The sequence below is a fragment of the Lethenteron reissneri genome, unplaced genomic scaffold (genome assembly GCF_015708825.2).
Source record: "Lethenteron reissneri isolate LAM-NWPU_2019-01 unplaced genomic scaffold, ASM1570882v1 scaffold_1640, whole genome shotgun sequence".
NCBI lineage: Eukaryota > Metazoa > Chordata > Hyperoartia > Petromyzontiformes > Petromyzontidae > Lethenteron > Lethenteron reissneri.
Window position 1 is genome coordinate 2750284 of NW_026891378.1, and position 137677 is coordinate 2887960.

The following is a 137677-nucleotide window of genomic DNA, read 5'->3' on the forward strand; positions in this document are numbered from 1 at the left end:
AGTACAGACGTCTTTACTCCAGAGGTGGCTTAAAAAATAAGCCTCGGATCACCTCGACTCAAATCGGCATCCTGACCTCTACTCACCTCATCACAACTCACTTGACCTCATCACAACTAATCACAACTGAACTCCACTCATCACAATTCACGGCACCTCATCTCACCTCACCTCAACTCACCTCAACTCACCCCAACTCCACTCAAGTCACCTCAACTCACCTTAACTCAACTCCACTCATCTCAACTCCGCTCAACTCACCTCAACTCACCTCAGCTCGTCTCAACTGAACTGGCAGGGGAACGCTGCTAGTAAATTCGTTGCTCCCTGCTGCTCTACTCCACGAGATTGTTGTTATCTTCCTCTTTCAGTCTGTTTGTTTAGTTTTAAGTTTAACACTTTAAACTACTTAATGCAAGTAATATGTTCCTGTCTCTAAGTCACGTTCCAGTTGTCGAGCTGTGAGACACCGGTGGGAGTTGCCGTGTTCAACTCGGTCACGTGGCTGGGGCTCAGGGTCCAGCTGGTGGAGCCACAAACCACCGGGTGAGGCCCTTTGCTGAACCCGGCACCGTTACCCGCTTAGTGCGTAAAAAAACTAAATAGGACCTTTTTTGCCGGTATAAAAGTTTGAGAAAGTAATAATGATAGGTTTTACCCTTTATGGCAATACAACATGAGTTGTGTTCAGGTTTTCAAACACCAAATAAGTTTGTGTGGTTAATGCAGACTTTATTCATTGCAACAGTCATCAATTTTGTGTTCGAACATCTTAACACCTCACCGGACCTCCCTTGCCAGTATCAAAATATAAGAATAATAAGTTTTACCCTTTCTGGCAATAAAACAGGAGTTGTGTTAAGATGTTAAAACACCAAACAGAAACCTTAGCGATGAATAATGTCTTCATTAACCACATACAGTTATTGTGGTGAATATGCAAACAAAACATCCTCTGATAATTATAAAGGCATTGTATGTGAAACTGATTGGGGCACGCCGGCTGAGGTGGTCCCTCAGGGTGGCTCTGTGGTCCCGCCCGCAGGATCGGAGCTCGTGATCCTCTCAGCGCCGTCGGAGATGCTCCTCCGGCCACCCCGCTCGAGGAGGAGTGGCTATCGACTGGCAGACCTCCATCCGCACCGCTGCCCCCAATGGGGGGGCCGCGGCCGCCCACCTGTGACGACGCTACCCCCACACCTTCCGGGGTGCTTCGGCCCACCTCCCCTGGGGGTCCGGCCACGCGGACTCGCTCACGGACCGCACGGTTCAAATGGCACTTTCACACATGCAGATTGTTCCGCTGGTCTTTAATGTTACGATCGCGCGTGATTTTTCTCCACCCACAGAATTGCTGTTGTGGTTCAAAGAGTTGCGAGTGAGGGGGGGGGGCGTCTTGGGGTGTTGGGGTTGTCCGTTCCCGTTTTTTTGTGTTGATGCTTGTTTGTCTTCTTGTTGGTGCGTTCGTGGTTCGTTAGGGGTTCTATATTTGTACATTTGTTCTCTTGTTATTTTTTGTCAGCGGTTATTTATTGACGTTGCTTGTTGGGGGCACACTGTATTTTTTTCCCTGTGTTATCACAGCTGGGACGGCTGTATTTTTACATGGGGGAGGGGGGTGATGTAGTGTTACGTCACTACCGTGTGGGCCTCCACACACACGCGTGACGTCACAACCTGGGGGAGTGTCACTACCTCGCGCGGGTCCACACACACATGACGTCACTACGTCTGCATGCGGGAATGACATCACTGCCGTATCAGGGGGTCTGGAGGCCGTGGGTCAGTACCGCGGGGGTTGTGTGAGGCCGTGGCACTCTGGATGACCCCGGCTGGACACGTGACTGGATCAAGGTGGGGGCCGGGGGCCCCGGGGGCACCCTGGGGACCACGTGGTCACCTTCTCTAGAGTTCTGGAAGGTGGGCGTGCCCGGGGTGTGGCCCGCACACGCCGAGGCGCATATAAGCGGGCTCCTCACCTGGTGCGGGGCTGCTCGGGTCCAGGATGAAGATGCCTCGTGAAGACGCCTCGTGAAGAAGAAGAGTCAAGCCTCAAGTCAGCGTGGCCAACCAGTAGCCTTCCTGGCTTGGCCACACGAGTCGTATCAGAGCGTCAGTGTTAGCGAGTGTTAGCAAGTGATGATGTGTGCTAGCGAGGATAGGTCGGTGGTCACCACCCGATGTTAAGAGTTACCCGTTGTGTTAATAATAAAAAGTGTTGCCTCCCAAGTTCAGTGTGTGCGCCTCTAACGAACTATTACACTACTACACACTACACTATTATACACTACTATACACTCTACTATTATACACTCCACAATACACTACACTATACACTACAGAATACACTACTATACACTACACAATACACTACTATACGCTCTATTATACACTACACTATACACTGGTATGCACTCCACAATACACTACACTATACACTACAGAATACACTACTATACACTATACAATACACTACACTATACACTACTATACACTACACAATACACTACTATACACTGCAACTATACACAATACACTACAATACACTACTATACACTACTATACACTACACTATACACTAGTGCTGTACTAGTATACTACACTATACACTACACTATACACTAGTGCTGTACTAGTATACTACACTATATACTACACTACACACTACACATTACACTACACTTTGTGTCATGAGTCTATGGGTCTCTGTATCATGAGTCTATGGGTATCTGTGTGGTGAGTCTATGGGTCTCTGTCTTAGTCTATGGGTCTCTATGTGAGTGAATTTATGGGTCTCTGAGTCTGGTTCGGTGTGTGTGTATGGGTGTTTGTGTGAGTGTGGATCTCAGTGTGAGTCTATGGGTCCCTGTTCGTGAGTCTGTGTCTCTGAGTGAGTTTATGTCTCTGTGTGGTGAGTCTATGGGTCTGATTGAATCTATAAAAGTGCTAATGCATAACTCTTTCACGTTCACCGTGCAGTAGACTTTGCACATTTGTGTTGATAAACAGAACGAGCACTACAATAGGATTTGTATTGAATCAGATACAGCGAGTACTGGTCTGGCCACACACAAACTCAAGTCAAATTAGTCTGTGTCGCTGTACGTGTATTGCTTTCTATAGACTGTGGGTTAAAGTCACTTCAAATAAACAATAATACTCAAGACAATAACACGTGCTGCGTGTTCTTTTTTACCTTCGATTTTTATTGACCATTTTTTTTCTAATCAAACACGAGCAACCCGCACGGCCTTTGTACCTGACTGTCCGTGCCTGTGTGTTGTTGTGTTTAGTTTGTTGTCCTTCCCCCGCACCTCCGATTAGCCCAGTTGGCTACATTCGTTGCAATATAATCTCAACACGCAATACATACAAGCAGGCGGCCAGGAATCCAGTTGGCAACACTTTGTGAGCCTTGGTTTAAGCAAAGCCTGGCTACTGCTGATGAGAAACAGAACGTCAGAACCTGTCCTTGCCTATGAACATCTGGGTAATTCGCCAGCATTGCACCTCCGATTAGCACGGTTGGCTACGTACATTGGCTAAGTACGGTGCGAAATAAGTTCAACATTCATACACTGCTTCACGTGAGCCTGACTCTGCTGCTGATGAGACACTGAATGTCAAAACCTGCCCTATAGTGTTGCTTGCGTTGAACCAAATGCCGCTTCAATTAGGAACTCCCAGAAGGCCGTGCCTGCGACTGATGGGATGAGTGAAACAATACGTGGTGTCAATCTTGATTTGAAGTTGTGACTGCAGGAATCCATACTCTTTGGTTTTTTCGCTGAAGTCACGTACGTAGAAAAATAATAGATCACGACGTTTCGATCGCAGCACAAGCAATCGTCATCAGGTGGGACAACCACGGCAAGAAAAAAACTGCTGAAGTAGGCGAGAGGCCTGCCGTGGCACGAGGTTATATAGGCCTCGGCAATAGGGGGGAGAGAGGAGGTGGGGGGAGAGAGGGGGCGGGGCAGAAAGTGGACCCCGCGGCAGCACTTGGAGAGATCTGAGAGATCGGCTGCAGGGGGGAGAGAGAAGGGGGCGGGGGGCAGAAAGTACGTGGTGTGTATTATGTCTTTAATGTTTCTTGTGGAGAGAACGGTTTTGCGAAGGAGGAATGATGATGATGTTGGTGACAATGATAGTAATGGTGATGGTAATGATGATTGTGATGAAGGTGGTAGTGGTGGTAATAATGGTGAAATGGTGATGATGGTATTGGTAGTTATCATTGTAATAATGATTGTAGTGATGGTGATAATGGTGGTGGTGGTGTGGGTGGTGATGATGACTATGGTCTTAATCATGGTCGTGGTGATGATGATTGTGGTGGTGGTGGTAGTGATGGTGATGAGGGAGATGGTGATAATGATGATGACGGTTATGGTGGTTTTCACGGTGATGATAGTGATGATGATAGTGATGATGATGGTCGTGATGATGGATGTGATAATGGTGATTATTCTGGTGTTTATTGTGGTGTTGATGATGATGGTAATGATGGTGATTGTGATGATGATGATGATGGTGGTAACGATGATGGAGGTGATTATCGTGGCAGTGTTGGTAGTGGTGATGATGGTGGTGATGATAGTGATGATGATGGTGATGGATGTGATAATGGTGATGATAATGGTGGTTTTTGTGGTGTTCGTGGTGATGGTAGTTCATAATGGTTATGGTCGTGGTCGTAGTGATGATGAGGATAATGATGTTGATGATGTTGGTGATGATATTGATGATGATAGAGTGGGGGTGATGATAGTGATTAAAATGGAGTAATGACAATGATGCTGATGATCATGATGGTCGTAATGATGGTGATGATGGAGGTAGTGATGACTGGTGATTACAATGATGATGGTGATGATGATGATGATAGTGATGATGGGGTGATGATGGTGAATCGCAGGGATGGGGCGTGGTGACATGAGCGCGCACTGCAGGTGAAGGAGCGGCCACATGGACTCAAACTTCTGAACCGGCGATGTGCACTTCATAGGTGACATCGCTCACGCACACCAACCTGAACCTCACCCTCCCCCCTCACCCTCCCCTTCCATGCTCACCTCACCCTTCATTAAATTTTCACTTCACCCTCTCATCACCCCACCCTCCCCTGACCCCCACCTTGCCTCACCATCGCCTCTACCCCCTCCTTCCCATCCTCTCCTCTCCTCACCCACTCCTGACCCTTCACCCTCCACGCTTACCTGTCCCCTTCCCTCACCTTCCCCTCCAACTTACCCTCACCCTCACTTCACCCTCTCCTCACCATCCCCCCTTTCATCAGTTTCTTGGATTTCCGTCTCGGTTTCTTGGGTTTCTATTTTTCCTCATCCTCAGGATGCACGACTCAGATCCACGATCTTCAATGGTCCATTACAACACCCCACCCACATCGCAGGGTAGAGAGGCTGCAAGAATCTCTGCCGGACCTCGTGGATCACCTCCATGGAGTCGGCGCGGTAAAACTCCAGGAGCCCCCCCTCCCAGTGCAGGTGAAGCCCGATTCTGCGGGGGGACGGGGCCCCCCTCACCGACAGTGCAGTCTTCACTCCACCATGAACCACTGAGAAGTTGTCGTCACGTTTCTCTAAACACCAGGACGCGTCGTTCCCTCCCAGCCACTGTGCAGCACCACTCCCTTTCCGTGAGATCGTCCCGTAGGTGACTCCAACCCGACACCACCACGCGTCCCCCACGTCCACCTCCCAGTAGTGGTGGCCCGATGAGAAGCTCTCACAGCACAGGGCTTGTGGACAGCGATCAAACCGGTGTGGGTGCTTGGGGCGACGCTGGGAGTCACCAGTTCCCGTTATCGTCCTGAGATCCGAGGAGATCTGGAGTTTGTTATTAGCTGAGTTTGTGTCCAGAGTCGGTGAGCGTCCAACTGTGACAACAGCAATGACAATACCAATACAGAACACCGTCATCACCATTATCCACCATCACCACCTTCAACATTACCATCACCAACCATCATCTTCACCATCAACAATAACATCACAAGCATCCTCGCCATAAATATCATCAATGACAACATAAACATCACCATAACCACCACCATCAACACTATGAACATCAACAACATCACTATCGCAATAAGCAACATCACAACCATCATCACCACCACTAGCACCATCACAAACAATCACCACCACCATCACTACCATCACAACTATCCCCATCACCACCATCAAAACCATCATCACCACCATCACTACCATGACCACCATCACCAATATCATCACTACGACCATCAGCGCCATCAGCAAAACCATCACCACCTTTATTATCACCAATGTCAACATCATTATCATCACCACGACCAACACCATCACCAAACCCATTACCATTACCATTCCCATCACTCACATTATCCCTAACAGCATAATTCCCACCATCATCACGACCACTATCACCATCATTATGATCACTACTCATTTGAGGTTGAAACTGCCTAGCAGAGGCCCAGGATTGGATAAGATATCACCTGCCACTGATGTTAGCCATCGCGGGTAATCAAACCCAGGTAACTGGGTTCGTAGTGCAGTGTGCTAACCACTATGCTACCGCTCCTCCCATGCATAAATGCACAGACACATTCACAGGCACACACTCCATCTCAACATCACAATTACCCCTGTCCTGGAATGGGACAAGTGCTGTCCGTGAGAGTCTATGAAGGCTGGCAGGGCACACGAGGTGGGTGGCCAGCACCAAGCCCGACCACCTTTGTCTCCCTAGTGGCGATTTTGTTTACACACCGCATCAGTTTCCAGAATGTAAACAAAGACATCCCCCGTGTAGCCTTTACAGACTGTTGGGGAAAATCAGCAACGTTGAAGGCTGGCACAACACACGAGGGGGTGGATGGCCAGCACTACGCCTGGCCGCCTTTGTCTCCCTAATGGTGACGTCTATAACACACCAGGTACATATTTGAGGCCGAGTCGAACTCGTGCACACACATTTTACTGTCAAGATGGCCCCATCACCCATGATTCACACTGAATAACTCACACAGGAGTTTGACTGTAGGTGTCTCCAGGACTTGAGGCGAGGCAATGTCCTCTTGACTGGGAGCTGAGGGTGGAGCTGCTGTAACCCTCCCTGTCCTGTGAAAGCAGAGCAGACATGGCCACTGTCTCACATAGAGCATCGTCACTCACAGGATCATCACAGCTCCATTACATAAACGCATCACAGCATCATAACGCGTGGGATCATCACAGCTCCACACAGGCACCCATCAAACAAAGCATCATCACTCATCTCACAATTACAGCATCACCACACATAAATACTATTACCACACAGTATCAACACACAGCATAAACGCACACAGCATAATCACACACATCATCAACACACAGCATCACCATCACACGGCATCATCACACAGCCAATGTCTCACTGCCCGCACCCCATACTCAGTCCCATGTCGTGTGTTGAGTCGTGAGTGATAGTCATCTTTTTCCTGCGCTTCTGCTCCAGGTGCCCCTGTGGGAGAGATAGAGATGCGTTACTGTGACTCTACCTCCAATCCCTCGTGATCAGTGGAGTTCTCACTGCAACACAGTGGAATATAAACCCCAAAGTCTTGGCTTATGACCCCATGATCACCAACACTGACTTACGGGGCAAATATTTCAGAGTTAGACCGGTGAACAGTCAACTATAAACTAATGAAATCTTTCCACGTAAGTCCCACTGAGCGATAGAGCTCTTTTTCAGAAGCGACCTGGCCACAAATGATAGCTCAACGAAGTGGTTCATCTCGTGGAAATACTGCAGGACGCGGAGAAAAATCCATGCGATCATGGAGAAAGACTTGAAATCTCAAAATATTTAGGGATGTCAGGTCTGGGATCAAATCCACGACCTCCTGTATACCAGGCGAGGTAGTTAACATCTCGCCACCCTCATGAGGACCAACACTGATTTGCAAGACATATTTCAGAGTGAGACTGGTTGATATTGATCTGTGTTGAGAGTAACTTAGGACTGGTAATTTCTGGTGTTACAAATGCACATGGTGCAGGTCTTGCAGAAGTGGTGGTCAACACACAAGGATATGAATAATACGCGCATGAGACCGTGTTTATTTTAGCCGCACGAATATGAACACTGAAGGTCGCGCATCCAAGAAGAGGTCCACAAAGTAAGACGCAGAGATGACATTGGCTCGTGAGCAGGCGCTGGTGGATTGTTGCATCGCAGCATCATGAGATGTGGCAATGGCTTGGGGAGGACTTCATCAATAAGTGGATAGAGCATGGCTTATGATAATCATGAATACCGTGTGCATTGTTGTTGTATGGTTGATTTAAAAGTAAAATACCATTAACATTTAGTTTATATTCACAATGAAACCAATTTAATGGGAATCTGTTAAAGGACGGGAAAGTTAATAAATTCAACTGAGGAAATATGAGCTGGCCTTCCACATGGTAGCTACTGGAGCTGCGATGCGAGTCCATGAGTGGAGCTTTGTTCTCAAGCCCAGTGGATGCAAACTCTCATTCAGGAGCCTCCCTCTGCTGCTGCTCCTGGTGAGAGGGCTCTGTGCCAATAGCGACACTGGAGACTCATCGCTCACCTGCAGGAACGCGAGCGAGTCCCTCTCCTGTGCTAGGGCCTGCAGGCGAGTGGCTGCTGCCTGGAGCTCGCTGATCTCGCGCTGGTAGTGAGCGATCTTCTTCTCGATCTGGGACAGCAGGTCGCGCCCTTTCAGCTCCGCTTGCTCTAAAGCCGCCTTCTCCTCCGCATCCAACGCTGCTCTCGCGCGGGTGAATCTGACCGAGATTGAGGCCTTTTCATCTGCCATGGATCCCTGCAAAGAGAAATAAATGCCACCTCTGGTCCATTGTGAAATGACCCGAGTGCAACTCTAAGGTGTCCAGACAGTGATACGAGTCTGCAGCACTGAGGCCTCCTTCTTCCTCTGCCTCTGATAACGCCACTGTGCATTTTCAATACAACACGATTCGCGATAACTGGCGGGGGCTGTGAGGCAATGAAATCATCAAATACCATCATGAGTACATTTAGCATCCATGCCATTGTCATTGTGCAAGGTTATCAGGACGATGCTTTGTTTACCTTCGCATGAAGAGAAGGGAATTCTGTAAAGAGCCTCAATGAAATGGGAAGTATGGCCAATTCCTCCTTAAATTAATATTTTGAATGTGAGAGAAAACCACATGTACGGCTGAAGAGAGGGGATCATGAAACCACTTGCTATACTGCCACCTGGCCACCCCAAAGCTTGAGTGATGTCAGTAAGATGGCGTACAATAGTCTGTGTATGATCACCAACTCTGCCACCAGAGAATTGGATAAAAGGTACGTACCACATCATCTGACCAATTTAGTTAACAGTCGTTGAAGTGGTAAGTTGTATGGAGATATGGGAATGTGGAATTTCCACCACTGATTCAGTTTTTCAGTGGAGATGAGAACCACCTCTTTGCTCGTCCTGATTATTGAGGCGTATTAAGTGTTGTGTCTTTAGTCTCACGATGTATTTAGAGCCAATGGAAGTCCACGTGAATGAATGGAGTTCTCCTCCATCACAAACCCTACTCAGGGTGGAGTCACGGGGTCACAGAATCTGGCCCAGACGTGGTACCTGCATGTCCCTGCGAGCGGCCTCCATCCGCCTCACGGACTCCTCCGCCTCCCTCCTCTTCTCCTGCACCGCCCGCGTCTCCTCTCCCACTTGTTTCTGTGAGAAACGTCACCAGGGGAGACTCCACTCACTCTCTGAGCATCCCCTCTCATCCCGCTCCACGCGAACCCCTCCACAGTGACGGGGGCAGTAGCCCCGGTGCAGCGATGGTGGCTGGGGGAGCAAGCGCTGCAGGGAACTGATTTCACGGGGAGCTCAAACGTGTTCAGGGCTACCTGAGTAGTGGGTGGAGCTACCTGAGCAGTGGACGTGGCTACTGGAGTTGTGGGTGGGGCTACCCGAGAAATGAGCGGGGTCACCCAAGTGGTGGGCAGGGCTAACCTAGTGGTGGGTAGGGCTACCTGAGTAGTGGGTGTGGGCTACCTACTTAGTGGGTGGGGCTACATCTGTAGTGGGTGGAGCTACCTGAGCAGTGGGCAGGGCTACCTGAGCAGTGGGCGTGGCTACTGGAGTTGTGGATGGGGCTACCTGAGTAATGAGCGGGGTCACCCAAGTGGTGGGCAGGGCTAACCTAGTGGTGGGTAGGGCTACCTGAGTAGTGGGTGGAGCTACCTGAGCAGTGGGTGGGGCTACCTGAGCAGTAGGTGGGGCTACCTGAGCAGTGAGCCGGGCAACCCGAGCAGTCGGCGGGGCTGAGTAGTGGGTGAACAGGGAACCGGAGTGGCGAGATGTTATCTGCCTTGCCTGCTATGCAGGAGGTTGTGGGTTTGAATCCGACCCTGATACCTGTGTCGTGAGTCACTTCGGAGACACTAGTTAGGAGGCAACGTTTATTCTACACTATACAACACCGTTACACACGGGACTACAATATGAAGATGAAGACATAGCACTTGGGTTCACTTCGCCTGCAGACAGCCCCGATCTTTGATCTTTGATCTGGGCTGTCTGCATTTGGCTTCTCTTTATCTTTTATCTCTCTCAGTGCTGCCTAGCTCCGTCCTCGGTTGCGCCCCCTTCTGTAACATTCCTGCAGGTTCCAGGCTATCTTGCACGTGCCACCTGCCCGGCTCCGCCCTTAACCACGCCTCCTTCAGGAACTCTCCAGAAGATTCCCGGCTACACTTCCCGTGTCCCATCAGTCACCTTGGCCCCACATTCCTCACCACGGCCCATCACGTACTTCACCCGAGTCCGGGGTGACTCGTCCTCATATGCCCCCTTCCGCCAGCAGCCCGCACCACACTCTACTCTGTCGGTAGGACTCATCAGCCTCTCTCTGCTAGCACCCAGTGCCACGCACGCTAGCGACCCACTGTGTGGTACTGCATGGTGTGCTCGCCTCTACACCCATATTTCCTCATTCTACTGTACTTAGTGCTACGTGCTGTAGTGATCAATTCTATATCACTACACCTGTATATATGCAGTTTGCATGTCTCTCTCCATGGTCGCTTGGATTTTTCTCTGGGTCCTCCGATTTAGGAAGGTGCGTTTAGAGTATTTGGCTGCTATACATTTAGACCTGATAAGCTACTTCGTTGAGCTGTCATTTGTGGTCAGGTTGTCAACTACATAGCTCTGTGAGTTTCACTTAGTCAAATAAAAAAATGTTGTAGTTTAGTTTTACATGGCACAAGGAGGGGCTGCCATGTCTCTGTTGAGTGTCGGAGAAATTCGGTGAAGAGCATCTTTATGAAAATATAAATACGGTCACGAAATACTTGGTCTGTCAAAATCAAGCGAGATTTCTGGAACGCCAAGCCCAGTTTATAAATTTTCCATAAAACAGGATTGGTAATAACTTGCGGATGTATTATCTATGTACTATGACATCAGCATACTTTATAATAAAACAATGTTGTTAAAATGTTAAGGAACAATGGGCAGTTGAGAGAGGAATGATATTTAGTTCGATATTATTGTTCATTTCATGCTGGGAAATGATGACTTCACGCAGGAGAGGTTCCCGCTCACACACGCAGACCGTCTCACCTCCCGTGTCTTGTGCTCATCCTCCAGCGTCGCCACATCGTGACCCTTGTGGTCTCCTGCGATGTCGGCAATAAAACTTGATCTTCTTTCTGTGTGTCTTGCATTTGCGTTCTTCAGGATTCGTACCTGGATCCACCAGAATGTGGCTATTTAACTTCGGGTTCTCCTGATGAGGCTTTACATGAGTCGCACAGTAGGACATATCACACTTGAGGCAGGTCTTCGAGGCAGCGGTCGTGCCATCGTTGCAGAAGTCACAAAAGACCACGGTGGCCATTTTGTCTGCGGCACTACGCTGCTCCACCAGGTTGGTGAGCGTCACACTCTTGTTCAGCTTGGGCTTCTGAGGGAAGGTCGCTCGGCACTGTGGGCAGGAGAAGCACTCTGCCGCATCCCAGGCGCCCTCCTCACCTCAACTCACCTCACCCCATCGTAACTCACCTCACCTCATCCGAACTCACCTCAGGGGCCGTCCATAAATGACGTCACACGATTTTGGACCCCCCCCCTCGTCACACGGCGTCACAAAAAGTCAGACCCCCCTCAAATATGACGTCACAAAGCTCTGCCCCCCCACCCCCAAAACCATCTTTCCATTTTGAAAATAAAACTTTCTTCAAATCGCTTTAAACTATTGTCATTGTAGTGCGTATTTAATGTGGTGCTGCACTCTGATGTTGTAGGAGAAAACACGTATTAAAAAGGAGGCGTTGGAAAGCTTAAATTTAGCATAAAATTCACTTGAAAATATTCAACATCTAACTAAAACTGCAGATGTTCAGAATATTATATTGAAATTATCTTATAATTATAAAACATTAAAAGTAATTATAACTATAAAAAATACTTGAAACTTTGTAGAAGAACGAAGCAAAATGGAGAGTACAATAAACAGGACCCTGCGGGGTGGGCTGGTAGGAACGAACAATTGAATGGCTATAATAAAATGAAATGGCAAAAAACGGCCGCCAATAAGTGGATGCCCCGTGGCCCCGCCCTCCACCCGCGTAACCTCGCCCCGGCCACCCGTGGCCCCGCTCCATCTCGGTGTCCCCGCCCCCAGCTCGTTGCCCCGCCCCTTACCGCCGTAACCCCGCTCCAACCCCACGTAGCCCCGCCCTCCACTTCGTGCCCGCGCCCCCTGCCGCCGTTGCCCCGCCCAGCCCCGCGTAGCCCCGCCCCCTGCCGCTGTAGCCCCGCCCAATACACCCCTCGCGGGGGAGAGATTCCCAGGCCTGGCTCGGCTGGAGAGCCGCCGACGAGGGGGGGTAGGGAGTTGTTTTTAATGTAAAAGCTTTTAATGTAAATGTTGCTATTTAAAAACATCAGGGAATGTAACATTATTAAACATTCACTCCCTTTCACACACGCGGGGGTACGATACGAAGGGAGAGTTTGAGGCCTAGGTCTAGGCTTTAGGCCTAGCTGTAGGCCTTAGGCCGCCGTGAGTTAATTGTTAATATAAATGTTTTAATTATTTATGTAAAAGCTTTAAATGTAAATGTTTCTATTAAAAAACATCAGGGAATGTAACATTGTTAAACATTCACTCCCTTTCACACACGCGGGGGTACGATACGAAGGGAGAGTTTCAGGCCTAGGTCTCGGTTTTTGTAGGGTCATGCCAAGTGTTTACAGTAGGGGGCGATGTTGCTACACGGACGGACGGACGGACGGACGGACAAACGGACGGACGATATAATCTATTGGTTTCTGGTCCACTTCGTTCCTACCAGTATAACAACAATATATTCAGTCCATAGAATGAAAATCCCTGGTAGAATGATTAGAATAAAAATGTTAACTAACAATCATTAAAAAAAAATTCAAAATGTATGCTTCTCCATTCTCCCATTGAGAAGCAAAATGCTGCTTCATGGAATAAATAAAAGGTGACCTTAGTAAATTTAAATAATCAAATAGTTAATAATGAAAATGTATCCAAATTAGTGTTGTTATAATAGTTCAATATTTATTTTAAGTTGAAGTCACATTTCTCAACCACCCCCCTCGTCACGCATCGTCACAAATGTCTAACCCCCCCCCCCCAGGTGCGTGACGTCATTTATGGACGGCCCCTTACCTCATCTCACCTCAACTCACCTTACCCCATTGTAACTCACCTCAGCTCACCTCAACTCACCTCACCTCAACTCACCTCATCTCACCTCATCTCACCTCAACTCACCTCATCTCACCTCAACTAAATTCACCTCAACTCGCCTCAACTCACCTCACCTCAACTCACCTCATCTCACCTCAACTCACCTCACCTCAACTCGCCTCAACTCACCTCACCTCAACTCACCTCATCTCACCTCAACTCACCTCACCTCAACTCGCCTCAACTCACCTCACCTCAACTAAACTCACCTCAACTCACCTCATCTCACCTCAACTCACCTCATCTCACCTCAACTCACCTCATCTCACCTCAACTAAACTCACCTCAACTCGCCTCAACTCACCTCACCTCAACTCAACTCACCTCATCTCACCTCACCTCAACTCACCTCAACTCAACTCACCTCATCTCACCTCACCTCAACTCAACTCACCTCATCTCACCTCAACTCACCTCACCTCAACTCAACTCACCTCATCTCACCTCACCTCAACTAAACTCACCTCAACTCGCCTCAACTCACCTCACCTCAACTCACCTCATCTCACCTCAACTCACCTCACCTCAACTCAACTCACCTCAACTCACGTCAACTCAACTCACCTCAACTCACCTCATCTCACCTCAACTCACCTCACCTCATCACCTCACCTCAACTCGTCTCAACTGAACTGACAGGGGAATGTGGGAGCTGACGTCCACCTCCCCGCTCCCCGTGAGCGGGCAGGGCGTGACGTCCACCCCCTCCACTCTCCCCTCCTCCACTTCAGCCGCCTCTCGCCGCGCCCCCGCCATGCGAGTGATCGCCCCCCCCCGCGCCAACGCCCTCTTTGAGGGACATCGCTACTCGGCTGGCTCACCACCGCCCGGGGTTATCTCGCACACGCCCATGTACACCACCACCACTAATGCGGAGGTGGCTGCGTGCACGCGCGCGCCCCTGCTGGCGCTTGTTGCACACAAAGGCTCGCGCAAAAAAATAGCCATATGGATATGCACGCGCCCCTCCCCGTGGCTAAGCCCTAATCCGCTGTGTAACTATGCTACGCGAAAAAGGGGATGGCTGCGGCATGACCCTGGGTGCACGCATCACCTCTAAGGCTATTTTCACTATGTCTGCGCGCCTTGTAAAGGCGTGCGAACGCCAGCGAGCGGGTGGATCGACCCCACCTTAATCACTCACGCGGCGCTGCGTCTTTCAGCTTTCTTTCAGCTTCTCTTTAAGTTTAACACTTTAAACTACTTGATGAAAATAATTTGTTCCTGTCTCAAAGTCGCGTTCTAGTTATCAAGCTGTGAGACACCGGTCGGAGTTGCCGTGTTGAACTCAAGCACGTGCCTGCGGCTCAGGGTCCAGTTTGTGGAGCCACAAACCACCGGGCGAGGCCCTTTGCTGAAACCGGCGCCGTGACCCGCTCGCTCATGTGGGTGGGGGGCAGGCGCCCCAGGGGTAGAGTGGTTGTATCACATCAACATCAGCGCGTAAAAAATAAATAGTACCTTTTAAACCGATATAAAAGTGTGAGAAAATAATAGTAATAATAGGTTTTACCATTTCTGGCAATAAAACATGAGTTGTGTTAAGATGTTCAAACACCAAATACGTTTGTGTGGTTAATGCAGACTTTATTCCTTGCAAAAGACATCAATTTTGCATTTGAACATCTTAACATCTCATGGGACCTCCCTTGCCAAAATCAAAATACAGTAATCCCTCGCCACTTCGCGGTTCAAGTTTCGCGGCCTCAGTGCATCGCGGATTTTTCAAAAATATTCATCGAAAAATAAAAATTCAAAAATACCGCCATATCAGCAGCCGTATTGCGGAAAGCAGCGTTGTTTCATCGTGATGCGCGAGGGAAACGGTTTCCCAGGATGCCAGACAAAGAGACAAACTCTCTCAGAGGCTTTGTACATACTGTACCCACGGGCACTCAGACAAGGCACGTGATTGGTTCCCGGCGCGAGATCGACGAATGAGAGCACGAGTGGATGTACAGTATCCCGTGAGCTGATTGGCTGCGCATCATCGCATCCTCTCCCAGCTTCTTCCCTTGTTGTTTCTCGCCACTCTCGTTCTGTGTCTCGCGTATCTTAGTGTTGTGTTCGAAATTAACTGGTGAGTGTAGAACACCATAATACGTATCGTATGAGAGAGAGAGAGTGAATGTACTGTATAATATTAAGTTTTCATAATTAAAAAGATTTAAGTAAAATATTTGTGAGTGAGTGAATGTATAATATTAAGGTTTTATAATTAAATATATTTAAGTAAAATATATATAAAGTATAAATATACATATGTAAAGTAGGAGCCGACACCAGATTGCAGGGGTCTCGTCCTTTATTCCTTTCCTTCCATCCACATCTGTCCCCAGCCGTCCCAATCTCGTTCCCGCCAAAGGCCCCTTCTTCCCGCCCGTTCTCTCCTTATATCTCTTCGATCACCCCTCCCACTAACCCATCTATTGGTGGGAATCCTTCCCCTGACACCCCTACATCACCCCCCCCCCCCCCCCCGGAGAAAAAATAACCGTCCTCGGTTCTGCCTCCCCCATGGACCATTTAAATCTCCCCATGCCTCCCACCACTGACAGTGACGACAGCCCTTACCCCCCCCCCCACAACCATACAATGCAACATAACACAACGAAATCAATTGCGCGGCCTGCCCAGGTCTCCAGCCAGCATCCCGTAACAGCCCGGACATCCACAGGCAGCAGATGACCGTGGCGGCCCCCTCCTTCGAAGGCCCTCTCGTCGCGGTCCCTGGTTCGGTGGTGCCGGTGTCGCCTTGCCTGGCGCCGCTGTCTCTCCGGCCCCCGCTCGTGCCGCCGCTCCGTCAGGCCTCACATGGGGTGCTGTAGGTGACAAGGGAACACAGGGCACCGAACCCCCTGCCGGTCGGCGCGTGGTGGTCGGCGACCTTGGCCTGGGTAGGGATGATGATGATGTTGGCAGTGATGTTGGTGGTGATGTTGGTGAAGATGACGGTGGAGAGATGTATGGCTTAAGGCGGGTGGGGTGTACAAACCATCGTCGCTTACCCAGTTGGACCTGGACGCACTGCGGTCGGAGTGCTTTAATGACCTCGACCGGCCCTTTCCAGGGTCGGTGCAGCTTTGGTGAGAGGCCAACCGGCACCTGAGGACAGTGTAGCCATGCCTGGTCCCCGACTTTGAAGGGCTTGGCTGTCACTGTCCTCTCCCGTATCCGTACATTACTCTCTTGGCTCGTGGCCGATGCGGCCTCGGCTGCTTGGCGGGCCTCTCTCAAATAAATGAGGGAGGTCTTTAGTGCCTTCGGCCATGCGTCGGCTCTTGCGGGAATGTCCGTCAGCTGCACCTCAATAGGCGGAACGGGATCCCGTCCGTACATCAGGAAAAACGGCGAGAACCCCGTCGCCGCGTGTGGGGCCACCCTGTACGCCGCTAAGACAGATGGAATGTGGAGGTCCCAGTCGGAATGGTTTTCGTCCACCACTTGGGACAGCATGGCCGCTATGGTGCGGTTAAGCCGCTCTACCATCCCATCGGTCTGGGGATGATACGGAGATGTTCGGACCTTTTTAGTGCCCAGGATAGAGCAGACGACCTTCAATAGCTGTGAGGAGAAATTCCTGCCCTGATCCGTGAGCAACCGCTCCGGTGCCCCCTTATCAAGGACATAGCCTCCCACGAAGGCATCGGCGATGGTCTGTGCCGTTTGGTCCGGGAGGGCCCACGCCATCGGCCACCTCGTGCAGTACTCGACTCCGACCAACAGGTATTTATTTCCCCGTGGCGTGACCGGCAGTGGTCCCAGGATGTCCAACGCAACCAATTCGTTGACCCTGGTCACCGTGATGGGCTGTAGGGGCGCCCGGCTTACCCGGGGTGGCGGCTTTCGCCGCGCACATTCGACGCAGGTAGCGACCCATCGATGCACGTCAGCGGTCATACCTGGCCAAAAGTACCGACTCTGTAATGTGTACAGTGTCTTCCGCCCCGCCAGGTGCAGCAGCTGGCGGCCGTGTACGTCCATAACCAATTGTTGACGCAGCGACTCCGGAACTACCAGGCATCGTCGGCGCCCTGTCGGGTCCCATCGCATGAGGAGGTCCTCCCATACGATGTACTCCTCCCCCCCTGCCTCTGCTGAGTCGCGTAGCGTTCGCAGTGGGGCTTCCTCCAGCTGTAGCCGTCACCAATCGTCCAAGGTCAGCCCCAGGTCGTGGTCGGTCAGCTGGACCTCACCCTGTGCGTCCTCCGCCGTGCGTACGGGAGCGATGACTGTCCCCTCCGGCCTCGCCTCCTTGCAGCGTGCCCCGCCTGTGGTGCATGCACAAGGGCCCTGGGGCGCCAGTCGGGACAATGCGTCTGCGTTGGCATGTCTGGTCCCTTTGCGATGCACTACTTGGTACCTGTACTCCTGCAGGTGCTCTATCCATCTGGCCAGCTGGCCCGAAGGCTGGTCGATGCGGAGCGAATACTGCAAGGCCGCGTGGTCAGTGCGGACCGTAAATTTGCGACCATACAGGTAGGGTCGAAATTGCTGCACGAAGTGAACGACTGCCAGGAGTTCCCTACGTGTGACGCAGTAGCGCTGCTCCGCTGATGAAAGCACGCGACTACCATAGGCGATAACCACCTCGCGACCCTGCTGGACTTGCGACAAAACACTGCCGATGCCCACATCGCTGGCGTCCGTGTCCAGGATAAAGGGGAGGCCAAAATCCGGAAAGGCCAATGGTGGTGCATCTGTCAGACGTGAGCGCAGCTGCTGGAATGCCTCTTCCTCCAGAGGGCCCCAATAAAACCTCTGGTTCTTCGCCGTCAACACGTGCAAGGGCTTGGCAATGGTTGCGAAGTTGGGTACGAACCGGCGGTAATAAGAAACGAAACCCACAAACCGGCGTACCTCTGGAACCGTTGTGGGAACAGCCCAGGCCCTCACGCAGGCCGTCTTTTCCGGGTCTGTAGCCACTCCAGACTCACTGACGATGTGGCCCAAGTAGCGTACCGACGACTGCATAAGGTGGCACTTCGATGGCTTGAGCTTCAAGTTCGCGTTCCGGAACCGCAGGAATACCTGACGCAATCGGTCAATGTGTTCCTCGAATGATCGGCTGAAGACAATGACGTCATCCAGGTAGATGAGGCACGTTTCCCATTGGAGGCCTGCTAAGGCCAACTCCATTATGCCTTGGAACGTCGCCGGCGCAGTCTGGAGGCCCATAGGCAGGCAGTTGAACTCGAACAGGACCTGTGGTGTCCGGAACGCTGTTTTAGGCCGGGAGTCCGCGTCTAGTGGGACCTGCCAGAACCCGGACAATAAATCCAGCGTACTGAAAAATTTTGCTCCCGCCAGTGCATCCAATGAGTCGTCAATACGTGGTAGGGGATATGCGTCGGCCAGCGTGACGGCATTGAGGCGTCGGAAGTCCACACAGAATCTCAGTGACCCGTCTGACTTCTTGACTAGGACCACCGGTGCCCCCCAGGGACTCGAGGATGGAGAAATTATGTTGGCCCGCAGCATCTCCTGCACCGCTTGTTGAATGTGCCCTTTTTCCATTGGGCTCATTCTATATGTGTTTTGGCGCAGGGGTGCGGCATCTCCCGTGTTAATGTGGTGCTGCGACAGATTTGTGCGCCCTAGGTCGAACGGTCCCCGGCTGAACACGTCCAAGAACTCATGCAATAATGAGTGCAGCTGCTGTTTCTGGTCGGGCGGCAATCCCGGCTCAGGCCCCGCCAGCTGGTCCATCCACGATTCGGCCCCTCTGTCCTCGGACTGGCTGATGCTGCCTACAAGCTCGGGCTTTGTCCCTGGGGCTCCTAGTGACAAGGGACTAACGTGGGCCAGAACTGTTCCCTCCTGCACCGTCGCTGTTCTATCGGAGGTGTTCAGCACCTGAATGAACAGATGCTGGTTCCTCTGTACAATAGTTTCGGCTCCCACCAGCGCATGGCGATCCATGGCAGCTGACGCCGGAGACACCAGGATGGGTGAGTCTGGTCGGGCTGTCATGAGGGGAGACCGATATTGCAGCGGAATCAGCATCTGGGCTGCCGGGGGAATGGAGACAGACTTACTGACCAGAGCCTGCACGTAGGGTACACCCCGGCTGGCCCCCTCCGCCTTTAGGAAATGGAGATGCGTTCCCTGGACTTCCACCCGCCCATTGGCCAGATCGATTTTCATTGGCATCCGCCTCAGAAAGTCCGTCCCCAACAGGCAGGGTACGGGCAACGTTGCGGAGACAAGGATGGGTCCTGCTACCGAAAGCTGCCCAATCTGTATCGGGGCTTCAACCTGGCCCAGGAAGCCCATGCTGCCTCCATTTGCTGCAATGAACGTTGTCTTGATGGGGACTAAAGGTCGGATTTTATCCGGCAGCATCTCGTGCATGGTGCTCGAGATGATCGTGGCTGATGCCCCCGTATCCACCAAGATACGTGCCGACACTCCCGCGATTTCACCGACCAGGACCGAGGTTCCTGACGTGGCCGCTACCACCCGCCTTGCCAGCTTCCTCCATTGTGTGGCTGAGTCCGGCCACTGACCAGGCGGCGTCTCGTTATCCTGTGGTGCATGGTGAAATGATGGGGGATGGATGTGAATGGACTGAAGATGGGGTTCCTCCCTTTGGAGTGCGTCGCAGCAGGGTGAACGCGCCCTTGTTACATAGTGTGGGCTTACCCCTGGGTTGCGGGCTGGGCTCTCTATGTGGTGCAAATTGCCCCCCTTTGGTGACGTAGGATGGGCCCCCCTTGTGGTGTGGGGGGCCCCCCCCATTGTAGGGGGCAGTGGGGACTGGGGGGTGGGCCTTCCCGTGAGCCCCTCCCTTCTCCCCTCCCTTCCCTTTGTCACGGGGGCGTGGTCCCCCTGGTTCCGTCTCGCTCTGCCGCAAAGCGGTGGCGAGGCGGCCCGTGGAACTGCTCCAGGGCGCACTGTCAATCTTGTGGGCTGCCTCCGCCCCCGGGCCGTTGCCCCTGGCAACTCGCCGGCGTCGCAGGCAACTGGTGACGTCACGCCCGCCGGCGACGTCACGCCCGCCCGCGACGTCACGCCCGCCCGCGAAACCACGCCCGCCCGCGACGTCACGCCCGCCGGCGACGTCACGCCCGCCCGCGAAACCACGCCCGCCCGCGACGTCACGCCCGGCCGCGAAACCACGCCCGCCCGCGACGTCACCTCCGCCCGCGACGTCACGTCCGCCCGCGACGTCACCTCCGCCCGCGACGTCACGTCCGCCCGCGACGTCACCTCCGCCCGCGACGTCACGTCCGCCCGCGACGTCACCTCCGCCCGCGACGTCACGTCCGCCCGCGACGTCCCTCCCGGCCTCGGCGCGACTCCCGACGCGGTCTCCGGCCCCGGCGCGACTCCCGACGCGGTCTCCGGCCCCGGCGCGACTCCCGACGCGGTCTCCGGCCCCGGCGCGATCCCCGACGTGGTCCACGGCCCCGGCGCAATTCCCGGCGCGATCCGCGACACCACTTTTGGCCGCGACGTCACTCCCGGATGCAACGTCACGTCTGTTCGCGACGCCACTCCGGGTCGCGACGCCACTTCTGGTCGCGACGCAATCCCAGGCCCCGGCGCTATCCCCGGCGCGATCCCCTTCCCCCGACCCGGACAATGGGGACCGGGGAACGACACCGACGGCGCCCACCCCGAGGAGACTCCCGGTAAGTTCGCGGCGTCGGAATTATAATTGCTCGGCCCGACCGAGAGGCCGGGCGGGACGGCGTCACTCGCCTGGATCCTGTCGGCGTTCGGCCCCGGCGGGTTCCAGGTGACGTTGGCGGCCTCCGGCTCTGTGCGGCACCCCCTCGCCACATGCCCCTCTCGACCACAACGGTGGCAGACCCACGGGGCGTTCCGTCGGGGGGGCTCGGCGCGATGTTGTAGAGGCGGCTGCCAGCGACGCGGCGGTTGGTCGCGCCCCTGGTCCCTCTGCTCCGCCAGTCCCCGGATCGCCGCGTACACCTCCCGCAGCGATGGCTCCGTCTCAGACGTCGGGGGTCCGTCCCCAGCTGCCCCACAGGCAGCCTGTGGCGACGGTGCAGGTTCGGCGGTTGGTGTCGCTGGACCCAGTAGCGCCGCGGCAACGGCTCGGCTGTTCCCCCCCGCCGCGCCAGCCACCGGGCCCACGGGTGGCGCCCGGCCCATGACCTGCTCGTGGGCTTGGATGGTCCGGGCAGCCCACAGCGAGGTGCGTTCCCCCGGCGTCACCATGGGCATTACAACGCCGGCGCGGCAAGCGTAGGCGATGAGGTGCTCGACCACGAGGTCCTCGAGCGCTTCTTCAGCCAGGCGAGGGAAAGCTCTCCTCGCCAACACGAGCAGTGCACCCCTGTAGGCTAAAGGGGATTCTTTAGCCCCTCGCTGGCGATCCTGGAACCGTTTAAAGGCTCCTTCCGCCGGGCAATAGATCTCCCCCAAAGCCTCGTAGGCCGCCTGTAGCGTGGTCTTGCTGTGCGAGGGAAGGGAGGTGTAAGAGGCGAGTGCTTCCTTGCCCAGAACGGATGGCAGCGCTCATAGTGCCTCTTCGTCTGTCCACTCGAGAGCGTGGAAGGCAGCCTCGAATCGGCGGACAAACTCCTCCCAGTCTTCTTCCTCAGCCACGAACTTGTCGACGGGCCCCAGCCGACGCGGCCGTCCGGCCACCTGCTCTCCGTGTTGGGTGGTTAGCCCTGTGGGTTTTGGCGGGACCGGCGGCGGCTGGCGTGACGAGGTTGGTTGCGGCTCTTGCCCGGCCGGCTGGTCGGCCTCCGGGTCCCGTGGCCTCTCCTCCCGTAGTACGCGTGGGGGTGGGGGTCCCGGTGCTGGCGGGCCCCCCATAGGGAGCCTCTGTAGGAGCTCCTGGAGTGCCCTCTCCACGCGGGCCATGCCGTCCTCCAGGCGATCCGGGCCCCCTGCTGCTGCTTCTGATAGCAGGCCCCCTTGTTGCCCGGGATGGGAAGGATCCCCGGCCCCTGCTTCCTCCTCCCTTGGCTCTTTCCCGCGGGGATTTTTCTTTGTAGCCATGAGATCCCACCGCTGCCACCAGATGTAAAGTAGGAGCCGACACCAGATTGCAGGGGTCTCGTCCTTTATTCCTTTCCTTCCATCCACACCTTTCCCCAGCCGTCCCAATCTCGTTCCCGCCAAAGGCCCCTTCTTCCCGCCCATTCTCTCCTTATATCTCTTCGATCACCCCTCCCACTAACCCATCTATTGGTGGGAATCCTTCCCCTGACACCCCTACACATATTTTAAACATTCTGGTACCCACACACACATATACGGAAATTCCTAGGGGGGCCAATCCTACTTCGCGGATTTTCACTTATCGCGGGGGGTTCCGGTCCCCATTAACCGCGATAAACGAGGGATCACTGTATAAGAATAAGTGTTACCCTTTCTGGCAATAAAGCATGAGTTGTGTTAAGATGTTGAAACACTAAACAGAAACTTAAGCAAAGAATAATGTCTGCAGTAACCACACACAGTGATTGTGATGAATGCAAACAAAACATGCTGTGATAATTATATAGGCATTGTATTTGAAACTTATTGGCCTACACCAGAGACAGCAGCCTTCTTTATGGCCAAGTCTCACCACCAATGTTTGTAGACCAGAGAACACTAAAACACGATCAGTATAAAGGCAAGAAAACGCAGTTCGGATGCATTTTCTTTGCCCTGCAATTCCCACAATAAATTTTGTTATATGGCACCAGCGCGGATTTTTCAACATTGTTTTAATTGCGACAAAAACAAGGACATTAACTGGCTCAGTAATACAGAGAAACTTAACAAGATTTGGAATTGAATAACCACACCTCGATTCGTCATGCACTATTGAAACACTTTGCTCAAGGACGCAAACCAACTGTGGCAGATACAAATTTATTGACAACCAAGTGCAAACAATTCTTCAAAAGTCTCGGCAACAGTAACAGCGCACGTTTACATAAACCCCGTAAGTCCACCGGCTTAACACGGCGACGCCACAGCGCGTCGACGATCGCAGAACTCCGCGGCGACCGTTTGCACCACAACCCTGACGCGCGCTCCGCTCCGGGGTGACGAGGTAACCCGGCAGAAGCCCACCAGCTTGGTGCGCAACATTCACTCACGAGGTCGCTTGCAGCCTCGGGGACCACCCCCCCCCCCCCCAGGACCCAACGGTAGTGCAGCACTCCAAGGATTCAAAGCAGCATCACCTCGACCTAGAACCTTCTAGAAGGTCTTTTCTTAAGGGGTCTTAGGAAGTGGTGGGGGGAGGGGGGGGGTCCCCCTCTGGAGGTTGGGGTGTCAAGCTTTGGTCATGGGGGAGCTGGGATTTGAGTTAGTAGTGTATAGTGTGTAGTGTATAGTGTAGTGTGTAGTGTATAGTGTAGTGTATAGTATAGTGTAGTGTATAGTAGTCTACAGTAGTGTATAGTGTAGTGTATAGTAGTGTATAGTGTAGTGTATAGTAGTGTATAGTGTATAGTAGTCTACAGTAGTGTATAGTGTAGTGTATAGTGTAGTGTATAGTAGTCTATAGCAGTGTATTGTGTATTGTATAGTGTAGTGTATAGTAGTGTAGTATGTAGTGTATAGTGTAGTGTATAGTGTAGTGTATAGTAGTGTATAGTGTAGTGTATAGTGTAGTGTATAGTAGTCTACAGTAGTGTATAGTGTAGTGTATAGTAGTCTATAGTAGTGTATTGTTTAGTGAAGAGTATAGTAGTGTAGTGTATTGTGTCACATGGTACAAATAAGTGGCAAAAGAAAATACACCTGCATAGGGAAAGTGGGTGATTGAAATTTTGAAACACCTGCAGCAAACAAAGTGTCAGTCACCACCAGAGACTAGAGGGTGAATGGAGGAAGACCCCAGGCCTCTTCGCTCTTGAACTCCGGTCAGCAGGGAACGAGAGCGGTACCCAGAAACCGGCCACGTTTCCAGCTTGGACACCCGGTGGGGAGCAGGGAAGGGGCAGTGGAGCACAAGGAGGCTGCCTCTGACACCTCCCTATGGTAGAAAGGAGCCAGCAGGCGCCGGATCGCTTCCTCTCCTCTGACGACGACGGTGTCAGGCTGGCGGTGGTGCTCGAGTGGCCTGCTGAGGTGCCATCTGTTGTGGAAGTTTAATAAAGCTCTTTGAGACGACTTCTGGAATCAGTCTTTTATTCACTTTAGGTTACAGTTACTTCACGCTGCTGATAGGCAACGTGAAGGGGACAGATAGACCGAAAGAGACGCACTTCCACGTGGCAACTCGGAGCCCCACTCCCGCGTGGCCCCTTCCTCCGTTCGTTCCCGTTCTGACCACGTGTCGTTCATCTCTACCCATATTTAATACCCGGGTCACGTGGTACGCTTCCGCCAATCCTCGTTAGCCTGCATCGAATCTTCCAGGTTCCCTCGTCAGCTCCCGGGACCACGCCCCTGACTTATCTCCCCATTGGCTGAGGCCAAAGCCAGCAGAACCAATCTCCATAGCTGTCACCTCTCCATCACGTTAGGGCCATGCCCCCAGGCTTCCCCCCATTGGCTGTAAACCAGGACCGGCAGAACCAATCACCATGACAAGTTGTGATACGTCAGTGAGCCGGATATATTCTCATATTACAGAAGTACTGAAGGCGATCCAGAGTCTGAGACCAGGAAAGGCACCGGGCAGAGATGATCTCCCAACCGAAATGCTGAGGGAGGGTGGCGTTTGTGCACAGACTGCCCTACATGACATAACAATAGTCTGGAACACTGGACGGGTTCCGCAGGATTGGAAGGATGCCCTGGTGGTCCCCCTTCTTAAAGAGGGGGACCACCAGGGCATCCTTCCAATCCTGCGGAACCCGTCCAGTGTTCCAGACTGTGCAGGCTCGCCCTTTCCTGAAACCACATTGGGGCTCCACAAGCCTCTCCTACCTACAAAGCCGCGTGCCTAGCAATACGATTTTTAATAATCCTTGCCAGGACCTTTCCCGGCACACTAAGTAGTGAGATGCCCCTGTAGTTACAGTCTGTGCGGTCCCCCTTCTTAAAGAGGGGGACCGCACAGACTGTAACTACAGGGGCATCTCACTACTTAGAGGGGGACCGCACAGACTGTAACTACAGGGGCATCTCACTACTTAGTGTGCCGGGAAAGGTCCTGGCAAGGATTATCAAAAATCGTATTGCTAGGCACGCGGCTTTGTAGGTAGGAGAGGCTTGTGGAGCCCCAATGTGGTTTCAGGAAAGGGCGGGCCTGCACATGCCATATTTTCTGTCCGTCTGCTACAGCAGAGGTGTAGGGAATTCCAACAAGACCTACAACTCTGCTTTATTGACCTGGTCAAGGCCTATGGGATCTGAGTTGTTCTTTGTGCTTTCGGAGTCCCTGACCCTCTGCTCACGATCATTAAGGACCTTCATGATGGTGAGCGGGCCCGGGAAAACTATGTGGCCGGGAGTCAGAGCCTTTTTTTGTACACCTTGGGATACGACAGGGATGTCCTCTTGCTCCCACATTATTTAACATCTATTTTGACCACGTAGTTCGTGAAGCCTTCAATAGCTGTACCGGAGGAATTTCCATCTGGTCCAGATATAATGGGAGGCTGATCGATGCCCGGGTGCGGTCAAGGGATGACTCCCTATTACTCAACCACGTTACTTATGCCGATGATCTGGTGAATGCTACTCACTCAGAGGAGGAGTTGGAGGCGCTGCTGCTGAACCTGGAACTTTCCACCTGGAGTTGGGGCCTTACCATCAGCCCCACCAAAACTAAGCACCTGCCTGGAAATTTGTACCATCGGACACTCCACCCCCACAACTCTCAATTGGTGATGGGGCAGTTGTGGAGAGAGTGTAGAGTTTCCTATACCTGGGCAGTGTGCTCATGACCGGCTCCGGTTTAACAGCAGAGGTCTCACTCCGAATCAGTCAAGCGGCATTATCTTTTCATTGGTTGCATAACGCTGTGTGGGAGCTAATTTCAGTTCAGTTCATTGATTAGGTTTAGCCCTGCGAGCCATTCGGCTCTTGCAACCGCAACAAACAAAAACATGAACAAGAAACATCTGAAAGTGATTACGTGCAACAGAAAAATCCAGGAAAAAACAGCAAAGTCTTCCAGATAAAGCACCGAATATCAATGCTGTGTGCAAGAATCCCAGTGGGATGCAAGTCAAACAATAACAACCATAAGACAATTTAGATTATCAGTCTAACTCTGTACTACAACAAACAAATATGGCTAAACCAGAACCTTTTCGAAATCACCAAAATAAAGCTACAAAAACAATGTAACAACAGTAATCATAGGAACTGTGATTCCAATTTAACAATAAACGATACACATAACATGTACGAGCAAACTTTGCAACCATAGCTGGCTGCATGAGTCACTGCATAACAGCAGGAGTATCAGTAGGAATATCAAACATTTTCAATGTATCTTTAAAGATTAGCACACTATAATCAAAACACAAGATGTTACTTTGCAGCGGTCATCCGGAGCGATACATTTGATTTCAGGCCACTGAATAGCAATGGCAGCTAGAGTGGACAACTCCTCTAGAGCATCTTCTTGGTTCTTTCGGTAAAGTCAAGTAGAAAGAAATTAATAAAATAATAAAAATAAAACATAAAATAATTCTCACGAGGTTTCGGCCACATCGCAAGTAGCCGTCTTCAGGTGAAGAACAGGTCTGTCAAGGAGACAGAATTATTTTATTATGTTTTATTTTTATTATTGTATTAATTTCTTTCTACGTGACTTTACCGAAAGAACCAAGAAGATGACTCCCTGCAGTCACGAAAGCTTTAAATCGAAATCCTCTAGAGCAGTTTTGAGTGAAAATCTCATAGGTAGTGATTCAAGTTGCAGTTTATTGGCAATAGCATTCCAGACCCTGGGGGCTTTAATAGCAAAGGCCCTTGCTCCAGTATTTGTACGGCAATAGGGAATGTGAAGCTGGTAAATGAGCGAAGACCTTAGGTCAAATTTGTTCTTTGAAACAGAGAGGAGATCCAGCAGGTAGTCTGCGGATTTTTTGTCGTCATACGCATCATGAGATGCGGCGTCTTTTCATAGACAAGCAGTACATTGCACACCATTTGGGTGGCAAAACGTCGTCTTCCTCATGCTCACATTTCCCTCATGATGCATATTACGACCAACGAAGGTGGCGTCTCTCGCTCCGCACGAAGCTTCATGTCTTCTCTGCCACAGTCATTCCCTTCCTTCTCTACGCTTGCGAAACGTGGACCCCCCTGATGGAGCATCTTCGCCAATTGGAAACATTTTGGCTGGCCTACCTACGATCCATCCTGGGTTTAACAAGGCTGGATTGTGTGAGGAGCTCAGAAATCCTTGAAAGATCTGGACAAGGCCCCATCGTTGAGCTCCTCCGGCAGGCAAGGCTTCGTTGGCTGGGTCATGTAGACCGCTTGCCCAGCTACCGCATGCCTAAACAGCTTTTGTTCGGCCGGATCGAGGGGGCTAAACGGGTGCGGCACGGGCTAGAGAAGAGATTGAGTGATGTGGTACAGGAGGACGTGGAACTGAATGGACTTGCCGATGACTGGAACCAGCGGTGTCAAGATCGGCCTCTGTGGAGGAGGCTCGTGAAGGACGCTACTGGGCAGTTGGAGGCAGTCGCCCTCCAACAACAACGGAGGGCGGAGGAGTGACGCTCACAACAACAAGCGGAGCGCCGGGTGGCTAAAGCACAACAAGTTGGCACAGTAGGGGGCACAGGTGGTGCATCAGCCAGTCGTCTCAGTCAGTCGACCCGTGGCATCTGGGTCTGCGCCGTGACCTCCTGCCAGCGGGCGTTCGACACTTCACGTGGCCTCAAGGTGCACATGGCCTGGCACAAGCGTCGTGGTGACGTCACCGCCACTTAGTGGCGAATGGCGGTTGTTGTTGTTGATAGTGATGATGATGGGGTGATGATGATGTTGGTGATGGTGACGATGGTGCTGATGGTGAATCGCAGGGATGAGGAGGCGTGGTGACGTGAGCGCGCACTGCAGGCAAAGGAGCGGACACACGAACCTGCGATTTGAACTGCACCGGCAACATTGCTCACGCACGCCAACCTGAACCTCACCCTCCCCGCTCACCCTACCCCTCCATGCTCACCTCTCCCTTCCCTCAATTTTCAGCTCACCCTCCCCTCACCCTCACCTAACCTCACCCTCCGTTCCACCTTCCCCTCACTTCACCCTCTCCTCACCATCCCGCTTCTCCACCGTTGATTGGGTTACATGTTATACTAATAGGGGTTTTTCCCCTTTTTTTCTGGCAACAAAACTGACACCTTTTGCAAGGAATCATGCTTACATTAACCACAATACTTGCAGTCAAATGCAAACACAAAACAATACTCTGATAATTTATGCATTGTCTTTGAAACTGATTGGTCCACACCAGAGACAGCTTTCTTTGGAGCCTAGTCTCATGGTGTTCGACAATGCATACATTATCAGAGTATTATTTTTTGTTTGCATTTGACTGCAAGTATTGTGGTTAATGTAAGCATGATTCCTTGCAAAAGATGTCAGTTTTGTTGCCAGAAAAAAAGGGGAAAAACCCCTATTAGTATATTTTGGTACTGGCAAAGGAGGTCCCATGATGGGTTACATGTTGTTTATGCCATTTATTGTGAAAATTCCGTCACAGTTCCTATGATCACTGTTTCATTGCTTTCTTGGCTTTATTTTGGTGATTTCGAAAAGTATATTGGTTTAGCCATGTTTGTGTTGTTGTAGTACAGAGTTAGACTGATGGCCTTAATCTAAGTTGTCTTGTGGTTGTTGTTGTTGTTTGACTTGCATCCCACTGGGATTTTTGCACACAGCGTTGGTGTACGGTGATTTTTTCTGCAATATTTTGCAGTCTTTTCTTGTATTTCTGTTTGCACTCAGTCACATATAGTCACTTTAAGATGTTTTTGTTTATTTTTTTTGGTTTTTTGTTTGTTGCGGTTGCACCCGATTCAAGAGCCGAATGGCTCACAGGGCTATACCTAATAAATGAACTTGAACTTGAATCTAACCTCACCCTCCGTTCCACCTTCCCCTCACTTCACCCTCTCCTCACCATCCCCCTCTCCACCGTTTATTGGGTTTCTATCTCTCTTCATCCTCAGGATGCACGACTCAGATCCACGATCTTCAATGATTCATTAAAATTATCCACCCACATCGCAGGGTAGAGAGGCTGCAAGAATCTCTGCCGAACCTCGTGGATCACCTCCATGGAGTCGGCGCAGTAAAACGCCAGGAGCCCCCCCTCCCAGTGCAGGTGAAGCCCGATTCTGCGGGGGGAGGGGGCCCCCCTCACCGACAGTGCAGTACGCACTTCTTCATGAACCACTGAGAAGCTGTCATAATATTTTTCTAAACACCAGGATGCGTCGCTCTCTCCCAGCAGCTGTGCAGCATGATCCCCTTTCCGTGGGATCGTCCCGTACGCGACTCCAACCCGCCACCGCCACGCGTCCCCCACGTCCACCTCCCAGTAGTGGTGGCCCGACGAGAAGCTCTCACAGCACAGGGCTTGTGCAAAGCGATTAAACTGGTGTGGGTGATCGGGGCGATCCTGGGAGGCACGGGTCCGCGTCATCGTCCTGAGATCCGAGGAGATCTGGAGTTGGTTATGAGCTGAGTTTGTGTCCAGAGTCGGTGAGCGTCCATCTGTGACAACAGCGATCGCAACATCACTACAGAACACCATCATCACCATCATCCACCATCACCACCATCAACATTACCATCACCAACCATCATCTTCACCATCAATAATAACATCACAAACATCACCATAATCAAGCATCCTCACCATCAATATCAATGACAACATAAACATCACCATCACCACCATCATTAACACTATGAACGTCAACAACACTATCAGCAACATCACAACCATCATCACCACAGCTAGCACCATCACAAACAATCACCACCACCATCACTACCATCACAACTATCCCCATCACAACCATCTTCATCACTATCACCAACACGACCAGCATCATCATAACCATCACAACTACCCCCATTACCACCATCTTCATCACTATCGCCAACATCACCAACACGACCATCATCATTATAACCATTACAACGACCATCAAAACCATCATGACCACCATCACTACCATGACCACCATCACCAATATCATCAGTACTATCATCAGCGCCATCAGCAAATCCATCACCGCCTATATTATCACCAATGTCACCATCATTACCATCACCACGACCAATCACTGCCATCACCACGACCAACACCATCACCAAACCCATTACCATTCTCATCACTCACATTATCACTAACATCAGCATCATTACCATCATCCTCATCACGACCACTATAACCATCATTATGACCAGAAAACCAGCATCAGGAACTCATTTGAGGATGAAACTGCTGAGCAGAGGCCCAGGACTAGATCAGATATCACCCGCCACGGATGTTATCCATGGCGGGTAATCAAACCCAGGTAACTGGGTTTACAGTGCAGTGTGCTAACCACTATGCCACCGCTCCCCCCATGCACAAATGCACAGACACATTCACAGGCACACACTCCATCTCAACATCACAATTACCTCTGACTCGTAATGCTGATTATTTACCCAAGAACACCACACTGAGTTTCATGGCTCTTCAGTAGGGTCCTGGAATGGGATGTGAACAAAGACTAAGATTCCCCTTGTAGACTTCACAGAATATTGGGACAAGTGCTGTCCGTGAGAGTCTATGAAGGCTGGCTTGGCACACGAGGTGGGTGGCAAGCACCACGCCCGACCACCTTTGTCTCGCTAGTGGCGATTTTGTTTACACACCGCATCAGGTTCCAGGATGTAAACAAAGACATCCCACATGTAGCCTTTACAGACTGTTGGGGCAAATGACCACCGTTGAAGGCTGGCACGACACACGAAGGGGTTGGTGGCCTGCACAACGCCTGGCCGCCTTTGTCTCCCTAGTGGTGATGTTTATAAAACTCCAGGTAATTATTTGAGGCTAAGTCGACCTCGTGCACACACACGGGGATCATTTATTGTCAAGATGGCCCCATCACCCATGATTCACACTGAAGAACTCACACAAGCGTCTGACTGCAGGTGTCTCAAGGACTTTAAGCGAGACAATGTCCTCTTGGCTGGGAGCTGAGGGTGGAGCTGCTGTAACCCTCCCTGTCCTGTGAAAGCAGAACAGACATGGCCACTGTGTCACATAGAGCATCGTCACTCACAGCTCCATCACAGACACTCTTCACTTGTGGGATCGTCACAGCTCCATCACACAGGCACTCATCAAACAAAGCGTCATCACTCATCTCACAATTACAGCATCACACAGAATTACTATTACCACACACAGCATCATCACCACACAGCATCACCACACAGCATTACTATTACCACACATAGCATCATCACACACAGCATCACCACACACAGCATCCCCACACACAGCATCCACACACTCAGCCAGTGTCTCACTGTCTGCGCCCCACACTCAGCCCCATGTTGTCATGTGTCGAGTCGTGAGTGAAAGTCGTCTTTTACCTGCGCGTCTCCTCCAGGTGCCCCTGTGGGAGAGAGAGATGCGTTACTGTGATTCTACCTCCAATCCCTTGTGATCAGTGGAGTTTCCACTGTAACACAGGGGAATATAAACCCCAGAGTCTTGGCTTATGACCCTATGATCACAATACTGACTTACGGGGAAAATGTTTCAGAGTGAGACCGCTTGATAGTCAACTAAAAACTATTATTTTTATTTCTCCAGGTAAGGCTCGCTGAGCTATGTAGCTCTTTTTCAGAAGCGACCTGGCCACAAATGATAGCTAAACGAAGTGGTTCATCTCGTGGAAATTTAACGCAGCCCAATACTATAAACGCACGTTTTCAAATGTGGAGTGAAAAACTAGAGGACCTGGAGAAAAATCCATGTGACCATGGAGGGAGACATGAAATCTCGGAATATATAAGGAAGTCAGGTTGGGGATGAAATCCACGACCTCCGGTATACCAGGCGAGGTAGTTAACATCTCGCCGCCCCCATGAGGACCAACACTGAATTGCAGGGCAAATATTTCAGAGTGAGACCGGTTGATATTGATCTGTGTTGAGAGTAACTTAGGACTGGTAATTGCTGGTGTTACAAATGCACATGGTGCAGGTCTTGTAGAAGTGATGTTCAAGACACAATAATATCATTAATAAGTGTATGAGACCGTATTTATTTGAGCATCACTAATACGAACAATGAAGTTAGCGCATCCAAGTGGAGGTACACAAAGTAACAAGCAGAAATGAAATCTGGTCGTGAGCAGGCGCTGGTGGATTGTTGCATCGCGGCACCATGAGATGTGGCAACGGCTTGGGGAGGCCTCCCTCAATAAGTGGATAGATTATTCATAATATAGGTTTTTGGGTCAGATCGCGTTTTTTATAAATGTGTAGTAACCCTCCACCACCCGACATGGCCAAACAGTAAAAAATGTGTCACGTTTTTCAAAGGACATATAATTCACTTCTTTAGCCCACCGGTGTGCTGTAGAGAGAATCAACAGCATTTTAAAACTTGAGTAGTACGACGTTTCGCTGATAATTACAATCAGCTTCATCAGGCGAGAATGGTGAAGCTCTCCTGTTGCTTCCGGTCTTAAATAGAGCAGCATCAGGGTGACGTCATCATTTAATTCAATTCAATCTGGTGCAGTGATTCGAGGCAAAGAGGGGGAGGGTATTGTAATTATATAGATTGGTAATCATTCAATTGTTATTCATTGGTGTTTGTTTCCCTTAGTCCGGGTTTTGCAAAAGCAAAACATTAAAGTAAGATTTGGTACAGTGCACAAAATTCAAAAACTAGTATCTGGCATTAAAGACGAATTGCCGAAATTATCGACAGAAGGTGTATATCGGATTAATTGTTTATGTGACAGATGCTATATTAGACAGACGGGACGTAACATCAGTGTATGATTGAAAGAACACCAAAGAAACATTACATTATCTCAAACACAACTGATGGCAGTGGCAGAGCATGCTTGTCAACAAGGACACTTAATTGATTTTGATAACGTTGAAGTATTGTGTAAAACTAATTATTACTGGCAAGACTAATTAGAAAATCCATTGAAATTGAGAGAAACAGAAATAACTTAAATCGCTCTGACAGCTACAGGCTTAGTGCGGCCTGGAAGCGTATTATTAAATAAATACAATTTCAATTCCTTATAAGGAAGCAACAGGAGAGCTTCACCATTCTTGCCCGATGAAGCTGATTGTAATAATCAGCGAAACGTCGTACTACTCAAATTTTTAAATGCTGTTGATTCTCTCTACAGCCCACTGGTGGGCTAAAGAAGTGAATTATTTTGTCCTTTGAAAAACGTGACACATTTTTTACTGTTTGGCCGTGTCGGGTGGTGGAGGGTTACGACACATTTATAAATAATGCGATCTGACCCAAAAACCTATATTATGAATATTGGTCGCGAAAGCCTACGTGTTAAATGGATAGAGTATGGCTGATGACAATCATGAATACCGTGTACATTGTTGTTGTATGGTTGATTTAAAAGTGAAATTCCATTAACATTTGGTTTATATTCACAATGAAATCAATTTAATGGAAATCTGTTAAAGGACGGGAGAGATAATTAATTCAACTGAGAAAATATGAGCTGGGCTTCCACATGGCAGCTACTGGAGCTGCGATGCGAGTCCATGAGTGGAGCTGTGTTCTCAAGCCCAGTGGATGCGAACTCTCATTCAGGAGCCTCCCTCTGCTGCTGCTGGTGAGAGGGCTCTGTGCCAATGGCAACACCGGAGACTCATCACTCACCTGCAGGAACGCGAGCGAGTCCCTCTCCTGCGCTAGGGCCTGCAGGCGAGTGACTGCTGCCTGGAGCTTGCTGATCTCGCGCTGGCAGTGAGCGATCTTCTTATCGATCTGGGACAGCTGCTCGCGCCCTTTCTGCTCCGCTTGCTCTAAAGCCGCCTTCTCCTCCACATCCAACGCTGCTCTCGCGCGGGTGAATCTGACCGAGATTGAGGCCTTTTCATCTGTCATGGATCCCTGCAAAGATAAATAAATGTCACCTCTGGTCTTTTGTGAAATGACATTCAGGTCGGTTTGACTCGAGTGCAACTCTAAGGTGTCCAGACAGTGATGCGAGTCTGCAGCACTGAGGCCTCCTTCTTCCTCTGCCTCTGATAACGCCACTTTGCCTTTTCACTACAACACAATTCGCCATAACTGGCGGGGGCTGTGAGGCAATGAAATCATCAAATACCATCATGAGTACATTTAGCATCCATGCCATTATCATTGTGCAAGGTTATCAGGACGATGCTTTGTTTACCTTTGCATGAAGCGAAGGGAAATCTGTAAAGAGCCTTAATGAAATGGGAAGTTAGGCCAATTCCTCCTTAAATTAATATTTTGAATGTGAGAGAAAACCACATGTACGGCTGAAGAGAGGGGATCATGAAACCACTTGCTATACTGCCAACTGGCCACCCCAAAGCTTGAGTAATGTCAGTAAGATGGTGTACAACAGTCTGTGTGTGATCACCAACTCTGCCACCAGAGTATTGGATAAGAGGTATGTACCACCTCATCTGACCAATATAGTTAACAGTCGTTGATGTGGTAAGTTGTATGGAGATATGGGAATGTGGAATTTCCACCACTGCTTCAGTTTCTCAGTGGAGATGAAAACCACCTCTTTGCTCGTCATGATTATTAAGGCGCATTGACCGCTTTGTCTTTAGTCTCACGATGTGTTTAGAGCCAATGGAAGTCCGCGTGAATGAATGGAGTTCTCCTCCATCACAAACCCTACTCAGGGTGGAGTCACGGGGTCACAGAGTCCGGCCCAGACGTGGTACCTGCACGTCCCTACGATCGGCCTCCATCCGCCTCACGGACTCCTCCGCCTCCTTCTTTTTCTCCTCCACAGCCCGCGTCTCCTCTCCCACTTGTTTCTGTGAGAGACGTCACCAGGAGAGACTCCACTTACTCCATGAGCGTCCCCTCTGACCCCCGCTCCACAGTGATGGGGGCAGTAGCCCCGGAGGAGCAAGCGCAGAAGGGAACTGATTTTTCGAAGAGCTCAAACGTGCGCATGGCTACCAAAATAGTGGGTGGGGCTACTTGAGCAGTGGGGGGCGGGAGGGCTACCTAAGTTGTTGGTGGAGCTGCCTCAGCAGTGGGCAGAGCTACCTGCGTAGTGGGTGGAGCTACATGCGTATTGGGTGGGGCTACCTGAGGAGTGGGTGGAGCTACATGCGTATTGGGTGGGGCTACCTGAGGAATGGGTGGAGCTACATGCGTAGTGGGTGGGGCTACCTGCGTAGTGGATTGGTCTAGCCTGCGTGGTGGGTGGGGCTGCGTGAGTAGTGAGCGGTGCTGAGTAGTGGGTGGAGCTACCTAAGCAGTGGGTGGGGATACCTGAGCATTGGGAAGGGCTACCTGAGTAGTGGGCGGGGCTACTGGAGTAGTGGGTGGGGCTACCCGAATAATGAGCAGGTGACCCAAGTAGTGGGTGGGGCTTCCTGAGTAGTGGGTGGGGCTACCTGAGCAGTGGGTGGAGCTACCTGAGTAGTGGGAAGGGCTACCTCAGTAGTGGGCGGGGCTACCTGAGTAGTGGGTGGGGCTACCTGAGTAGTGGGCGAAGCTACCTGAGCAGTGGGTGGAGCTACCTAAGTATTAGGTGTGGCTACTGGAGCTATCTGGGCAGTGGGCGGGGCTACCTAAGTAGTGGGTGGAGCTACCTGAGTAGTGGGTGGAGCTGCCTCAGCAGTGGGCAGGGCTACTGGAGTAGTGGGCGGGGCTACCTGAGTAATGAGCGGTTTTCAGAGTGGTGGGCGGGGCTACTCGAGAGGTGGTTGGGGCTACGTAAGTAGTGGGCGGGCCTATCCGAGTTGTGAACGGGGCTATCTGAGTAGTGGGTGGACAGGGCACCATAGTGGTGAGATGTTATCTGCCTTGCCTGCTAAACAGGAGGTCGTGGGTTCGAACCGGACCCTGATGCCTGTGTAGTGTAGTAGAACGACACTACTGTATTGGCTCGGTATGGGGGCTGTCGGCAGGTGTCACGGGGGTCGTGTCGGTTCGTGACACTCTTGCGTGAACCAGATAAAGGCGGGCCAGGGGCCCCAGCGGAGTCACATGGTTAGGGTTCGGGCCTTCACGAAGGATCGGGAAGGGGGGCGGGGCCTGGGGCGGAGCCAGCCATGCCGGAGTGGTTATAAGCGGGGTGTGGATGGAGAGCTGTGCTATTCTGGGCTGTTCTGTGATGTTCTTCTGGGTCATCTCTGGGATGAAGCTCTCCGGTCTCCGCTAGTGGACCAGGCAGCGTGTGGGGCTGACCTGGTCCAGTGATGTAGTATCCCCGTGGGTTGGTTAAGTTAGGAAAGGTGGCTACCACCTTAAGTCGTTATGTTAAGTGTTAATTGTTATGTTACCTAATAAATATAATTGCCTCCAAAGTTCCAGTGTGCGCCTGAATTTAACCCACTACACCTGTATACAGTCGACCCTTCCACATCGCGGGATTTTGGGGCGCAGGCCCCCCGTGATCTGAAAAAAACGCTTAAAATGTTTTGGTCTCCTTGGTCCCCTTGGCGAGCGAAGCGGTACAAAAAGATACGAGAAAGGCGAGATACAAAGATCACTGCAAGATCACTGCGAGATATCAAGTGAGCGGCTGCCGTAAACATGCTTGGTGTCCTCTAAACCAGCGCATAGAACCGCAGTTCTTTTCGCAAACTAACTTTAAAAAAAATGTAACTTAAAAAAATGGTGTATATTTATGGTCTGTGTGTCCCGCGCGTGACGTCACTCCAAATGAGGCAAACCCCCCTCATTAATATTCATGAACAGGTGGGGTCCTCTACATGGACTCCCCCCGCCTCATTAATAATCGTGAAAGGGTGACGCCACTCCACATGTCGCACCCCTCATTAATAATCATGAGCTGAACAATTTTTCTATTGAATATTTCAGATTAACTGCAATATACACCCGTCCTTGGAGGGACAAACAAGCTAGTTGAAATATTAAATACATTAATATTATACAGTACTGTACATATAATTTATGCATTTGAGTTACTAAACTTTTTGTGTGTCGTCTGCGGCTTCCGCGTGTCGTCTGCGGCTTTCGCAAAACTCCCAAAAACTCCCCAAAAAATGCCCATTTCATTTATTATGCCGACCCCGTGATATATCAAAACCGCAATGGGGAAAGTCGCGATGCAGAAGGGTCGACTGTACTATGAATCTACCCTTCAAACACTCGTTTGAAAAATAAATTGACGGGCATGCAAAATATTAAATCCATTTTAAAATTAGTCTGAGCCACTCGCTGTGGTTTCGTTATTAGATGTTGCTGTTGAGAGCCAATGACAGAGTTCATCAGCTGATGCTGCGGTATCGTGGGTACTATGCGGTGACGGTGATAACCTCCTCCTCACCTTTCGTTTGTCATGCTCCACCTTCAGAGTGACGAGCTCGTGCCCTCGATGATCCACAGTGACGGTGCAATCCCTGCAGACGAGGCGTCCGTCGTTAACGCAGTAGAAGCGGTACTCGTCTCCGTGCTCCGCGCACCGTCGATTCTCCAGGTTCACACCGGGCGACACCAGGACGTGGTCACTAAACTTTGCCAACTGCCTGTGGGGCGCGACGTGGGTCATACAGAACGACGTCTCACACTTGAGGCAAGTCTTCACTGCGGGCTTCCTGCAATGGTCGCAGCAAACAGCAGAAGCAGCAGCATCGGCAGCCACGGGCTCAGCCACTCGCAGCTGCTCGATGAGGTTGGTGAGCGTCACGCTCTTGTTCAGCTTGGGCCTCCGAGGGAAGGTCACTCGGCACTGTGGGCAGGAGAAGAACTCGGCCGCATTCCAGGCGTCCTCCACGCACTTGAGGCAGAACGAGTGGCCGCAGCTGAGCGTGCAGGGGCAGTGGAAGGCGTCCAGGCAGATGGGGCAGGTCAACTCCCCTGGAGCCTCGCTATCACTGGGAGCGGCACTCGCCATGGCCCCGTGGCTTCACCCAGAGACGGGCGCTTGATGGAGCTCAGGCAGTCACTGTCTGTAGATCAGGCAGTATCTGACTGTCGCTCAGGCAGTTGCTAAATGTAGTTCAGGCAGTCGCTGGCTGTAGCTCAGGCAGTCTCTGTCTGTATTTCAGGCAGTCGCTGGCTGTGTCTGAGACGCTAAACAAGGAACAAGCCACGTTAATAGGTGACAAGTAGGAAGTCATTCAGTTTGATTTGCATATCACGAGACGTGCCCTGTAATGTGTTGACGTGTGAGAGAGTGCAGACTTCTTCACTCCAGAGGTGGCTTAAAAAATAAGACTCGGATCACCTCGACTCAAATCGGCATCCTGACCTCTACTCACCTCATCACAACTCACCTCACCTCACCACAGCTCATCACAACTGAACTCCACTCATCACAATTCACGGCACCTCATCTCACCTCACCTCAAGTCACCTCAACTCACCCCAACTCACCTCAGCTCGTCTCAACTGAACTGGCAGGGGAACGCTGCTAGTAAATTCGTTGCTCCCTGCCGCTAAACTCCACGAGATTGTTGTTATCTTCGTCTTTCAGTCTGTTTGTTTAGTTTTAAGTTTAACACTTTAAACTACTTCATGAAAATTATTTGTACCTGTCTCAAAGTCGCGTTCCACTTGTAGAGCTGTGAGGCACCGGTGGGAGTTGCCGTGTTTAACTCGGTCACGGGGCTGTGGCTCAGGGTCCAATTTGTGGAGCCACAAACCACCGGGCGAGGCCCTTTGCTAAACCCGGCACCGTTACAAGCTCATGTGGGCGGGGGGCAGGCGCCCCAGGGGTAGTGCGGCTGTAACACATCAACATCAGCGCGTGAAAAAAATACAAAATAAGACCTTTTTTGCCGGTATAAATTTTGACAAAATAATGATAGGTTTTACCCTTACTGGCAATAAAACAGGAGTTGTGTTCGGATGTTCAAACACCAAATAAATTGTGGTTAATGCAGACTTTATTCCTTGTAACAGGCATCAATTTTGTGTTTCAACTTATTAGCACCTCATAGGACCTCCCTTTCTAGTATTAAAATATAAGAATAAGTTTTACCCTTTCTGCCAATGAAACAGGAGTTTGTTAAGATGTTAAAACACCAAACAGAAACTTTAGCAAGGAATAATGTCTGCATTAACCACACAGTGATTGTGGTGAATATGCAAACAAACATGCTCTGAAAATTTATAGGCATTGTATCTTAAACTGATATGTCTACACCAGAGACAGCAGCCTTCTTTATGGCCTTGTCTCACCACTAGTGTTAGTAGACCAGAGAACAACGCCTAAAGGCGAACAGTCCAAAGACAATGCACGGATCAAAGCATTTATACTTCTGGGTGAGCATGCAAACAAACATGGCTCTGTTAATATATGATGCATTGGCCTACACCAGAGACAGGGCATTTTAAGTCCGGGGTGAGCAGCTACAAAATGCGACCAGAATCGCTATTGCAGCCATGCAAATTATGAGGGTCGCTCTTTTTTATATACGTGGGAGAGAGAGAAAGGAGTTAGGATCCATTTTCCTTGCCGTGCAATTCCCACGAAAAATTTGTTACAGGGCAGCAGCGCGGATTGTTCAACGCTACTTTAATGGCGACATAAAGGATTTTTTTTGGATTAGGAATACAAATGACGTCACGCGATTTTTGACACCCCCCCCCCCCCTTCGTCACACGGCGTCACAAAAAGTCAGACCCCCCTTCAAATATGACGTCACAAAACTCTGCTCCCCCCCCCACAACACCATATTTCTATTTTGAAAATAAAAGATGCTTCAAATCGCTTTAAACTATTGTCATTGTAGGGCGTATTTAATGTGGCGCTGCATTTTGATGTTGTAGAGGAAAACATGTATTAAAAAGCCTATTTAATTAAGTAGAATGTGTTGTCTATATTTATTTAAAGTTGCGCATTTTTACGTGACATCACATTTCTCAACCCCCCCCCCTCGTCACACATCGTCACAAATGTCTGACCCCCCCCCCCCCTAGGTGCGTGAGGTCATTCATGGACGGCCCCTTAACAAGATTTGGAATTGACTAACTATGCCTCTATTCGTCATGCACAATTGAAACAATTTGCTCAAGAACACGAACCAACTGTGGCGGATAATCATTTCTTGACAACCAAGTGCAACCTTGATTTGAAGCTTTCGTGACTGTAGGAATCCACACTCTTTGATTATTTACCGAAAGAGCCAAATGCAACCAATTCTTCAAAACTCTCGGCAACAGTAACAGCGCACGTTTACGTAACCCCGTAAGTCCACTGGCTTAACACGGCGACGCCACAGCGCGGCGACCATTCGCACAACAACCCTGACGAGTGCTCCACTCCCGGGTGACGAGGCAACGTGGCAGAAGCTCAGTTTGGTGCATAAATTCACTCTCGAGGTCGCGTGCAGACTCGGGATCCCCCCCAGGATACAACGGTGGTGCAGCACTCCCAGGATTCAACGCAGCATCAACCTCAACCTTGGCTCGCACTCACAACGGCGCCCTTTAATGGATCCACGCAGCCGCAGCCTCGTGACTTGGTTGGTTGCTCTCAACAGCGCTCTGAGCGACTCCACTCAGCCGCAGTCTGGGTCACTGCCACGCCCGCACGGCAGCTTAGCACACAGCTGCTCCACGCACCAGCAGCACCGGGCACCGACTCGCCCACACCGCAGCAGCCGCTCCCCTGCAGGAGCCCCCCACCCCCCCGCAAGCCGGCCCCGGTGAACGACGACCACCCCAGCCCCTCGTGCAGAAGAACCCCTCCTCCTAACGATGTTAATTGGTCCCACGAAACCGGTCGTTAAGTGATTTGGTCGTTAAGCGTGTATATGAAATGCACGTTAATGGCTTGGGGGTGCATAGTAGTGTCACATAGTGTATAATAGTTTAGTGTGTGTATAGTGACGTGTATAGTAGCGAGGTGTATACTAGTGTCGTGGATAATATTGTATAGTAGTGTAGTGTATATTAGTGTAGTGTATAGTAGCGTAGTGTTTAATGGTGTATTGTATAGTAGTGTCTAGTGTATAGTAGTGCAGTGTATATCATAGTGTATAGTGTAGTTTATGGTGTACTGTATAGTGCAGTGTATAGTAGTGCAGGGTCGTCGTAGTACTTTAGTAGAACCCCTCTTAACGACGGTAATTGGAACCACGAAACCAGTCGATAAGTTATTTGGTCGTTAAGCGTGTAAAGGAAATTCACGTGAAAGGCTGAACTCGTTCCGATAGCATCGAAAGTTACCCTTTTTCACCCAAAAACGTACTTTATATCAGGGGTCCCCAACCCGCGGGCCGCGGACACCACTTGTACACGACCGGTCCGTTGCCTTTTAGGAACCGGGCCGCACAGCAGGAGGTGAGAGCGGTGAGGCTGCGCTTAGCCCGCCCCCATTGTTTTAATATTTACCACTTCCATCCGCGCCTTTTTCCCGTGCTGCGCACTTGTCTCAGTCACAGTGTTGGTAAGCCCACAAGCAGACCCCTATCCAAAATGAGTAAAAAACAAACTTCGCTGGAGAGCTTCATTCAAAAGCGGGAAAGCCCCAATGATGAACCCCTCCATCTCTCCCCTGGTTCGTGAAAAAATTGTCTTCTACGAAACCGGCCCTTGGTGCCAAGAAGGTTGGGGGCCGCTGCTTTATAGTATTTAAACAATGGATATTAATACATGGAGATACTAACAATATTATAAATCATTACCTACAGCAGCCCGTCTTCAACAGGGAAATGGTCCATACACGAACACATTGGGCTCTATGGAGTCCCGTCGTTAAGCGATTAGTCATTAACAGAGGTGATGATTAAGAGGAGTTTTACACTACACGACTATACACTACACTACTATACACTACACACTACACTACTACACACTACACTACTAAACACTACACTACTATACACTACACTACCATACACTACACTACTATACACCACACTACCATACACTACACGACTATACACTACACTACTATACACTACACACTACACTACTAAACACTACACTACTAAACACTACACTACTATACACCACACTACCATACACTACACTACACGATACACTACTATACGATACACTACTATACACTACACTACTATACACTACACTATACACTAAACTACTAAACACTATACTACACTACACATTACACTACTATACACTATACATTACACTACTATACATGGGTATAGCTCAATTAAATATGCAAATTTGGCCCTGCCCTTGCAGCCTCTGTCAACCAACTTGGCTCGTACAGCGCCCCCAATGGGATTCCCGGAACATCGTCACAGGAGGCACTGACTTGTTGTTGACCTCACTCTCCACCAATCACGCACAACCCCGTCTACTCACCCTCTCACTCTCCACCAATCACGCACAGCCCCGTCTACTCACCCTCTCACTCTCCACCAATCACGCACAGCCCCGTCTACTCACCCTCTCACTCTCCACAAATCACGCACAACCCCGTCTACTAACCTCTCACTCTCCACCAATCACGCACAGCCCCGTCTACTCACCCTCTCTCTCTCCACCAATCACGCACAGCCCCGTCGACTCACCCTCTCACTCTCCACCAATCACGCACAACCCCGTCTACTAACCTCTCACTCTCCACCAATCACGCACAGCCCCGTCTACTCACCCTCTCTCTCTCCACCAATCACGCACAGCCCCGTCGACTCACCCTCTCACTCTCCACCAATCTTGCACAACCCCGTCTACTAACCTCTCACTCTCCACCAATCACGCACAGCCCCGTCTACTCACCCTCTCTCTCTCCACCAATCACGCACAGCCCCGTCTACTCACCCTCTCACTCTCCACCAATCACGCACAACCCCGTCTACTAACCCTCTCACTCTCCACCAATCACGCACAGCCCCGTCGACTCACCCTCTCACTCTCCACCAATCACGCACAGCCCCGTCGACTCACCCTCTCACTCTCCACCAATCACGCACAGCCCCGTTTACTCACCCTCTCACTCTCCACCAATCACGCACAACCCCGTCTACTAACCCTCTCACTCTCCACCAAGCACGCACAGCCCCGTCGACTCACCCTCTCACTCTCCACCAATCACGCACAGCCCCGTCGACTCACCCTCTCACTCTCCACCAATCACGCACAGCCCCGTCTACTCACCCTCTCACTCTCCACCAATCACGCACAGCTCCGTCTTCTCACCCTCTCTCTCCACGCCAACTGGCTTGCCCTCACTGGCGAACTCGTGCCCCGCCCACGGTCAAGGCCAGGCTGCGTGGCGCTGCCTTGGCATCCGGAGATGGGGAGGTTGGTGTATTTACCCCCCCCCCCACCTCGAACCGCTCACCCCCCCTATCTCATGTAACCTCGGCCACTACACTCGTTACACTATTATACATGACGCTAAATACTTAACAATACACTGCACTATTAACACTATTTTATACACTGCACCACTACACACTACTGTAGCGCTCATACCGACACGATAGCGTCTTGTCTTTTCTCGTTTCTTTATTCACGTATATAGTTCCACATCGCTCCCGTCAACACCGCTCAATGTTCTTGCGCTCGCTCGCTGCGCTGGCCTCGCTCGCTCCCCTCTTCTCCTCCGTCGGCTCTCCTCTCCGCTCTTTCCCGCTCTCTAGCTCGGCTGCTCTTTATCAACTCCGCCGTCCCACTCCGTCCTAACTACTGTATCTCCGTTCTCCTTCCAAATCCAGCTGCTTCCTACTCTCCATCGTCTCTCTCTGATGCTTGCGCTACTCCACTGCTACCCTACGCTGTACTCACTCTCTCCACTGCTACCCTACGCTGTACTCACTCTATCCACTGCTACCCTACGCTGTACTCACTCTCTCCACTGCTACCCTACGCTGTACTCACTCTCTCCACTGCTACCCTACGCTGTACTCACTCTATCCACTGCTACCCTACGCTGTACTCACTCTATCCACTGCTACCCTACGCTGTACTCACTCTCTCCACTGCTACCCTACGCTGTACTCACTCTCTCCACTGCTACCCTACGCTGTACTCACTCTCTCCACTGCTACCCTACGCTGTACTCACTCTCTCCACTGCTACCCTACGCTGTACTCACTCTCTCCACTGCTACCCTACGCTGTACTCACTCTCTCCACTGCTACCCTACGCTGTACTCACTCTCTCCACTGCTACCCTACGCTGTACTCACTCTCTCCACTGCTACCCTACGCTGTACTCACTCTATCCACTGCTACCCTACGCTGTACTCACTCTCTCCACTGCTACCCTACGCTGTACTCACTCTCTCCACTGCTACTCTACGCTGTACTCACTCTCTCCACTGCTACCCTACGCTGTACTCACTCTTTCCACTGCTACCCTACGCTGTACTCACTCTATCCACTGCTACCCTACGCTGTACTCACTCTTTCCACTGCTACCCTACGCTGTACTCACTCTATCCACTGCTACCCTACGCTGTACTCACTCTCTCCACTGCTACCCTACGCTGTACTCACTCTCTCCACTGCTACCCTACGCTGTACTCACTCTCTCCACTGCTACCCTACGCTGTACTCACTCTCTCCACTGCTACCCTACGCTGTACTCACTCTTTCCACTGCTACCCTACGCTGTACTCACTCTATCCACTGCTACCCTACGCTGTACTCACTCTTTCCACTGCTACCCTACGCTGCACTCACTCTATCCACTGCGCCGTCTCTCCATCCGTCTGTCTCTCCTCCCAGGCACGAACTCCCGTCTCACTCCACAACCCCTCACTTTATCCTCGAACCAATTACTAAATATACTCTTCTGATGATACTATGTAGTTTATACTTTAGTTGTTTACGTGGTGGTTTAGTTACTGCAGATACATACTATTAACACTCCTCTTTATTAATGCTACCCCTACCCCCTCCCTTTGATGCTGCTAATCCTGCATAATGTACGGGCATAATGACTTTAAACCCCTCGCCAAACCTCCTACGCATTTCACAAGTAGTACTAATCGCATATCTGCATTTCCCATAAATATGCTAAATTCCTCTTGATATGCAAATTCTTTTGTCAAGGCGCTCCCCCCCCCCCCCTCCATCCCAGCTTAAAAAAGACGTTCCAAGCCTGGGGTTGTCATTCAGACTTTGTCTCCTTGACAGACCTGTTCTTCACCTGAGGACGGCTGCTTGCGTTGTGGCCGAAACGTCGTGAGAATTATTTTGTTATGTTTTATTTTTATTATTTTATTATTTCCATTCTACGTGACTTTACCGAAAGAACCAAGAAGATGAATCCCTGCAGTCACGAACGCTTTAAATCGAAGTAGTAGCGTCCTTCATGAGCCTCCTCCATATGGGCCGATCTTGAAAACGTTGGTAACAGTCTTCAGCAAGTCCAATCAGCTCCACATCCTCTTGTACCACATCCCTCCATCTCTTCTCCAGCCCATGTCGTGCCCGTTTAGCCACCTCTATGAGGCCAAACAGAAGCTGCTTGGCCATGCTGTGGCTAGACATGCAGACTACTTGACCCATCCAACACAGCCTTACTTGCTGGAGGAGCTCACTGATGGGAATGTGTCCAGATCTTTGAAGGATTTGTGAGCGCCTCACACAATCCAGCCTGGTTAAACCCAGGAGGGAACATAGGCAGGCCAGCCTGAATGTTTATAACCGGCGAAGATGTTCCATTCGGGGTGTCCACGTTTTACAAGCATAGAGAAGGGAGGGTATGACTGTGGTCAAGAAGACCTGCAGCTTTGCATGTAGCGGCAGACCAGGTAGCTTCCACACAGAATTACGCAGCTGATGAAAAGTTAATGCCGCCTGACTGATTCGGAGTGACACCTTTGCTGTCAAACCGGAGCTGGCCATAAGCACCCTGCCCAGGTATGGGGAACTCTCCACTCTCTCTACAACTGCTCGATCACCAATGGGGATCTGAGGAATGGAGTGTTTGATGGGACAAAAACCCACACAGTGGTGAGTTTTAGTGGGGCTGATGGTAAGACCCCACCTCTTAGATTCAGCAGTCGTGCCTCGAACTCCTCCTCTGAGTGAGCAGCAAGCGCCAGATTAGCAGCATATGTAACAATGTTGACCAATAGGGTGCCACCCCTTAACCACGTCGGGGCATCATTATCAGATTCCTATTGTATCTGTACGAGATGGAAATTCCTCCATTACCGCCATGGAAAGCGTCAAGAAATATGTGGTCAATGATAATGCTGAATAATGTGGGAGCCAAAGGACATCCATTTCGCACCCCAAGGTGAACAGCGAATAACTCTGACTCCTGGCCACCATCATGAAGGCCCTTAATGATTGTGAGCAGAGATTCAAGTACTCTCAAAGTACAAAGAGCAGCCCAGAGCCCTGGTCTACTGATGGTATCATAGGCCTTGACAAGCTTAATACATTTCGATTTAAAGCTTTCGTGACTGCAGGGATTCATCTTCTTGGTTCTTTCGGTAAAGTCACGTAGAAGGGAAGTAATAAAATAATAAAAATAAAACATAATAAAATAATTCTCACGACGTTTCGGCCAAAACGCAAGCAGCCGTCCTCAGGTGAAGAACATGTCTGTCGATAAGACAGAGTTTGAATGACACGTCCTAGGCTTGGATTGTCTATTTAAGCTGGGAGGGAGGAGGAAGAGCGCCTTGACAAAATAATTTGCATATGAAGAGGAATTTAGCATATTTATGGGAAATGCAGGAATGCGAATAGTGCTAATTGTGAAATGCGTGGGAGGTGGGCGGGGGGTTTTCAAAGTCATATTATGCCCATGCATTATGCAGGATTAACATCATCAAAGGGAGGGGGTAGGGGTAGCATTAATAAAGGGAAGGAATGTTAATAGTATGTAGCTTCAGTAACTAAACAACCACGTAAATTGCTAAAGTATAAACTACATAGTATCATCAGTATGCTAAATATACTCTCAATAAGCTGAGCTACTAACCGTAAGTAATACATTACAATTCTAGGTCGCAAAAAATATAAAATGCTTCCAGCTAAACTTTTTCCTTACATCACACGGGTCTATCCCGTACTATATGCTGCCATAGACAAACCCAACATTAAATTGTATACTGTATTACTATACACTACCCTATGTCTTAGAATAATACTACAGTATCATCTACGTACCTCTTCCATAAGGTCGGGCGTAGAGTGGCAGTCTGGATGGCTACCATGAGAGATTCTCAAAGAGACTGACGCCATCCAGACTGCCACTCTACGCCCGACCTTATGGAAGAGGTACGTAGATGATACTTTTGTCATCTGGCCACATGGCCGGCCTGCTCTAGACCAATTTCTCGACCACATCAATTCCATACACCCAGCCATAAAATTCACCATGGAAGTCGAAAAAGATGGCAAGCTACCCTTTTTGGATGTCCTAATTAAAAGGAGACCTGATGGTTCAATGAGCCACTCTGTCTACAGGAAAGCCACCCATACGGATGCTTACCTAAAACCGGATTCCCACCACCATCCATCCCAGAAGAATTCCCTCATCAAGACTCTATACCATAGAGCCCAATGCATTTCCGACCAGGAACACATTGCCAGTGAACTCAAACACGTACGCCAAGCTCTTAAGGCTAATGGTTACTCCGACTACACAATCCGCAAAGCCATCACTCCAACCATCAAGAAGGATCCTGTTGAGGAGCCTCTCAAGACCATCACCTTACCCTACATTGCTGGGGTCACAAAAAATATCTCCAAAATCCTGATTAAACACAAGATCCAGGTCCAATTCAACACAGTACATAAAATCTGTGATCTGGTCCCGTCTGTAAAAGATGTGGTTCCAGACATACAGTACCCTGGCGTCTACAAACTAAGTTGCCTCTGTGGTAGCAGTTACATTGGAGAAACCAAACGACATGTCTCGGACCGCATCCGTGAACATAAAGCAGACCTGAAACACGGTAGGACAAACACCTCAGCCGTGGCAGATCACTGTTACAATTCAGTGGGTTCACATGATATTGACTTCTCCAAGACAGAGGTTCTCTGCAAGCCATCTGGCTACCATGAGAGATTCGTTCATGACGCGATCCACATATACAAACACAGAGACAATTTCAACCGAGAAGATGGATTCCGGCTTAGCAATCATTAGAAGGACGTAATAAACCATTTCAGATCTTAACTGATTGTGTCCACGTTTACGGTGACTTTCAGACCGCGTTCCACTCACTGACATTGACTATGTATCTTGTATTCTCCGCAGGGAATGTATTCTTTGCTCCGCTGCAAGCTTCCTACCACCACTCTCCCATTGACATATTTCGTTGCTTCCTCTTATTACCTTTCACGCGACGGTCAATGGTATAGTGTATAGCATATTGTATAATAATAAATAGTATTAAAGTGTAATGTTTAATACAATGTATAAGGTCATATATAGTATCGTAATTGTATAGTGAATATACAGCAGTGTGGTATACAGTTGGGTGGGTAGAATAATACATAGTGTAATATTACACTATGTATTATTCTAAGACATAGGGTAGTGTATAGTAATACAGTATACAATTTAATGTTGGGTTTGTCTATGGCAGCATATAGTACGGGATAGACCCGTGTGATGTAAGGAAAAGGTTTAAAAAGTTTAGCTGGAAGCATATTATATTTTTTGCGACCTAGAATTGTAATGTGTTACTTACTGTTAGTAGCTCAGCTTATTGAGAGTATATTTAGCATACTGATGATACTATGTAGTTTATACTTTAGCTTTTTACGTGGTTGTTTAGTTACTGCAGCTACATACTATTAACATTCCTTCCCTTTATTAATGCTACACCTACCCCCTCCCTTTGATGCTGCTAATCCTGCATAATGCATGGGCATAATATGACTTTGAAAACCCCCAGCCCACCTCCCACGCATTTCACAATTAGCACTATTCGCATTCCTGCATTTTCCATAAATATGCTAAATTCCTCTTCATATGCAAATTATTTTGTCAATGCGCTCTTCCTCCTCCCTCCCAGCTTAAATAGACGCTCCAAGCCTAGGACGTGTCATTCAGACTCTGTCTTATCGACAGACCTGTTCTTCACCTGAGGACGGCTGCTTGCGTTGTGGCCGAAATGTCGTGAGAATTATTTTATTATGTTTTATTTTTATTATTTTATTACTTCCCTTCTACGTGACTTTACCGAAAGAACCAAGAAGATGAAGCTTAATAAAGCTGAGATGTTTGTCTTGTGGGAATTCTCTAGACTTCTGCTTTAGGACACGGACAGAGAATATGGCATCCGTGCAGGACCACCCCCGTCTGAAACCACATTGGGGCTCCGCAAGCCTCGTTCCAGCGTGTCTGGCATGGTGGTGTTCAATAATCCTTGTCAGGAACTTTCCCGGCACACTGAGAAGAAATATGGCCCTGTAATTGTTACAAGCTGTGCGGTCCCCCTTCTTGAAGAGGGGGGCCACCAGGGCATCCTTCCAATCCTGCGGTACCAATGCTGTGCTCCAGACAGTTGTGATGATGTCATGTTGGGCAGCCTGCACACAAATGCCACCCTTCCTGAGCATTTCTCTTGGGAGATCTTCTCTGCCCGGCACTTTTCCTGGTTTCAGACTCCGGGTCGCCCCTCACACTTCCTCTACAGATGGCACCTCAGCCAACCACTCAGAAAGGGTGGCTTCTCCCCCAAATATTTGAGGTACTGCAGCCCTAGCAGGGTTATCCCTACCTTGCGCCATGATGTTGTCTGGACTGAGAGAATTCCCCTCCTCTAAGACCTCACAAAAATGCTCTGCAACCCCGCAGACCTATACCTGAAGGTCTGAGATGAGATTACTGTTCTTTTCCCTATGGATGGTGATAGGTGAAGCACTGCAGGTTACTTTTTTGATGGAGTTAAATAGTGATTTGTGATCGCGGGCCATTGAGGCCGACTCCATCTCCTCTGCAATCTGTGACCACCACCCATCTTTGCAGCACCTCACGGCTCTCCGAACCTTCGAGCGAAGACTGCGGTAATCCTCTTCATTCTCTGACGTGGGATGCTGTAGACGATGAGAGTGGGACTGTCGCTTTTTCTCAGCCATCCTTAACACTTCCTCTGTCAGCCATGGTATCTGGGGAGGTCTGGACCGCGTTCCAAAAGCAGTCATTGCAGCTGAGTGAGTCACAGTCCTAAACCTCGTCCATTTACTCTCGTCATCTGGAGGAGTGGGGGACGACGCCAACCCCAGGCGCAAGTGATGATTAAATTCTCGCTTGCAACTTTAATCAGCTAGCTGAGACCAGGCCACTCTAGGTTTGAATGGGGTCCTGGGTGTACAACTATCACCGGAGTGGAAGAATGGCAGTGCATATTACAGATGACAAGTCGATGGTTAGAGGGAAGATCAGCTCCACGGTAGGTCCTGGTGTCAAGGACATGGGCCGCATCCACTGTTCCATCACTACGTAGTCCAGCAGATGTTCTTGCTTGGACAGGACATGCATCAATAATTTTGTTTGGATGTGCCGATGCCGGAAGAGTGTTTTGGTAATTACTTTACAAGCCAATGGGCTAACAGCCAACGGACCGGTCGTGTACAAGTGGTGTCCGTGGTTGGGGACCCCTGATATAAAGAACGTTTTTGGGTGAAAACGGGTAACTTTCGATGCTATCGGAATGAGTTTAGCCTTTAACGTGAATTTTCTTTACTCGCTTAACGACCAAATAACGTAACGACTGGTTTCGTGGTTCCAATTACCGTCGTTAAGAGGGGTTCTACTGAACTACTACGACGACCCTGCACTACTATACACTACACTATACAGTACACCATGAACTACACTATACACTACACTATACACTATGCTATACACGACACTACTACACACTACACTAGACACTACTATACACAACACTACTATACACTACACTACTATACACTACACTACTATACGATATTATGCACGACACTACTATAAACTACACTATACACACACTAAACTATTATACACTACACTACTATACACTATACTAAGCCATTAACGTGCATTTCATATACTCGCTTAACGACCAAATCACTTAACGACTGGTTTCGTGGAACCAATTACCATCGTTAAGAGGAGGGGTTCTTCTGCACGAGGGGCTGGGGTGGTCGTCGTTCACCGGGGCCGGGCGGTGGGGGGGGCTCCTACAGGGGAGTGGCTGCTGCGGTGTGGGCGAGTCGGTGACCGGGACCGTTGTCACGATGGGTCGTTGCTGGCACTGCTGCTGCTGCCGTTGTAATGGGCGAGTCGGTGCCTGGTGCTGTTGGTACGTGGAGCAGCTGTGTGCGGTGCTGCCGTGCGGGCGTGGCAGTGACCGAGACTGCTGGTGAGTGGAGTCTCTCAGAGCGATGTTGAGAGCAACCAACCAAGTCCCGAGGCTGCGGCTGCGTGGATCCATTAAAGGGCGCCGTTGTGAGTGCGAGCCAAGGTTGAGGTTGATGCTGCTTTGAATCCTTGGAGTGCTGCATACCGTTGGGTCCTGGGGGTGATCTCCGAGGCTGCAAGCGACCTCGTGAGTAAATGTTGCGCACCAAGCTGGTGGGCTTCTGCCGCGTTGCCTCGTCTCCCGGGAGCGGAGCGCGCGTCAGCGTTGTGGTGCGAACGGTCGCCGCGGAGTTCTGTGATCGTCGACGCGCTGTGGGGTCGCCGTGTTAAGCCGGTGGACTTACGGGGTTATGTTAACGTGCGATGTTACTGTTGTCGAGAGTTTTGAAGAGTTGGTTGCACTTGGTTGTCAATAAATTATTATCCGCCACAGTATGTTCGCGTCCTTGAGCATCGTGTTTCAATATTGCATGACGAATTGAGGCGTAGTAATTCAAATCCAAATCTTCTTAACTTTTTCTATATTCTGGATTAGGTTATTGTCCTTTTTTCTGTCGCTGTCAAAGCAACGTTGTAAAACCGCGCTGCTGTCCGATAACACAAATTGAGGGAATTGCACGGCAAAGAAAATGGATCCGAACTCCTTGATCTCCCATATTAACAAAAAAATGAGAAACCCTCACAATTTGCTTGCCTGCGATCGTGATTCAAGGTATGCGCTGATGTGTTACGGCCGGTCCCCCTGAGGCACCTGCCCCCCGCTCACATGAGCGGGTAACGGTGCTGGGTTCAGCAAAGGGCCTCGCTCGGACTTTGAGCCACAGACCCGTGACTCAGTTAAACACGAGCAACTCTCACCGGTGAGGTGAGTTGAGATGAGTTGAGGTGAGATGAGGTGAGGTGAGTTGCGATGAGGTGAGTTGAGGTGAGGGGAGTTGAGTTACTATGAGGTAAGTGAGGATGAGGATTTGAGACGAGGTGATCCGAGTCTTATTAAGCCATCCCTGGAGTGGAGACGTCTGTACTCTCTCACACGTCAACACATTCCAGGGCACGCCTCGTGACATGCAAATCAAACTGAAAGACTTCCTACTTGTCAACTATTAACGTGCCTTGTTCCTCGTTTAGCGTCTGAGACGCAGCCAGAGACTGCCTGAGATACAGACAGAGACTGCCTAAGATACAGTCACTGCCTGAGATACAGTCACTGCCTGCACTGTAAAAATAAATATCCGTCATTTTACGTGAGAAAATACTGTATTTGCTCACGGAAAAATTACTGTAATAAAAAATTAAACGGAATATCCGTTATATTACGGAGTAGTGCATTGTGGGATAACTCGAGAAGAAGGCGGGAAAGAGATTGAGAGTTACTTAATTTTCAACACTCAGCCATATTTCTCTTCCTCGGTTTTTGCTGGTAAGACTCTCTTGCTGTGATGAAATGTAAAGGCATATAAAACACATATATTTAAATTATCATCGACAGGATTGAAGTTTTGTTGATGGTTCTTTATTTATAAAAAAAACAATTGGACAAAGGCCAGGACCTCAACAAGACGCTAGTAAGTATCCTACAGTTTAGTAAAGTGTGATTTTAACGGGTTGAAAAGTTTTGTTCCTGGTGGGCTTAACTACCTAATTTAACTAATTATTGTGTTAATTGGACCATTTCAATTTCTCTTCTCGGTTCAGAAGGTGTTGGTTATTTTGGGAGACCTAGAAAACATGCTAGACTGTGGCTGCCAGCACCAGGGTTGAGAACCACTGCTGTAAAGATGCAGCAGTAAATACTATGATGCTGGTTTGTTTAGACTTCTTTTCTAAGCCAGTAAAGATTAGCCATTGCACACACAATGTCCAATTGAGGTGAGTTGAGGTGAGGTGACGTGAGTTGAGGTGAGGGGAGTTGAGTTACGATGAGGTGTGTGAGGATGAGGATTTGAGACGAGGTGATCAGAGTCTTAAAAAGCCACCCCTGGAGTGGAGACGTCTGTACTCGCTCACACGTCAACACATTCCAGGGCACGCCTCGTGACATGCCAATCAAACTGAAAGACGTCTTGCTTGTCACCTATTAACGTGGCTTGTTCCTCGTTCAGCGTCTGAGACGCAGCCAGATACTGCCTGAGATACAGACAGATACTGCCTGATATACAGACAGACTGCCTGAGATACAGAGACTGTCAGAGCTACAACCAGCGACTGCTTGAGCTACAGCCAGACACTGCCTGAGCTACATCCAGACACTGCCTGAGCTTCAGCCAGTGCCCATCTGAGTGGAGCAACAGGACCATGGCGAGAACAGCTCCCAGTGGTCACGAGGCTCCAGGGGAGTTGACCTGCCCCATCTGCCTGGACGGCTTCCGCTGCCCCTGCACGCTCAGCTGCGGCCACTCGTTCTGCCTCAAGTGCGTGGAGGGCGCCTGGGATGTGGCCAAGTCCTTCTCCTGCCCGCAGTGCCGAGTGACTTTCCCTTGGAGGCCCCAGCTGAACAAGAACTTCACGCTCGCCAACCTGGTGGAGCAGCGCAGTGCTGCAGAGAAAATGGCCACCGTGGTCTTGTGTGACTTCTGCAACGATGGCACGACTGCTGCCTTGAAGACCTGCCTCAGGTGTGAAACCTCCTACTGTGTGACTCATGTAAAGCATCATCAGGAGAACGCGAAGTTCAGAGACCACATTCTGGTGGCTCCAGCCACGAATACTGAAGAACGCAAGTGCAAGAAACACAGAAAGAAGATCAAGTTTTACTGCCGACAGGAAAAGAGCTTGGTCTGCACAACCTGCATTATCGCAGGAGACCACAAGGGTCACGATGTGGCGACGCTGGAGGATGAGCACAAGACACGGGAGGTGAGACGGTCTGCGTGTGTGAGAGGAATCCTCTCCTGCGTGAAGTCATCATTTCCCAGTGCCATCTGAACAATAATATCCAACTAAATATTTTAATATCATTTCTTTCTCAGCTGCCCATTGTTTCTTACAAATTTAACAACATTGGTATAATGTAAAGTATGCTGAGGTTGTCATAGTGCAGAAATAATACAACCACATGTTATGATCAATCCTATTATATGACAAATATATAAATGTGTTCTTCGTATATTTTAATAAAACGGAAGGACTTTAATGCATACAATGTGTTCTAAAAATAACGTTCGTGCATAGACCATGGTTCGAATACAAAAGTAGCCTAAGGTAGAGAGGAGCATTCACTAAAATGTAAACGAAATGTAAAACGACTGGGACTGCATGAGCCGCAGTGCTCACCGCTTGCTAGCATCGTGCCATTATGTCCCAGTTTAGCAGGCCGCACTCTACGGACCAATTAATTCGTGACCATACTATTATTTTCATCAAGATTCTCACTACCGAATTTCTCCGACACTCAATAGTGGAATGGTGCTGTTTATGAAAACTATGCTAAAACTTTTTTTTATTTTAGCAGGTGAAGCTCACTGAGCGATGTAGCTATTTTGCAGAGGCAAACCTGGCCACAAATGACAGCTCAAAGAAGTGGCTTATCAAGTCTAAATTCAAAGCAGCCAAATTCTCTAATACGTTTTAAATGTAGAGGGAAAAACAGGCGGACCCGGACAAAAACTTCATGCGACCATGGGGATAACAAACGCCACATATACAGGTGTCAGGGTCGGGATCTAAACCACGACCTCCTGTATACCAGGCAAGGCAGATTAACATCTCGCGGTGCCTTTTCCACCCATTACTCAGAGCCCCACTCACTACTCAGAGCCCCGCCCACGACTCAGGTAGCAGTGGAGAGTGATTGGATCCATAGGCGCGTGCTATGTGAGCCTAGCTATATGTATGCAGAACTTTTTAAGCACCAAACGTGGCCAATCGTGCTTATCGGAGGTGCGGCGGAATGACAACTAAAGACAAAATGCTCCAGGAATCGTTTAAGTTCCTCGTGAAATCGGTTCCCTGCAGCGCTCGCTCCTCCAGCCTCCATCGCTGCACAGGGGCTGCTGCAGCCCGGAGATGGGACCGTCACTGTGGAGGGGTCCGTGTGGAGCGGTGGTGAGAGGGGGCGCTCAGAGAGTGAGTGGAGTCTCCCCTGGTGACGTCTCTCACAGAAACAAGTGGGAGAGGAGACGCGGGGGGTGGAAAAGAAGAGGAGGGAGGCGGAGGAGTCCGTGAGGCGGATGGAGGCCGCTCGCAAGGACGTGCAGGTACCGCGTCTGGGCCGGACCCTGCGACCCCGTGACTCCACCCTGAGTAGGGTTTGTGATGGAGGACAACTCTATTCATTCACGTGGACTTCCATTGGCTCTGAACAGATCGTGGGAGTAAAGACACAACGGTCAATGCTCCTCAATACCCAGGACAAGCAAATGAGTGTTTCTCATCTCCATTGAGGAACTGAATCAGTCGTGGAAATTTCACATTCTTAGGATGGGAGACCAATATCCCCACGTGAACTTCCACTTCATCTTCTGTTATCTATATATATAAAATCGTTCATGTCTGTCTGTCTGTGTGTGTGTGTGTGGACTTTGGCCCATACGCACTTTCATTGGACGGCGGTTGCCCCTGGCAACGGCTAGCCACGCCTTCGCCGCTTTCATTGGACCTGGCAACGGCTAGCCACGCCTTCGCCAAGGGCTGCAGTTTCATTGGACGGCGGTTGCCCCTGCCAACGGCTAGCCACGCCTTCGCCACTTTCATAAGCTCCGTATTTAATTAAATAATAGCCATTACACAGTATTGTTGGAGCGCTAGGGGGGGGGGGGGAAGGAACGCCACCCGTACCCTGCCTTTTCCAAGCCGACAATTTTAGGCGAGGCCGCAGGCTTTGCACGCTACTAGGCCTCGACACCCACCACGCCACTCTGAGGTAAATTCATCAAAGTTTTTCCTACTCTTCACTACACCCCCACCACAATGTGTGCTATTAATATTACTTTTAAACCCAACGCGCCAACAATCGATTACTTTAATGTTCACTGTACAAATACTCATTAAGCTGGGTGAGCGTACTGCCAGTCTATCATGTACACTGTAGCCTGCTTATTAAGCTCGGTGAGCGTACTGCCACTCTATCATGTACACTCTAGCCTGCTTATGAAGCTGAGTGCGTGTACTGGCAGTCTATAATGTGGACTCTTGCCTGGTTATTATAATCGATTCTTTATATGTTCTTTGTACAAACAGTCATTAAGCTGCTTGAGCAACCCCAGTTCGATTCCAACTCACGCCCACCACCGCTGACGATTATTTGAAACGGACCTGGCCCTCCCCTAGGTCCACTCAGCCTCAAAAGCGTAACTGCTGTCGTGTGTGAACATCGTCACTGGGGAGACAAAGGCGGCGGGGCATCGTGGATCCAAGTCCCGGGCGATGCCGGGTCATGTGTATGTGTTTTTGTGTTTATGTGTATGTCTGTGTGTCTCTATGTATGTGTGTATGTATGTGTATGTATGTGTTTGTGTGTATGTGTGTGTATGTATGTGGGTTTTTTTAATGTCTTTATGTGTATGTCTGCGTGTCTCTATGTATGTGTGTATGTACGTGTGTGCATGTGTTTGTGTGTATGTATGTGTGTGTGTATGTATGTGTGTGTCTATGTATGTGTGTGTATGTGTGTGTATGTATGTGTGTTATGTGTCTGTCTGTGTCTGCATGTATGTGTGTGTGTATTGTGTATGTGTTTGTGTGCATGTATGTGTGTGTGTGTTTGTGTGTATGTGTATGTCTGTGTGTATGTGTTTGTGTGTATGTGTGTGTATGTATGTGTGTGTATGTGTTTGTGGGGAGCGGTAGTGCAGCGGTTAGCGCGCTGCGCTATGAACCTGGCGACCCGGGTTCGATTCCCGCTCACGGCCAACACCGCCAGTGACGATTATCTGAACCGGTCCTGGGCCTCCCCTAGGTCGACTCAGCCTTAAATGAGTACCTGGTGCGGTGTGTAAACATCGCCACTAGGGAGACAAAGGCGGTCGGGCGTGGTGCTGGCCACCCACCCCCTCGTGTACCGTTCCGGCCTTCATAGGTGCTCGCTAACAGCACTTGCCCCTACAGTCTGTTCAGGCTATACGGGGGATCTTTGTCTTTTTTTATCTTTGTATGTGTTTGTATGTGTTTGTGTATTTACGCTCGCATTACACAAATGTGTTGCTGGTCTAAGGCGTTCCTCGCACAGCATTGCCGCTTTATTATTTCAGTCGTTTACTGCCTTACGCACCCTGAAAGTCGTGTGTGTCTGCAGCAAGCGCGTGTATGTGTACCTATGGACGCGCGCGCGTGTGTTGTGTAGGGGGAACGGTAGTGTAGTGCTTAGCGTGCTGTCTGTGTCTGTGTGTGTGTGTGTCTGTCTGTGTCTGTCTGCATGTGTCTGTGTGTGTGTCTGTGTGTGTGCGTGTGTGGTGTGTGGGGAGCGGTAGTGTAGTGCTTAGCGTGCTGTCTGTGTGTCTGTGTGTGTGTGTGTCTGTCTGTGTCTGTCTGTGTGTGTCTGCGTGTGTCTGTGTGTGTGTCTGTGCGTGTGTGGTGTGTGAGGAGCGGTGGGTGTAGTGCTTAACGCTACGCTGCGCTACCAACCCGGCGAACCCAGTTCCATTCCCGCTCACGGCCACCACCGGTGACGATTATTTGAACCTCCCCTAGGTCCACTCAGCCTCAAACGAGTAACTGGTGTGGCGTATTAACATCGGCACTTGGGAGACAAAGGCGGCCGGGCGTGGTAGATCCAAGTCCCGGGCGAAGCCGGGCCATGTGTATGTGTTTATGTGTATGTCTGTGTGTCTGTATGCATGTGTGTATGTATGTGTGTGCATGTGTTTGTGTGTATGTATGTGTGTGTGTATGTATGTGGGTTTTTTTGTATGTGTTTATGTGTATGTCTGCGTGCCTGTATGTATGTGTGTATGTACGTCTGTGGATGTGTTTGTGTGTATGTATGTGTGTGTCTATGTATGTGTGTGTATGTGTTTCTGTGTTTGTATGTGTGTGTATGTATGTGTGTTATGTGTCTGTCTGTGTGTCTGCATGTATGTGTGTGTGTATTGTGTATGTGTTTGTGTGTGTTTGTGTGTTTACGCTCGCATTACACAAATGTATAATGCGGGTCTAAGGCGTTCCTTACACAGCATTGCCGCTTTATTATTTCAGTCGTTTACTGCCGTATGCACCCTGAAAGTCGTGTGTGTCTGCAGCAAGCGCGTGTATGTGTACCTATGGACGCGCGCGCGTGTGTTGTGTAGGGGGAACGGTAGTGTAGTGCTTAGCGTGCTGCCTGTGTCTGTGTGTGTGTGTCTGTGTGTGTGTGTCTGTGTGTGTGTGTGTCTGTGTGTGTGTCTGTGTGTGTGCGTGTGTGGTGTGTGGGGAGCGGTAGTGTAGTGGTTAGCGTGCTGTCTGTGTGTGTGTGTGTCTCTGTCTGTGTGTGTCTGCGTGTGTCTGTGTGTGTGTCTGTGCGTGTGTGGTGTGTGAGGAGCGGTGGGTGTAGTGCTTAACGCTACGCTGCGCTACAAACCCGGCGAACCGAGTTCCATTCCCGCTCACGGCCACCACCGGTGACGATTATTTGAACCTCCCCTAGGTCGACTCAGCCTCAAACGAGTAACTGGTGTGGCGTATTAACATCGCCACTGGGGAGACAAAGGCGGCCGTGCGTGAGTGGTGAGGGAGGGAGAGTCGTGAGGGAGGGAGAGTGCTGAGGGAGGGAGAGTGGTAAGGGAGGGAGAGTGGTGAGGGAGGGACTCAGCCGCAAAACGAGTAACTGGTGTGGCGTATTAACATCGCCACTGGGGAGACAAAGGCGGCCGGGCGTGGTGGATACAAGTCCCGGGCGAAGCCGGGTAGTACAGCTAGTATATGTCTATTCTGGCCAGATGAGGTGGCATATACCTGTTATCCAGCACATTGGTGGCAGGGTTCACATTATATATACAGTAAAACCTTGGATTGCGAGTAACTTGGTCTGCGAATGTTTTGCAAGACGAGCAAAAATGTTAAATAATTATTAATTTGATAAACGAGCGAGGTCTTGCAATACAAGTAGTACATATACGCTTTGTCTGCCGAGTGTCACGTGATCACAACTGATATACGAATGCTTTGATGAACGAGTGCTTTGAATTACAAACTCGTTTCCTGAACGAATTATGCTCGCAATCCAGGGTTTTACTGTATATATTTATAATATGTATCGCATTGTGCTATGAACCCAAGTCTCCTGAGATCAACTCCCAGCGATGACTAACATCAGTCGCGAGTAAAGCCACAACCACACAATACACTGAATGCACGCAGTTTGCTTTATAGAATGTACATATTCACATAACTTATTCACTTAAAAAACTCCCATTCAGTATATTACAATGTGCTATGTGTGCAGTAAAAATTACGTGAATTTAAAAATAGTATCTGACAAAAGCACAGAGACAGCTTGGAAGCGTTGATGATCAGGCAGCTTCAATGGTGACCTTTTGCTTTGTCACTCCCCTCGCATTACACACACCTTGCGCAACGCTCCGAAAAGATGGGGTTCCTATTTAATTATCAATTTAATTGCTTAATTTTCTCAGATTTGTGATTAACTGTTTGCGATTGAGTCCTGTGTAATTTGCAGGGTTAATATAGGTGGCAATTGTATTTTGTATTGGCTACCGAGGCCGTGATGCACATGAGGGGTTCATCCTCCATCAGGTCACCGGGGTTACAGGTCAGATTGAGTCAAATGTGTCTCAATATGTCTTGATGTATCTCTATGAGTTTCTATGTATTTCTATTGATTTTCGAGGTATATCTATGTCTCTATAGGTTTGCTTTATGGCCCATAGTTTGCGTTGTATGGCCACAGTCGCTTGTACATTTATGATTGAGGAAAGAGTGGTGTAAACTCCACCTCTCTAAGACATAGATCAACTGTTGCGAGATTAACTCCTCCGTTAATTATTTAATACAAACAAACCACACGTCCTGGCAAGGATCGATGACCGGGGTGAGGCAGAGAATCAACGGCAAGTTCGCCTGCATGAGAAAAGCTCTGGATAAGGACGAGAAGGCGGCTCTGGCTCGTGCGGCCAAGAAGGAGCGCGAGCTGCTGACCCAGATCGAGAAGAACATCGCTCACTACCAGCGCGAGATCGGCGAGCTCCAGGCAGCAGCCACTCGTCTGGAGGGCCTAGCGCAGGAGAGGGACTCGCTCGCCTTCCTGCAGGTGAGCGATGAGTCTCCGGTGTCGCTATTTGCACAGAGCCCTCGGCAGCGTCAGAATTGAGGCTCCTGAATGAGGTTTTCACATCAACTTCGCTTTGTCACGCACAGCCTGAGCTTCTGCCCGGTCCTTGCGTGCCGTCGTCCCCAATCACGATGATGTTTGCAATGTAAGTCAGTGTTGGTGCTCATGAGGTCATAAGCCAAGACTTTGTGGTTTATATTCCACCTGTGGTGTTGCAGTGGGAAATCCACTGATCCCATGGGAATGGAGGCAGAGTAACGCATCTCTCTCTCTCCCACAGGGGCACCTGGAGGAGATGCGCAGGTACAGACGGCTATCACTTATGACTCGACACACAGGAACATCGGACTGAGTGCGAGGCGCGGGCAGTGAGATACTGGCTGTGTGTGGTGATGCTGTGTGTGTGGTGATGCTTTGGTGAAGCTGTGAGTGGTGGTGCTGATTATGATGATGCTATGTGGTGATGACGTGAAATATGAGTGGTGATGCTTTGTGTGATGAGTCTGCATGTGATTGAGCTGTGATGATCCTGTGTAACATAATTTTTTTCCCTGGGTAGTAAGTGTTATTTAGTAATTTATTATGCCTAAAAAGTATAGATAATGGCTACTATTCCCCACAAACTTTGCTTTAGTTACCAGGACAGTGATGTTTAGAAATTGACCTATTTTTAAAGAGAATACGGGCGATTTTGTGTCTTTTCTTTCACATAAAGTCAGAAAAAAAAACATATGAATCAAAATTAACATATATATATCCTAAAGTAATACAAGGATGACTACAAAATATTTAGAAGTGAGTAGTTTTTCGAGATTTACGATAATACTGTAAATCACTTTGACGAATCAGTCCCCAAATGTAGTCTCCCATCATGTTCTCGTTATACTGTCCTTGGTAGCGGTGTTCAAAGTCAAGTATATCCTGGTGGAAACACTCGCCTTACTCCTCCGAGTACGCTCCCATGTTCTCCTTGAATTTATCAATATGAGCATCAAGGATATGGACTTTGAGGGACATCCTATAGCCCATTGTGCATTAGTTCTTCACCAGAGTTTCAACCAGCTCCACATAGTTTTCCACCTTGTGATTGCCCAGGAAGCCCCGAACCACTGAGACAAAGCTGTTCCAAGCCGCTTTCTCCTTACTTGTGAGCTTCTTTGGGAATCAATCGCACTCCAGGATCTTCTTTATCTGTGGTCTGACGAAGACACCGGTGTTGACCTTTGCCTGGGACAGATTAGGGAAGAAGTCTTGAAGGTACTTGAAGGCTGCCGACTCCTAATCTACAGCTCTGACAAATTGTTTCATAAGGCCCAATTTGATGTGCAGTGGTGACATCAGCACCATCCGGGGGTCTACCATTGGCTCCCACTTGACGTTGTTCCTCCCCACAGAGAACTCAGTCCGATATGGCCAATCCTGCCTGTGATACTGCACCTTGGTGTCCCTGCTGTCCCAAAAGCAAAGATAGCAGGACAACTTGGTAAAACCGCCTTGGAGACCCATCAGGAATACGACCATTTTGAAGTCTCTGATGACCTCCCAGTCGTATTCATCATACTTCAAGGTGTCCAGCAAGGCCTTGATGCTGCTGTAATCATCTTTGAGGTGCACCGAATGGGTCAGGGGAAGAGACGGGTACTTGTTATCATTATGGAGCAGCACGGCTTTGAGGCTCCTGGATGAGCTGTCAATGAAGAGGCGCCACTCATTCTGATTACAGGCGATTTCGATTGCCTCGAACAGACTGGTCACATTGTGGCAGAAGCAGAGCCCATCTTGACGAGTGAAGAAGCTGCAAAAAGGTTGGTGACGCTTCCTCTGATCTGTGACTTGCACACTTTCATCCAACAAGTTCCACTGCTTGAGCCTAGACGTCAAAAGCTCGGCATGGGATTTGGGGAGACCAAGATTTCTTATCAAGTCGTTGAAGTCTTTTTAGTTGGGGTAATATAGGTTTCTCTCCTCAGCTGCACCTCTGAAATTGTCATCTGGATCTACAACGTCTTCCTCGCTCTCTGACTTGCTACTCTCTTCGAAAGACGATTGCTCTTTCTCCAGAGGAGTGGGTACAGGGAGCACATGGCAGTGTGGTACCGGGTCGATGGATGAAGGAAGGTTCGGATACATGATAGCAGGTGCATTCATGCCAGTCCGACGTTTGCAAGGACCCAACATGCAGAAGGAGCAGTTGCTTGAGAGGTCAGTGGGTTCCCGCCAAAATACATTTATTTCACCCATGACTAATGTGTAAGAAATTCGTGCAATATTTTTTTTATATATATATTTTCAATAACATTGAAAATTGTAAAACATTTTTTTATAAAAAACTTTTACAATTTTCAAAATCTTAACAAATTTTATAACATTAAATTCCGAGCAACAATTGTCCATCTTACCTTCCGGAGACTTTTTTGCATTATTCGCAGGTGAAATGAGGTGCCCAGGCTTTGTCTTGATCCCCGACAGGCATGCTGAAATATGCCTTGTAGGCCTCACACATCTTAGCAGATGCTTCCACAGGGTACTTTTTCACTCTTGTCTTGATAAATTGGCCCCAGACATAGCAAAATGCGTCTGCCGGATGCTTGCACCCTCTTGATGCCATCTCAGAAAATGCAAAAAAGTGTCCACTTAGGCAGCTGAAACTAAACTGAACTGGTGGGCTTAAGGCCCATGTATTTATACTATTTATATTTTTGGAAAGTTCCAGAATGTTCTAGAAGTTACTCCAAGTTTACTCAGCACTGACTCTATCTGGAATGTTTTGGGAAAAAGGTAAATTAAAAAATATTTATATTCTGGTCACAAAAGCAAAGTTTGTGGGAATAGCCAATTTCTGTACTTTTGAGGCATTAGCAATTAGGAAATAACACTTACTACCCAGGGACAAAAACAAATAAAAATGTGTTACACAGTGTAAACTTTGTGAGAAAGTGGCCATGTCTGCTCTGTTTTCATAGGACAGCGATGGTTAGAACGGCTCAACCCTCAGCTCCCAGCCAGGAGGACATTGCCTCACTTAAAGTCCTGGAGACAACTACTGCCAAGTTCATGTGTGAGTTATTCAGTGTGAATCTTGGGTGATGGTGCCATCTTGACAGCAGATGAACCCGGTGTGTGCACGAGATCGACTCACCCTCAAATAATTACCTGGAGTTTTATAAACATCACCACTATGGAGACAAAGGCGGCCAGGGATAGTGCTGGCAACCCACCCCCTCGTATGTCGTGCCAGCCTTCAACGGTGCTGATTTGGCCCAACAGTCTGTAAAGGTTACATAATGGGACCTCTTTTGCCAGTACCAAAATATACTAATAGGGATTTTTCCCCTTTTTTACTGGCAACAAGACTGACACCTTTTGCAAGGAATCAAGTTTACATTAACCACAATACTTGCAGTCAAATGCAAACAAAAAACAATACTCTGGTAAATTATGCATTGTCTTTGAAACTGATTGGTCCACACCAGAGACAGCTTTCTTTGGAGCCTCGTCTCATATGGTGTTCGACCAGATGACGCCAAAATGCGCACAGTTCAAGACAACGCACTACCAGAGTAATGAGGGCTTGGGGTGATCAGCTACATCATGAGACGAGGCTCCAAAGAAAGCTGTCTCTGGTGTGGACCAATCAGTTTCAAAGACAATGCATAAATTATCAGAGTATTGTTTTTTGTTTGCATTTGACTGCAAGTATTGTGGTTAATGTAAACTTGATTCCTTGCAAAAGGTGTCAGTATATTTTGGTACCGGCAAAAGAGGTCCCATGATGTAGCTGCTCACCCCGAGCCCTCATTACTCTAGTAGTGCGTTGTCTTGAACTGTGCGCCTTTTGGCGTCATCTGGTCGAACACCATATGAGACGAGGCTCCAAAGAAAGCTGTCTCTGGTGTGGACCAATCAGTTTCAAAGACAATGCATAAATTACCAGAGTATTGTTTTTTTTGCATTTGACTGCAAGTATTGTGGTAAATGTAAACTTGATTCCTTGCAAAAGGTGTCAGTTTTGTTGCCAGAAAAAAGGGGAAAAAACCCCATTAGTATATTTTGGCACTGGCAAAAGAGGTCCCATGATGTAGCTGCTCACCCCGAGCCCTCATTACTCTGGTAGTGCGTTGTCTTGAACTGTGCGCCTTTTGGCGTCATCTGGTCGAACACCATATGAGACAAGGCTCCAAAGAAAGCTGTCTATGGTGTGGACCAATCAGTTTCAAAGACAATGCATAAATTACCAGAGTATTGTTTTTTTTTGCATTTGACTGCAAGTATTGTGGTTAATGTAAACTTGATTCCTTGCAAAAGGTGTCAGTCTTGTTGCCAGAAAAAAAAGGGGTAAAAACCCTATTAGTATAGTCTGTAAAGGCTACACGGAGGATATCTTTTTGTTTACATCCTGGAACCTGATGCGTTGTGTAAACAAAATCGTCACTAGGGAGACAAAGGTGGTCTGGCACGGGGCTGGCCACCCACATCGTGTGCCATGCCAGCCTTCATAGACTCTCACGGACAGCACTTGTCCCATAGTCTGTGAAAGCTACACAGGGGATCTTAGTCTTTGTTCACATTCCATTCCAGGACCCTACTGATGGTGGTAATGATGCTGATGTTAGTGATAATGTGAGTGATGGTAATGATGATGGCATTAGTGATGGTGTTTGTCGTGGTGATGGCAGTGATGGTCGTGGTGATGGAAATGATGGTGACATTGGTGATACTATAGGTGGTGATGGTTGTGATGGTTTTGCTGATGGCGCTCATGGTAGTAGTGATGATGATATTGGTTACGGTGATAATTGTAGTGATGGTGGTGATCATGATTTTGATGGTCGTTGTGATAGTTATGATGCTGATCGTTTTGGTGATGTTGGTGATAGCGATGAAGATGTCAGAGATGGTGGTGATGGGGATAGTGGTGATGGTCGAGGTGATGGTAGTGATAGTGGCGGTGATTGGGTGGTGCTAGTGGTCGTGATGATGATGGTTATGATGTTGCTGATGGCGATAGTGATGTTGTTGATGTTCATAGTGTTGATGATGGTGGTTATGGTGATGTTTATGTTGTTGTCATCGATGATATTGATGGCGAGAATGTGCAGTGATGATGTTTGTGATGTTTTTGTTAATGGTGAAATGATGCTTGGTGATGGTAATGTTGATGGTGGTGATGGTGGATAATGGTTATGATGTGGTTCTGTAGTGATGTTGCGATCACTCTTATCACAGATGGATGCTCACCGACTCTGGACACAACCTCTGCTCATAACCAACTCCAGATCTCCTCGGATCTCAGGACGATGACAGCAGTCCTTGCCTCCCAGGGTCGCCCCGATCACCCACACCGGTTTGATTACTGGTCACAAGCCCTGTGCTGTGAGAGCTTCTCGTCGGGCCACCACTACTGGGAGGTGGACGTGGGGGACGCGCGGTGGTGTCGGGTTGGAGTCGCGTACGGGACGATCCCGCGGAAAGGGGAACGTGCTGCACGGCTGCTGGGAGGGAGCCATGCTTCCTGGTGTTTAGAGAAATGTGATGACAACTTCTCAGTGGTTCATGGTGGAGTGAAGACTGCACTGTCGGTGAGGGGGGCCCCCTCCCCCCGCAGAATCGGGCTTCACCTGCACTGGGAGGGGGGGCTGCTGGCGTTTTACCGCGCTGACTCCATGGAGGTGATCCACGAGGTTCGGCAGAGATTCTTGCTGCCTCTCTACCCTGGGATGTGGGTGTTGTATTGTAATGAACCATTGAATATTGTGGATCTGAGTTGTGCATCCTGAGGATGGGGAGAGACAGAAATCCAAGAAACCGAGACAGATAGCTAAGAAACGGAGGAGAGGGTAGATGGTGAGGAGAGGGTGAAGTGCGGGTGAGGGGAAGGTGGAACGGCGGGTGAGGTAGGCATGACGTTGAGGCGAGAATGGAGGGGCAGGTGAGGGAAGGTGACGGGTGAGGGTGGAGGGTGATGGTGAGGGTGAAGGGTGAGAAGAGGTTGAGGAGAGGATGCGAAAGAGGGGGTAGAGAGAGGGTGAGGTAATGTGAGGGTGAGGTAAATATTGAGGGAAGGGATAGGTGAGCATGGAGGGGGAGGGGGGAGGGTGAGGTTCAGGTTGATGTGTGTGAGCGATGTTGCCTGTGAAGTACAAATCGCCGGTGCGGAAGTTTGAGGGATTTGAATGAAATCTGAGTGGGGAATCAGCGCAGCCCCAAGTCCATGTGGTCACTCCTTCACCTGCAGTGCGCACGTCACCACACCTCCTCATCCCTGCAATTCACCATCATCACCATCATCGCCAACATCGTCATTATCACTGTCATCATCATCACCCCTTCATCATCATCACCCCATCATCATCATCATCACTACCATCACCACCATCATCACCCCCATCATCATCACCACTGTCATCATCACCACCATCACCACCATCAAAACGACCACCATCATAATCACCATATTCATCACTACCACCATTATCACCATCATCATGATTACCAACAGCACCACCAACATCATCATCACCAACATTATCAACACCAACAACATCACTATCAAACACCATCACCATCATCATTAATATCAATACAACTAAAACCATCATAATCACCGTCACTATCATCACCACAATCACCACCATCATCACTATCATCAGCAACATTATCAACATCATTATCCCCATTATCACCACTATCATCATCATCATCATTATGACCATCATCACCACCATCAACATCATCGCCACCATCATCACTATCACTGCCATCACCACCCTCAAAAACTACCATCAGCATCATCACCATCACGACTATTAAGCTTATCACCATCAATACCACGACTAACGCCACCACTTCGATTTAAAGCTTTCGTGACTGCAGGAATTCATCTTCTTGGTTCTTTCGGTAAAGTCACGTAGAAGGGAAGTAATAAAATAATAAAAGTAAAATATAATAAAATAAAATAATATAATAAAATAATTATTTTATTATGTTTTATTTTTATTATTTTATTACTTCCCTTCTACGTGACTTTACCGAAAGAACCAAGAAGATAACGCCACCACCTTTATCACCACCATCATTATCATCCCCATTCTTACCACCACCACTATCACAATCATCACAATCATCACCATCATTACGATCATCAACATCAACACCACAAAAACTGCCATAATCATCACCACTATCATATCCACCATCACGAAGCATCATCACCAACATCATCATTCCTATCATCCTCACCGTGAAAACCACCATCACCATCATTTCCACCATCACCCTCACCACCATCATTATCATCACCACCACCATCATCACCATCACTACCATCATTATCACCATTCTTACTATAATTATCACAACCATCACCACCATCATTATCATCACCATCAGCATCATCACCACCCACATCACCACCATGATTATCACCATCACCGTTTTTAATATAATCATCACAACCATCACCACCATCATCATCACCATCACAACCATCATTACTAGCATGATCTATACCAGGGACGTGCGGTCAGGGGAGGCAGGGGAGGCAGAGCCTCACCTGTCATACTCCAATTTAAAAAGCTGTTACGAAAAATAAACAAAAGAATAATAAAATAAATATTAAGATTTTTCCACTGATCTGTGTTATAAATGTCATTTCTGTACGATTCCAATAATTTTTATAGTCAAAATCGCCAAATTTTCGGAGCTCCGCTGCAAATACAGGAAGAGACGAGAGGTGAGGCAGCGACGAGCTCAGCCTCCACTCTGATTGCGCAACCCCTCAGTAACTGGATGGAGCGCGGGCAATAAGCGCGTGTCTGTTACTATCTCAGTATGTCACCAATCTTGAGTTGAAGCTTTCGTGACTGCAGTAATCCATACTTTGGTTCTTTCGATAAAATCACTTAGAAATAAAATAAAACAAATCACAACGATTCGATCGCAGCACAAGCAGTCATCATTACGCAAATAAGTCAGCCTCTAAAGACAAACTGTTTATAAGGGTTTGGGGATGGGCGTAGCCCAAGTGTATCAACAACACCAGAAGCATGGGCGGTGCACGAGTGCCAATGCAGCAACAATGTCAATGCAGCAACACTGCCAATAAAGCAACAATGGCAATGCAGCAACAATGGCAATGCAGCAACAATGCCAATAAAGCAACAATGCCAATGCAACAACAATGCCAATGCAGCAACAATGTCAATGCAGCAACACTGCCAATAAAGCAACAATGCCAATGCAGCAACAATGGCAATGCAGCAACAATGGCAATGCAGCAACAATGCCAATGCAGCAACAATGCCAATGCAGCAACAATGCCAATGTAGCAACAATGCCAATGTAGCAGCAATGCCAATGCAGCAACAATGTCAATGCAGTGTGCGAGAGAGCTGCCATGGCAAGAGGTTATATAGGTGTAGTGATCAGTAGCGTCACTACTGTGTACACACACACGCACATGTGTGACGTCATGCGGGGGAGCGTCAATACCCCGTGGGTCCACACACACACGGACGAAACACACATGATGCCATTCCGGCTGGAGGCGGCAATGACGTTAGAGCCGGTTCTGGACTCGGGAGGCCACAGGGGTGGTGTGAGGCCGTGCCTCTCTGTGTGAACCTGGCCGGACACGTGACCGAAACCCGGTGGGGGCCGGGGGCCAGGGGGGCAGCTTAGGGGGTACGTTGGAGCCAAGGGGTTTCGGAGAGGGTTCGCGAAGGAAGGCGTGGCCGGGGGTGGAGCCCGGACATGCCGAGGCCAATATAAGCGGCCTCATCTCTATGTTCGGGGCTGCCAATATCAAGAAGGAAGATGCCTCGTGAAGACGCCAAGAAGAGTCAAGCCTCCAGTCAGCGGACCCGCCAGTAGCCCACCAGGCTGGGTCACGCTAGAGTATCCGAGAGTCAGTGCTAGAGAAGTGTGTGTGTTAGCTAGAGTAGGATGGTGGTCACCACCTTGTGTGAAATGTTAAGAGTCACCCGTTGGTGTTAATAAATAGTGTTGCCTCCCAAGAAGTGTGTGCACCTTATTCGAACCCACTCATTTGGTGCCAGATGTGGCTGTAGCTGAAGTTAGACTTACCTTGAGGCGCTATGTCCACACGCCCTAGGCAGCTTGCTAGGCACTCTTCTGGAGAGGAGGACAACGACGCAGCTCTCGTCCAGCCGTCCGCCCCGGGGATGGCAGCCCCCGAGGGTCCCGCCGAGGCATCGCCGGTGGTGGAGCAGCGCTGCGGGGCCCGACCAGCAGATCCGTCTCCGGCCAAGGATCGTCGGACGACAAGCGCCCACATCAGAGAGTTGATGGGTGCAATGGCGGAGCTGGTCGCCAAGTTGGACGTCGGCCAGCCGGCATCGGGCGAGCTAGGACCGCGGGGTGACGCCGCGGCAGCGGCGCGACCGCGGGATTTACCCACCACACTGGCCAACCACGCGGCCGCCATTTTGGCGGGAACGCACGGCGTGGAGGCCGCCATTTCCACTCACCCACCAGCCACGCAGCGGGACGACCCTGCGCTGTTGTCGGACAGGAAACTGATAATTTGGTAGTTCAATAATTAAAAAAAATCATCAACGGGGATAAAATTGAGATAGGTCGGTAGTTATTTGTATCATCTTTAAAGCCCCCTTTGTGAAGTGGATGAACATACAGTGAGGGAAAAAAGTATTTGATCCCCTGCTGATTTTGTACGTTTGCCCACTGACAAAGAAATGATCAGTCTATAATTTTAATGGTAGGTTTATGTGAACAGTGAGAGACAGAATAACAATAAAAAAAATCCAGAAAAACGCATGTCAAAAATTTAATAAATTGATTTGCATTTTAATGAGGGAAATAAGTATTTGACCCCCTCTCAATCAGAAAGATTTCTGGCTCCCAGGTGTCGTATACAGGTAACGAGCTGAGATTAGGAGCACACTCTTAAAGGGAGTGCTCCTAATCTCAAATTGTTACCTGTATAAAATATACCTGTTCACAGAAGCAATAAATCAATCAGATTCCAAACTCTCCACCATGGCCAAGACCAAAGAGCTCTCCAAGGATGTCAGGGACACATTTGTAGACCTACACAAGGCTGGAATGAGCTACAAGACCATCGCCAAGCAGCTTGGTGAGAAGGTGACAACAGTTGGTGCGATTATTCGCAAATGGAAGAAACACAAAATAACTTTTCAATCTCCCTCGGCCTGGGGCTCCATGCAAGATCTCACCTCGTGGAGTTGCAATGATCATGAGAACGGTGAGAAATCAGCCCAGAACTACACGGGAGGATCTTGTCAATGATCTCAAGGCAGCTGGGACCAGAGTCACCAAGAAAACAGTTGGTAACACACTACGCCGTGAAGGACTGAAATCCTGCAGTGCCTGCAAGGTCCCCCTGCTCAAGAAAGCACATATACATGCCCGTCTGAAGTTTGCCAATGAACATATGAATGATTCAGAGGACAACTGGGTGAAAGTGTTGTGGTTAGATGAGACCAAAATGGAGCTCTTTGGCATCAACTCAACTCGCCGTGTTTGGAGGAGGAGAAATGCTGCCTATGACCCCAAGAACACCATCCCCACCGTCAAACATGGAGGTGGAAACATTATGCTTTGGGGGTGTTTTTCTGCTAAGGGGACAGGACAACTTCACCGCATAAAAGGGACAATGGACGGGGCCATGTACCGTCAAATCTTGGGTGAGAACCTCCTTCCCTCAGCCAGGGCATTGAAAATGGGTCGTGGATGGGTATTCCAGCATGACAATGACCCAAAACACACGGCCAAGACAACAAAGGAGTGGCTCAAGAAGAAGCACATTAAGGTCCTGGAGTGGCCTAGCCAGTCTCCAGACCATAATCCCATAGAAAATCTGTGGAGGGAGCTGAAGGTTCGAGTTGCCAAACGCCAGCCTCGAAACCTTAATGACTTGGAGAAGATCTGCAAAGAGGAGTGGGACAAAATCCCTCCTGAGATGTGTGCAAACCTGGTGGCCAACTACAAGAAACGTCTGACCTCTGTGATTGCCAACAAGGGTTTTGCCACCAACTACTAAGTCATGTTTTGCAGAGGGGTCAAATGCTTGTTTCCCTCATGAAAATGCAAATCAATTTATAACATTTTTGACACGCGTTTTTCTGGATTTTGTTGTTGTTATTCTGTCTCTCACTGTTCAAATTAACCTACCATTAAAATTATAGACTAATCATTTCTTTGTCAGTGGGCAAACGTACAAAATCAGCAGGGGATCAAATACTTTTTTCCCTCACTGTAGGAATGTTTCCACTCAAGAGTTACTGATGCTTCTTTGATGGACAGGTTGAAAATATGGGCTATAGGTTTGTATATTAGGTGACCAACAGTTCGCAGAGCAAATACGGGAATACTATCTGCTCCGGCAGAGGAGGACCCTTTGAGGTAGGACAGTTGTTTCAGAACATTACTTTCGTGGATTGGCTGGAAATTAAATTCGTTTAATGTTTGAACAGGGGTGTAGGAATTTGCATGAGCAGGGGTGACTTCCAATACATTATCAAAAAGGTTACCAGCTTCAGAAAAATGAAGGTTAAAATTGTCAACTATTTGTTGGGGATCTGAATTTTTTCCCCCATTTCGGTTAAGCTCAATGGACAGCTTATCTGTTTTCGATGCCTTTTCGAAACATTTGATTGTTTCCAAGAAAATCCTGGCATTTCCATGTGATTCCAGGAGAGTGGAGGAAAAGTAGGCATTTTTTGCGTTCCGTATTTTTTTGACGCATCTATTTCTTAAAATCTTGTATTCTAGCCAGTCATTAACCAAATTACTTTTCTGAGCACATGCCAAAGCCTTGGCCCTAGTTTTCATGAGCTTAGTAATCAAAGGATCAAACCATGGTGAGTGGTTGCCTTTAGTTTTAAATCTAACCAACGGAGAATGTTTTTTTAGAATTTGTAGAAATGTGTACCTGAAGGTCTCCCAAGCCGTAGTCAGGTTGGGGATATCACAAACCTTGTCAATATCCAAGTGAAGCACATCATTAGTAAATGCCTGAGTGCTGAAGTGTCTCATGGAGTGCTTCTCAACCAATTTAGGGGGGGCTTTGGGTCTGGCTGATGATCTCACCCCAAAAATTAAGGAGTTATCACAAGGTTATTACCCAGAACACCAGTCAGTGTGAAATTGTGAGGGGCATTTGACAATAGGACGTCAAGCAGAGATGACTGTTCCGGATTTTTTAGGTTGGGTCTTGTGGGGACATTATCTGATTATCTGAACCGGCTCTGGGCCTCCCCTAGTTCGACTCAGCCTCAAATGATAACCTGGTGCAGTGTATAGTAGACTAGGGTGACAAAGGCGGCCTGGTGGGTGTGGTGCTGGCCACTCACCGCCTAGAGTCTGTGTGGGCTACACGGGGGAGCTTTGTCTCTGCACGACACAGAGCAGTGAGCCGCAGCCACGTGACTGAGTTGAAGGCGAGCAACTCCACAGGCGTCTCACAGCTCGAGAACGAGACACCCGACACATTGTTTACTTGTCTATGGTTCTTGCGGTAAAGTCACGTAGATAGAAAAAAATAATAACAATAAAATAATTAATATGAAAAGAAAGTGAATAAATCTTGATTTGAAGCTTTCGTGACTGCAGGAATCCATACTCGTTGGTTCTTTTGGTAAAGTCACTCCGTCACTATGTGACTTTACCGAAAGAACCAAAAAATAAAGTGAATAAAAAATAATTATTTGTATTTTTTTTTATCTACGTGACTTCACCAAAAGAACCATAGAATATGAATCTCTGCAGTCACGAAAGTTTTAAGTCAAAATTTTATAGTTTAATTAAGTAGTTCAACGATTTAAATAAGCAAGAAAAAGTGAAGCTGAAATATAAAATATCGCGGAGCAGAGAGGGAGAGGCAACCGAATGAGAACAAGTATTCATACTGGTGGAATCCGATGAGCTATAAAGCTCTTTTTCACAGATGTCCAGTCGGGGCAGGTCAGAACGTTATAACAACAACAAGCAATAGAACAACACGACAGGAGTACAAAGCATAGGAAAGGCAGACAAATCACTTCGAGACATTTATAGAAATAAACTACAAATATTTTGTTGTATCATACGAGATGAGGCCCCACTGAAATATTAGATATTTTCTCAGACGCGACCTGGCCAAAATGATGGCTCAATTTAGTAACTCATCATCATCACGTGCAAATGTACAGCAGCAAAATAATCAAAATCATTTAGATGCAACGAGTTTACGAGCAGCGTTCCCCTCCAAGTTCAGTTGAGACGACGTGATGAGTTGAGGAGATATTGAGGTGAGTTGAGATGAGGTGAGGTGTGTGAGGATGAGGATTTGAGACGAGGCGACGTGACCCCAGTCTTTATTCAGCCACCCATGGAGCAGAGACGTCGATGCTCGTTCGGGCGTCCACACATTCCAGGGCGTGTCACGTGATATGCAAATCAAACCGAAAGTGTTTGTACCGCACTTCACTTTCTCACATTCACGAGGCTTGTTACTGTGTTTGCGCCTCATACGCAGCCAGCGACTGCCTAAGATACAGCCAGAGACTCTCTGTGTTACAGTAGGAGACTGCCTGAGATACATCCAGCGACTGCCTGAGATACATCCAGCGACTGCGCTACAGCCAGCGACTGAGCTACAGCCAGCGACTGCCTGAGCTACATCCAGTGACTGCCTGAGCTACAGCCAGCGACTGCCTGAGCTACATCCAGCGATTGAGCAACATCCAGTGACTGCCTGAGCTACAGCCAGCGACTGCCTGAGCTACATCCAGCGACTGAGCTACATCCAGTTACTGCCTTAGCTACATCCAGTAACTGCCTGAGCTAGAGTGGCTGCCTGAGCTACATCCAGCGACTGAGCTACATCCAGCGACTGCCTGAGCTACATCTAGCGACTGCCTGAGCTACAGCCAGAGATTGCCTGAGCTACAGCCAGAGATTGCCTGAGCTACATCTAGCGACTGCCTGAGCTACATCTAGCGACTGCCTGAGCTACAGCCAGTGACTGCCTGAGCTACAGCCAGAGATTGCCTGAGCTACATCCAGCGACTGCCTGAGCTACATCTAGCGACTGCCTGAGCTACAGCCAGTGACTGCCTGAGCTACAGCCAGAGATTGCCTGAGCTACATCCAGCTACTGCCTGAGTTACATCCAGCGACTGCCTGAGCTACAGCCAGCGACTGCCTGAGCTACAGCCAGTGACTGCCTGAGCTACAGCCAGCGACTGCCTGAGCTACAGCCAGTGACTGACCTAGATCCAGCGACTGCCTGAGCTACATCCAGCGACTGCCTGAGCTACAGCCAGAGACTGCTTGAGCTACATCCAGTGCCGTCTCTGAGTGGAGCCACGGGGCCATGGCGAGTGCGGCTCCCAGTGGTAGCGAGGCTCCAGGGGAGTTGACCTGCTCCATCTGCCTTGACGCCTTCCGCTGCCCTTGCACGCTCAGCTGCGGCCACTCGTTCTGCCTCGAGTGCATGGAGGGCTACTGGGATGCGGCCGAGTCCTTCTCCTGCCCACAGTGCCGAGTGACCTTCCCTCGGAGGCCCAAGCTGAACAAGAGCGTGACGCTGGCCAACCTGATGGAGCAGCGCAGTGCCGCAGCGAAAATGACCGCCGTGGTCTTGTGTGACTTCTGTAACGATGGCACGACCTCTGCCTCCAAGACCTGCCTCAAGTGTGATACCTCCTACTGTGTGACTCATGTAAAGCCTCATCAGGAGAACCCGAAGTTCAGGGACCACATTCTGGTGGATCCAGTCACGAATCCTGAAGAACGCCGACAGGACGAGAGCTTGGTCTGCACAACCTGCACCATAGCAGGAGACCACAAGGGTCACGATGTGGCTACGCTAGAGGACGAGCACAAGACACGGGAGGTGAGACGGTCTGCGTGTGTGAGTGGGAGCCCCTCCGTCGTGAAGGCATCATTTCCCAGTACGAACTGAACAATAATATCTAGCAAAATATCATTCCTCTCTCAGCTGCTCATTGTTTCTTCACATTTTAACCTTGTTTCAACATAAAATATGCTGAGGTTGTCATAGTACAGAAATAATACAACCACAAGTTATTATCAATCCTGTTATATGACACATTTATAAATGTGCTCTTAGTATATATTTTTTAAACTGAAGGACTTTAATGCGTAGTTCGTGTGAAGTGGTTTGTAAAAGAAATGTAGTTTGTGGTAGAGCGAAGCATTCTCTAAAATGTAAACTAAATGTAAAACGACTGGGACTGCGTGAGCCGTAGTGCTCACCACTTGGTAGCCTCATGCCGGTCCGTGCCAGTTTTTCGCCGCACTCTACAGCAGCTACTGGGTCACTGGACTTGCGTTCCAGAAATGTCGCATGATTTTGACAGACCAAGTATTTCGTGACCGTATTTTATTTTCATCAATATGCTCTCTACCGAATTTCTCCAACACTCAACAGAGACATGGCAGCCCTTCCTTTTGCCATGTAAAATTTTACTACAACTATTTTTTATTTTACCAGGTGAAGCTCACTGAGCTCAAAGAAGTGGCTTGTGAAGTCGAAATTCATTGCAGCCACATACTCCAAATGTTCGTTTATAAATATAGAAGGAAAAACCGGAAGACCCGGAGACAAATCTATGCAACTATAATGGGCTCAATATAGGTGCACACAACTTCTTGGGAGGCAACACTATGCATTAACTCAATGTACACTTAACATAGGGTGGTGACCACCGACCTATTCTAACTAACACACACCATCACTCACTACTGGCTGGTCCGCTGACTGGAAGCTTGACTCTTCTTCAAGAGGCTTCTTCACGAGGCATCTTCTCTCTTGACACGAGCAGCCCTGAACCCGGTGAGGAGTCCGCTTATATGCACCTCGGCGTGTCCGGGCCACACCCCGACCACGCCCACCTACGAGAACTCTCGAGAAGCTCCTCTGCTGTCCACGTGGCGCCCCCCCCCCCACCTTAATCTGTTAACGTGTCCAGCCGGGTTCACTCCGAGTGCCACGGCCTCACACAACCCCCATGGCCCTCACCCATGGCCACCAGATCCCCTGAACCGGCCCTGACGTCATTCCCACCTCCAGACGGGATGACGTCATGTGTGTGTGTGTGTAGACCCGCGTAGTAGTGACGCTCCCCCGCATAGTGACGTCACACATGTGCGTGTGTGTCTGTACACATTAGTGATGCTACAAGTCACTACATCAACCCCCCCCCCCCCCCACGTGAAAATACAGCCGAACCAGCTGTGACAATACCCCCCAAAAAAACCCGTGCGCCTCCAACAAAAACTCCTATAAATAACCAAAGGGAATACATTCCGCAAGAACATATGTACAAATAACAGAACACACAACGAACCATGCGGCAACAGGGAATGATAAACACATTCCACGAAAACGGGGCAACCCCAACGGCAATCCTGTGGGTGAAACCACAAAAAGACACATGCGTGCTTGCAACAAATAAAAAAACTGCAGAGCACTACGCACACGTGAAAGTGTTATTTGAAGCGAGCAGTGCGGGAGCGAGTCCTTGTGGCCGGACCCCCAGGTGCGGCGATCCGAAGCACCCCGGAGGGCAAGTGGGCAACTCCCTTACAGGTGGGGGCCCGCGGCCTCTCCGGCGAGGGCGGCAGGGCTGGCGGAGGACCACTGGGTGGCAGCCTCACCGCTCGGAGCGGGCCTTAGGGACGAGCAGCTCCAGACGGCTTGGAGGGGGTCAAGAGCTCCGATCTTGAGGGCGGGACCACAGACCCACCCTGAGGGAGCACCTCAACCGGTGCATCCCCCAGCTCGCCCGGCGCACCAGACACGCGGCCCTCGGGAATTGGGGATGAATGAACGCGGCGGGGTGGAACGAACAGTTTAAGCCACGACGGGTGAACGAACAAAGTCTGATGATCGAACCGTATTTTATCGCACTGGACGAGAGCTCCGTCGTCGTCCGCCTCTCCTGAGGAGTGCCTCGCAGGTTGCCTATGGCGTGTGGTCCTTGCACCTTAACTTTTGCCACTTCTGACACCATATGTAAATAGCTCAAAATAGGTGCACACAACTTCTTGGGAGGCAACACTATTTATTAACTCAATATACACTTAACATAGGGTGGTGACAACTGACCTATTCTAACTAACACACATCATCACTCACTAACACGGACTGTCGGATACAACTAGCGTGACCCAGCCAGAAAGGCTACTGGCTAGTCCGCTGACCGGAGGCTTGACTCTTTTTCACGAGGCGTCTTCACGATGCATCTTCTCTCTTGACACGAGCAGCCCCGATCCCGGTGAGGAATCTGCTTATATGCACCTCGGCGTGTCTGGGCAACACCCCGACCGGGGCCCCCGGCCCCTACCTTGATCCGGTAACGTGTCCAGTCGGGTTCACTCCGAGTGCCACGGCCTCACACAACCCCCGTGGCCCTCACCCATGGCCACCAGATCCCCTGAAACGGCCCTGATGTCATTCCCGCCTCCAGTCGGGATGACGTTATGTGTGTGTGTGTAATCGAGATTTGAAGTTTTCGTGAATGCAGGGATCTATACTTTTTGGTTCTTTCGGTAAAGTCACGTAGGTATTAAACAGAATAAATTAAATTTCGATTTAAAGCTTTCGTGACTGCAGGGATTCATCTTCTTGGTTCTTTCGGTAAAAAAAAATAAAACAAAAAAAAATAAAACATTATTATGTTTTATTTTTATTATTTTATTATTTCCCTTCTATGTGACTTTACCGAAAGACCCAAAAAGAAGAATAAATTAAATCACGACATTTCGGGTGCAACACAAGCGTCCGTCATCAGGTGGGACAACCACAGCAAGAAACAACTGCTGAAGTGGAGGGGGGAGGGGCCAGGGAGGAGAGACAGAGAGGGGGGGAGTTTGGGGTAGAGAGAGTGGAGGGCTGCCGAGTGAAGAGCAGCTAGAAGGGATCAAAGGGCAAACGCAAAAGCATAAGCAAAAGGAGATGTGGATATGAAGGCAACACGATAAAGCATTTAAGGTTTTACCTGATTAATAACATCCTTCCAATGATTGCTCAATTTGTATCCATCTTCTCGGTTGAAGTTTTGTCTGTTTATATCTCTGGATGGCTTCATGAACAAAGTTTAGATAGTAGTCTGATAGTTTGCAGAGTACCTTGGTCTCGGAACAAAAACAATATCATGAGAGCCCACAGCGTTATAGCAGTGGTCAGCCACGTCTGCGGAGTTCTTTCTATCGTGTTTCAGATCTGTCTTGTGCTCGCGAACACGGTCCGATATATGTAGTTTCGTTTCCCCAATGTAACAATCACCACAAGTGCAACTTAGTTTGTAGACTCCAGGATATTGCATGTCAGGAATGAAATCCATCACAGATGGGATTAGATCATGGATGTTGTGTGCTGTACTGAATTGGACCTGGATCTTGTGTTTGTTTAAGATTTTGGGAATTTTTTGGTGACGCCTGCTATGTATGGTAACGTGATTGGTTTTGGTCGGCGTCTCAGGGGGTTGTTTTTCCATGGTTGGAGAAACAGATTTGCGGATAATGCGGTCCAAATATCCATTCATCTTAAGGACCTGGTGTATGTATTCCAGTTTACTGGCAAGGTGGTGTTGGTCGTAAATGCAGTGGGCCCTATGGAGTAGTGTTATGAAGGAATTCTTCTGTGCCAGATGGTGGTGGGAATCAGGTTTCAGATAGGAATTGTTGGGGCCGCTGGCCCCCGCGGTCCCTCCTTGCTGCTCGCCGACGGCAGGGGTTCCGTCGTTTGCCGACCCCTCGCTGTTCTGGGACCAGCTGCTGCCGTCGCTGGGCTCATCGCCCGACGGCTCCCTTCCCTGGTCCGCCCTTCCGCATGCTCGCGTGAGAGGCATAGCTCGTCGCCCGCTCTCGTTCACCTGTAAACGCTGCGTTATCTCTCCGCCAAGCACACGCTCTATACGGGGTCAGGGGTCGGAGGGCGAACGACGCTGTCCTCACACCGTGTGAGTCCCTGCGGCGATAGACGGAGCGGGTACCTGCGGACACACCGACTCCCCCCCACGCTACGAGCGCACACACCTGCATACAGCACCACGCTTTCACCCACTCGTAAGACCACTCGAGGCTGCGCTGGATTATTAATGGTTTATTCTCGGCGACTGCGCTTTACTGTTGGGTCAGTATCGATCGGCGTGGCAGGCCTACGTTGTCGTCCCTGGGTCTGTACCCGATCTATCGGAGGGATATGATCTAGGCGGCTCTGGACTCTCTAGGCTCCTTCCCAATACCCCCTTTACACTTACTCACGATTAGGTGCCCACGGAGTTCCGCTGATCCCGTCCCCACTGCGTACCTCGATGCGTCGCACGGACGTCCGAGTCGCTGGGCTGGAGAGCATCTCGTGGCCTGACTCCGGAGCAAGAGAGACCTCTACCTCGTTCCCTCCGCTTTTAATGCGCGGCCTTATTCAAATTATGCTCCTCCATAACCATGCTTTATGCGCAGCGCTTATTCAAATTATGCTCTTCCATAACAATGCTTTATGCACGGCGCTTATTCAAATTAGTCCCATTCTTATGCCCCTCCATATTAATGGGTGGTCGGTTTTACCGCGCCGGTGCACGGCGCCTTTGTCATGCCAATTAGCCGTCTCGCTCCTCCTCTGCCTGCCCCGTCGATACGCGTGTGTGTGGGGTGCGTTTCAACTGCGGTGGCCGAGTGGCCCCTCGCCGCGACCATGCAATCTTAATGCCGGTCACAGCACCGCGGTGCGAATTAGCGTCGGGGGAGGTCGTCCAATTCCCTGGCCGCAGGAAACCGTGAAGATATCCCGGTAAGGGCTTATCGGATAAAAACCGGTCAGCCAGGTGACCTCCCCTCGGAGCTCTATGGGGGGAGGGGGGAATGCGTGCGGGTGTGTCTATGTGAGGTGAGGTAAGGGGGAAGTGGGGTTGGCTTCGTCCCTTGGTGGTGGCGAGGTCACAGATGGGGCACCCGCCGAGCGGCTTCGTGGTGGCGGCATCACAGCCCCCCGAGGTGCCAGTCCCCGTCTCAGGTTGACTCGAGCACCTTGCTTGGGCCACGCCCACGAGGAAACGCTGCGGGATCCGGTGGATCCGTCCGGACCTCGTGGCTGGTCTCGGGGCGGGTGGCTCCGTCCTCTGTAGCTCCTGCGGCGGCCTCCTCCTCCACTCCAGCGGCTCTCCCCGTCCTCCGGCACCTGTGGGCTGGGGCACAAACTCAGCAGCGGAAGAGTTTAGGGGCCGTCGTCCCCGCCGTCTCCTGACTGGATCGGAGCGTCTCGGGGTCAGGGGCCCGGTGGGGCCCATGTAGTGTGCGAGGCCCCCAAACACGGGGGGTGCGGGTACCCCGGGATTTCGGGGACTTCGGGTGACGGGGTTCTCTCTCGCCGGGGCCGCTTTCCATGGTTTTAAGCGGCGGACGTTGACCACCGTCTCTCGACCCCTCTCCCCGCCATAGATTAGTACCGTCCAGGGGGAGATCTGCCGCACCACGGTCCAGGGTCCTCGCCAGTAGGTCGTCAGTTTCCCCACCTGCCCGGCCCCGACGCGAGGGGTGTGTAGCCACACCTTAGCGCCGGTCAGGAATAAGGGGGGTTCCATGCGGGGTCGGGCGCCCTGTTCTTGCCACCGATGCGCGGCTTCCCCTTGCGGGTATGCTCGGCCTCGGGCTTCTCGCAGGGTCTCCATCAGGTGTTCCACGGGGCAGCTTCCCTCCTCCGGCTGGGGGGAAGGAACGCCGAACAGCAGGTCTGCGGGTAAACGAGACTCATGGCCGAACGTCATTAAAAACGGGGTTTGTCCCGTCGACGTGTGTACGGTGGTGGCGTAGGCGAAAAGGGCGTAGGGGAGGTGTTTGTCCCAATCCCGTTGATTTGCGGTCGCCATACGTTTGAGTTTCCCCGCTAAGGTCTGATTCATGCGCTCCACCATACCGTTCCCTTGGGGGTGGTATGCTGTGGTTCGGTCCTTCTGGATTCCAAACTCTCGGCACAGTGCCTGGAACAGCTCGGCCTTGAACTTGCTACTCTGGTTGGTGAGGACTCGTTCTGGGATCCCATGCTTAAATACGTAATGCTCCACAAATGCCCGGGCCACCACCAGGGCCGTTTTATCAGGGATGGCCACGGGGTAGCGGGTGAAAAACTCTACTGCGACTAGGATATACCGGTTGCCTCGATGGGACCGCGGGAATGGCCCCTGTAGGTCGATCCCGACCAGCTGGTTCGTGCGACTGACGCAGAACGGCCTTAGGGGTACCTGATAGTGGTTTGGTTTCGGCCCGCACTGTTGACAGGCGCGGCAACCCTGTACCCAGGCGGCCACGTCTTGCGTCAATTGGGGCCAGAGATACTGGCAACGCAGGGTCTCTCGAGTGCGTCGTTCCCCGTCATGGCCCCCGAGCGGGTGGTCATGCACCAGCCGTAGCAGCTAGGGTCGCACCTGGGCAGGAACACAGATGCACCCCGGCTGGCCGGCCTCGGTTAACTCCCATACCACTCCGTTCTGCACACACAACCGGGCATACAAACCACTCCAGGGTCCTAGTAGGGCGCTCTTTTCCTCCCGCAGTGCCGCCTCCACCGCCGCCAGATCCGGATCCCGCTGTAGGGTCTGTCTCAGCTGCTCGTCGTTCAGGCCCGGGAAGGCGCAGCCGACGTCCTCCTGGATCCGTCCGATCGGGGCAGGGTGGTCCGCCGGGCCCCGAGCCGTGGGTCCCGCGCTTGCCGGGCGGTCGACGGGATCCTCAGTGCCACCTGTGAGGGTCTCTGTGGCGCACACTGCACTCTCTCTCGCGGTCTCTCGGGGGCCCGTTGCCTGCCGGCAGCGTCCCCCCATGAAATACAGGCAGGCCTCCTCCGGCCTTGTCTTGGCGTACACCGTGGGCCGCCTCGATAAGGCGTCTGCGTTTGCATGCGTCCGGCCAGCCCGATACTCGATTTGCAGGTTGTACTCCTGCAACTGCGCCAGCCACCGGGCCATCTGCCCCCGCGGCTCCTTGAATGTAAGAAGAAACTGCAGAGCATAATGGTCAGTGCGTACGCGACATCTCCTGCCGTACAAATACGGCCGGAACTGCTTACATGCGAAAATCACGGCGTACAACTCTTGGCGGGTCACGCAATAGTTTAGCTTGGCCCCACTCAAGGTCCGGCTGGCATACGCGATAACTCGTTCCGTCCCATCCTGCACCTGTGACAACACCGCGCCCAGCCCGCTGCTGCAGGCGTCGGTGTCCAAAATAAAATCGGTGGTGAAATCGGGAAAAGCCAGTGTGGGGGTATGGAAGAGGTGGTCTTTGAGGATGGTGAAGGCCGTCTGGCAGGCCCCCGTCCACTGATAGGGGTTCTTAGGGGAAGTGAGTTGGTTGAGGGGGCGTGCAATCTCGCTGAATCCCTTTACAAATCGACGATAATAGGTGGTGAGCCCCAAGAATGATCTGATCTCCGTCAAATTTATTGGCCGTGGCCACTCCACCACGGCGCGTACCTTTTCCGGGTCGGTGCGCACGCCTGCCTCACTGACGTGATGTCCAAGGTACCCCACCTCGCGTTGTGCGATGTAACACTTACGTGGCTTGAGCTTGAGATGAGCCACTCTCAGTCGCTGGAACACCTCTCGTAACCTGGACCAATGCTCAGACAAAGATCTACTGAACACTATCACATCATCCAGGTAAATCAAGCACTGTTCCCATTGCAAGCCCCACATCACCAACTCCATCAGCTGCTGGAACGTCGCAGGCACGTTGGTGAGTCCGAACGGTAGTACTCGAAACTCGAATAGTCCCATCGGGGTGGTGAATGCGGTTTTCGGCCGATCCTCCTCTGCCATCTCCACCTGCCAGTACCTGGACGCGAGATCGAGGGTGGAAAAATATTGCGCTCCGGCGAGGCTGTCAAAAGTGTCATCGATGCGGGGTATGGGGAAGGCGTCGCCGAGCGTGACTGCATTCAATTTACGGTAATCGACGCAGAACTGGGTTGACCCATCCTTTTTCGTTACTAGTACCACCGGGGCTGACCAGGGGCTCGCCGAGGGCTGAATTATGTTATCGCGAAGCATGTCCCCAACCGCCTCTTTGATCTGGGCGCGTTCGGGTGCGCCCACTCGGTACGCAGGGAATTTGATGGGTCGGGCTGCACCGGTGTCAATTTGGTGCTTAACAAGGTTGGTCCGACCCACGTCCGAGTCGTGTTCACTGAACACGTCGGCATACTCCTGCAGTAACTCGCGCAGTCGATCGGCCTCTCCCTTAGGTAAATCCGCCCATGGTACATGTAACGCATCGAGCAGGGGAACGACCTCGGCTCGGGGAGTCGGGCCGACTCGCCAGGCCAGGTCTTGGTCACCCTCGGGAAGACCGGTGTCCTCAGCCCAGAGTGCGAACACCGACTTGTCAGAGTGGCGTGTGTGCAGGGGGTGTACGGTGGCTATCGGGGTGCGCCGTCGCAGCATCGCGGAGATACTGTGAGGGTTAAACATCTGCATAAACAATCGGTCCCCGTCTGCATTTACCAACGTGGCGGATCCCACGACCCCACACCGTTTTGCCAACTCCGGGTGAGGCGTTAGCATTACCTCCCCTGATGGTCGGAGCGCGGGGTCGGTAGGGGATGTTGCCACCGGCACCAGCATCTCGGTGAGCGGCCCGATGGTGACTGCCGTCGCCAGGATAGCAGCCACAGGTGCGAAGCGGGGGCGCGTCGGCTCTCGTCTCGGGAACGGAATCCGCTCGCAGCTGCTCTCCATGGTGGCGCATCGCTGGTGGGGTTGCACGTTGAGTCCCAGCTTTTCCAGGAGGTCTGTACCTGCAATACACTCGTGACACAACACACTCGACACGTAGAACTCCTGGGTGCACATCTGGCTGCCTATGCGGACCTCTAGGGTGGCTCTCCCCAGTAGCCCCATTCCGGCTCCGCTCGCCATGTGCAGCGCGCGGTCCGGGGCCTGCAGGCGGCTCACGTTGACCCCGATCATGCTGCAGTGCGCCGCGCTCACGAGCGAGGCCACAGCCCCCGTGTCCAGCAAGATCCGGGTACACATTCCATTTACTTGCCCTTCTACCAGGGACGTGGCCCCCGTGATTCCCGCCACCAGCTCCCGCAGCCAGTCGCCAGGAGTCACCGCTTTCATGGGCGTTGTTGCTGGAACCTGTGTGGGGATCACTTGCTCACCATTACTCTCATTATTGTCTGTTTGTATCGGGACCGCGTCGATTGCACCCCTAGGTGGTCTCCTCTCTAGGGGGGCCTTAGGGTTTGACCTTAGCTCTTGTCTAGCTCGAGCGACCTGAGGACAGTCCCTCATTCGGTGTCCCCATTGGTCGCATATATGGCATGTAGGGGGAAGGGTGGCGGCTCTGTGGCGAGCTCTCTGCCCACTCCCTCCTCCCCCAGTGTGCTGTTGCTCATACTCTGCTTCTAGTCGGGCTATCCTTCCAGTTAGCCCTCCTACCGTGGAGTCTAGTTCCCCCATCTCGGATCGGATGGTCTCAACGGAGGATTGCAGTTTGGTCATATTTTTATTCGCTTCCTCGCGTACTTGGGTTACCCTCTCACCTACTTGGGTTATCATATCTCCCATGCCGGTCTGTAACCCAGCTACCCACCCTGGGGTTGTCTCGCTGGGTCTCGGGGACTCCCTTGCCCGTCCCCTTACTGCGCTGGCGGGCTCCTCCTCGTCCTCCTCCTCGTCTGGGATCAGGCTCGCAACGGTGCACTCTTGTCCCGACCCCCGGAGCTGCGCGCGTTCACTGGAGAGCTCCTCACACTCAAGTGCGCGCTCGACCAGGGTATCGAAGGGGAGGCCTGCACTACCCCTTTTGGGCTGCCACCACGCGGTGCGAGCTAGGTACCTGAGCAGCTTTTCTGCAGCTAGCGCGTCAATGACCTCCTTTGCGAACTCTGGACGGGCGATCCGGGTTAGTGATCACACGTCCTCGGCGTAGTCTCGGAAGTCCTCACCGGGTTGGCATCGGCGCGCCTCTAAGGCCGTCTTTGCCTGTATCGCGTTGCGCGTGCCGAAACGCAGGTCTAATCTATGCATTAGTTCCTCTAGTTGGGTTTGCCCGCTTTCGGGTAGTGCCTCTACAAAGTCGGCTGCCCGCCCATCCAAGTTCAACGTAAGTTGCCGTAACGCCTGCGCGTCCGGCCAGCCATTAAGCTCTTTAGCCCCTATGATTTTGCGGGAAAACGCTTTCCATGTTGGGGTCCCCTGGCTGGTGAACACATGCCTTACCTTTGCGTGGAGTATCGCGCCACCTTCCCGTGAAGATGTGAGGGTTCGTACGACTTCTGACACCATGTTGTTGGGGCCGCTGGCCCCCGCAGTTCCTCCTTGCTGCTCGCCGACGGCAGGGGTTCCGTCGTTTGCCGACCCCTCGCTGTTCTGGGACCAGCTGCTGCGTCGCAGGGTCATCGCCCGACGGCTCCCTTCCCTGGTCCGCCCCTCCGTGTGCTCGCGTGAGAGGCATAGCTCGTCGCCCGCTCTCGTTCACCTGTAAACGCTGCGTTGTCTCTCCGCCAAGCACACGCTCTGAACGGGGTCAGGGGTCGGAGGGCGAACGACGCTGTCCTCACACCGCGTGAGTCCCTGCGGCGATAGACGAAGCGGGTACCTGCGGACACACCGACTCCCCCCCATGCTACGAGCGCACACACCTGCACACAGCACCACGCGCTTTCACCCACTTGTAAGACCACTCGAAGCTGCGCTGGGTTATTAATGGTTTATTCTCAGCGACTGCGCTTTACTGTTGGGTCAGTATCGATCGGCGTGGCAGGCCTACGTTTTCGTCCCTGGGTCTGTACCCGATCTATCGGAGGGATATGATCTAGGCAGCTCTGGACTCTCTAGGCTTCTTCCCAATACCCCCTTTCCACTTACTCACGATTAGGTGCCCACGGCGTTCCGCTGATCCCGTCCCCACTGCGTACCTCGATGCGTCGCATGGACGTCCGAGTCGCTGGGCTGGAGAGCATCTCGTGGCCTGACTCCGGAGCAAGAGAGACCTCTACCTCGTTCCCTCCGCTTTTAATGCGCGGCCTTATTCAAATTATGCTCCTCCATAACCATGCTTTATGCGCAGCGCTTATTCAAATCATGCTCTTCCATAACAATGCTTTATGCGTGGCGCTTATTCAAATTAGTCCCATTCTTATGCCCCTCCATAAAAATGGGTGGTCGGTTTTACCGCGCCGGTGCACGGAGCCTTTGTCATGCCAATTAGCCGTCTCGCTCCTCCTCTGCCTGCCCCGTCGATACACATGTGTGTGGGGTGCGTTTCAACCGCGGTGGCTGAGTAGCCCCTCGCCGCGACCATGCAATCTTAATGCCGGTCACAGCACCGCGGTGCGAATTAGTGTCGGGGGAGGTCGTCCAATTCCCTGGCCGCAGGAAACCGTGAAGATATCCCGGTAAGGGCTTCTCGGATAAAAACCGGTCAGCCAGGTGACCTCCCCTCGGAGCTCTATGGGGGGAGGGGGGAATGCGTGCGGGTGTGTCTATGTGAGGTGAGGCGAGGGGGAAGCGGGGTTGGCTCCGTCGCTTGGTGGTGGCGAGGTCGCAGATGGAGCGCCCGCCGAGCGGCTTCGTGGCGGAGGCATCACATAATCTGTGTGGGTCTACATACACCTGTGTGTGTGTGTAGACCCGCGTGGTAGCGACGCTCCCCCGCATAGTGACGTCATATAAGTGCGTGTGTGTGTGTACACAGTAGTGATGCTAGAGGTCACTACATAACCATGGGGAGAAGAAACTCCAAATATTCAGGTGTCACGGTCGGGATCAAAACCACGGCCAGCTGTATACCAGGCAAGTTACATTAACATCTCGCGGCGCCTTTCTCCCCACTACTCAGAGCCCCACCCACTGCTCAGGTAGCCCCGCCCACGACTCAGGTGGTTCCACAGGCTTCGTCTCCTGCGTGTGCTAAGCCAAGTATATGTATGCAGAACTTATTTCGCACCAAAGTAGCAATCGTGCTCATCGGAGGTGCGGGGGAATGATAACTAAACACAAAATGATCCAGGAGGCGTTTAAGCTCCTCGTGAAATCGGTTCCCTGCTGCGCTGGCTCCCCGAGCCTCCATTGCTGCACAGGGGCCATTGCAGCCTGAGATGGGACCGTCATTGTGGAGGGGTCCATGTGGAGCGGGAGTGAGAGGTGGCGCTCATGGAGTGAGTAGAGTCTCCCCTGGTGACGTCTCTTACAGAAACAAGTGGGAGAGGAGACGCGGGTGGTGGAGGAGAAGAGGAGGAAGGTGGAGGAGTCCATAAAGCGGATGGAGGCCGCTCGCAGGGACGTGCAGGTACCGCGTCTGGACCGGACCCTGTGACCTCGTAACTCCACCCTGAGTAGGGTTTGTGATGTAGGACAACTCCATTAATTCACGTGGACTTTCATTGGCTCTGAACACATCGTGAGACTAAGACACAACCGTCAATGCACCTCAACACCCAGGACAAAGCAAATAAGTGGTTTTCATCTCCAATAAGGAACTGAATCAGTTGTGGAAATTCCACATTCTTAAGATGGGAGACCAATATTCCCATGTGAAATGCCACTTCATCTTCTGTTATATATATATCTATTCTGGCCAGATGAGGTGGCACATACCTGTTATTCAGCACACTGGTGGCAGGGTTCACATTATAAATACGTTTACAATATGTATCGCATTGTGCTATGAAACCAAGTCACCTAGATCAACTCCCAGCGATGACTAACATCAATATCGAGAAATATCTGTAAATCCACAACCACGCAATACACTGAATGCACGCAGTGTGCTTTGTGCAATGTCTTATTCACGTAACCTATTCACATAGTATCCTCCCATTCAGTATATTGCAATGTGCTATGTGAGCAGTAAAGTTCATCACCAAGTTGCATGTCCAGTTCTCATCGGTGCACCGATCTTATCACTGCTCAGTCACAAAACCCAGCTCTCGTGTCTAGTCCCAGCTGGGCTTGTTTTGTGGCAGGAATACAGCTTGGAAGTGTTGCTGATCAGGCAGCTTCAATTATGACATTTTGCTTTGTCAATCAACTCGCATTACATACACCTTTGCGCAACTCTACAAAAAGATGGGGTTCATATTTAATTATTATTTAAATTCCTTATTTTTTTCAGATTTGTGATGTAATATTTGCGATTGAGTCCTGTGTAATTTGCAGGGTTATGATAGGTGACAATTGTATTGTTCATTGGCGACCGAGGCCGTGATGCACAGGAGGGGTTCATCCTCTATCAGGTCACCTGGGTAACAGGTCAAAACGTTTCCCATACTGTGGGTTGCATGGCCAGGTGGCAATACTGTGGATTGACGTTAATGCATCTCTGTGGGTCTTGTTGGGTCTCTATGTATCTCTGAGTGTCTCTATGGGTTTAGTATACAGTCCATAGTTTGGGTTGTATGACCACAGTCACACTGCCGTATATTGACTGAAATGGGTCTATATGCATCTATATTTGTCTTCATGTGTCTCTGTTTCTCTATGGGTCTCTATATCTGAGTCGCTATATCTCTATGGATCGCGAAGTATATCTATGGGTCTCTATAGGTTAACTTTATTGCCCATAGTTTGCATTTTGTGGCCACAGACGCTTTTCCATTGATTCAGGAAAGAGAGGTGTAAACACCACCTTCCTAAAATATAGATCAACCATTCACAGAGAAGATAATCATCTTATCTGTGAATTATTTAATAAATCAAACCACACGTCCTGCCAGGGATCGATGACCGGGGTGAGGCAGCGAATCAATGGCGAATTCGCCCGCATGAGAGCAGCTCTGGACGAGGACGAGAAGGAGCGCGAGCTGCTGACCCAGATTGAGAAGAACATCGCTCACTACCAGCGCGAGATCGGCGAGCTCCAGGCAACAGCCACTCGCCTGCAGGCCCTTGCGCAGGAGAGGGACTCGTTCACGTTCCTGCAGTTGAACGATGAGTCTACAGTGTCGCTATTTGCACAGAGCCATCGGCAGCGTCAGATTTGAGGCTCCTGAATGAGGTTTTCACATAGACTGCGCTTTGTCATGCACAGCCTGAGCTTCTGCCCGGTCCTTACATTGTAACTCAGTGTTGGTGCTCATGAGGTCATCAGCCAAGACTTTGTGGTGTATATTCCACCCGCGGTGTTGCAGTGGGAAATCCACTGATCCCATGGGAATGGAGGCAGAGTCACAGTAACGCATCTCTCTCTCTCTCTCCCACAGGGGCACCTGCAGGAGACGCACAGGTACAGACGACGATCACTCACGATTCGACACACGACAACATGGAACTGAGTGTGAGGCGTGGGCAGTGAGACACTGGCTGGGTATGGGGATGCTTTGTGTGATGATGCTGTCTGTGGTGAAGCTGTGAGTGGTGGTGCTGATTGTGATGATGCTGCGAGTGATCATGCTGTATGTTGTGATGCTGTGAATGATTGTGATGTGAGTCCTGATGCTTTGTGTGATGTGTGTCTATGTGATGGAGCTGTGATGATCCTATGAGTGATGTTAATCTATGTGTGAAAGTGGCCGTGTCTGATTTGCTTTCACAGGACAGGGCGGGCTACAGCAGCTCCACCCTCAGCTCCTAGCCAAGAGGACATTGCATCACTTAAAGGCACCGAGGGAACTGTGGCTAAATTCCTGTGTGAGTTATTCAGTGTGAAACATGGGTGATGGTGCCATCTTCACAATAAATGATCACCGTGTGTGTGCACGAGGTCGATTCAGCCTAAAATAATTATCCAGAGTTGTGTGTAAACATCACTACTAGGGAGACAAAGGTGACCAGGCATAGTGCTTGCCACCCAGCCCCTCATGTGTCGTGCCAGCTTTCAAAGGTGCTGATTTGCCCCAACAGTCTGTTAAGGCAACACGGGGAATATTTATCATTGTTTACATCATAGAGCTTGATGTGGTGTGAACAAAATCGCCACTAGGGAGACAAAGGTGGTCGGGCGTGGTGCTGGCCACCCACTTTCCCGTGTGCCGTGCCGGTCTTCATAGATGCTCGCTAACAGCACTTGCGCCAATGGTCTGTTTAGGCTACTGTTGGGGCCTCTGGTCCCCGAAGTCCCTCCCTGCTCCGTGCCTATGGCAGGGGCTCTGCTGTTCGTCGACCCCTCGCTACTCTGCGAGCAGCTGCTACCGTCGCTGGGCTCATCGCCCGACGGCTCCCCTCCCTTGTCAGTCCCTCCGCGAGCTCGTGTGAGAGGCATAGCTCGCCGCATGCTCTCGTTCACCTGTAAACGCTGCGTTGTCTCTCCATGAATCACGCGCTATTAAACGAGGGTCAGGGGTCGGAGGGCGAATGACGCTGCCCTCACACTGCGCGAGTCCCTGCGGTGATAGACGGAGCTGGTACCTGTGGGCGCACCGAGCCCTTTCCCCACGCTACGAGCGCACACACCTGCACACACGCGATACCCACTCGTGCGCCGCTCTACTCAGCGCTCCCACATGACGAGCCACTGTGTACACAGCACCACACGCGCTCCCACTTCTCAGCGAGATCACACGGAGACACGGGCAGCTATTAAGGATTTATTATTGTGCTACCTGGAACGGGTTGTTGAGTCAGTGTGAATCGACGAGGCTGGCCTATTCTTACACCCTCGCACCTATTCCCTATTTATCGGCTATGATCCTACTTTTACCTCCTTACTCACCATTAAGTGTCCACGGCGGTCCGCTGATCCCTGTGCTAACAGCGTACCTCGGTGCGTCGCATGGACGTCCGGGTCGCTGGCTGGAGCTGCGTCTGGTCGCCTGGCGCTGGAGTAAGAGAGCGATTTCCCCTTTGCGCCCCCTTTTTATCCTCCCTACATCGAAGGGATGCGGCTCTCAGTCTTTCCTTAACAATGGGCTCGCGCCCGCTAGCACGCGCACGGCGGTTCCGGGCGCCTTTGATATGCTAATCAATGTGCGGCGTGCGCGGCGTAAATTCTAATTAATCCCTTTCTCACGCAGGCCTTTATTATTGCAGATTATGCGGCGGGGTCCATCACAAAGGCTCACCGTGGGAATTTGTGCACGGCTCCCCGCGTGCCTCCCCTCTCCCGATCTATTCATACCTTCAGCTTAATCCTTTACCTTCCCTAACAATGGTGCCTGCGCGCTCAAGCGTAATTATCCTAACCATCCGTGACTATGCGCAAGAGCCCCTGCGGTCCCGCTACTCAGGCTGTCCCGTCCCTCCCCTGCTTGCCTCGTCGACACGTGGGTGGTGTGTGTGGGGGATGCGTTTCAACCGTGGTGGCCGAATGCCCTTCGCCGCGGCCATACCATCTTAAGGCCGGTCGCAGCGCCGCGGTGCAAAGTAGCGTCGGGGGAGGTCGTCCAATTCCCTGATCGCCGGAAACCGTGAGAGTTAATCCCGATAAGGGTTTCTCAGTAAAAACCGGCCGATCAGGTGATCTCCCCTTCCAGCTCTATGGGTGGGGGAAAATGCGTGCGGGTGTGTTCATGTGAGGTGAGGTGAGGGGGACGCGGGGTTGGCTCCGTTGCTTTGTGGTGGCGAGGTCGGGGGTTGGGCGCCTGCCGAACGGCTTCGTGGCGGCATCACACTACACAGGGGATCTTAGTCTTTGTTCACAGCCCATTCAAGGACCCTACTGAACACAGCCACGAGAATAATTGTGGCGTTCTTTGGTAAATAATCAGCATTACGAGTCAGGGGTAATTGTTATGTTGAGATGGAGTGTGTACCTGTGAATGTGTCGTTGCATTTGTGCGTGGGGGGAGTGGTGGCATAGTGGTTAGCACACTGCACTACGAACCCAGTTACCTGGGTTTGATTACCCACCATGGCTAACATCAGTGGCAGGTTATATCTTATCCAGTTCTGGGACTCTAGGAGGCAGTTTCAACCTGTTGCATATGTCGGGTTTCAAAATTTTAATAAAAAAAAAAAATGTATTGAAGATTGGAAGAATGCATGTTTATCGGGAACTATGCCAATTTAAATAATTATGCGCATATGTTATGCTAATCAGTGAGATAATCGTACTAATTCATGCGAATGTGCACGCTTATGCTAATGTGGACAGTTATGATAATTAGCTTAGCTTTGTTGTAAAGGGTCCAAATCTCAATCAGAAGAATGCAATTATTCTTGCTTAAACATTTACTGGTTATCTTTAGTTTATCATAGGTCTCCGAATTCAAATCTCAACGCAGGATACAGTTCTTATAAATAAGATTATTATGCATGGACTCAGGAAGGAAGCACTCAGATCTTCTGTGTTAAAAAATTTTATTCTAAACAAAACGCAACATTTTAACATGCGAACTCACAGGCTTGAAATTATCCACAGTATCATCGGGGAAATCCCCTCAGTGATCAGTACAGGTAACCATCCATGATTGCGTTGTTATCTGTGCAATCAACAATGGAACAATTTCATTGAGTGACACGCGCGAATACGACAATAGGGAAAGTCTTAAAAATGCATGCAACCATTTCATAGGAAGGCAATCAAAGCGAGTTATTATATCACGACTAATGTACTTCTTATCACTAGAGGAGCAGCGATGCCTTCACGACCAGTAATTATTCATTCACACTTATCAATCTTCTCATTATTGGCTCAAATTGGTTCCAGGTGAGGCGAGAGTTGGATCGTTTCCTTGGTAAATTCTGGTCACTCTTTGGTTCTTTCGGTAAAGTCACGTATAAAGATAAAATAAATTAAATAATAGCATACGACGTTTCGATTGCAACACAAGCAATCATCATCAAGTATAATAGAAATAGAAACAAAAAATCTAACCAGAAAACTATAGACAGACATATAAGCAGACAGATATCATCAATATACATAGAGAGAGAGTAACACAGGCACAGAGAGGGAGATCGTCTCTGTGGCGAGGACTTAAATAGACAGAGGTGGCGCACGGTGGAGCACGGGGGCGTACGGTGGTGCACGATGGCGCTCGGTGGAGAGATGCCTCCCCGGTCGGTGCCGAGTTCGCTCAGTGGCGATTGGAGCTGCTGTTCGCTCTGCCACCCAGGTGGAGAGCGGTGTCGGTCGTCTTCTGCTGGATTTCTTCTGCTGGATTCTTCTGTGTCGGTGGTCTTGATGTACGGTGTGTCTCTCTTTTTATCCACAAAAAATCACTCAGCTTGACATGCCTTCTTTCAAAAGACCGGATTATTTCTTTGTTTTCGTTCGTTCGCTTGTGGACACAGCTGCACGCGTGTGTGTATGTTCGTTTGTTCCAGTTATTGGGGGTGGTGGTTGCTTTCTCATGTCATCTCGCCCACAAGGAAATGACTCCCAGATGTCCCTCCACGCGGGTGGGGGTGTGCCGGGGACCTTTGTTTCACCGAAGCCCTCAAGTTTTCCCGTTTCTGTTTGGAAGTTAGTATAAAAACTCGCTTTACCTCGCATAATTTATACTTGTGGCTTAGATTTGTAAGTGACACAAGGTATGTAGTAGTCGTTTTCAGTATTTCCATCGTGGTTTAATTTCTTATGGGAGGATGTCCCTTGTTTATGTGTGCAAATCTTGCTATCCGTGCTGCGGGCAGAAAGACGGTTGGGAGGCTCTTTCCTTCGTTCCACAGCCTGTGCCCTGGGTTGTGCGGTTTTTATTCTCGAGTTATTATTATTGTCTGTCATCCCGAGGTTAGATCATTATTTAGGTCAGGTCGTGTAGATAAAGATAAAATACATGGCATTAGTATTGAAATAATGAATGGGAAATAATAATCCCCTGATGTAGATTGTAGCCTGGTTCTTAATTGGAGTGTGAGGCGTATCACGATATTGCGACTTAATCTTTGTTGCTAATTTTTCTTGTTTGAACTTTTAACCGATCATGGAAGACATGAAAGTTACAACCAAAACTCTCCGCTGGTACTTTGGGGGGGGGGGGAGGGGGGTGTGTGTGTGCATTTGTCTCGCCTTGGAAGTTGTATGGCCTCCATGTGGCAGGGAGACGAAAGTGGCCAGGGAGGCTTCCTCTATGGGATGTTATTAATTTCCTTTGGTCCTGTGAGCATGGCCATTTCTTCATCCCTCCTGGGTGACCTTCGATCTAATACTTCATGATTAATTGGTTTATGTTTTTGGATTTTTTTTGTTAAATAAGACCACGAAACCCGTCTGTTCGCTTTTCGCTTGTGTTGCAAAAACCACCTCTTTCTCTCCTTTGTACGGGGGGATGTGTTGTTTGCCTTTGACCGGACGTTTCCGTCGCGGGAGGGATGTGTGTCCATTTGTCTCGCCTTTGAAGTTTTATGGTCTCCATGTGGCAGGGAGACAAAGGTGGCCGGGGAGGCTTCCTCTGGTCCTGTGAAGTTGGCAAATTCCTCATCCCTCCTGGGTGATCTTCGCGATTGATTAAAAATATTTTTGGCAGAATTATCCTTAATATTTATTCTTGGAAAAAGGTTTACATATACAACAAACCTCAATTGAGTTCCTGATGCTGGTCATGGTCATAATGATGGTGATGTTGGTCGTGATGAGGATGGTGGCAATGATAGTGGTGCATCGGCCAGTCATCTCAGTCGACCCATGGCACCTGGGTCTGCCCCATGATCTCCTGCCAGTGGGTGTTTTACACTTCACGTGGCCTCAACGTGCAAATAGCCTGGCACAAGTGCTGTGGTGACGTCACCGCCACTTAGTAGCGAATGGTGGTTGTTGCTGTTGGTAATTATCCTGATGTAAGTGATGGTGTTGGTCGTGGAGCTGCAATGGGTTCTCCTTTATCTCCTGCTATAGCCAATCTGTACATGGTGAACTTTGAAACAAGAGCACTTGCCTCGAGTACATTAAAACCATCCTTTTGGTTTAGATATGTTGATGACACTTTGGTCGTCTGGCCACATGGTAAAGATGCACGTAATGATTGTCTAAATCATCTTAATGCACAAAACCCAGCTATCCAGTTCACCATGGAAATGGAGGTGAATAACAGACTCCCGTTCCTAGATATTTTGCTGGGACATAGTCTTAATGGCAAAATAACACGCAGCGTTTGCCGAAAGCAAACGCACACTGACTCGCATCATCACCCAGCTCAGAAATCCTCTCTTATCAAAAAACTCATACATTGGGCTAAAACAGTGTCAGGTGGTGAGAGTCTAGTGAGAGAGATTAAACATGTTAAAGAAGCACTAAGACAGAATGGCTACAATAATGCTCAAAATAATAGAGCACCGAAGGCCAAATCACGAACGCAAAGCAACACTGCTGAAAGCGATAAGATTGTTCAAACAATTAAAATACCATACATCTCAGGAGTAATTGACAAATTAGCCCGGGTTTTGCAAAAGCAAAACATTAAAGTAAGATTTGGTACAGTACACAAAATAAAAAAAACTGGTATCTGGCACTAAAGACGAATTGCCAAAATTATCAAGAGAAGGTGTATATCGGATTGTTTACGAGGCAGATGCTCTATCGGACAGACAGGACGCAACAACTGTCGGCAGTAGCAGAGCATGCTTGTCAACAAGGACACTCAATTGATTTTGATAACGTTGAAGTGTTGTGTAAAACGAATTATTACTGGCCAAGACTAATTAGAGAATCCATTGAAATGGAAACAGAAATAACTTCAATCGCTCAGCTACAGGCTTAGTGCAGCCTGGAAGCGTATTATTAATTAAATACAATTACAATTCCTTTATAAGGGAAACACATACCGATGAATAACAATTGAACGATTACCAATCTATATATTTACAATACCCTCCCCCTCTTTGCCTCGAATTAAGACCGGAAGCAACAGGAGAGCTTCACCATTCTTGCCCAATGAAGCTCATTGTAATTATCAGTGAAATGTCGTACTCAAAGTTTTTAATGCTGTTGATTCTCTCTTCAACACCGGTGGGCTAAAGAAGTGAATTATTTTGTCCTTTGAAAAACGTGACACATTTTTTATTTTTTGGCCGTGTCGGGTGGTGGAGGGTTACGACACATTTATAAATAAGGCGATCGGACCCAAAAACCTATATTGTGAATAACATTGGTTGCGAAAGCCTACGTGTTAAAGTGATGTTCATAGTGTTGATGGTGGTGATGATGTATATGTTGTTGTCATCGATGATATTGATGGCGAGAATGGTTGGTGATGGTGATGTTATTGTTGATGGTGAAGATGATGGTTGGTGATGTTGATGGTGGTGATGTTGGATGATGATGACAGTATTCTGTAGTGATCTTGTCATCGCTGTTATCACAGACGGACGCTCACCGACTCTGGACACAAACTCCGCTTATGACCAACTCCAAATCTCCTCGGATCTCAGGATGATGACGCGGACTAGTGACTTCCAGGGTCACCCCGATCACCCACACCGGTTTGATTGCTGTGCACAAGCCCTGTGCTGTGAGAGCTTTTCGTCGGGCCACCACTACTGGGAGGTGGACGTGTGGGACGCGGAGTGGTGGCGGGTTGGAGTCGCGTACGGGATGGTCCCACGGAAAGGGGGTGGTGCTGCACAGCTGCTGGGAGGGAACAACGCGTCCTGGTGTTTAGAGAAATATGACGACAACTTCTCAGTCGTTCATGATAGAGTGAAGACTGCACTGTTGGTTAGGGGGGCCCCCTTCCTCCGCAAAATCGGGCTTCACCTGCACTGGGAGGGGGGGCTCCTGGCGTTTTACCGCGCCGACTCCATGGAGGTGATCCACGAGGTTAGGCAGAGATTCTTGCAGCCTCTCTACCCTGCGATGTGGGTGGTGTTTTGTAATGATCGATTGAAGATCGTGGATCTGAGTCGTGCATGCTGAGGATGAGGAGAGCAAGAAACCAAGACAGAACCCCAAGAAACAGAGGGGGGATGGTGAGGAGAGGGTGAGTTGAGGGTGAGGGGAGAATGGAGGGGAAGGTGAGGGAAGGTGGCGGGTGAGCGTGGAAGGGTAGAGTGAGTGGGGAGGGTGAAGTTCAGGTTTGCGTGCGTGAGCGATGTCGCTGGTGCAGTAAAAATCGCAGGTTCGTGTGGCCGCTCCTCCACCTGCACGTCACCATGCCTCCTCATCCCTGCGATTCACCAACATCATCATTATCATCACTGTCATCATCATCTCCCCATCATCATCACCATCATCACCCCATCATCATCGCTACCATCACCACCATCACCACCACTATCATCACCCAATCATCATCACCACCATCAATACCACCAGCATCATACTCATCATCACCATCATTACCAACAGCATCACCATCATCATTACTATCAACACCACCTAAACCATCATAATCACAATCACCAACATCATCACCAACATCATCACCACCATCATTACTATCATCATAACCATCATCCCATCATCATCATCATCATCACTATCATCAGCAACATCATCATCAACATCATTATCCCCATCATCACCACTACCACGAACAACACCATCACCACCATCAACCAACCATCAACACCACAATAATTATCACCATTATAACGTCCATTATAATCATTACCTATCATCACCACTATCACCATCATTATGACCATCATCACCATAACCATCATCACCACCATCAACATCATCACCACCATCATCACAATGACTGTCATCACCACCGTCAAAATTACCATCACAATCACTGTCATCAACACCGTCAAAATTACCATCAGCATCATCACCATAAATACCACTACAAACACCACGATTATGATCACCACCATCATCATTGCCACCACCATGATCACCACCATCATTATCATCATCACTATCAGCACCCACATCACCATTTTTACCACCACCATCACAATAATCACAATCATCACCATCATTACGATCATCAACACGACCATCATCATCACCATTATCATCACTATCCTCACCGTGAAAACCACCATCACCATCACTCTCATCACGACCATTACCACCATCTTCCTCAGCACCATCATTACCACCACCACTGTCATCATCACCACCATGATCATTATCATCATTGAGTATCATCACCGCCCACATCACCACCACGATTATCACCATTCTTACTATAATCATCACAACCATCACCACCGTCATCACCACCATCACTACCATCATTACTTCCATGATCAACACCACTACCATCATCGCCATTTCACCATTATTACCACCACTATCACCATCATCATGGTAACGTCTCTGTAACATATTTGTAGTTGGGCTGTTTTTAGGTTGATTGTGTTTAACCGGGGCGAGAACTCAAGAAACCAGAATAGGAGTCTCATTTGTAAGAGTGAGTAGAATGGGGAGTGAGTGCTTGGGTGAGTGAGTTGTTGGGTAAGTAGATAAGTAACAGAGATTATGGGTAATTGAATGATTGATTGGGTGAGTGAGTAGGTGGGTAGACGTGGGAGATGATTTGTGAGTGAGTGAGTGCATGGGTGAGTGGATCGGTGGCGTGCTTGAGTGAGAGAGTATGTGATTGGGTACATTGTTGAGTGCATGAGTGAGTAGATTAGTGAGTGAACGATTGAGTGCATAGGTGAGTGAGATGGTGGGTGAGTGAGTGGCTGATTGGGGCAGTGGTTAACTTAGTGAGCGAGAGGGTAGGTGAATGTGTAAATGATTGAGTGAGTGAGTTCAAGTGTATCGTCTGTAATCGGGTGTAGAACTCGAGAGACCAGGGCAGGAGTCTCATTTGCAAGAGTGATCTGGGGCTGGGGGGGATCTCCAAAATAACAAAAAAGACAACGTGAGCACAGGGAACAATAACGAAGCAAAGAGAAGTTAGCTGACTAAAACAACAACTACCACCGTGTTACAGGCGGTACCGGAAAAAAAAGAGCGCCCCGAACAAACTCCCAATACTGCAAGGGTGGAGACAGCGTCTGTCCACCCAACTCACAGTCGTGTCCACGTGTTTGGGGGCTATCTCGTCTACCCAGGGCCACCCGTCGCGACGTAACGATGACTCCCACAGACAACCCCGACAGCCCACTCCTCCCGGTCCTCCCCCACCACGGTTCCTGGGTTTGTCGTCACGGAAGCAGACCGGATGCCGCTGAAAGCTGCGCAGGGTGTAATGTGTTCAAAGCGGCTAACCCGCCGGATCATTCGGGCAGCTGCATTCTGCACTAACTGGAGCGTCTACACCAGTCCAAGTGGAAACTCTGCATAGATAATCCAGGTGTGTTGAGTCAAAGGCATGAACTAATGATTTGCGGTCTGGAGTAGAAAGGAGCGAGCACAACCCTCGAAGTGTTTGTAGGTGGTAGAGATCTACTCTGAACGTAGCTATGAGCTGCAAGCACACGGTCAAGCTCTGATCGAACAGCACCACCGAGGTTGCCTACTTTGGACACACGGAGAGGGTGAGCTTTGCTAATCAGTGGAGGATCGATGTGGCCTTGCCACGCTCGCAGACGCTGCTCTGAGTCAACTATCACGTACTCTGTCTTGCCCAGGTTTAGCTGCAGCCAGTTGCGCTTCAGACAAGCATTTTGGAAGGGCAGAAATTGCGTTGTCTGGATCTGACATACATTGAAAACAAATTTCTTGAGAACTGATTGCTCTGTTTAGGTTTTTGTTCCCTTACAGCACCTCCGATTAGCACGGTTGGCTATGTACGGTACGAAATAAGTTCAACATATATCCATAGAATCTGAATCCGCATCTTTATTTAAACTGGAGGTATCCAATGAGCTATGAAGCTCTTTTTCAAAGATGTCCAGTAGAGGCAGGTCATAAAGTTACAATAACAAACAGTCCAGACAACTGATAGGGGTGTGAAATATAGGAAAGGTGTGCAAATCACTAAAACTAGATAAATACTACTTAAACAAAGTATATAACTACAATTTGTAATCGTATATTAATTCCTACCGATTTTTCAACACTAAATGCAAGCGTGAGCAAGGCAGTAACACCACAACAACACGGCAGTCCCTGGACACAACTGCACGTGAATATTGAACTATTGATACGTGAGTATGGATCAACGTTCCAATCACATTTGAAAATGGGTCTGTGTACAGCATGAATCATCTGCTTCAGTACATTTATTGAAGATTCATGATGTTAAGGGAGGAAACAAGGTTGTTCCAAAACGTTGATGCTGCAACAGCAAAGGCTTTGTCACCCATTCCAATTCTCGTTGTGGGGATAGTTCACAGAAACATAGATGGACGTCTTAGGTTTCTTTGGTTGGACAGTGGACTTTATGATTTAGAAAATTAAAGCACAGATTTGCCAATAAGGGTTTTATGGATGAACAGTGCCCAATGTAGATTTCGATTTAAAGCTTTCGTGACTGCAGGGATTCATCTTCTTGGTTCTTTCGGTAAAGTCACGTAGAAGGGAAGTAATAAAATAATAAAAATAAGCCATCTGGCTACCATGAGAGATTCGTTCATGAGGCGATCCACATATACAAACACAGAGACAATTTCAACCGAGAAGATGGATTCCGGCTTAGCAATCATTGGAAGGACGTAATAAACCATTTCGGATCTTAACTGATTGTGTCCACGTTTACGGTGACTTTCAGACCGCGTTCCACTCACTGACATTGACTATATATCTTGTATTCTCCGCAGGGAATGGATTCTTTGCTCCACTGCAAGCTTCCTACCACCACTCTCCCATTGACATATTTCGTTGCTTCCTCTTAGTACCTTTCACGTGACGGTCAATGGTATAGTGTATAGCATATTGTATAATAATAATAAATAGTATTAAAGTGTAATGTTTAATACAATGTATAAGGTAATATATAGTATCGTAATTGTATAGTGAATATACAGCAGTGTGGTATACAGTTGGGTGGGTAGAATAATACATAGTGTAATATTACACTATGTATTATTCTAAGACCTAGGGTAGTGTATATTAATACAGTATACAATTTAATGTTGGGTTTGTCTATAGCAGCATATAGTATGGGATAGACCCGTGTGATGTAAGGAAAAAGTTTAAAAAGTTTAGCTGGAAGCATATTATATTTTTTGCGACCTATAATTGTAATGTATTACTTACGGTTAGTAGCTCAGCTTATTGAGAGTATATTTAGCATACTGATGATACTATGTAGTTTATACTTTAGCTTTTTACGTGGTTGTTTAGTTACTGCAGCTACATACTATTAACACTCCTTCCCTTTATTAATGCTACCCCTACCCCCTCCCTTTGATGCTGCTAATCCTGCATAATGCATGGGCATAATATGACTTTGAAAACCCCCCGCCCACCTCCCACGCATTTCACAATTAGCACTAGTTGCATTCCTGCATTTCCCATAAATATGCTAAATTCCTCTTCATATGCAAATTATTTTGTCAAGGCGCTCTTCCTCCTCCCTCCGAGCTTAAATAGACGCTCCAAGCCTAGGACGTGTCATTCAGACTGTCTTATCGACAGACATGTTCTTCACCTGAGGACGGCTGCTTGCGTTGTGGCCGAAACGTCGTGAGAATTATTTTATTATGTTTTATTATTTTATTACTTCCCTTCTACGTGACTTTACCGAAAGAACCAAGAAAATGTAGATTTCGTTTAGCATCAAGTGATGCGAGATGTTATTTGAAGTCGAGGTCACATTTGTGGGTCCTGTATGGTACATCCAATACAAATCCAAGATCAGAATGATGAATAGGGTTTAGTTTGTTAAGTGTTAGATTAGTAGCTGATGTATACGCAGCATCACCATAGCCACCGTGCCTTGTTATTTAAAAATTTGTGGACGAGATGTTACCACGATATAACTTTTTGATAACAGTCTGAGATGTATCTCTGAAATCATTTTATCGTACAGTCTGACTGTGTCTTGTGAGTAGAAAATCATGGTCAAGAGTTTCAAAAGGCTTTTGACGAGGATACAATGCCACGTTACAGACAAGAAATGACGATGTCGTTAATTTACGCGGCACAGCCGATGGTGGTGTACCTCGACACATCTGTCACTTCTCCTGCCCAAAGGAGACTAACTTAACCCATGATTCATGAACGCATTTAACAATAACCCTGGAATATGCTCACACAGCAGAATGGGGAAGATAAGGAGGCGTGTCAAGATGGAAACATTTCACATATTCAAGGGCCTCTCCATGGACATGGATAGTCGTCGCTATTGTCACAGATCCAATGGCGGTTGACGGACGACCTTGGCTTTGGTGATATTCAAGGGAGACAAAGGTGGCCGCGCGTGGTACTGCCCACCCACCCCCACTCCTCGTGTGCCGTGCCGGCCTTCATTGGTGCTACTCGCTCATAGCACTTGGCTCAGCAGAAGTGTGCTAAGGCTGTACGGGGATATTTGTGAAAAGTTCTACAGTCTTGTCATCTCCCACAGCTCCAAGATTACGGAGCCATCGCTGCAATCCATATTTAGTCAGCTGGGAAGAGTAAGACAAAGTTCATTTTAAATCAGTGGGGTATCTCTCAATGTATCGCCCTGTTTTCGGGTGATTTCTCAAGGTTGTGGTTTATATGTTAAAGGTGGTTTCAGGTGTTGGTGGTTTTTGGTCATTGTAGGAATGAACGCTTTGTTACAATGTGACTTTTTATTAAATGGTGTATGGGCAACTTCACGAGGTTATTTTGTTTTAGCCAAATGAGAGTAAGTGAGTGCGTGAAATGGTGAGTAATTAAATCAGTGAGTGGGTGAGTGTAAGAGTGACACAATGTGAGCGAGATGGTGCATGAGTGAGTGAGATGGTGAGTGAATGAGTGATATGGTCGGTGAGTAAATCGATGGGTGCGTGAGATGGTGGGTGAGTAGGATGGTGGGTGAGTGAATGAATGAGTCGGTGAATGAGTGAGATATGCTGTGGTGAGTTAAGGGCAAAGTAAGTGAGGTGAGTTAGCATGAGATATGTTGAGATAAGATGAGGTGAATTGAGATGAGGTGAATTGAAGTGAGATGAGGTGTATGAGGATGAGATGAGTTGACATGTTAGTTGAGATGGACTTTGACCAGCCACCCCTGGCGCTCACACGTCAGCACTTTTCATACCGAAAGAACCAAAGAACAGTGCAGTACTTTACGATCACAAATACGACAAATGCACGCATTACACCGTGACCACGGGACTCCGGGAGGAGACCATCGACGACTGCCGGTCAGGCGGCTCCGAGACCTCAGACTGCAGCTGCGCCAAGCTGTTCAACGTGCGGTCGGAGGTACCGGCCAAGTACAAACACCGTCTTTTTGAGTTTACACTTCTAGAGCGCAGTTGTCAGTGCAAAACAAGACACCCCCTGCTGGGTGCTGGGAATCCTTGAGGCTGCAAACGACTTCACTGCAGATTCGTGTATCCCGGGTTCATGCTGCCTCAAGGCCGTAGCGATGGAGTCAACATTGGGGGGGACCAAATCTTCCAAGGGGTCTGGGGATCCCCCCCCCCAGAAAAAAAAAATCTAAATTTGAAAACAAATTTCCTGCCTAAAATATAAAAAAATCACTAACACATAAGATGGACTTTTTAATAATTGTTTACAATGTCTAACAGTGTATTGCATGACATTGCTGTTTTTTTCTTTTTTACCTTTTCTTGTTTCATTGTATGTAATGGCAGACATTAGGGATTAATAAAGAGTACAAGCATAACTAGAATCATATAAACAGAAATCTATTTTATAGCAATATATTGGGGGGGGACATTTTGAGCATATTTGAATATTGGATGTGTCCCCTCCCCAATATAATTACGGCCTTGTGCTGCCTCATCCCTTCACCCAAGAGTGGAGCGAGCGTGAGGGTTTGTACGACGATCGCCGCGCTATATTCTTGGTTCTTTCGGTAAAGTCACGTAGTAGGGAAATAATAAAATAGTAAAAATAATAAGCAATTTATTGTTTTATATAAAAAATATATAACAATTTATCGTATTATTATTACATAATCTAACCTATATAATTCATTTTTTGTCCGTCCGTCCGTCCGTCCGTCCGCGTACGCTCCCTACCGGGGGATTTAGCTCTCGGACCGTGGGGTTCGGCGAGATTAAATTTTGCAGGTGGGCACGCCCCCGGCCCCGCGGTAAACTTAGGCATTTCCGATTTTTCGTCTCTAAACTTTAAATCGGACCGATTATCGATTTAGTGCGATTTATCTTTTTTTATTTATTTAACGCTTTATTTATTTCGTTACTATCGCCGGCCGGCGCGGACCACGGCGGTTGCCCCTGGCAACGGGTAGCAACAACTTCGCTGCGGGGTGGACGCCATTTTGAATTCCCGTTAAAAATATGCACACGCATTAACACGCGATTCTGAGGTAAATTCATCAAAGTTTCACGTCCTCTTCACTCCCCCCCACCCCAATGTGTGCAATGACTATTATAGGGTCGGTAGATAATAAAATTATAGCGATTAGACAGTATTATTGTAGCACGGGGGGGGGGGTGTTAACGGCCCCAGCACCCAGCCTCAGCCGGGCGGGCAATCTAGGCGAGGCCGGAGGCTCTGCACGGTACTAGGCCTCGACACGCAACTCTGTCAGGCGACGACCTTGTTGTATAAACTCGATATACCCAGCGTTGCCCGGGGGAAAAATACATTTAAAATCTTCTGAAAACTTTAAAACATAACATCCCAATGAAAATACAACTGTGTAATTAAAACTCTAAACCCGACCGCGCCAAGAATCGATTCTCTGAATCGCGAAAAGGAATCGAAGGTAGTAGATTCATTTAGAATCGCCTTATTTCCGTTTAATATTAGTTGGTTATAGAGTTGATAAACTGCTACGAATGGGAAATATCCGGCGTTGACCGGGGCTAAAATATAATTAAAACTCCTGAAAACTTTAAAACATAACATAACAATGAAAATAAAACTCTGTAATTAAAAATGGAAACCTCCTATGCGCCAGGAATCGATTCTTTGAATCGCGCAAAGGAATCATCGAAGGTTGTAGATTCCTTTAGGAGCGCCCTTAACATGTGATGAGGGAGAGAGTGGTGAGGGGGAGAGCGGTGAGGTGGAGAGTGGTGAGGGGGAGAGTGGTGAGGGGGAGAGGGGTGAGGGGGAGAGTGGTGAGGGGGAGAGTGGTGAGGGGGAGAGTGGTGAGGGGGAGAGTGGTGAGGGGGAGAGTGGTGAGGGGGAGAGTGGTGAGGGGGAGAGTGGTGAGGGGGAGAGTGGTGAGGGGGAGAGGGGTGAGGGGGAGAGTGGTGAGTGAGAGAGTGGTGAGGGAGAGTGGTGGTGATGGGGAGAGTGGTGAGGGGGAGAGTGGTGAGGGGGAGAGTGGTGAGGGGGAGAGTGGTGAGGGGGAGAGTGGTGAGGGGGAGAGTGGTGAGGGGGAGAGTGGGTGGGGGAGAGTGGTGAGGGGGAGAGTGGTGAGGGGGAGAGTGGTGAGGGGGAGAGTGGTGAGGGGGAGAGTGGTGAGGGAGAGTGGTGGTGAGGGAGAGTGGTGATGGGGAGAGTGGTGAGGGAGAGAGTGGTGAGGGAGAGAGTGGTGAGGGGGAGAGTGGTGAGGGGGGAGAGTGGTGAGGGGGAGAGTGGTGAGGGGGAGAGTGGTGAGGGGGAGAGTGGTGAGGGGGAGAGTGGTGAGGGGGAGAGTGGTGAGGGGGAGAGTGGTGAGGGGGAGAGGGGTGAGGGGGAGAGTGGTGAGGGGGAGAGTGGTGAGGTGTAGAGTGGTGAGGTGTAGAGTGGTGAGGTGTAGAGTGGTGAGGTGTAGAGTGGTGAGGTGTAGAGTGGTGAGGGGAGAGGGAGAGTGGTGAGGGGGAGAGTGGTGAGGGGGAGAGTGGTGAGGGGAGAGTGGTGAGGGGGAGAGTGGTGAGGGGGAGAGTGGTGAGGGGGAGAGTGGTGAGGGGGAGAGTGGTGAGGAGGAGGAGAGTGGTTGAGGGGGAGAGTGGTGAGGGGGAGAGTGGTGAGGGGGAGAGTGGTGAGGGGGAGAGTGGTTGAGGGGGGAGAGTGGTGAGGGGGAGAGTGGTGGTGGTGTGGGTGAGTGGTGAGGGTGAGGTTGAGTGGTGAGGGTGAGGTTGAGTGGTGAGGGTGAGGTGAGTGGTGAGGTGAGGTTGAGTGGTGAGGGTGAGTGGTGATTGGTGAGGGTGAGTGGGGAGGGTGAGTGGTGGTTGTTAGTGGTGATTAGTGAGGGGTGAGTGGTGAGGGTTAGTGGTGAGCATGAGTGGTGAGGGTGAGTGTTGAGCGTGAGTGGCGAGGATGAGTGGTGATTGTTGAGGGTGTGATTGGTGAGGATGAGTGGTGAGTAGTGAGGGTGAGTGGTGAGGGTGAGTGGTGAGTGGTGAGGGTGAGTGGCGGTTGTGAGTGGTGATTAGTGAGGGGTGAGTGGTGAGGGTGAGTATGAGTGGTTAGGGTGAGTGGTGAGGGTGAGCAGTGAGGGTGAGCAGTGAGGGTGAGTGGTGATTGGTGAGGGTGTGATTGGTGAGGATGAGTGGTGAGTGGTCAGGGTGAGTGGTGAGGGTGAGTGGTGAGCGGTGAGGGTGAGTGTTGAGGGTGAGTGGTGAGTGGTTAGGGTGAGTGGTGAGCGTGAGTGGTGAGTGGTGAGCGTGACTGGTGAGGGAGAGTGGTGAGGGAGAGTGGTGAGGGAGAGTGGTGAGGGTGAGTGTTGAGGGTGAGTGGTGAGTAGTGAGGGTGAGTGGTGAGAGTGACTGGTGAGTGGTGAGGGTGAGTGGTGAGGGAGAGTGGTGAGGGAGAGTGGTGAGGGAAAGTGGTGAGGGTGAATGGTGAGGGTGAGTGGTGAGGGTGAGTGGTGAGGGTGAGTGGTGATTGGTGAGGGTGAGTGGTGAGGGTGAGTGGCAGTTGTGAGTGGTGATTAGTGAGTGGTGAGGGTGAGCGTGAGTGGTGAGGGTGAGGTTGAGTGGTGAGCGGTGAGGGTGAGTGGTGATTGGTGAGGGTGCGATTGGTGAGGATGAGTAGTGAGGGTGAGTGGTTGTTGTGAGGGTGAGTGGTGAGGGTGAGTGATGAGGGTGAGTGGTAAGAGTGAGTGGTGAGGGTGAGTGACGGTTGTGAGAGGTGATTAGTGAGGGGTGAGTGGTGAGGGTGAGCGTGAGTGGTGAGGGTGAGTGGTGAGGGTGAGCAGTGAGGGTGAGCAGTGAGGGTGAGTGGTGATTGGTGAGGGTGTGATTGGTGAGGATGAGTGGTGAGTGGTCAGGGTGAGTGGTGAGGGTGAGTGGTGAGCGGTGAGGGTGAGTGTTGAGGGTGAGTGGTTAGGGTGAGTAGTGAGGGTGAGTGGTGAGCGTGAGTGGTGAGTGGTGAGCGTGACTGGTGAGGGAGAGTGGTGAGGGAGAGTGGTGAGGGAGAGTGGTGATTGGTGAGGGTGAGTGGTGAGGGTGAGTGGGGAGGGTGAGTGGCGGTTGTTAGTGGTGATTAGTGAGGAGTGAGTGGTGAGGGTGAGCGTGAGTGGTGAGGTTGAGTGGTGAGCAGTGAGGGTGAGTGGTGATTGGTGAGGGTGTGATTGGTGAGGATGAGTGGTGAGGGTGAGTAGTGAGGGTGAGTGGTTGTTGTGAGGGTGAGTGGTTGTTGTGAGGGTGCGTGGTGAGGGGGAGTGGTAAGAGTGAGTGGTGAGGGTGAGTGACGGTTGGGAGAGGTGATTAGTGAGTGGTGAGGGTGAGTGGTGAGGGTTAGTGGTGAGGGTGAGTGGCGGTTGTGAGTGGTGATTAGTGAGGGGTGAGTGGTGAGGGTGAGCGTGAGTGGTGAGGGTGAGTGGTGAGGGTGAGCAGTGAGGGTGAGTGGTGATTGGTGAGGATGTGATTGGTGAGGATGAGTGGTGAGTGGTCAGGGTGAGTGGTGAGCGGTGAGGGTGAGTGTTGAGGGTGAGTGGTGAGCGGTGAGGGTGAGTGTTGAGGGTGAGTGGTGAGTAGTGAGGGTGGTGAGCGTGAGTGGTGAGCGTGACTGGTGAGGGAGAGTGGTGAGGGAGAGTGGTGAGGGAGAGTGGTGAGGGAGAGTGGTGATTGGTGAGGGTGAGTGGTGAGGGTGAGTGGGGAGGGTGAGTGGCGGTTGTTAGTGGTGATTAGTGAGGAGTGAGTGGTGAGGGTGAGCGTGAGTGGTGAGGTTGAGTGGTGAGCAGTGAGGGTGAGTGGTGATTGGTGAGGGTGTGATTGGTGAGGATGAGTGGTGAGGGTGAGTAGTGAGGGTGAGTGGTTGTTGTGAGGGTGAGTGGTTGTTGTGAGGGTGCGTGGTGAGGGTGAGTGGTAAGAGTGAGTGGTGAGGGTGAGTGACGGTTGGGAGAGGTGATTAGTGAGTGGTGAGGGTGAGTGGTGAGGGTTAGTGGTGAGGGTGAGTGGCGGTTGTGAGTGGTGATTAGTGAGGGGTGAGTGGTGAGGGTGAGCGTGAGTGGTGAGGGTGAGTGGTGAGGGTGAGCAGTGAGGGTGAGTGGTGATTGGTGAGGATGTGATTGGTGAGGATGAGTGGTGAGTGGTGAGGGTGAGTGTTGAGGGTGAGCGGTGAGCGGTGAGGGTGAGTGTTGAGGGTGAGTGGTGAGTAGTGAGGGTGAGTGGTGAGAGTGACTGGTGAGTGGTGAGGGTGAGTGGTGAGGGAGAGTGGTGAGGGAAAGTGGTGAGGGTGAATGGTGAGGGTGAGTGGTGAGGGTGAATGGTGAGGGTGAGTGGTAAGGGTGAGTGGTGATTGGTGAGGGTGAGTGGTGAGGGTGAGTGAGGAGGGTGAGTGGCAGTTGTGAGTGGTGATTAGTGAGAGGTGAGTGGTGAGGGTGAGCGTGAGTGGTGAGGGTGAGGTTGAGTGGTGAGCGGTGAGGGTGAGCAGTGAGGGTGAGTGGTGATTGGTGAGGGTGCGATTGGTGAGGATGAGTAGTGAGGGTGAGTGGTTGTTGTGAGGGTGAGTGGTGAGGGTGAGTGATGAGGGTGAGTGGTAAGAGTGAGTGGTGAGGGTGAGTGACGGTTGTGAGAGGTGATTAGTGAGTGGTGAGGGTGAGTGGTGAGGGTTAGTGGTGAGCATGAGTGGTGAGGGTGAGTGTTGAGCGTGAGTGGTGAGGGTGAGTGGTGATTGTTGAGGGTGTGATTGGTGAGGATGAGTGGTGAGTGGTCAGGGTAAGTGGTGAGGGTGAGTGGTGAGGGTGAGTGGTGAGAGGTGAGGGTGAGTGTTGAGCGTGACTGGTGAGTGGTGAGGGAGAGTGGTGAGGGAGAGTGGTGAGGGTGAATGGTGAGGGTGAGTTGTGAGTGGTGAGGGTGAGTGGCAAGTGGTGAGGGTGAGTGGTGATTGGTGAGGGTGTGATTGGTGAGGATTAGTGGTGAGTGGTGAGGGTGAGTAGTGAGGGTGAGTGCTGAGCGGTGAGGGTGAGTGGTTGTTGTGAGGGTGAGTGGTGAGTGGTGAGAGTGAGTGGTGAGGGTGAGTTGTGAGGGTGAGTGGTGATTGTCGAGGGTCTGATTGGTGAGGATGAGTGGTGAGTAGTGAGGGTGAGTGGTGACGGTGAGTGGTGAGGGTGAGTGTTGAGGGTGAGTGGTGAGTGGTTAGGGTGAGTGGCGGTTATGAGTGGTGATTAGTGAGGGGTGAGGGTGAGCGTGAGTGGTGAGGGTGAGCAGTGCGGGTGAGTGGTGATTGGTAAGGGTGTGATTGGTGAGGATGAGTGGTGAGTGGTCAGGGTGAGTGGTGAGGGTGAGTGGTTGTTGTGAGGGTGAGTGGTGAGGATGAGTAGTGAGGGTGAGTGGCGGTTGTGAGTGGTGATGGGTGAGTGGTGAGCGGTGAGGGGTGAGTGGTGAGGGTGAGTGGTGAGGGTGAGTGCTGAGTGGTGAGGGTGAGTGGTGAGAGAGTGGTTAGTTTTGAGGGTGAGTGGTGAGGTTGAGTGGTGAGGGTTAGTGGAGAGTGGTGAGTGGTGATTGGTCAGTGGTGATTGGTGAGGATGAATGGTGAGTAGTGAGGGTGAAGTTGAGTGGTGAGGGTGAGTGGTGGTTGTGACGATGAGTGGTGAGGGTGAGTGGTGAGGGTGAGTGGTGAGGCTGAATGGTGAGGGTGAATGGTGAGAGTGAGTGGTGAGTGGTGAGGGAGAGTGGTGAGTGAGAGTGGTGAGTGAGAGTGGTGAGGGTTTGTTGGATCTATGCCCTGTTTTCCGTTATTAATATTAAGAATAATTAAGAAAAATTTTTGTTTTTGTTTTTATTATATCTATATATATATATTTTTTAATAATGAGGACGGCTCACTTCTCCTCACGGGCACACCGGGAGTCCATGAGACATGGAGGGCGGTTGAAATGATAGGAATTCTGTCACGAAGAGGTCATAGACATCCAGACGGACAAAAAGATGTATGGACTAAACCTCCCAAGACATCTGGAGATGTACAGATAAGGTGCAGAGTGAATAACGGTTGAAACTTCGCGTTTTCTTAACGTTTTCCTCACCGAAAAGTAGAAACTTAACAAAGATAATTAACCAACAAACAATAATATTTTTACTATTATTATATGTTTCCTACTTACACGACCTTCCAAAAAAAAACTAAAGAGTACGAATTCCAGAAACCTTAAGTGCATGTGCACTTAACCTCAGGACATAAAAAATTAACTCAGAATAAAACACCAATCTCTGGAGAACTAAACTTGGCGAAGCCCAAAATAATAATGTGACGAGGATCATGGCGAATATTCATTAAACATAGACGAATGATAACCCCGATACCAAGACCGAAGGAACTCATAAAATATAATTCAAGAATAAATGTAACACACAGGACCACATAAATGTATTGCAAACATCTCCTCGACCACCTTTGTCTTCCAGCGGGGTCTGACCTCAGAATGACCCACCCAGGGTAAGCAAGGAGGGAGCAAAGGTCACAAAGGGGGGGGTTTGTGCTGACATTGGTTGTTTTCTCTCGCAAGAGACACGGAGAGAGGAGTGGTTGCTCGCGTGTTTGAGTTAAGCACGGCCGCCTTTGTCTCCCCGCAGCACAAACAGATAGCCCATGAATACTTGGAGGGTTAGGAAGGTCGCGAGGAGGGGACGTGGTGATGTCTGCTTATTCTCGCACTGTTTTAGGTTGTTTGTCTCTCGCAAAAGAAAGAGGAGGGTGATCGCGTTTTGAGCACAAACAGCAAGATTTGCACACGCAAGCAAAATAACATTCCCCACCCCTCCTCCCAGAATGGTTACACCGCTGGGTCTTTACTAATAAACACGCACACGACACACGAAACACACGAACGCAGATGTGTTCAACCCACAGAAAGATATATGACGGCCTTCAAACAACTCGGGAAGATTGAGTGGATTTTCTGAATATAAGCCGGGGAAAAATCCATTCAACTCAGATCGACAGGGGCTCTGGCCCCCACCACAGATCATCAGGGCTTCGGCTCCATCTCTTCTTGTCGCCGCCAACGAAAAAGCTTTTCGTCATACAGAAGGACGAGGTTCGCGCGGTGCCGAGGCATCGCCTGCCGCACACGAGTGTACGAGCCCAGCTCTCTTGCCGTGTCACCACGCCGAGGTGCATCGCCTGCCGCACACGAGTGTACGAGCCCAGCTCTCTTGCCGTGTCGCCACGCCGAGGTGCATCGCCTGCCGCACACGAGTGTACGAGCCCAGCTCCCTTGCCGTGTCGCCACGCCGAGGTGCATCGCCTGACCACGCAAACGAGCGTGGCCGCGCCGTCAGTCATCGTACGGGGTCAGCCGAGGGAGGAGTCGGAAAGCGAGCCGCTCACCCTCTCACCGCAGCTGCGCAAGCCAGAGGGTCCTTCTCTGAAAGTCGTTCGTACCCACAACTTCCCCCACCAATAGACCCACACACGCACGCATCGACGCCCCACTCACCTGTGAGACTATCCCATCTAGTCCACCCTTACCATCGTATCAACCCTAGTCAATTATCAGAAGACTGATTATCAACTACATGAACCATCAGCTGGCCATGAGGAATCGCGGCCCATCGAGTGATTAAGAGTCCGTCGGTTATAAGAGTGAGGTTATTCTCCTTGCCTTTTTCTTTTGTCCCGTTCATCGCATAGGCGATCAATAGATTCGTCGAGGCAAACTCAAACTCTCGGAATCCTCATTACGAATCGACCCATATATATATAGAGAGAATATCTTGTCAAATCGGTTTTCTTTGTCAGAGAATCTCGCTGAGGAATTAATCAAAGCAGAGCCGATATACCCTCTCACCACACGCATCCACCCACCCTTGTCTCAAACATTTCGTTGAAAAGGATTTTAGACTTGCCGATGAATCTATTGACATATACCTTCGCCTCTGGGATACAATAAGTGCTTTTTATTACCGCCATATGAAGTGTGTTATGCTTGTTATCAAACTCGGCCAGTCGCCGATTGTGATCGATACATGGGTGAACTAATGAAATGCCTGGTGGAAAGGTAGAGGTTACGACTGTTAGGAGGGTTTTGAGTTATTCAATTTAGCTAAATACATAGTCTCGCAAATGAATAAGTGTTTGGTTATTCATATTAATCGAATGTATAGTCTCGCAAATGCATAAGAGTTTATTCATTCATTTTAGTCAAATGCATAATATCGTAATTGCATAAGAATTTTAGTTATCCATATTAATCGAATGCATAATATCGCAAATGTATAAGAGTTTGGTTATTCATGAATTATTGACGCATGTTTGACCTGCATGCTAGAATGTCACATGTTTGTTTAGAATAAATTGCTTCACACCAACTGTTCGAGTGCTTCTTTCCAAGTCCATGCAAAACTGTCTTATTCTTGACAACTGTATCCTGTGATGAGATCTGAACCTGGAGAATTAAAATAAATAAACACACTAAGATAATCGGTAAACGTTTAATCGATGATAATCGTGTTATCCTGATTGATATAACTCTGGTTAAACGAAGCTGAGCCTAATTATCACAACTGCACACATTAACATAATCGCAAGCATCTGCATAATATACTACGATTATCTCCGTGATTATCATAATTTATGCATATAATTACACGCATTATCATAATTTATGCATGTTAATACACACACTATCATAATTAATGCGATTTGCGCATTTTTCGGAAAATTATTAATTTTTATTATTTTTATCAAAATTTCATAACCCGACACACATAACATAATGGGTGGCTCGTCCGGGATCTCTCACAGACAGTGTTTTGCATGGATGATGGAATGAATCACTTCGTGTTAACCAGAATATCAGGATCGAACATTGCATGGTGATTGAAAACGGGCGTAAAACAAAAAAAACGCCCTCTGAGGTTAAAACCCAGAATAGCAGGTTAAAAAAAAAACAGTGGAATTAAGATAATACCGTATCAAACCGATTGCATCCTGTGATAAATGGTGTTAGAGGTACGCACTCTGAATCGGAAAAGTACAGAATAGCTCGATTAAAACTGACTTCCTTCTGTGAGATAATTCTTTTATATGCACTCTAAAAAGGAAATGTCAAAGTAACTCTTGCCATACTTAAGATGCTAGGATTAAGAATAATATTTGAATGGGTTACGGGATACGGGGAGCTCGTATTTAAACGTACCGACCAATCTGTTACAAAGCAGTACAGTCAGAGAGACATATGGGAAGGGAGCTGTATCGATAACACGAACACACCTCGGGGGAAACTAATTGACTGGATAAAATGTAACGAAGGCGAACACGATGCAAAAACTGCAAAGAAGGCAAGACAGGACTCATGCCTTCTCACACAGGCATACAGACAGGGATTGTGGAATGAGGAAAAATTTGGAAAGGAAACGGGAGAGAAATCAGTACTCGCGACACCAGCGAAACTCACAGACGTTGATCCACAGAATAAATATGGAAGTAACATTAAATCACACTCTTGGGTACGTGGACAGAGTCCAGGAACTGGTCGCACAAAAATTATGGATATCGAACAAAAAATCCTAGACAGAGGGAAACCCTCACAATTCGAGAGAAGGGATGGAGAGATACATATGCAAACAAAAATATGTGAGACTGACAACTTCACAGATAGAGGGAGGAAAAATGTTAAAGTAAAGTCGACAGGACATGCTCCACCAAGGGCAGAGGCAAAAACTGAAGGGAAATGGCAACACAAGCGACACAGCACAGACCAAAGTGACAGATTGCCTGATGATAACTTGTTTGATGATGACGCTGTCGGCAATCAACTTTCGGAATACCTTTTCACCAGTAAAACCCTTAAGTTGATGGACAAGGCTCTAGTCAGAATTCCCGATTTTGACCCCCACAATAAGACTATGGATATCCACACACATATCGCGACAGTGGAAGAGGAGGCAATGATTAGAGGGCTGAGGAGACGGGATGAAAAAGCGAGTTTGTTGAAACGGACCTTACATAAAGAATATATTCCATGGGTAAAGTCACTACCACACACGGTTAGAAATGATTTTAAACAATTGAGCCTGGCAGTGATTCGGAAGTTTGGAGAATATTCGACACTCACTGAAGGGTTTTATGCTGTAAAATCGATGACCCAGGGCATGGACCAAGATCCACGTGACTACCTCGTCCAATTTAAAAGAGCGTATTATGCAGGCGATGTGAATCAATACCACGAAGGAGATAAAATGTTCAAAATTATGTTTTTTGAATCCTTGAGCCCAGAGATTACAGAAAGGGTGAGGATGGTTTTGAATCCAGAAACCGCATCCTTACGCCGCATAGAGAGCAAGGCGTACATGGCATGGGTATACAGAGCTAAGAATCATAATTCGGAATCAGAACACAGGGAGAGGGATGAGGAACCCAGCCTCTCAGAGAGGAATAAAAATCACCGAGCAGTCCCACAATGCAGGACGGAGCAGAAACGCACGCACCCATGGCAAAATAACCCAGAGAGAGGTTGGCACGAGAATGAGAGCGGCACAAAGCCGAACCTTCAGAGGAATCGCAGGAGGGGGAGGTTCAGAACAGAACCATACCAACACCCCATGCCACGACACACACAAGATCAAAATTACCCACAGGGATGGCGAAGTAACGATCCAAAAAAAATTTGGCACCCAAATGGGAGAAACACTGGGCCAAAAATGTACGAGAATCGCAGGAGGGAGAGGTTCAGAGCAGAACCATATCAACACCCCATGCCCCGACATGCGCAAGGTCAAGATTACCCACAGGGATGGCGAAGTAACAATCCAGGAAAAATTTGGCACCCAAATGGGAGAAATACTGGGCCAAAAATGTACGAGAATCGCAGGAGGGAGAGGTTCAGAGCAGAACCATATCAACACCCCATCCCACGACACACGCAAGGTTCAAATTACGCACAGAGATGGGAAGATAACCACCTAGCGGGAAGGTGTTACACAGACCGCGGAGGTATGGATGCGAACATTCAGGAGAATCGCAGGATGGGAGGTCAAACACAATCGATCCAATTCCGACCAATTCCTCCACCGGCTATACCAGGAGGGAATAGAGGAATAACACAGAATGCGGTCCAAATACGTGATGAACCATCCACAGTGATTGAGAGCGGGCAGCCCAAACGCGCCACGCACGCTGAAGTTTTGTTAAACCCGGAGCTCAATGTGAAATACAGGCAGGCTGCAAGTGACAGGGCGGGCAAAAACGTGGACAGTGCTCCCGTAAATGACGCGCGGATCGAATACAAGGACAGGGTTGCATTGAAGCGTGATCGGACAGTACAAAAACAGACAGCAGGGACACGCCCTGAGGAGCGCAGGCATGAGCCTTTGAATGGAAAATATCCAAGGGAAACCAAAAATTATGTGGATCGGAGTGCTAAAATGGAGATGAATGTCCATGACGTATCGGGAATGGTGTTGAAATCCAACACACTCGTAAAAACAAAGAGGGCAACATTACGAGGGACAGAATTAAATCGACACACTGACTCGGCAAATGTGCATGTAATCGCAGAGAGAGCGAATGCCTCGAACCAAGTGTCAAAGTGGGTTGTGTGCACGAATTCTGGTTATGTGCAGCACAATTTTTCACCACACACTCCCACGACGCGAGAGAGTGAGAGAGGAAACTACAAAAACGAACCCGAAAACCGTGATCGAATTATCAAAGTGATAAGTGGTAAACGAGGCAACATGAGGAAGGTAACGCATAAATGCGTTCGAAACCGCTACCTAGCGTTTCCCAGGATTTAACAAAAACAAAAATGAATATTCGTCGGAGTTATGATGTATGAGAACCGATGTAACGCAATATCGATGTTTAACGTTTGTTTAATTTTCTTTGCTCAATTCAAATGTAACCATATCAAGACTGTAATACGTGCACGCGCATCGTAAGAAATAACCGCCGAGAGTGAGGGCGGCTGATGGATTTATAACGAAAAAACAGGGCATTTACTTTGTTTAAAAATTCGCCAGTGGCCGAATCGACCACTGAAAATTTTTAAAAGGGCGGTTTGTTGGATCTATGCCCTGTTTTCCGTTATTAATATTAAGAATAATTAAGAAAAAAAAAAATTTGTTTTTATTATATCTATATATATATTTTTTTTAATAATGAGGACGGCTCACTTCTCCTCACGGGCACACCGGGAGTCCATGAGACATGGAGGGCGGTTGAAATGATAGGAATTCTGTCACGAAGAGGTCATAGACATCCAGACGGACAAAAAGATGTATGGACTAAACCTCCCAAGACATCTGGAGATGTACAGATAAGGTGCAGAGTGAATAACGGTTGAAACTTCGCGTTTTCTTAACGTTTTCCTCACCGAAAAGTAGAAACTTAACAAAGATAATTAACCAACAAACAATAATATTTTTACTATTATTATATGTTTCCTACTTACACGACCTTCCAAAAAAAAACTAAAGAGTACGAATTCCAGAAAGCTTAAGTGCATGTGCACTTAACCTCAGGACATAAAAAAATTAACTCAGAATAAAACACCAATCTCTGGAGAACTAAACTTGGCGAAGCCCAAAATAATAATGTGACGAGGATCATGGCGAATATTCATTAAACATAGACGAATGATAACCCCGATACCAAGACCGAAGGAACTCATAAAATATAATTCAAGAATAAATGTAACACACAGGACCACATAAATGTATTGCAAACATCTCCTCGACCACCTTTGTCTTCCAGCGGGGTCTGACCTCAGAATGACCCACCCAGGGTAAGCAAGGAGGGAGCAAAGGTCACAAAGGGGGGGGTTTGTGCTGACATTGGTTGTTTTCTCTCGCAAGAGACACGGAGAGGAGTGGTTGCTCGCGTGTTTGAGTTAAGCACGGCCGCCTTTGTCTCCCCGCAGCACAAACAGATAGCCCATGAATACTTGGAGGGTTAGGAAGGTCGCGAGGAGGGGACGCGGTGATGTCTGCTTATTCTCGCACTGTTTTAGGTTGTTTGTCTCTCGCAAAAGAAAGAGGAGGGTGATCGCGTTTTGAGCACAAACAGCAAGATTTGCACACGCAAGCAAAATAACATTCCCCACCCCTCCTCCCAGAATGGTTACACCGCTGGGTCTTTACTAATAAACACGCACACGACACACGAAACACACGAACGCAGATGTGTTCAACCCACAGAAAGATATATGACGGCCTTCAAACAACTCGGGAAGATTGAGTGGATTTTCTGAATATAAGCCGGGGAAAAATCCATTCAACTCAGATCGACAGGGGCTCTGGCCCCCACCACAGATCATCAGGGCTTCGGCTCCATCTCTTCTCGTCGCCGCCAACGAAAAAGCTTTTCGTCATACAGAAGGACGAGGTTCGCGCGGTGCCGAGGCATCGCCTGCCGCACACGAGTGTACGAGCCCAGCTCTCTTGCCGTGTCACCACGCCGAGGTGCATCGCCTGCCGCACACGAGTGTACGAGCCCAGCTCTCTTGCCGTGTCGCCACGCCGAGGTGCATCGCCTGCCGCACACGAGTGTACGAGCCCAGCTCCCTTGCCGTGTCGCCACGCCGAGGCGCATTGCCTGACCACGCAAACGAGCGTGGCCGCGCCGTCAGTCATCGTACGGGGTCAGCCGAGGGAGGAGTCGGAAAGCGAGCCGCTCACCCTCTCACCGCAGCTGCGCAAGCCAGAGAGTCCTTCTCCGAAAGTCGTTCGTACCCACAACTTCCCCCACCAATAGACCCACACACGCACGCATAGACGCCCCACTCACCTGTGAGACTATCCCATCTAGTCCACCCTTACCATCGTATCAACCCTAGTCAATTATCAGAAGACTGAATATCAACTACATGAACCATCAGCTGGCCATGAGGAATCGCGGCCCATCGAGTGATTAAGAGTCCGTCGGTTATAAGAGTGAGGTTATTCTCCTTGCCTTTTTCTTTTGTCCCGTTCATCGCATAGGCGATCAATAGATTCGTCGAGGCAAACTCAAACTCTCGGAATCCTCATTACGAATCGACCCATATATATATAGAGAGAATATCTTGTCAAATCGGTTTTCTTTGTCAGAGAATCTCGCTGAGGAATTAATCAAAGCAGAGCCGATATACCCTCTCACCACACGCATCCACCCACCCTTGTCTCAAACATTTTGTTGAAAAGGATTTTAGACTTGCCGATGAATCTATTGACATATACCTTCGCCTCTGGGATACAATAAGTGCTTTTTATTACCGCCATATGAAGTGTGTTATGCTTGTTATCAAACTCGGCCAGTCGCCGATTGTGATCGATACATGGGTGAACTAATGAAATGCCTGGTGGAAAGGTAGAGGTTACGACTGTTAGGAGGGTTTTGAGTTATTCAATTTAGCTAAATACATAGTCTCGCAAATGCATAAGTGTTTGGTTATTCATATTAATCGAATGTATAGTCTCGCAAATGCATAAGAGTTTATTCATTCATTTTAGTCAAATGCATAATATCGTAATTGCATAAGAATTTTAGTTATCCATATTAATCGAATGCATAATATCGCAAATGTATAAGAGTTTGGTTATTCATGAATTATTGACGCATGTTTGACCTGCATGCTAGAATGTCACATGTTTGTTTAGAATAAATTGCTTCACACCAACTGTTCGAGTGCTTCTTTCCAAGTCCATGCAAAACTGTCTTATTCTTGACAACTGTATCCTGTGATGAGATCTGAACCTGGAGAATTAAAATAAATAAACACACTAAGATAATCGGTAAACGTTTAATCGATGATAATCGTGTTATCCTGATTGATATAACTCTGGTTAAACGAAGCTGAGCCTAATTATCACAACTGCAAACATTAACATAATCGCAAGCATCCGCATAATATACTACGATTATCTCCGTGATTATCATAATTTATGCATATAATTACACGCATTATCATAATTTATGCATGTTAATACACACACTATCATAATTAATGTGATTTGCGCATTTTTCGGAAAATTATTAATTTTTATTATTTTTATCAAAATTTCATAACCCGACACACACAACAGGTTAGTGGTGAGAGTGAGTGGTGAGGGTGAGTGGTGATTGGTGAGTGGTGAGGGTGAGTGGTGAGGGTGAGTGGTGAGGGAGATTGGTGAGGGAGGTTGGTGAGTGGTGAGTTGTGAGGGTGAATGGTGAATAGTGAGTGGGAGTGGTGAGTGGTGAGGATGAGTGGTACGGGTGAGTTGTGAGTGGTGAATGGTGAGGGTGAATGATGAGTACAGTCAATATGCACTGCTGTTATCATACCAGGTACCACCACCACAATATGTACTCCTCTCATCATAGCAGATACCACCACAGCAGTATGCACTGCTGTAATCATAGCAGGTTCCACCACAATATGCACTGCTGTCATCATAACAGGTACCAACACAGCAGTATGCACTGCTGTAGTGATAGCAGGTACGACCTCAGTCGGTATACATTGCTGTAGTGATAGTAGATACTGCTATCGAGTTGGTAGATACTGCTATAGTAAATACTAAAACAGTCAGTATATACCGCTACAGTCAGTCAATACTGCTACAGTCAGTATATACTACTATACAGTCAGTACATACTACTATACAGTCAGTACATACTACCACGGTGAGTGGCTACTAGAGTCAGTAGATACTATTATAGAGTGAGTAGATACTGCTATAGATTTTGTAGTTACTACTATAGTCAGTGGATACAACTATAGAGTCAGCAGATACTATACAGTTAGTCGTTACGAGTATATAGTCGGTAGATACTACTGTAGGCCCAGTAAATACTACTATGGTCAGTAGTTATTACAGTCACTAAATACTACTACACAGTCAGTAGCTACTACTGGCTCAGTTGATACTACTGTACAGTCAGTAGATACTACTACAGAGTCAATAGATACCACTTCCTCTGTTGTATGTAAGGTGTTGTTAGTATATATACCTACGAGGGGTAAAGATATTTTTTGAGGGGGGGGGGGAGACCGCAATTTTCGGAAACCTTTTGACATCAACTATTTACCCCACACTTTCTACAACTTTTTGGACTTGTGAAAGCCACTTATATATTTGTTGGTGGAGAAATGTACAAACAGCCCACCGGGCTTTGACAATACCTTAGTATCTGTGTATATATATGTAAGGTTTTTAAGAAATATATATTTTCACCCGGGCAAAGCCGGGTACTTCCGCTAGTAAAAATATAAAACAATTTATTGTTTTATATAAAAAAATATCAAACAATTAATTTTATTATTATGAAATAACAAAAATATAAAACAATGTAAACAATTTATTTTTATTACTAAATAATAAAAATATAAAATAATAGTTTTATATTTTATTATTAAATAATAAAAATCTAAAATAGTTTTATATAAAAACATTAAACAATAAATTTTTTTATAATTTTATTATTTATTATTTCCCTACTACGTGACTTTACCGAAAGAACCAAGAATATGAATCCTCGCAGTCACGAAAGCTTTAAATCAAAGTTTAAGATCTCCGCGCTCTCTGCAAGTTTTATTGTCACGGAGCTCTGCTGTTGTCATCACAGGGGGGCGCTGCGTAGCGTCAATTACAGCACATTCACACGTCGCGTTTGCTTGTAATCACACGCACACTTACACACGAGTTCTTAGAATCATGTAAGCTACGTAACTACGTTATTCTGAATGCTTAAATATACATATTAAACATTTAATATGCTTTTATAGACTTTTTATAGCTTTAAATACTCGAATTATTTACGTCAATAATGATAATACAGCATTTTTACCTTTCATAACTACTTTTGATTCAAGTCACACTTACAAACAAGTTTTGAGAAATACCTAAGCTATAGAACTATGTTGTTATAAATGTTAACATTCGCAGCTTAAATCCAAAATACGTTATTAAAGATTTACCTCAGAATGCCACAGAGTTGTGTTACATTCTAAAACACGTAACTCTACCTGGACAAGTTGTAACCTTACACCACTGTTCCCTACCTCACAGCACAGTAAATGTAATCAGCACAGTGACTTTACCTCACGTGCCTGTACGCAAGAAGTAAAACTTTTACCTCAGCCCATGTCTCACCGCCTCGCTGCTTAGCAACATCACTGCCGCCAATCTGATGTTGGTTTCCCGCCAAAATCAGGGGTCAGAGGGCAGGTGGGCGGGGCCTGAGGGCAGGTGGGCGGGGCCTGAGGGCAGGTGGGCGGGGCCTGAGGGCGGTGGGCGGGGCCTGAGGGCGGGTGGGCGGGGCCTGAGGGCAGGTGGGCGGGGCCTGAGGGCAGGTGGGCGGGGCCTGAGGGAGGGGGGCGTGTCCTGCGTGGGTCAGCGTTGAGCTCTGATGAAGCCACCTTTGGGTGTGGATGCAGGTCACAGTGTGATGATGGACCGCCTTGCTCCTCGGGAATGCAACGTGAACGTTCGTTGCGATCACAGATCGCGGACGGTCGTCCAACTTCTCTCAATGGAACAACCAAACACAGCCACGGATTGTTCTCTCTCTCTCGTGCGCGTATGTGTCAACAGGGGCCGTTCATAAGTGACGTCACGCGATTTTGGACGATTTTTGACCCCCCCCCTCGTCACACGGCGTCACAAAAAGTCAGACCCCCCCTTAACTATGACGTCACAAAGCTCTGCCCATCCCTCCCCCCCAATCATATTTCCATTTTGAAAATAAAACATGCTTCAAATCGCTTTAAACTATTGTCATTGTAGTGCGTATTTAATGTGGCGCTGTACTCTGATGTTGTAGGAGTGTTGTTATAATAATTATAACAATTCTATATTTATTTAAAGTTGTGCATTTTGATGTGACGACACATTTCTCAAACCCCCCCCCCCCTCTCGTCACACATCGTCACAAATGTCTGACCCCCCCCCCCCCTCCCCCAGGTTCGTGACGTCATTTATGGACGGCCCTACAACTAACTTCTGTCAATAAAGCAACAGCAACACAGCCGCCTCTCTCTCTCGTGCCTCTGTTTCTAACGACGTCCTCATCCACTCCCCGCTCGCCTGCCTTACCCCACACACCCGGCCTGCACCCCTCAGTCAGAACTGTGTCTCCATTCCTACCCTGCCTCGTCTCTTTCCCTACCACCACTCAATTCTCAGTCATTACAATAGCATCCTGATGAGTTTTTTAATAGGAGGGGGGGGGGGGGTTTCCCAGCTCTGATAACATATGCCACATGTACGGCATGTTAGTGTGTGTGTGTGAGAAGCTCGTGTAGTGCCTAATGTGCAATGTAAGTGTGTACGTAAAGGTGTACTGCATGTTACATGTAGCACTGTATACAGTGTGTATACTGCAATGTAGAGTATGAAAACACGTGTAAGTTCGCGTGTATGAGTTGAATGTGTAGTAGTACATGTACGTCAGGAGATGTGATGGTAGCAGCAGGCTGCAAGGCTAGGCAATGCATCGTAAAAGGTGATAACTACGGCAGTGAAACACAAAACATAACGATACTCAATGATATGAAAATAACAAAGTCTACTAATTGAAGGTAAAATGATGATACGAATTAAAATAATTTTATATTTTTAACTTGATTATAAGTAGACATCGGTAGCAGCAGCATAGTGCGCCAGCCAATTCCAACAATTCAAGCAGCATGGTGACATTTGTAAACTTATTTATTGACTAGGGTCCTGAGGCATGGCTAATGTGCGCCCACGTGCAAAGTGAATTAAAGATGTTTTTAAACCCGCTCCTGTGTCTGTGTTTCTCTCTCTCTGACTCCGCAATATTTGACCACGTTTTTCTCTCCCATGTAAAACTGTCATCACTACACTCCCGACCATCGCCAATTGGCAACTCCGGGTTCAGCAGACTTCGTGCAGACCCAGAATCATGCTCCCTGCAACAGTGCAGAAGATGGCCCTCTCCAGGCAAGGGGCAGGCTTCCACGTGGCGTCAGGCCGCATCTTCTGTGTGCTGAAAGAGGATAAAAATGATAAAATAAATCCGATCAATTATGTTAATGGCGTCCTCACAGCAGCCTGGCTGCCAGCGGTTCCTCGCTGGGCCGCACCCTCGCCGGCACCTCGTGGCTTCCTCTCCGCTCTTTACGATTGGCGCTGCTCCCCTCCCGCATCTCTTGCCTGCCCCCCACGCCCACCACGCGTCCTCTTGGTGGCCCGGCTGCCGGCGGTCGCCTGCCGGGCCACGCCGGCGCCGTGCGAATTCCTCGCCATCCCACGTGGCCGGATGGGAGGTCGAGCTCCTGCCCCTATGGGGAGTCTTCACCGTGTCAGTATGCCGGCCAGGGAAGATTCGTGTCCATGACAAGCGAGCTGGGCTGAAGCTGCACCTTTTACCTCGTCGTGGGCCCGGCCGGAACTGCGCTGCTGCACTGCACAGACGATGTGGACGTCTGTGGACTGCGGTGGCCCCCTTCTCTCTCCTGGCTCCAGCGCATCGCTCACCACCCTTTGTCTTCTCAATACAACGATGCCTCATTACTTTTTCAGATCCCCAAGCTTTCTGTCACCCCCCCCCCCCCCCCCCCCCAGCTGCGAACAGGCCTATCAAAACCCCTCCTTATCCATCCATATTGTTTAACTGTCATCAAAAGTACACCAGCACTTTACAATAACCCAATTCTTCATTTAATTCATCAAGCTATATACGATTTTAGAATTGCTGTAAAACACCTTCGTAAAGAAGCTATATAAATCTAATTAAGATAGATAAGAACCGTGATTGGACCAGCCAAACATCACCCAACTATGTCGATGGAGAGGCCCTTGAATATGTGGAGCAATTCCCTGTTGACAAAACTCCTTATCTTATCCATCATGCTGTATGTGAGCGTATGCCAGCGTTATTGTTAAGTGCATTGATGCATCGTGGGTTAAGTTTGTCTCCTTTTTGCGCAGGAGATCTACTATAAAGAAGAAGTGACAGATGTGTCCAGGTACATTGCCGTCAGCTGTGCCGCTTAAATTAACTACAAATCGGCGTTTCCTGGTTCTATCGCAGTATTGTATCCTCAAGGTAACGTGTTACTGATAATAAATGTTTCAGTGCTAAGGACAATGCTGATGATTATGGACACGGATTAAATGATAGAATTTGGAAAATTACAAAACGGATTGTCTCACATTTTGTTAAATCCAAGTCCACATCTTAGAGACGAGTTGCGCAACCAAATCACTCGAAATCGTGTGACTTAGTCACCTGCAGCTGCTTTGTCAAAATCTGTGCACAACAAAACACAAGTCTCAGTGACTAAAATGTCTGCCCCCTTGTCTGGTTACCACAACCCCCCACCTGCATCTCAATTGTAACTTTATCACAATTCGGAACTGTGCAGCGCGTGATGATGCAATACGTTGCTATGATTCGCTAAGGAGATCGATGCTTGAAAGTAGTCTCGTTACACTGTGAGCAAACTGTTGCAGAGACGTCCACGTAGAAGCGATTCAGTTGCATACACCCGAGTTGCCAAGTTGCACGCAAATGATTGCTTGGGTGTAAGACGAACTTAACTTATGTCAAGTTGTATTTTTCACAGAGCACAGTTCGTATCGATTTGAACTGTTGGCTACGTACAGTGTGAAACAAGTTCAACATAAGTACGTGAATTATTGATCCCGTATCCTAACCACAATGCCATACGCTGTCCATGTACAGCCCTTTTGTCAATCCACTGTTTGATGAGGGCCGCCGCACGCTGTGCAGGTCGTGGGGGTTATTTGGCCACGCTTCAGGCTACACAATAGTCGTGTGGTATGGGTACGGATTTGAGGAATTACCTCTGTGCTTAAAGATTGGAACTGTAAAGCAAAGTTGTGACAAAATTAGCATTTTTTTATTTTTACAGTCCAACGTCGCATATTCGACTCGCTTGGAGACTGAATCATTGGTGGCTATGTGAAAAAGTCGGATGTTATGTGAACGTTTTTAGAACCTGCCAGTTGCATTTTTAGGAACAAATAGGCTGCTCGCCACCAATGAAGTGCAAACTTTTGAACGTGGGGAAATGTTTTATTGTACTTCAGAGATAAGCAGCTGTATGCTAGATTAAGAATATGTGAGTGCATGCGATAAGGTAAGATATACAAACACCTTTAGAATGTGATCTTTGCACCCTGCACAGTTACTGCTGAACTAGATGTGGGCAGTTTTGTTAGGTCGGACATTGTAAGAATAATTAGACCAATTGTTATTCTTTCACAATTACAACAATATTCGAAAAAAAATATTTAAAACACGAATAGACGGCGACCTGAAACTCACAATCTCCCGCGCAAAAAAGAGTCTAGTTTCCATGAGGATTACTGTGCCACCACAGCTATGATGGATAATTATTTTTTCTTCAGTAACCTGCATAAAGGCCACTACTGATGTGCACTATTCATTGCCTCGTCAAAAGCCTTTGATACTTTTGACCATGATATTCTACTCACACGACGCAGTCAACTAACATTTTCAGACAGTATAATAAAATGGTTTCAGAGGTACCTCTCAAACCGTTCTCAAAAGGTACATCCTGATAACTTCTCGTCCAAAAATATTTAAATAGCAAATGTTGTTCCACAAGGTTGGGTGGCTACTGTGACGCTGCATACAGATCAGCTACTAATGTAACACTGAACAGACTAAACCCCATTTGTCATTCTAATCTTCGATTTGTATTGGATGTACTATACTTGACCCACCAATTTGACCTCGACTTAAAATCCAATCTCACGTGACTTGATGCAAGTCGAAATCTACATTGGGCCCTGTTTATCCGTAAAATCCTTCTGGGAAATCTGTGCTATATTTAGCTAAATCATAAAGCCTGCTGTCAAACCCAAGAAACCTAAGACATCCATATAATTGCCTGTTAATTATTCCAACAACGAAAATTGAAATAGGTGACAAAGACTTTGCCGTTGCAGCCCCAACGTTTTGGAGAAACCTTGTTTAATTCCTTAACATCATACATCTTCCTTCAATAAACGTCCTGAAGCAGAATAATCGAGCTGGTTTCAGCCACATTTGCAAATGTGATTAGAACTTTGATCCATATCCATGTATCGATAGTTCAATATTCATGTACAATTTTATTGAGAGACTATGTGCTGTCTTGGTGTGAAGAGGGTCTAAACATCCATAGCAATTAATATCCGATTGTAATTTGTTAGTTAGAAATCGGAGGTGCGGGGTGAGGACAACCAACCAAACACAAACATCAATTATAAATAAATTAGTTTTCAATGTACGTCAGATCCAGACGCCGATATCTTTGTTCTTTCAGAATGCTTGTCTGAAGAAAAAATTGGCTGCAGCTAAACCCGGGCAAGACAGAGTACATGTTAGTTGGTTCTCCCTGTGTCCAAAGGACGCAACCTCGGTATGCGCTTGCAGGTCGCAGCTACGGTCATAGCAGGTCTCTACCACTTCCGAACAATCCGATGATTGTGCCCATTCCTCTACCCCAGACCTCGAAACATCAGTTAACTAGACGATTCGTTGGTAATCACAACCATCCTCAAAATACTGATTGTAATTAGTGGCAAAACGACTAATTTATATATTTACGCGATCTAACCCAAATATACCTCTTATAGATAATATTGGTCGCGAAAGTCTTCGTGTTAAACTGCTTTCCATATAATTTATTTTATTGATCATATTTACGACTTGAATTGGTAGACATGTTTTGGCGCGATTGCAATTTACTTTGATCAGTCGGGGTTATCCGCCGAGATCGTGAACGCCCTGTATTTTTTATGTTATTTCATATATTTAACGCTTAATATTTGCTGCTTTTACGAAGTCTAACGAGCTCAAATGTTCTACACATATTCGTCTCGCGTGAGAATTCAAGATTATATTCAAAGAACTGATCCAGGTTCTTTAAATGGCCCTCTTCGTATTTATTACTTAATTTTTATCAAAAAAAATCATACTTTGCGCCCCGCCCCCCATTTTAAATCACGGATGGTCGCGCCCAGTTATGAGGGGAAACGTCGCATCCAATCAGAGCGGCTGCTCTACTTGGGGAGCCTCTGACCAATGAAAGGCGAACTTATGTCGCCGCTCGTCATGGTGCCGGAGCGGCCGCTGTGATTTCCTATTCCTTAGCGCGAGACCAACAATAATAATAAATACTACGATTGCTCTTGTTAAAATAATTACATAGTTATAAGCCTAATAAATAGTAATATTATTTGCTTTGCACCACCCATATCTACGAGCTGAAGGCAACCTGGTTAAGCTGAAGTTGAGTGAGCAGGTGAAAACTGTGAACATGATTTTTTATTAAATACCGTAATGTTATCGCTATTTTAATTGGCAAATACTTTAAATTAAAGTGCTTAATCTGTTCAAGTCGAATACATTATTACAATATATGCTGTTGTGCATATGTGCGTATTCATATAGCATTGTAGTCTGTGTCTTGCCGGCTTCCATACAATGCAGTACTTAATGATCGCAAATACGACAATTAAACGCTTTATACTATACGTATTATCTTGTTAAAAATGTAATTTCACTACATTGAAGTCGGGGTGATCATTATTCTAAATTCTAATAGGCGTGCTTTGTGCTGGGTGCTATGAATCCTTCATTACCCAGACTGTTGTTGGATAGCAATGCGCATGCTTTCATTTATTGTAGGGTCAAGGGTTGACATAGGCAAGCCATCATTGCCATCTCTACAGCGTCATAAAACAGGTACAATCATCATCAGGTAAATGAAATAGCGACATAGAATATAACCAGAAAACTATAGACAGACATATAAGCAGACAGATATCTTACTCCCCTCCCTTCGTACTCATTGACATGTAAATGTTTTCCCTACCCCCTCCCTCTCTCTGCCTCCGCCCCCCTCTGTCTATTTAAGGCCACCCCACAGAGACGATCACCTCTCTCTGTACCTGGGTTGCTCTCTCTATGTATCTTGGTGATATCTGTCTGCTTATATGTCTGTCTATAGTTTTCTGGTTATATTCTATGTCGCTATTTCATTATACCTGATGATGATTGCTTGTGTTGCAATCAAAACGTCGTATGCTATTATTTAATTTATTATTTTATTTTTATACGTGACTTTACCGAAAAAACCAAAGAATAATTCCTGCAGTCACGAAAGCTCCAAAATTAAGATTGAACCACTTCTACGGGGAAGTTCCAAGTTTACCTTTTTCTCTCTCTCTGGGTTTCTTGTTCTCTCTCTCTGCCTGTATATTTAGTGTAATTTTCTCTGTCTACACTCGTTTTGTATCGTTTTTAGGTTCTGCTCTGTCTGTGTGTCTCCGTTCCTCTTTTTTTTATGTTTTGTCTTTCTTTGGAATTTTCACACTTAAATTCTAACTTAGCAATCTTTGAAATACGTAATCGACCAGGCAATGCGTTAATTGTGTGTTGACCGACTCTTTGTGTCGTTTTACATAACATTTCGATACTTTGCTAGGTTATTTAATTTAGTGTGTTCTGTCTCCCTCTAAGCCTGCTTACCTTACTCCCCTCCCTTCGTACTCATTGACATGTAAATGTTTTCCCTACTCCCTCCCTCTCTCTGCCTCCGCCCCCCTCTGTCTATTTAAGGCCACCCCACAGAGACGATCACCTCTCTCTGTACCTGGGTTGCTCTCTCTATGCATCTTGGTGATATCTGTCTGCTTATATGTCTGTCTATAGTTTTCTGGTTATATTCTATGTCGCTATTTCATTATACCTGATGATGATTGCTTGTGTTGCAATCGAAACGTCGTATGCTATTATTTAATTTATTATTTTATTTTTATACGTGACTTTACCGAAAAAACCAAAGAAGTGTTGTAAGTCGTCAGTGGTTGTTAAATATGGCCTCTGCCATGGGAATGTGGGATTTCCACTGGTGGAAATGAGCACCGCACAATGCCAGTAGGAGCATAGAGAACTTGTCAATCCACTGCTGGTTGTGGAGGCCATTTGACATACTTCACCCCGCCTGGTCAGTGTGGATTGGTAAAGGCGGGCAGCATAGATGTGTAGTACAACTGCATATAAACACAACGTGGCCCAACAGCAAGGGATTGCCCAGGTTGAGTTCTGCTTGGCTTTCAGGGTCTCACCAGATCAGCCACATCTTCAAGTCAAGGTGATTTATTTGTAGGCGTTGAGGGTTATAGTGTTGCTGTTCTTAACAGTTAACATCTCGCGCCTGCATATTTGGCGTTTGCATGTTCTCCTGGAAATCTGATATTAACTTTGCATATGCATCAATAGAGAGACGATTTCTCCTTTTATTTCTTTGCTAGACTTCAACATTACATAAGCTTACTATATGCAAATGACCAGATTTTACGGAGTAGTCTTATTTAAGCTAATGACAATGAGACTAAAACGGGAAAAATATATAATGTGCACGTTGCCAATCAATTCATTTCCTTTCATTTTTAAATACCTCTTTAAATGTTAATTTAAAACAAAAATGCATCGAAATATTTTTTTTTTGGTCCCTTTGGCCTCAGCCCAAAATTGCAGGTATTCTAAGTGTTTGGGAATTTGCTAAACAAAGACATTTCATCCCACTTGAGACGGTTTCAGTGCCGCTTCAGCAGTGAACTTTGTTGCTTGATAATTAGCTAAACATTTACTTCATCCGAGGTTTTATTTAATTCCTCACTTCCATTAAATATAGAAGCAATTAGGAATTGTGAAGTCAGTACCACATGAAGTGTAAAAAAAATATATATTTGAATTTCAACTACATTTTGGCAGGATAATTACGCTCCCTTAAGTGTTTAAATAGCTCAAATCATAGAGTTTAATTAACAATGACAATTGTCACCAAAATAAGGTGAGAAATTCTGCGGAAGTAGAAACAAATACTTTTAATTCAATTTGGGACGATTTAAATGCTGCTTTAAAAGTAAATATCGTTGCTAGACGTAGCTAAAACTTTACTTTATCCAAAGTTTGAATTAAATTACAACATCGAAACAATTACAAATTGTGAAGTGCGTATTACAAGAAGTGCAAAAAGTTCTCGAAACATGTAATTTCATTTTAATTTCAGCACAAGCATTACGCTCCCAGAAGCATTTAAATAGCTCAAATCAAATAGCTTCGTTAATTTTACGGACATTTTAAAGCAAAATAACGTGAGAAATTCTGGTAAAGTAGAAAATGCCGGAGATTGCTGAACAACGTATTTCCATCAACAGATCACAAGAGATTTAGTTTAGTTATCAACAGCTAACTGCAAGTTTCAATGCTGACGGTGAGAAATTTATATCAACATCAAGTGATAAGCCCTAAAACATGTCTATGCTGCCAAACGTTTAATTGCCATTTATTCTAGAATCAAGATGGGTACAAAGCAAGAAACGCCAAGTCAGCGACAGAAGGCTTGATTAAGAAAAGCAGTCCAATGAAAAGAGAAAGGAAGCTGAAACATTATCGCCAAAAGGCAAACTGGAAAAAAGCGTGCAGCTTGCCATGCCAAAAAAGCTTCGGAACCACCGGAGCATCGAGAAAATAAATTAGAAGCCATACGATCACACGTCAAGCCATGGGGATTGCAGAAAAAAACTCCAGAACAGAGTGTCAAAAGATTAGCATAACAAAGAGAACGTCAAACATCACTGATTGCACAGGAAGGACCTGAAGAGAGCAGGGGCGGTTTCTTCATTAGGGCAATTGGGCGACGAACCACCAATGTCATTCAACCACAGAGTCACGCTAGCCGTCACTGTCAGCCTCTGGATATAGTCCAATCAGCGTCATGTCACGTTCTGTGGAGTACCGTCTCTTTTTGGGCGATTTCACTACGGCTGAGAATCGCCCCGAGTGGCCCCATAGACTTACATTCAAAGATGTTTTTTTTCGAACGGGGGCGCTGCAATGCATTCTCTATGGCTTCCGGGAGGGCATGCACTAACGTGCTTACGTCATCATACGTGCTAACGTCATCATACGTAAGCACGTTTCATCCAACAATATAATTTATCGCCACCTAGTGGAATCTTTAATAAAATAAACTTGAGTGGTTTCTTTTAATAGTGAGTATAGAAACAAACAAGATGTATTGTAAGAGTCACTTTATTTTTCATTAATATTAAAGAAGTGAAGTTGCCTTTACATGCTTAAGCTGTTAATTTATTCATTGCATGGGTGGACCTTATCCTTATCAATCATCCAGACATTTGCCCCCCCTGAGAGATTTTGCAGGAGCCGCCACTGGAAGAGAGTCGCTGCCGTCTAGAAGATTATTCACAGCGCCATGCCACACAAAGAACAAATGAGTCGGTAATCTGATAGTCCAAAAATTGTAAACACAATGACAGCGCAGACTCATTGCAGCCGCGGATATTGGATCCTTTGATTGACAAATCAAAGTGCTTACTGACAAGGTTCACGAGGTACGTCAGAATCAGTGATTTCCTAACCAAGTGAGTCATTGAGGCTGAATTCTGCGCAAATTCCCGACTAATTTCTATTGCAGCTTTCACAAAAGTCAAGTCTGTTGTTGTGTGATCGATACAGACGCCCTCTGAATCGCAACTATCAGCTTCCCCCAGCGAAATCCTATTGGAACAATCTAGATCAGGGGCAAGTCCTCGATAAATTGCCGTTCTATCCCAAGTTCAACAGCTCCTCATATCCCGCATTATTCCCCTCATCAAAATCCTCAAAATTTGGTGCATTTTATGTGCAGTATGGATTCAAACGCCAGACCATCCTGTTCGCTCAAGACTCTTCGAAGTGAGTGAGCGTTAACTGAACATGCTGCTGCGATCTCCAGAAATGGCCGGAAATGTTCTTGTCAAGGATGAGGTGGAAAATCTTTACATCACCAGTTCTCGATTTCGACAGAACGTGTAAGTAGGATCCTGAACTGGCTCATCAACAACAATCCACTCTACAGAAATGTCCTGCACATTACCGATGATACCAATCTGCAGCAAAACGCAATTGTGCGACAAGAGAGAGCGGAACAAGAAGAACTGTTTGAACTCGATGCTTACTTCAGGATCAATGATCATTCCCGACTGATTCGTACTTCATGGAACCAAGCTAATGCTGGTTTCTTGAATAATTCCTCAGCTGGAACACAATGAAGTACCATGGAACTCTCATCAATTGTTGAGTCCCGCTTGTTTCCATCATCGATATGGAGCAATAACATCTACAACCAAGTGCTGATTGAAGGCAACAATTTGTACTAAATAATTAGAATGCTGGTCGCTGTGCCCAACATCAACATACCAGAGTTCAGCTTCCTGGACGTAAAAAACTTCGATGTCATCCAGATCGACTTCATCATGTTCTACGACTCGTTCTCAATAGTGCATGATAATGCTCCATCAACTTTCATAAATCTGGATGACAAACGGAACATTCCAGAAATTGGCTTCAAGTTGCTGAACGGTTTGAAACAGCTGTTCAATCATCATGGTGCTGGAATTTTGATAGCAAACTGCAAATGCTATGCGGTGATCCAGAATGGTGACAAATATCATTTCTGTGATTCACATTCTTGTGGAGCAAAGGGAACAACATCAGCGAACAGACCAGAATAAATCAAATTAATCTACTGAATAAAAGTGAGTGGTTTACTTTCGATATTAGTTTAAATTTCTTTATGCAAGCCACCCACTTGATTAAAATTTAATCAATTTTGGGGTCAAAATAATTTATTTTCGACGTTTGAATGCAAATAAAAGTGTGTGCATTGAAAAACGAGTTTTTTTTCCCTAATTTCATTTTTGTTGTTCTCTGTCCCCTGAACCGTGCCCGTTATGTTGGAATATGTGCTGATGCCTACTTCATTGTGTGGTGAGTCTATGGGGTCTCTCTGATGAGTCTATGGATTTCAGTGTTGTGAGTCTACGGGTTTCTATGTGAGTCTATGGGTTTCTGCACGGTGATTATATGGGGTCACTCTGATGAGTCGATGGGTGTCTATGTGAGTCTGGGTCTCTGTATGGTGAGTCTATGGGTGTCAATGTGAGTCTATGGGTCTCTGTATGGTGAGTCTATGGGTGTCTATGTGAGTCTGGGGGTCTCTCTGTGAAACTATGAAAGTGTCAATGCATGGGCTCGTTAATGTGCATCGTGTAGCAGATGGTGTTTTCAGGTGTTGGTGGGTTGTGGTCATTGTAGTAATTCATCGCTTTGTTACAATGTCGCTTTGTTATGAAACGGTATATGGGCAGCTCCACGAGGAGTTTATTTCTTTAACCAGTTAAGAGTGAGATGGTGAGTGAATGTTTGAAATGGAGCACGAGCGAATTATTAGGTGAGTGGGTGGGTGAGGTAATTTGAAGGTGAGGTATGTGAGGGTGAGGTCAGTTGAGATGGTGGGGATGAGGTGAATTGAGATGAAGTGAGTTGAATTGAGGTGAGATGAGGTGTGTGAGACGGAGGTGACATGAGATGAGTTTACAAGAGGTTTTTTGAGATTAGGTGAGTTGACACGAGGTTAGATGAGACGGACTTTGACCAGCAACCCCTGGCGCTGAGACGTCGGCACTTACCAGGGTGCGTCTTGTGACATGCATATGTGAGCGAGTGGGATTGTGCATGAGAGAGTGATATGGTGGTTGATTGAGTGCGTGGGTGAGTGAATGAGTGAGTGGGTGAATAAGTTACTAAGATCCTGAGTGAGAGAATGAGTGAGCAAATGACTCAGATGGTGGGTGTCTGCATGATTTACTTAATGCGTGAATGAGTAAGTGGGTGCATTAGTTCCTGAGATTGTAGGTGGTTGAGTGAGATAGTGGTGAGTGATAAGTGAGTTGGTGGGTGAGTGAATGAGTGAATGAAGCGGTAATTGAGTGACAGAGATGGCGAGAGGGTGAAACAGTGAGATGGTAGGAAAAGTGAGTGAGATGAAGAGTGAGTGAATGACGAAGTGAATGGATGAGTGGGTGAGATGGTGAGTAAATGAGTTGAGGACAGGGTGCGATGGTGTAGTTTGAGTCCCTGTCTCTCTGTGCCTCTTTCTCCCTGTACTCAATTCCGTTATCGATCCTTATTCCTCTTTGGACCCTCTACTGGATAAAGATTTCCTGTACATTGAACAGCACTGCCCATAGACTCAACACTGCCCATAGACTCAATGCTGCCCAAAGACTCAACACTGCCCAAAGACTCAACACTGTTCATAGACTCTACACCAGGGGTCCTCAAACTACGGCCCGCGGACCACATGCGGCCCGCCGAGGACATTTATCCGGCCCATGGTCACTAATTGGGCTGTGCTTGTGAGCACTAATTGGGCTGCGCTGGTGAGCAATAATTGGGCTGCGCTGGTGAGCACTCATTGAGCTGCGGTGGTGGGCACTGATTGGGCTGCGGTGGCGAGCACTGATTTGGCTGCGCTGGTGAGCACTGATTGAGCTGCGGCGGTGGGCACTGATTGAGCTGCGGCAGTGGGCACTCATTGGGCTGCGCTGGTGAATGGTTCAATGGGCCAATTGACTGGACTTGCCCCCCAGGCCTAAGGCTGCCAGCCCTCCCTTGGCTGCGCTTGACTGGCTCTCCCTCCCTTAGCTCCCTCACTTTCCCCTCGGCTCCACTCCCAGTGATATTCCTGTGTGCTGGGGATATAGATCCCCAGCACACGCACCGCTGAGTAAATGATAGAGGGGTAATAACAGAGTGATCTCTGATCTTTGGAGGGGCTGCCTGCTGTTTTCCCGTGCTGGTCAGTGACAGACAGCCGAGGAGTAGGAAACCCAATTTAAATGACAGTAAGTGCATTTATAATCTGATTGCTATTCAGTTGTATGACATTATATGTTGTATGTTGTGTAAGCCCCGGTTCATACTGTTGCGATCTCTGAGCAGTGCGAGTTCAGCCATATGCTTGTATGGCTGAACTTGCATTCGATTCGGAAGAAAAAAGGCACATGTGCCTTCTTTTTTCCTGCAGTGGAATGGGATCGCATGGGTCTTCTCCCTCATGCGATCAGATTCCTATGCGAGTTCGCAGATCGCACTGCGATCTGTGAACAAAACTGCAGGTGTAATTAACCTTTTAATGGCACCCGCACCAGTGTGAGCCTGGGGTAAAAGCGGAGTTCCCCCAATCAGAATGCATTGATGGGCAGTGCAGTCTGTATGTCTCTGTGTGGGCAAAGTTATTGCTGGTATATTGTTTTTGTAGCGCTGTATATATATATATTGGTATTTTACTAATAGCAATTTTGACTCCCTAGGAAACAATGATGTCAAGAAAGAGAAAAATTGACTCGGAGTGTAGGATATTCAAAGAACAGTGGACTTATGATTACTTTTTCATGCAGTACAAGGAAAGAGATGTGTGTCTGATATGCCAGAATATAGTGTCTGTGTTCAAAGAATACAATTTACGTCGACACTATGAAACTCAACATAAAGATAAATATGATTGTTTGGTCGGAGAAGTGAGAAAAGATAAAATATTAAAACTGAAAAATACATTAACAACTCAGCAAAATAATTTTGTGAAGCAGAAGCAGCTAAATATTTAATCACTGCGAGCAAGTTTTCAATTTGCCAAGCTAATAGCGTGCACTGGCAGACCATTCGTGGAGGGAGAATTTGTTAAAGAATGCCTTCTTTCTGTTGCCAAAGAGATGTGTCCAGAGAAGGCCGATTTATTTAGTACAGTGAGTCTTTCAGGACCTACAATTACGCGGAGGATTGAAGAAATGGGAGACAATTTGCATCAGCATTTGCAAAACTCCACAAAAAAACTTTCCTATTTTTCCTTGGCACTCGACGAAAGCAATGATGTTCGTGATTCTGCACAACTTCTAATTTTTATTCGTGGGACGAATGACTATTTCGAAGTCACAGAAGAGCTTGCTGCACTGCAAAGCATCAAAGGAACAACTACAGGAGAGGCTATCTATGAAAAGGTTTGCCAAACTGTGAATGGTTTGGAGCTGAACTTGGCTAAACTAGCCAGTGTGACAACTGATGGTGCTCCTCGCATGGTGGGGTCTAAGAAAGGAGTAATTGCTCGCATTAACCAAGAGATAGACAAACATAACCATTCTCATCCAATAGCCATACACTGCCTCATCCACCAACAAGCGCTGTGTAGTAAATCACTGAAGTGAAAATTGTGGTATCTTGTGTTAACTTCATTAGAGCTCATGCACTAAACCACAGACAATTTCAGGAATTTATGTCTGAGCTAAATGTTGACTATGAAGATGTTTTGTACCA

General features: G+C 48.6%; 4 protein-coding genes across 4 annotated transcripts; 2 read left to right on the forward strand and 2 right to left on the reverse strand.

Annotated features, from left to right (window-relative positions):
• Positions 1-5348: 5348 nt before the first annotated feature.
• On the reverse strand, positions 5349-14558 carry LOC133339075 (E3 ubiquitin/ISG15 ligase TRIM25-like). The gene is made up of 7 exons (XM_061547197.1): positions 14460-14558; positions 11820-12002; positions 9621-9739; positions 8612-8870; positions 7497-7512; positions 7033-7149; positions 5349-5899 (listed from the first exon to the last, which is right to left on the reverse strand). Exons 1-7 carry the CDS (start codon positions 14556-14558, stop codon positions 5349-5351), a joined length of 1344 nt encoding a protein of 447 aa, XP_061403181.1.
• Positions 14559-29871: 15313 nt separating this feature from the next.
• LOC133339078 (E3 ubiquitin/ISG15 ligase TRIM25-like) lies at positions 29872-38951 on the reverse strand. Its single transcript, XM_061547198.1, has 6 exons — positions 38237-38951; positions 35649-35744; positions 34600-34833; positions 32310-32332; positions 31845-31939; positions 29872-30422 (listed from the first exon to the last, which is right to left on the reverse strand). Exons 1-6 carry the CDS (start codon positions 38801-38803, stop codon positions 29872-29874), a joined length of 1566 nt encoding a protein of 521 aa, XP_061403182.1. The 5' UTR covers positions 38804-38951.
• A 15502-nt stretch (positions 38952-54453) lies between these two features.
• LOC133339125 (E3 ubiquitin/ISG15 ligase TRIM25-like) lies at positions 54454-67137 on the forward strand. Its single transcript, XM_061547251.1, has 6 exons — positions 54454-55014; positions 56259-56361; positions 61107-61339; positions 61641-61663; positions 64324-64418; positions 66587-67137. Exons 1-6 carry the CDS (start codon positions 54454-54456, stop codon positions 67135-67137), a joined length of 1566 nt encoding a protein of 521 aa, XP_061403235.1.
• Positions 67138-75716: 8579 nt separating this feature from the next.
• On the forward strand, positions 75717-103814 carry LOC133339079 (E3 ubiquitin/ISG15 ligase TRIM25-like). The gene is made up of 6 exons (XM_061547199.1): positions 75717-76238; positions 88568-88663; positions 90576-90598; positions 90908-91002; positions 97554-98168; positions 101857-103814. Exons 1-5 carry the CDS (start codon positions 75717-75719, stop codon positions 98102-98104), a joined length of 1287 nt encoding a protein of 428 aa, XP_061403183.1. The 3' UTR covers positions 98105-98168; positions 101857-103814.
• The last annotated feature ends 33863 nt before the right edge of the window (positions 103815-137677 follow it).

Bases quoted from the DNA above. Each gene is read 5' to 3' on its own strand.
- LOC133339075 (XM_061547197.1), bottom strand. From the start codon at position 14,558: ATGGCGGGGGCGCGGCGAGAGGCGGCTGAAGTGGAGGAGGGGAGAGTG. The intron at 12,003-14,459 runs GTCAGCTCCCAC...TCCTGCCCACAG, and splicing joins CGGGGAGCGGGGAGGTGGAC to TGCCGAGCGACCTTCCCTCA. The intron at 9,740-11,819 runs GTAAAGCCTCAT...CGTTTCTCACAG, and splicing joins TGTCCTACTGTGCGACTCAT to AAACAAGTGGGAGAGGAGAC.
- LOC133339078 (XM_061547198.1), bottom strand. From the start codon at position 38,803: ATGGCGAGTGCCGCTCCCAGTGATAGCGAGGCTCCAGGGGAGTTGACC. The intron at 34,834-35,648 runs GTACCACGTCTG...TTATCTTTGCAG, and splicing joins CCGATCGTAGGGACGTGCAG to GGATCCATGACAGATGAAAA. The intron at 32,333-34,599 runs GTGAGTGATGAG...TCTCTCCCACAG, and splicing joins ACTCGCTCGCGTTCCTGCAG to GGGCACCTGGAGGAGACGCG.
- LOC133339125 (XM_061547251.1), top strand. From the start codon at position 54,454: ATGGCGAGAACAGCTCCCAGTGGTCACGAGGCTCCAGGGGAGTTGACC. The intron at 56,362-61,106 runs GTCTGGGCCGGA...CGTCCTGGCAAG, and splicing joins CAAGGACGTGCAGGTACCGC to GATCGATGACCGGGGTGAGG. The intron at 61,664-64,323 runs GTACAGACGGCT...CTGTTTTCATAG, and splicing joins CACCTGGAGGAGATGCGCAG to GACAGCGATGGTTAGAACGG.
- LOC133339079 (XM_061547199.1), top strand. From the start codon at position 75,717: ATGGCGAGTGCGGCTCCCAGTGGTAGCGAGGCTCCAGGGGAGTTGACC. The intron at 90,599-90,907 runs GTACAGACGACG...TTGCTTTCACAG, and splicing joins CACCTGCAGGAGACGCACAG to GACAGGGCGGGCTACAGCAG. The intron at 91,003-97,553 runs GTGAGTTATTCA...CTGTTATCACAG, and splicing joins AACTGTGGCTAAATTCCTGT to ACGGACGCTCACCGACTCTG.